We start from the raw sequence: 144179 nt of genomic DNA, 5'->3' as shown, positions 1-144179 counted from the left end.
AAGTCACGGTCACACGATAGTTAAAACTCAATATTTAACTATTTATTTACTGAGTTCATTCATCGCGCGATCAGAACGACGCCTAATGGGAAGTACCACGAATATTGGCCAGAAAACTCTATTGATAATGAGCCCGAACTAGCGACCGATGGGCCGTTACTTCCTTCAACAAATAGACTAGACAAAGTTTTGTCTTTTGACCGCTGATACTGGACAGACTATAAGAGGTAGGGAAAAATGGCAATGGACAATTTTGGTCCTTTGATCAAGCTTAACAACATGTTTTAATCTATAAGCAATCTGTTGAAAGCCAAATCCCATAGAAGAAGTTCGATTTACTTTGTTTAAATTTGTCTTCAATATGCCAGATGTATTAAACACATGTCCGCGATATTTTGTTTGAATATAGTTTCAATGTCCTGTCCGTGATATCTTGTTTGAATAAAATTTCAATTATCCTTTTTGAAGCATAAAAACAGCAAGTCGTATTATCAGGATATGCTCCGTAAGGTTAAATAGTAAATAAAATGCCCTACAGCTCGAGCTACAGCTTTAGGTTTAAAGCGAATACCCCAATACTTTCAAAATGACCACCATTACGTATGATACACCATTCTATAGGAAATTACTCATGTGTAAACATTTTTGAGTTATCGGCCAAAACTACGTATAGATCATTTTAAAAGCCAGAGGTGGCATGATTTGGAAGCCATTATTAAATTTTCCCCCAGACTGAGAGCGCTCTCGATTGGAGCGGTGATACCTGCTGACGTCACAATAACTTTCAGAGCGATTAAATGAGAGACTCCATTAGAAAGTCCCGTTTTCTTTTAATTTGGAGCACTCTGGAAGTTGTTCTGACGTCCGCAGAGCGCTCTGACTTGTTTATTGTTACTTAGCTGTTTTCCATTTTTATTGGCTATCATTCGTTTTCCCACGACTATTTAGTTTTGCCATGGACACTGTATCTCTAACTCCGAGCGACTGTACGGAATTACCCGCCTCCACCCTACATCAAACCAAGGTTGCTAGAGACGCTAATATAGGTTTGCTCGCGCGGAAGTTTTTGAACCTTAAAATGCGAGGCAAAAAGAAAGTGGTAGGGTCTGACGACTACGTCACTAAAACCATCGATTAGAGTTTCAGACGTAATAAAGTACGCTAAAAAATATCAAAAATGCATTGGTTAGGTAGTCAAAAGTCAGAGCAAATATAATCCGAGGACATAATACAACTTTTTTAAATCGTGACGTTGGTGTCAGACCCTTGAAACATAAAGGAAAAAAAATTGACCATTTCAAATCAAGCGTCAGCACCCATTGACATCAAACGGCTCCAAAAATGTCAGACATCGCGGTTGAACCTACTTGAAGCGCCAAAATAATGAAGTGGCAAAAATTTGAGAAAGGGCGTCGTCTAAGGCATTTTAAAAACATAATAAACTACCAACTACGAATATAACTCGGTTAAAAATCCAAGAAGAATGTCGTAGCAGACGACAGTTCCGACCGAAAAACGATAAAACCAGTGAAAATAATATTTTGTCCACGAGATGGCGCTGCAGGTAGATTCCACCAAGCTATTTGAGATTCTCGAGTCGGTGAGGGATAAAACACGAAATTTGTTTGCTAATAATAAATCAAATACTGGAAATATTAACATGAAATTTAACCATTTTCGGACGTCCTCTAACCATTTAAATGGTTTTAAACCAATTTTAGGGTGGTGACAATTCCTCTTTAAATAACGCGTCTTGGATGACGTATAACATCGCTGATAAAATTATGAAAGGTATACTTTTAATAAGTTAAAATATTTGATTACTTTAAATATTTAATTTCTTTGAAAATAGTAAAGAGTGTGAATGGAAAATGTATTTCAAAATATTGGGGAAATAAATTTCGGGGTATTTTCTAAATACTTCACCTTATGATAAAATACAACTTATAGGAATTCTACAAATAATAAGTAAGTAAAAGAATTGACAAGGTAAATAAATCCAGATTTCTAATGTGAATATGTAACATCCCGGATTTAATATGCATCTGAGAAACTTATATTAATTATGAGGTGAATTATATATTTAAAACTTAGTTTGTACAAATGTTTCTTATCCTAATTGGTGAAGAATTTCACTATAAATTGCAGTGGACTGCTCACATATAGGGCACCCTGGATGTATATCAGTTCAAGCTGGGTACCGAACGTTTACCTTTTCCAGAGTTACACTGGAGATGCACCGATAGGGGTACAGCTGATATATCGGCCGATATATCGGCGGTAATATTGGACGATATATCGGCTTATTTTAAGAAAGTTATCATAACAGTAGTGTCTACAATAAAATCATTGTAAAAGACGGTTAATTACACTGTCATACCATTTAATTCAAATTTTTCAATAAAAATCGTTTGCAAGAGCATTTCCGAATATGTTTATTTTCATTTTACGTTATACATATTTTCTATCAGAAATCCAATATCGGGGTTTTGTAGTAGTTTTCACTCGTAACTCCCTGTCTAAAAACAGGTATGATCTAGCTTCTTAAGTCTGGCGTCCGTGGGGCGGCCAATCAAATAAAATATTATCATATGTTTTTCTGAAATTGTTTTTCTAATACCTTTATCGGCCAATATCGGCTTTGCTTAAGCCGATAATGGCCGATCCCAATATTGATATATCGGTGAATCCCTTAACTACACCCAATTTACATTTTCATTTCCAGGGTTACGCTTAAAGAATACATTTTCAAATCGTTAGGTATATTTCTTACTCTGCCACACTTGTTGTTGATTATGAGGGTATCAGGTTAGCTTAATGTGGAATTCCCAGTATATGCCACAACAAACACTTAATGAAAATGTATTAGAATTTTCTGGAAAATGACGTTTATAATTATAAAAAAAAACATGCTTTTATCAGCAGTATTACTATTATTCATTTTAAGTACTAAATAAAGTTTTAATCTTCGAAATGAATATTCAAAATTTCTTATTTTATAATGACCCTCTAGCTGGCTACTCAAACACTGAATCCAAAATGACTACTTTGTTCAGCGGCCATATTGGATTGCAAGTTTTAAAATCTCCAGACTTCATGGCTGGCTCGAGGTGCTAGGCTATTTTTGACCCAGTTCCGTTATTTTCACACTCATACTTCGAATTAATTTTACTTGAAATGAAATCTCCTAGTTAAAAAATTTCAAGTATTTTATTTAGAAAATAAATTTAAAACTTTTAAACTGTCATTTTTTTGTGTGTTGAGCTTAACCAAAATTAACCAGTCAATTCAGGGGCGGATTAAGGCATGGTCTTTATGGGCTGCAGCCCAGGGCCCCGTTCAATCAAAGAGCCCCCTTTGCGGTCAACAAATAAAAACAATTTAAATTTAAGAAACATGAAATGTTTCATTTAACCTGCAAAACGCATCTGATACCCCCAAACTTGAGTTCATGGGAGAGGCCGCAAACAATGTTAGTCGAGGGCCTCCAAATTTAACGGTCCGCCCCTGAGACAATCCCTTATGACCATTTTGTAACCAAGCTTCAGTTGCAATCCATTATGACAGTTGAACAATGAGCTTTTATATTACCTGTTTAATATTATACTTAAGTGGCCATTGTAGTAGAACTCATGAAGATGATTTCAAATGTTTGGACTATACTACAATATAATGAACTATTTGGTGTATTGTTTCGACAAAACTACATATATTTATATAATTGGCGCCGCGCGAGAGCGAAACTCATTTTAGAGAACACTACAAAAATAGCTAGATAAGAGGATCCAGTGGAAAGTTTAACATGAAATTTACGATTACTTTTTTTAACTTCAAATTGTAACCTCTAAGCAAATTAACTCTCAATTAAGTCTCTTTCAAGTCCCCAGAATTGAATCTCCCCATATGAGACTCAAGTGAAGTCTTAAAAAACTCTTATTTTAATCTAATATTAAAACCCACAATCAACTATCAATTAAGCTACTTTCAAGTCCTCAGATTTGGTTTTCCTAAATGAGACTAAAATGAGTTTCATTTAAATATATAATAATGATACTCTTTAAGTCCTTTATTGAGACTAATTGGCGACTAAAGTAAGACTCCCATTTTGGTTAGGGACGTTTATAAATAAAAAACGTTTCAAAACTTAATTAGGTACATGTATAAATAAGAGTCGGAAAATGGACTACTGATATTTTACCTTAATAAAAATTTATTTCACTAGTTTAAACACTTTGTTAAAGAGACCGCTATAGATTTAGAAATTATATCATCTCAGATAAAGCAATTAAACTTTACAAGCAATATAAAATTAAAAAAAAAACCTTTGTGTCGACCTTAAAAATATCAGTTCAATTACGGGAAAAAGTAGAAAAGTCCATAATAAAAAGGGGAAAAAAGCTAAAGTCTAACCAAATGAAATTAATTTTATGATGGACTTTTCAATTTTTTCACGTAACTTAACTGCATGATAGTCCATAGGTGGTTTTTATTAATTCAACCTAGAAATATCATCCGGGCTTACGTCAAAATGTGATATACAGTATTTCATTGAGATTATTGGCGATTACTAAAGATAACCAAAAACCTACTGATTATCTAAAGGTGTTCCTGAGACTCACTTAGATTATTATAGGAGTACAGATATTTCTTCAGAATATACATTGGATTTTTATTTTTTGGGATGATTATTTAAAAGGGGTCCGGGTTAAACGAGTGATTAACCCCACGATTGAGTGCGCAATTGATATTTTTTTGCAATATGAGTAGTATATAATAGTACTACGCAATATAAAAACCTAAAATTAATTTTAGAAAAGTAATATTTAAATATTTAATTTTTTTAAATCTATCATCAAATGAAGAGCAAAACAAATTCATTTTATCTTTGATCGTTTCTATTGACGCTAAATACGTTAAACAATTTTAGTTTAGAGCATGATGTTGAAGGTTTCCGTGAAATTTCCCTAATTTTATATAATTTTAAAACAAGGCGATCAATTATATTAATTAAACGACATCAGTCTTATGACAGAGAGTTCAACAAACAATTCTCTGAAAGAACGGAAATATTATTTATGGTGATCGCATCCGAAAATCTATTCGTAAAATATTAATTGACATTTTCTGATCAATATTTCAAAACTTGTATTACGTTCTTTGGCTGCGAGCAATAACGCAAGCTCGTCACAGAAAGTTACATCCCAATTCCGATTACCTATTTGAAATCCACTTTTATGCTACAAACAAATGTTCTTCTTCAATTTCTTCTGTTATAATTACTACTTTATTTTTATTAAATGCGAAATAACGCAATAAAATTCGATCTTATGCGAAGGTAATATAAACCAATTTGCATATTACATACAGGGAAACAAACCTTTAGAAACCGCCATTGAGTATAAAATTTTAATTTCGTATTTCTACACTAGATGACACCAGCGTAGATATTTTGGCGCAAAATTTAAAAAAACTAAATTATATTATTTAAGTGCTATTTCAAGCTGAAAGTTTATATAAAATATTTTAGAAAATATAGTTATACAAAATTTCAGCTTTTAAATAACCACAATTTAAATTAGACTTTCACGATTTTTATCACTTTTGTTATTTCGGATTGTAAACTAATGGCGCCATCTAGTAACAAGTATATTATTAAAAATGTACAAACAATGGCGGTACCCCTGTAAAAGGGTCTTTCCCCTTCTTATATGCGTATTGGTGTATTATGGTTTGTTGATAGTTCCTGAAGAACTAGAAATACACAAATTGATCAGAAAACTTCTAAAATGGTTTAAAAACAAAGTATAAGAAAGTGTTTTTAATTTTGTCTCTCAAGAATGATTTATATATTTTGATGTTTTAAACCCACATGCACATAGTAAGTGTTAATAAAATAAATATTATTTCAATGGAAATTCGCTTAATTGTCGTTTTCATAATATTTATTACGCATTGTTTATAAAATTAGATTGTTGGTTGGGCGAGAAGAATGTGTTTTTAACTTTCCTAATTAGCTTTTCAGACTCCTCTTACTAAAAGCCCCAGTTGGCTTTAGTTACAATTTAATTTAGAGTTTCCAGCTTTGCACTTTGAAACACAGACTGAACTTGTTAATTGACCATGCCTTAAAGCAACTGTCGACTCTATCATTGCCCCCTGCATTATAATAAGGCCCTTGTTACTAGAGATGACAATGAATCTATCCGGTTCTTCGCTGGAGAGCGTGGTGCCATCTACAAATGGCAAAGTAAGCTTAACTCCAAAATAGCGAAATAAAAACGTCGTCAGAGAGCCATAGTTGAGTATTATAATTAGATAATAACATAAATTATATATCCCGTATAAAATACAGGTAGTTTCAAATTGATCTCCACAGGCATTTTGCTCCAAACTTATATTACCTAGAAATGTGAAATTTTCAGGATGTACACTGTCGGAGAAGGTCGTTCCTATTTGTAAATTTCAGCAAATTCGTGACATTTGTCATGGTTTTTGAATTTTTATTTTTTTAACGCTAGGTGGTAGACGAAAACTGTCAACGAACAAGTTGTAGAGCATACTAGAAAACCTTAATTGTAATTGGTTTGGTCGGAATGGGTCAGTATGTCACTGAAATCTTAGGTCATCAAAAATAACAAGTTGGTAGTAGGTGGCATAAGCCTTTTCACAACTAATTTAAAAACAAACCTATCTTAATTGTAATGTTTGTATGACTGCTAAAAATGAACGTTTTTTAAACTTATTTGTTCAATTGGTAATTAATATTGAAAGAAAAAAATTCCGAAAGTGTTACAAAAAAGGAGGTTGTAAGAAGTCTACAAAAATGTCTAATTTAATTTTACGTTGAGATTTTAATATCGGTGTCTCCGCACTTTAAATGTTTGAAAGCAAACCTAAATTTAAACGAAGTGCAAATGCAATAAAAAGCTTTGGGAAGTTCAGTTGGCATAAATTAGACATTTTTGTAGACTTCTTACAACCTCCTTTTTTAAAATTGTGTAACACTTTTCCAAATTGTTTTTTCTCTCAAAATTAATTACCAATAAAAAAAATAGTTTTAAAAACGTCCAATTTAGCAGTCGTATAAGCATTAGAATTAATATATGTTTCTTCTTAGGAGGAATAATACAGTAATAGCCTCTTTTTCGTTCAAGCTGAACGTTTCTGTTTTAACAATTACATAATTGAATTATATTTTTCTTATTAGGCGGAACCTTCGTCTAGTGCTTAAAATAATTTTGATAATTATAATATTAACAGTTAACGAGATATAAGGTTCTAACTAAAGGGTAGTTTGGGCACTTGCCCAACTTGTTTAGCTTCAGGGGTCAGAATTAAAACGTAATAACTTAATTACTTTTAAATTTAAAATTGTAAAAATTATTTTATTCTTTAAACAAGAGGCTATTCTACACTTAAATATTAATTTTATAAGTTAAAATACAAAATTAAAATAGTTCCGCTTGAAATAGCGCGAAATTAGACAATGGCCACTGTAGTCTTCCCCCTTAAATTAGTTGTGAAAAGGTTTTGACCACCTACCACCAACTTGTTTTTTTTTTCATCACCTCTCAGTGACAAACTGACCTATTCCGACTAAACCAATTTCATTTAAGGTTTTCAGGTATGCTCTACAACTTGTTCATTGTCCGTTTTCGTACACCACCTAGCGTTAAATTAAAAAAAAAACTCCAATACCGTGAAAAGTCGCGTTTTTAAAATCCCCCCCTTTTCCCGAATAACTGTGCACGAGTCTGGATAAGGTTTCTGGTTTTGATTTCGACGCAAGCGACATTTGTTGATAAAAGAGCAATTTCACGTTCAGCTTTAAGTTACCGCAGGAATCCATACCTCTTCTTAGAATGCGTATCCTTCCGTATCGCGTACGGTAATTTAACTCTGACGGCTTTCCTATCACATTTTTGTTTGTTAAGTTAACATAATGACGTCCAATAAACCGTCAGCCACATCGAGACGAAAATGTGCGGCGATAATCATTCCACGTAGAGGTATGGATTCCTGGTTACCGTTATGGCGAACTATTCTTTGAGCCCATGAAAAATGTTTTGGCCTTTTCAGTTTCGATTTTCATCGAATAAGCAAGATATTGAATCAGTGAAAATTCCGAACAACTCCATCTTTGTGATTAATTAAACACAGTGACACCTGGTGTTTCAACAATTCTCTGCTAAAAGAACAATACTACGAAAATATTTTGGGAGACACGCGTTATAGAATTTCCGTTACAAGACGAAGGGGTCTTAGTGGGTAAAAACAAAACATCATATAAAATTTACCACGAAAGAATACACCTCTAAATCTAGAGTTTCTCAAATTGACGAAGCGAAGCACATTACTCAAAAATCTCTTCTGGATAAAAGATTACCTGAAAACGAAAAAAAAAGAAATTATTTAAAGGTTAGAAGATATTGAATATAAGAAGGCAGAACTGATACTCACCCGTTTTAAAATAAATAATATTGTTGCTAATATATATCCGTCAAAAAAGTTTCTACTAGAAGAAAGTCATACAAATTTAAACAAGATAACAACTATGTAGTTAGAAAATGGGGTTGAAACCGAATTTTAACGTGAACTTTTTACAGAGATGAGAAAATCAAGTTCTGTAGCAAATTTACTAAAATTATTCCTCTGCTTTCTCAAGATGAGACTAACGAGTGCAGCTGCACAATGTTTAAAGCTGAAGTCAACGATCTACAAAAAAAATATGTCTTCCGGTAAAGACGGACTGACGAAAGAATTTTATTTACATTTCTGGTCAGTGATTGGTCTAATTATTCTTAAACGGTTTTTATCAATTTTAAACCTTGAAACGATCCCAAGTTCTTGTAATATCCAGCTGGCGCTTAATGTCATTGATAAACATCGATTACAAAATAAAGTCAAAGTGCCTGGCCAAAAGTATTTGAAAATGATAGAAAAAATAATTCACACTGACCAAACTTCAAGCATTCCTGGAAAGAATATTACGTCAACCTTAAACTTGACGAAAAACATTATTTATCACTATAGTCTAAATTTGGACGATCCCGAGCTAAGGCGTTTTCAGTAGAAAAATTAGCAAAGCACAATTTTGAAAATAGAATTCTGCAATCTGAAAATTCAAAAAAATATTAAATTTTATGAAAATTATTTAATTGTTGACTATAACTTTTTTATAGTTGTTTGGTACGCTAGATTTTATTCATGGGAAATAATATATTATGAGAGGTCTCAACAAACAGTATTACAACCCCAATCATAGCTAAATATATATTCGGATTAAGCCCAATTTGTCCGACGTGCGATAAACACTGCGATATAAAACACATATTCTAAAATTGAGAAACTAAGAGTGAATTTTTAGATTATATACAAACTCTTAAACGTAACTTTTATCTGAATTTTAGTTAGGAGAACAATTTATACTGCGTTTATAACGGAGTAAAAAATATAATACTAGCTGGAGTACCCGGTATTTTCCGGGGATATATGGCTATTTGTATAACCAAGGAAAATGAGCCAGTAACGAAACTCCGACACATTCAACACGAAAATAGAACACTGCATGGCACCGTACCCAATATAACCAACTGGTTAATGACAATATCAATCAATTATATGGCCTAGGGTCTATATAGAAGAAGGCTTTTTTCGTGTGTATGCCTAAATAATTAATAAACTAATTATTACATTAATTCAATTAATTAAAGTTGTTTTGGGGACTGTAACTGTCGAAAACCACAGTCAAGGTACCATGAAATAGTATAGCAAATTTGGTCAACCTAAGTTGAAAACTGTAGAATCCTATAGCGGACATTGAATTTTTTATGAACTATAATAAAATTGGTTGTGGCTACTTGTGCATAAAATAAAAGTTAAAAAATAATAAAACCACGGTTTTTATTTTGCACAATATTAAAATCAGTATTTACAAAGACCGACTATATAGTTTCGGCTTTTTTGGGCCATCATCCGGGGAACAATGCGAACTTGCAACTATCTCTTTAACATAATTGGCTTTCAATTCTTTATATAAAACTTATTTTTGCGCTAACCAGTAAGTGTAAGAAAATCATGGTTTAAGTCAAAAGTAATGCTGAGATTAGGCTCGAGAACGGCGAATAAAAAATTAATGAGACACTTTAAACCTAAAAAAATCATTGACTTAGTGACGACCGATACGCTACAGTTTTGGCATTAAAATTATCTGACATTTCCACTTCGGTTAATCTCTAATAGATTAGACAAATGTAAAACCTAGCCGTAGTTTTAAATTTTATATTAGCTAAAATATGGAAACTAAAATACTTTTGTACAAAAAGTAAAATAAATAAAAGATAAAACTTAAGAATCTCATTAAATTTTAAACGCTTTTGTCCCATTGGGTCGATTCTCTTTCAACCAAATCCCATTCGACCGCCTAGCCTGTCCCATTCAACCGACATTTTGTTTGCTCACAAGTGAAAGCATGAAACCTAACCTAACCTTACCTTACCTTACCTAACCTAACCTAACTTAACCTTACCTAACCTTACCTAACTTAACCTTACCTAACCTTACCTAACCTTACCTAACCTTACATAACCTTACCTAACCTTACCTTTTTCGAATAAATGGGATTCGACCCAATGGGATTGCAAAATTAAAATCAATCAATTGGGAAAGTATATTTTTTGATTCGATCCATTGGCAATTCGACCCAATAGAATTCTATCCAAAGGGAATATACCTTTTTGACAGCTCATTTTGAGCCCTAAAAACGTGAGCTTTATGCAGTATCTGAATTCTAAGAATCAAGAGTAGTTTAATAAAATTTTCCACAAAACAAACTACTCTGGCTGAACTTGTTTTTACGTAGCTCACTCGTCACGAAATACGTAGAAGCTCAGGTCAGCTTAAATTTAAAAACAGCGTGCCTCGTAGAATCTACCTTTATGTTCAGGGGTGTTCGTAGTGTAACGTCATCCATACGTCACTTGTGACAAAGCAACAACATCAAAACCAAGAACGCCAATGTTTTTTTTATAGAAAGCCCCTTTCATCAAAATGTGGTGTTTACAATGTGTGTACTGGACCCGAGTACAAGGTAGCCGATGCCGCCGATGGCGCCGTATTCCATATAACTGGATTTGTGTGTATTGGACCCGAGTGCAAGGTAGCCGATGCCGCCGTATTCCATATAACTGGATTTGTGTGTACTGGACCCGAATAGAAGGTAGCCGATGCCGCCGATGGCACCGTATTCCATATAACTGGATTTGTGTGTATTGGACCCGAGTACAAGGTAGCCGATGCCGCCGTATTCCATATAACTGGATTAGTGTGTACTGGACCCGAGTACCAGGTAGCCGATGCCGCCGATGGCGCCGTATTCCATATAACTGGATTTGTGTGTATTGGACCCGAGTACAAGGTAGCCGAGGCCGCCGTATTCCGTATAACTGGATTTGTGTGTACTGGACCCGAGTACAAGGTAGCCGATGCCGACGATGCCGCCGTATTCCATATAACTGGATTTATGTGTACTGGACCCGAGTACAAGGTAACCGATGCCGCCGATGGTGCCGTATTCCATAAAACTGGATTTAAGTGTAATGGACCCGAGTACAAGGTAGACAATGCCGCCGCATTCCATATAACTGGATTTTAGTGTACTGGACCCGAGTGCAAGGTAGCCGATGCCGACGATGCCACCGTATTTCATATAACTGGATTTGTGTGTACTGGACCCGAGTACAAGTTAGCCGAGGCCACCGATGCCGCCGTATTCCATATAACTGGATTTGTGTGTATTGGACCCGAGTACAAGGTAGCCGATGCCGCCGATGGCGCCGTATTCCATATAACTGGATTTGTGTGTAATGGACCCGAGTACAAGGTAGACAATGCCGCCGCATTCCATATAACTGGATTTTAGTGTACTGGACCCGAGTGCAAGGTAGCCGATGCCGACGATGCCACCGTATTTCATATAACTGGATTTGTGTGTACTGAACCCGAGTACAAGTTAGCCGAGGCCACCGATGCCGCCGTATTCCATATAACTGGATTTGTGTGTATTGGACCCGAGTACAAGGTAGCCGATGCCGCCGATGGCGCCGTATTCCATATAACTGGATTTGTGTGTATTGGACCCGAGTACAAGGTAGCCAATGCCACCGTATTTCATATAACTGGATTGGTGTGTACTGTACCCGAGTACAAGGTAGCCGATGCCGACGATGCCACCGTATTCCATATAACTGGATTTGTGTGTACTGGACCCGAGTACAAGGTAGCCGATGCCGACGATGCCACCGTATTCCATATAACTGGATTTGTGTGTACTGGACCCGAGTAAAAGGTAGCCGATGCCGACGATGCCGCCGTATTCCATATAACTGGATTTGTGTGTACTGGACCCGAGTACAAGGTAGCCGATGCCGATGATGCCACCGTATTCCATATAACTGGATTTGTGTGTACTGGACCCGAGTACAAGGTAGCCGATGCCGACGATGCCACCGTATTCCATATAACTGGATTTGTGTGTACTGGACCGGAGTACAAGGTAGCCGTATTCCATATAACTTTATTTGTGTGTACTGGACCCGAGTACAAGGTAGCCGAAGCCGACGATGCCACCGTATTCCATATAACTTTATTTGTGTGTACTGGACCCGAGTACAAGGTAGCAGATGCCGACGATGCCACCGTATTCCATATAACTGGATTTGTGTATACTGGACCCGAGTACAAGGTAGCCGATGCGGACGATGCTGCCATATTCCATATAACTGGATTTGTGTGTACTGGACCCGAGTACAATGTAGCCGATGCCGATGATGCCGCCGTATTCCATATAACTTTATTTGTGTGTACTGGACCCGAGTACAAGGTAGCCGATGCCGACGATGCCACCGAATTCCATATAACTTTATTTGTGTGTACTGGGACCGAGTACAAGGTAGCCGATGCCGACGATGCCACCGTATTCCATATAACTGCATTTGTGTGTACTGGACCCGAGTACAAGGTAGCCGATGCCGACGATGCCGCCGTATTCCATATAACTTTATTTGTGTGTACTGGACCCGAGTACAAGGTAGCCGAAGCCGACGATGCCACCGTATTCCATATAACTGGATTTGTGTGTACTGGACCCGAGTACAAGGTAGCCGATGCTGACGATGCCGCCGTATTCAATATAACTGGATTTGTGTGTACTGGACCCGAATAGAAGGTAGCCGATGCCGCCGATGGCACCGTATTCCATATAACTGGATTTGTGTGTATTGGACCCGAGTACAAGGTAGCCGATGCCGCCGTATTCCATATAACTGGATTAGTGTGTACTGGACCCGAGTACCAGGTAGCCGATGCCGCCGATGGCGCCGTATTCCATATAACTGGATTTGTGTGTATTGGACCCGAGTACAAGGTAGCCGAGGCCGCCGTATTCCGTATAACTGGATTTGTGTGTACTGGACCCGAGTACAAGGTAGCCGATGCCGACGATGCCGCCGTATTCCATATAACTGGATTTATGTGTACTGGACCCGAGTACAAGGTAACCGATGCCGCCGATGGTGCCGTATTCCATAAAACTGGATTTAAGTGTAATGGACCCGAGTACAAGGTAGACAATGCCGCCGCATTCCATATAACTGGATTTTAGTGTACTGGACCCGAGTGCAAGGTAGCCGATGCCGACGATGCCACCGTATTTCATATAACTGGATTTGTGTGTACTGGACCCGAGTACAAGTTAGCCGAGGCCACCGATGCCGCCGTATTCCATATAACTGGATTTGTGTGTATTGGACCCGAGTACAAGGTAGCCGATGCCGCCGATGGCGCCGTATTCCATATAACTGGATTTGTGTGTAATGGACCCGAGTACAAGGTAGACAATGCCGCCGCATTCCATATAACTGGATTTTAGTGTACTGGACCCGAGTGCAAGGTAGCCGATGCCGACGATGCCACCGTATTTCATATAACTGGATTTGTGTGTACTGAACCCGAGTACAAGTTAGCCGAGGCCACCGATGCCGCCGTATTCCATATAACTGGATTTGTGTGTATTGGACCCGAGTACAAGGTAGCCGATGCCGCCGATGGCGCCGTATTCCATATAACTGGATTTGTGTGTATTGGACCCGAGTACAAGGTAGCCAATGCCACCGTATTTCATATAACTGGATTGGTGTGTACTGTACCCGAGTACAAGGTAGCCGATGCCGACGATGCCACCGTATTCCATATAACTGGATTTGTGTGTACTGGACCCGAGTACAAGGTAGCCGATGCCGACGATGCCACCGTATTCCATATAACTGGATTTGTGTGTACTGGACCCGAGTAAAAGGTAGCCGATGCCGACGATGCCGCCGTATTCCATATAACTGGATTTGTGTGTACTGGACCCGAGTACAAGGTAGCCGATGCCGATGATGCCACCGTATTCCATATAACTGGATTTGTGTGTACTGGACCCGAGTACAAGGTAGCCGATGCCGACGATGCCACCGTATTCCATATAACTGGATTTGTGTGTACTGGACCGGAGTACAAGGTAGCCGTATTCCATATAACTTTATTTGTGTGTACTGGACCCGAGTACAAGGTAGCCGAAGCCGACGATGCCACCGTATTCCATATAACTTTATTTGTGTGTACTGGACCCGAGTACAAGGTAGCAGATGCCGACGATGCCACCGTATTCCATATAACTGGATTTGTGTATACTGGACCCGAGTACAAGGTAGCCGATGCCGACGATGCTGCCATATTCCATATAACTGGATTTGTGTGTACTGGACCCGAGTACAATGTAGCCGATGCCGATGATGCCGCCGTATTCCATATAACTTTATTTGTGTGTACTGGACCCGAGTACAAGGTAGCCGATGCCGACGATGCCACCGAATTCCATATAACTTTATTTGTGTGTACTGGGACCGAGTACAAGGTAGCCGATGCCGACGATGCCACCGTATTCCATATAACTGCATTTGTGTGTACTGGACCCGAGTACAAGGTAGCCGATGCCGACGATGCCGCCGTATTCCATATAACTTTATTTGTGTGTACTGGACCCGAGTACAAGGTAGCCGAAGCCGACGATGCCACCGTATTCCATATAACTGGATTTGTGTGTACTGGACCCGAGTACAAGGTAGCCGATGCTGACGATGCCGCCGTATTCAATATAACTTTATTTGTGTGTACTGGACCCGAGTACAAGGTAGCCGATGCCGACGATGCCACCGTATTCCATATAACTGGATTTGTGTGTACTTGAACCGAGTACAAGGTAGCCGATGCCGACGATGCCGCCGTATTCCATATAACTGGATTTGTGTGTACTGGACCCGAGTACAAGGTAGCCGATGCCGACGATGCCACCGTATTCCATATAACTGGATTTGTGTGTAATGGACCCGAGTACAAGGTAGACAATGCCGCCGCATTCCATATAACTGGATTTTAGTGTACTGGACCCGAGTGCAAGGTAGCCGATGCCGACGATGTCACCGTATTTCATATAACTGGATTTGTGTGTACTGGACCCGAGTACAAGTTAGCCGAGGCCACCGATGCCGCCGTATTCCATATAACTGGATTTGTGTGTATTGGACCCGAGTACAAGGTAGCCGATGCCGCCGATGGCGCCGTATTCCATATAACTGGATTTGTGTGTATTGGACCCGAGTACAAGGTAGCCAATGCCACCGTATTTCATATAACTGGATTGGTGTGTACTGTACCCGAGTACAAGGTAGCCGATGCCGACGATGCCACCGTATTCCATATAACTGGATTTGTGTGTACTGGACCCGAGTACAAGGTAGCCGATGCCGACGATGCCACCGTATTCCATATAACTGGATTTGTGTGTACTGGACCCGAGTAAAAGGTAGCCGATGCCGACGATGCCGCCGTATTCCATATAACTGGATTTGTGTGTACTGGACCCGAGTACAAGGTAGCCGATGCCGATGATGCCACCGTATTCCATATAACTGGATTTGTGTGTACTGGACCCGAGTACAAGGTAGCCGATGCCGACGATGCCACCGTATTCCATATAACTGGATTTGTGTGTACTGGACCCGAGTACAAGGTAGCCGTATTCCATATAACTTTATTTGTGTGTACTGGACCCGAGTACAAGGTAGCCGAAGCCGACGATGCCACCGTATTCCATATAACTTTATTTGTGTGTACTGGACCCGAGTACAAGGTAGCAGATGCCGACGATGCCACCGTATTCCATATAACTGGATTTGTGTGTACTGGACCCGAGTACAAGGTAGCCGATGCCGACGATGCTGCCATATTCCATATAACTGGATTTGCGTGTACTGGACCCGAGTACAATGTAGCCGATGCCGACGATGCCACCGTATTCCATATAACTGCATTTGTGTGTACTGGACCCGAGTACAAGGTAGCCGATGCCGACGATGCCGCCGTATTCCATATAACTTTATTTGTGTGTACTGGACCCGAGTACAAGGTAGCCGAAGCCGACGATGCCACCGTATTCCATATAACTGGATTTGTGTGTACTGGACCCGAGTACAAGGTAGCCGATGCTGACGATGCCGCCGTATTCCATATAACTTTATTTGTGTGTACTGGACCCGAGTACAAGGTAGCCGATGCCGACGATGCCACCGTATTCCATATAACTGGATTTGTGTGTACTTGAACCGAGTACAAGGTAGCCGATGCCGACGATGCCGCCGTATTCCATATAACTGGATTTGTGTGTACTGGACCCGAGTACAAGGTAGCCGATGCCGACGATGCCGCCGTATTCCATATAACTTTATTTGTGTGTACTGGACCCGAGTACAAGTTAGCCGATGCCGACGATGCCACCGTATTCCATATAACTGGATTTGTGTGTACTGGACCCGAGTACAAGGTAGCCGATGCCGGTGATGCCACCGTATTCCATATAACTTGATTTGTGTGTACTGGACCCGAGTACAATTTAGCCGATGCCGATGATGCCACCGTATTCCATATAACTGGATTTGTGTGTACTGGACCCGAGTACAATGTAGCCGATGCCGACGATGCCACCGTATTCCATATAACTGGATTTGTGTGTACTGGACCCGAGTACAAGGTAGCCGATGCCGACGATGCCACCGTATTCCATATAACTGGATTTGTGTGTACTGGACCCGAGTACAAGGTAGCCGATGCCGACGATGCCACCGTATTCCATATAACTGGATTTGTGTGTACTGGACCCGAGTACAAGGTAGCCGATGCCGACGATGCCGCCGTATTCCATATAACTGGATTTGTGTGTTCTGGACAGGAGTACTAGGTAGCCGATGCCGACGATGCCACCGTATTCCATATAACTGGATTTGTGTGTATTGGACCCGAGTACAATGTAGCCGATGCCGATGATGCCGCCGTATTCCATATAACTTTATTTGTGTGTACTGGACCCGAGTACAAGGTAGCCGAAGCCGACGATGCCACCGTATTCCATATAACTGGATTTGTGTGTACTGGACCCGAGTACAAGGTAGCCGATGCTGACGATGCCGCCGTATTCCATATAACTTTATTTGTGTGTACTGGACCCGAGTACAAGGTAGCCGATGCCGACGATGCCACCGTATTCCATATAACTGGATTTGTGTGTACTTGAACCGAGTACAAGGTAGCCGATGCCGACGATGCCGCCGTATTCCATATAACTGGATTTGTGTGTACTGGACCCGAGTACAAGGTAGCCGATGCCGACGATGCCGCCGTATTCCATATAACTTTATTTGTGTGTACTGGACCCGAGTACAAGGTAGCCGATGCCGACGATGCCACCGTATTCCATATAACTGGATTTGTGTGTACTGGACCCGAGTACAAGGTAGCCGATGCCGATGATGCCACCGTATTCCATATAACTGGATTTGTGTGTACTGGACCCGAGTACAATTTAGCCGATGCCGATGATGCCACCGTATTCCATATAACTGGATTTGTGTGTACTGGACCCGAGTACAATGTAGCCGATGCCGACGATGCCACCGTATTCCATATAACTGGATTTGTGTGTACTGGACCCGAGTACAAGGTAGCCGATGCCGACGATGCCACCGTATTCCATATAACTGGATTTGTGTGTACTGGACCCGAGTACAAGGTAGCCGATGCCGACGATGCCACCGTATTCCATATAACTGGATTTGTGTGTACTGGACCCGAGTACAAGGTAGCCGATGCCGACGATGCCGCCGTATTCCATATAACTGGATTTGTGTGTACTGGACCCGAGTACAAGGTAGCCGATGCCGACGATGCCACCGTATTCCATATAACTGGATTTGTGTGTATTGGACCCGAGTACAAGGTAGCCAATGCCACCGTATTTCATATCACTGGATTTGTGTGTACTGGACCCGAGTACAAGGTAGCCGATGCCGACGATGCCACCGTATTCCATATAACTTTATTTGTGTGTACTGGACCCGAGTACAAGGTAGCCGATGCCGACGATGCCACCGTATTCCATATAACTGGATTTGTGTGTACTGGACCCAAGTACAAGGTAGCCGATGCTGACGATGCCGCCGTATTCCATATAACTGGATTTGTGTGTACTGGACCCGAGTACAAGGTAGCCGATGCCGACGATGCCACCGTATTCCATATAACTGGATTTGTGTGTACTGGACCCGAGTACAATGTAGCCGATGCCGATGATGCCGCCGTATTCCATATAACTTTATTTGTGTGTACTGGACCCGAGTACAAGGTAGCCGATGCCGACGATGCCACCGTATTCCATATAACTTTATTTGTGTGTACTGGACCCGAGTACAAGGTAGCCGATGCCGACAATGCCGCCGTTTTCCATATAACTGGATTTGTGTGTACTGGACCCGAGTACAAGGTAGCCGATGCCTACGATGCCGCCGTATTCCATATAACTTTATTTCTGTGTACTGGACCCGAGTACAAGGTAGCCGATGCCGACGATGCCACCGTATTCCATATAACTGGATTTGTGTGTACTGGACCCGAGTACAAGGTAGCCGATGCCGACGATGCCGCCGTATTCTATATAACTGGATTTGTGTGTACTGGACCCGAGTACAAAATAGCCAATGCCGATGATGCCGCCGTATTCCATATAACTTTATTTGTGTGTACTGGACCCGAGTACAAGGTAGCCGATGCCGACGATGCCACCGTATTCCATATAACTTTATTTGTGTGTACTGGACCCGAGTACAAGAAAGCCGATGCCGACAATGCCGCCGTTTTCCATATAACTGGATTTGTGTGTACTGGACCCGAGTACAAGGTAGCCGATGCCTACGATGCCGCCGTATTCCATATAACTTTATTTCTGTGTACTGGACCCGAGTACAAGATAGCCGATGCCGACGATGCCACCGTATTCCATATAACGGGATTTGTGTGTACTAGACCCGAGTACAAGGTAGCCGATGCCGACGATGCCGCCGTATTCTATATAACTGGATTTGTGTGTACTGGATCCGAGTACAAGGTAGCCAATGCCACCATATTTCATATAACTGGATTTGTGTGTACTGGACCCGAGTACAAGGTAGCCGATGCCGACAATGCCACCGTATTCCATATAACTGGATTTGTGTGTACTGGACCCGAGTACAAGGTAGCCAATGCCACCGTATTTCATATAACTGGATTTGTGTGTACTGGACCCGAGTACAAGGTAGCCGATGCCTACGATGCCGCCGTATTCTATATAACTGGATTTGTGTGTACTGGACCCGAGTACAATGTAGCCGATGCCGATGATGCCGCCGTATTCCATATAACTGGATTTGTGTGTACTAGACCCGAGTACAAGGTAGCCGATGCCGACGATGCCGCCGTATTCTATATAACTGGATTTGTGTGTACTGGACCCGAGTACAAGGTAGCCAATGCCACCGTATTTCATATAACTGGATTTGTGTGTACTGGACCCGAGTACAAGGTAGCCGATGCCGACGATGCCGCCGTATTCCATATAACTGGATTTGTGTGTACTGGACCCGAGTACAAGGTAGCCGATGCCGACGATGCCACCGTATTCCATATAACTGGATTTGTGTGTATTGGACCCGAGTACAAGGTAGCCAATGCCACCGTATTTCATATCACTGGATTTGTGTGTACTGGACCCGAGTACAAGGTAGCCGATGCCGACGATGCCACCGTATTCCATATAACTTTATTTGTGTGTACTGGACCCGAGTACAAGGTAGCCGATGCCGACGATGCCACCGTATTCCATATAACTGGATTTGTGTGTACTGGACCCAAGTACAAGGTAGCCGATGCTGACGATGCCGCCGTATTCCATATAACTGGATTTGTGTGTACTGGACCCGAGTACAAGGTAGCCGATGCCGACGATGCCACCGTATTCCATATAACTGGATTTGTGTGTACTGGACCCGAGTACAATGTAGCCGATGCCGATGATGCCGCCGTATTCCATATAACTTTATTTGTGTGTACTGGACCCGAGTACAAGGTAGCCGATGCCGACGATGCCACCGTATTCCATATAACTTTATTTGTGTGTACTGGACCCGAGTACAAGGTAGCCGATGCCGACAATGCCGCCGTTTTCCATATAACTGGATTTGTGTGTACTGGACCCGAGTACAAGGTAGCCGATGCCTACGATGCCGCCGTATTCCATATAACTTTATTTCTGTGTACTGGACCCGAGTACAAGGTAGCCGATGCCGACGATGCCACCGTATTCCATATAACTGGATTTGTGTGTACTGGACCCGAGTACAAGGTAGCCGATGCCGACGATGCCGCCGTATTCTATATAACTGGATTTGTGTGTACTGGACCCGAGTACAAAATAGCCAATGCCGATGATGCCGCCGTATTCCATATAACTTTATTTGTGTGTACTGGACCCGAGTACAAGGTAGCCGATGCCGACGATGCCACCGTATTCCATATAACTTTATTTGTGTGTACTGGACCCGAGTACAAGAAAGCCGATGCCGACAATGCCGCCGTTTTCCATATAACTGGATTTGTGTGTACTGGACCCGAGTACAAGGTAGCCGATGCCTACGATGCCGCCGTATTCCATATAACTTTATTTCTGTGTACTGGACCCGAGTACAAGATAGCCGATGCCGACGATGCCACCGTATTCCATATAACGGGATTTGTGTGTACTAGACCCGAGTACAAGGTAGCCGATGCCGACGATGCCGCCGTATTCTATATAACTGGATTTGTGTGTACTGGATCCGAGTACAAGGTAGCCAATGCCACCATATTTCATATAACTGGATTTGTGTGTACTGGACCCGAGTACAAGGTAGCCGATGCCGACAATGCCACCGTATTCCATATAACTGGATTTGTGTGTACTGGACCCGAGTACAAGGTAGCCAATGCCACCGTATTTCATATAACTGGATTTGTGTGTACTGGACCCGAGTACAAGGTAGCCGATGCCGACGATGCCGCCGTATTCTATATAACTGGATTTGTGTGTACTGGACCCGAGTACAATGTAGCCGATGCCGATGATGCCGCCGTATTCCATATAACTTTATTTGTGTGTACTGGACCCGAGTACAAGGTAGCCGATGCCGACGATGCCACCGTATTCAATATAACTTTATTTGTGTGTACTGGACCCGAGTACAAGGTAGCCGATGCCGACAATGCCGCCGTTTTCCATATAACTGGATTTGTGTGTACTGGACCCGAGTACAAGGTAGCCGATGCCTACGATGCCGCCGTATTCCATATAACTTTATTTCTGTGTACTGGACCCGAGTACAAGGTAGCCGATGCCGACGATGCCACCGTATTCCATATAACTGGATTTGTGTGTACTGGACCCGAGTACAAGGTAGCCGATGCCGACGATGCCGCCGTATTCTATATAACTGGATTTGTGTGTACTGGACCCGAGTACAAAATAGCCAATGCCGATGATGCCGCCGTATTCCATATAACTTTATTTGTGTGTACTGGACCCGAGTACAAGGTAGCCGATGCCGACGATGCCACCGTATTCCATATAACTTTATTTGTGTGTACTGGACCCGAGTACAAGAAAGCCGATGCCGACAATGCCGCCGTTTTCCATATAACTGGATTTGTGTGTACCGGACCCGAGTACAAGGTAGCCGATGCCTACGATGCCGCCGTATTCCATATAACTTTATTTCTGTGTACTGGACCCGAGTACAAGATAGCCGATGCCGACGATGCCACCGTATTCCATATAACGGGATTTGTGTGTACTAGACCCGAGTACAAGGTAGCCGATGCCGACGATGCCGCCGTATTCTATATAACTGGATTTGTGTGTACTGGATCCGAGTACAAGGTAGCCAATGCCACCATATTTCATATAACTGGATTTGTGTGTACTGGACCCGAGTACAAGGTAGCCGATGCCGACAATGCCACCGTATTCCATATAACTGGATTTGTGTGTACTGGACCCGAGTACAAGGTAGCCAATGCCACCGTATTTCATATAACTGGATTTGTGTGTACTGGACCCGAGTACAAGGTAGCCGATGCCTACGATGCCGCCGTATTCCATATAACTTTATTTCTGTGTACTGGACCCGAGTACAAGATAGCCGATGCCGACGATGCCACCGTATTCCATATAACTGGATTTGTGTGTACTAGACCCGAGTACAAGGTAGCCGATGCCGACGATGCCGCCGTATTCTATATAACTGGATTTGTGTGTACTGGACCCGAGTACAAGGTAGCCAATGCCACCGTATTTCATATAACTGGATTTGTGTGTACTGGACCCGAGTACAAGGTAGCCGATGCCGACGATGCCACCGTATTCCATATAACTGGATTTGTGTGTACTCTACCCGAGTAAAAGGTAGCCAATGCCACCGTATTTCATATAACTGGATTTGTGTGTACTGGACCCGAGTACAAGGTAGCCGATGCCGACGATGCCACCGTATTCCATATAACTGGATTTGTGTGTACTGGACCCGAGTACAAGGTAGCCAATGCCACCGTATTCCATATAACTGGATTTGTGTGTACTGTACCCGAATACAAGGTAGCCGATGCCGACGATGCCACCGTATTCCATATAACTGGATTTGTGTGTACTGGACCCGAGTACAAGGTAGCCGAGGCCACCGATGCCGCCGTATTCCATATAACTGGATTTGTGTGTACAGGACCCGAGTACAAGGTAGCTGATGCCGACGATGCCGCCGTATTCCATATAACTTTATTTGTGTGTACTGGACCCGAGTACAAGGTATTCGATGCCGACGATGCCACCGTATTCCATATAACTGGATTTGTGTGTACTGGACCCGAGTACAAGGTAGCCGATGCCACCGTATTTCATATAACTGGATTTGTGTGTACTGGACCCGGGTACAAGGTAGCCGATGCCGACGATGCCGCCGTATTCCATATAACTTTATTTGTGTGTACTGGACCCGAGTACAAGGTAGCCGATGCCGACGATGCCACCGTATTCCATATAACTGGATTTGTGTGTACTTGAACCGAGTACAAGGTAGCCGATGCCGACGATGCCGCCGTATTCCATATAACTGGATTTGTGTGTACTGGACCCGAGTACAAGGTAGCCGATGCCGACGATGCCGCCGTATTCCATATAACTTTATTTGTGTGTACTGGACCCGAGTACAAGGTAGCCGATGCCGACGATGCCACCGTATTCCATATAACTGGATTTGTGTGTACTGGACCCGAGTACAAGGTAGCCGATGCCGATGATGCCACCGTATTCCATATAACTGGATTTGTGTGTATTGGACCCGAGTACAAGGTAGCCAATGCCACCGTATTTCATATAACTGGATTTGTGTGTACTGGACCCGAGTACAAGGTAGCCGATGCCGACGATGCCACCGTATTCCATATAACTTTATTTGTGTGTACTGGACCCGAGTACAAGGTAGCCGATGCCGACGATGCCACCGTATTCCATATAACTGGATTTGTGTGTACTGGACCCAAGTACAAGGTAGCCGATGCCGACGATGCCGCCGTATTCCATATAACTGGATTTGTGTGTACTGGACCCGAGTACAAGGTAGCCGATGCCGACGATGCCACCGTATTCCATATAACTGGATTTGTGTGTACTGGACCCGAGTACAATGTAGCCGATGCCGATGATGCCGTTGTATTCCATATAACTTTATTTGTGTGTACTGGACCCGAGTACAAGGTAGCCGATGCCGACGATGCCACCGTATTCCATATAACTTTATTTGTGTGTACTGGACCCGAGTACAAGGTAGCCGATGCCGACAATGCCGCCGTTTTCCATATAACTGGATTTGTGTGTACTGGACCCGAGTACAAGGTAGCCGATGCCTACGATGCCGCCGTATTCCATAAAACTTTATTTCTGTGTACTGGACCCGAGTACAAGGTAGCCGATGCCGACGATGCCACCGTATTCCATATAACTGGATTTGTGTGTACTGGACCCGAGTACAAGGTAGCCGATGCCGACGATGCCGCCGTATTCTATATAACTGGATTTGTGTGTACTGGACCCGAGTACAAAATAGCCAATGCCGATGATGCCGCCGTATTCCATATAACTTTATTTGTGTGTACTGGACCCGAGTACAAGGTAGCCGATGCCGACGATGCCACCGTATTCCATATAACTTTATTTGTGTGTACTGGACCCGAGTACAAGAAAGCCGATGCCGACAATGCCGCCGTTTTCCATATAACTGGATTTGTGTGTACTGGACCCGAGTACAAGGTAGCCGATGCCTACGATGCCGCCGTATTCCATATAACTTTATTTCTGTGTACTGGACCCGAGTACAAGATAGCCGATGCCGACGATGCCACCGTATTCCATATAACGGGATTTGTGTGTACTAGACCCGAGTACAAGGTAGCCGATGCCGACGATGCCGCCGTATTCTATATAACTGGATTTGTGTGTACTGGATCCGAGTACAAGGTAGCCAATGCCACCGTATTTCATATAACTGGATTTGTGTGTACTGGACCCGAGTACAAGGTAGCCGATGCCGACGATGCCACCGTATTCCATATAACTGGATTTGTGTGTACTGGACCCGAGTACAAGGTAGCCAATGCCACCGTATTTCATATAACTGGATTTGTGTGTACTGGACCCGAGTACAAGGTAGCCGATGCCTACGATGCCGCCGTATTCCATATAACTTTATTTCTGTGTACTGGACCCGAGTACAAGATAGCCGATGCCGACGATGCCACCGTATTCCATATAACTGGATTTGTGTGTACTAGACCCGAGTACAAGGTAGCCGATGCCGACGATGCCGCCGTATTCTATATAACTGGATTTGTGTGTACTGGACCCGAGTACAAGGTAGCCAATGCCACCGTATTTCATATAACTGGATTTGTGTGTACTGGACCCGAGTACAAGGTAGTTGATGCCGACGATGCCACCGTATTCCATATAACTGGATTTGTGTGTACTGGACCCGAGTAAAAGGTAGCCAATGCCACCGTATTTCATATAACTGGATTTGTGTGTACTGGACCCGAGTACAAGGTAGCCGATGCCGACGATGCCACCGTATTCCATATAACTGGATTTGTGTGTACTGGACCCGAGTACAAGGTAGCCAATGCCACCGTATTCCATATAACTGGATTTGTGTGTACTGTACCCGAATACAAGGTAGCCGATGCCGACGATGCCACCGTATTCCATATAACTGGATTTGTGTGTACTGGACCCGAGTACAAGGTAGCCGAGGCCACCGATGCCGCCGTATTCCATATAACTGGATTTGTGTGTACAGGACCCGAGTACAAGATTGCTGATGCCGACGATGCCGCCGTATTCCATATAACTTTATTTGTGTGTACTGGACCCGAGTACAAGGTATTCGATGCCGACGATGCCACCGTATTCCATATAACTGGATTTGTGTACTGGACCCGAGTACAAGGTAGCCGATGCCACCGTATTTCATATAACTGGATTTGTGTGTACTGGACCCGGGTACAAGGTAGCCGATGCCGACGATGCCACCGTATTCCATATAACGGGATTTGTGTGTACTAGACCCGAGTACAAGGTAGCCGATGCCGACGATGCCGCCGTATTCTATATAACTGGATTTGTGTGTACTGGATCCGAGTACAAGGTAGCCAATGCCACCGTATTTCATATAACTGGATTTGTGTGTACTGGACCCGAGTACAAGGTAGCCGATGCCGACGATGCCACCGTATTCCATATAACTGGATTTGTGTGTACTGGACCCGAGTACAAGGTAGCCAATGCCACCGTATTTCATATAACTGGATTTGTGTGTACTGGACCCGAGTACAAGGTAGCCGATGCCTACGATGCCGCCGTATTCCATATAACTTTATTTCTGTGTACTGGACCCGAGTACAAGATAGCCGATGCCGACGATGCCACCGTATTCCATATAACTGGATTTGTGTGTACTAGACCCGAGTACAAGGTAGCCGATGCCGACGATGCCGCCGTATTCTATATAACTGGATTTGTGTGTACTGGACCCGAGTACAAGGTAGCCAATGCCACCGTATTTCATATAACTGGATTTGTGTGTACTGGACCCGAGTACAAGGTAGCCGATGCCGACGATGCCACCGTATTCTATATAACTGGATTTGTGTGTACTGGACCCGAGTAAAAGGTAGCCAATGCCACCGTATTTCATATAACTGGATTTGTGTGTACTGGACCCGAGTACAAGGTAGCCGATGCCGACGATGCCACCGTATTCCATATAACTGGATTTGTGTGTACTGGACCCGAGTACAAGGTAGCCAATGCCACCGTATTCCATATAACTGGATTTGTGTGTACTGTACCCGAATACAAGGTAGCCGATGCCGACGATGCCACCGTATTCCATATAACTGGATTTGTGTGTACTGGACCCGAGTACAAGGTAGCCGAGGCCACCGATGCCGCCGTATTCCATATAACTGGATTTGTGTGTACAGGACCCGAGTACAAGGTTGCTGATGCCGACGATGCCGCCGTATTCCATATAACTTTATTTGTGTGTACTGGACCCGAGTACAAGGTATTCGATGCCGACGATGCCACCGTATTCCATATAACTGGATTTGTGTGTACTGGACCCGAGTACAAGGTAGCCGATGCCACCGTATTTCATATAACTGGATTTGTGTGTACTGGACCCGGGTACAAGGTAGCCGATGCCGACGATGCCGCCGTATTCCATATAACTTTATTTGTGTGTACTGGACCCGAGTACAAGGTAGCCGATGCCGACGATGCCACCGTATTCCATATAACTGGATTTGTGTGTACTTGAACCGAGTACAAGGTAGCCGATGCCGACGATGCCGCCGTATTCCATATAACTGGATTTGTGTGTACTGGACCCGAGTACAAGGTAGCCGATGCCGACGATGCCGCCGTATTCCATATAACTTTATTTGTGTGTACTGGACCCGAGTACAAGGTAGCCGATGCCGACGATGCCACCGTATTCCATATAACTGGATTTGTGTGTACTGGACCCGAGTACAAGGTAGCCGATGCCGATGATGCCACCGTATTCCATATAATTGGATTTGTGTGTACTGGACCCGAGTACAATTTAGCCGATGCCGATGATGCCACCGTATTCCATATAACTGGATTTGTGTGTACTGGACCCGAGTACAATGTAGCCGATGCCGACGATGCCACCGTATTCCATATAACTGGATTTGTGTGTACTGGACCCGAGTACAAGGTAGCCGATGCCGACGATGCCACCGTATTCCATATAACTGGATTTGTGTGTACTGGACCCGAGTACAAGGTAGCCGATGCCGACGATGCCACCGTATTCCATATAACTGGATTTGTGTGTACTGGACCCGAGTACAAGGTAGCCGATGCCGACGATGCCGCCGTATTCCATATAACTGGATTTGTGTGTACTGGACCCGAGTACAAGGTAGCCGATGCCGACGATGCCACCGTATTCCATATAACTGGATTTGTGTGTATTGGACCCGAGTACAAGGTAGCCAATGCCACCGTATTTCATATAACTGGATTTGTGTGTACTGGACCCGAGTACAAGGTAGCCGATGCCGACGATGCCACCGTATTCCATATAACTTTATTTGTGTGTACTGGACCCGAGTACAAGGTAGCCGATGCCGACGATGCCACCGTATTCCATATAACTGGATTTGTGTGTACTGGACCCAAGTACAAGGTAGCCGATGCCGACGATGCCGCCGTATTCCATATAACTGGATTTGTGTGTACTGGACCCGAGTACAAGGTAGCCGATGCCGACGATGCCACCGTATTCCATATAACTGGATTTGTGTGTACTGGACCCGAGTACAATGTAGCCGATGCCGATGATGCCGCCGTATACCATATAACTTTATTTGTGTGTACTGGACCCGAGTACAAGGTAGCCGATGCCGACGATGCCACCGTATTCCATATAACTTTATTTGTGTGTACTGGACCCGAGTACAAGGTAGCCGATGCCGACAATGCCGCCGTTTTCCATATAACTGGATTTGTGTGTACTGGACCCGAGTACAAGGTAGCCGATGCCTACGATGCCGCCGTATTCCATATAACTTTATTTCTGTGTACTGGACCCGAGTACAAGGTAGCCGATGCCGACGATGCCACCGTATTCCATATAACTGGATTTGTGTGTACTGGACCCGAGTACAAGGTAGCCGATGCCGACGATGCCGCCGTATTCTATATAACTGGATTTGTGTGTACTGGACCCGAGTACAAAATAGCCAATGCCGATGATGCCGCCGTATTCCATATAACTTTATTTGTGTGTACTGGACCCGAGTACAAGGTAGCCGATGCCGACGATGCCACCGTATTCCATATAACTTTATTTGTGTGTACTGGACCCGAGTACAAGAAAGCCGATGCCGACAATGCCGCCGTTTTCCATATAACTGGATTTGTGTGTACTGGACCCGAGTACAAGGTAGCCGATGCCTACGATGCCGCCGTATTCCATATAACTTTATTTCTGTGTACTGGACCCGAGTACAAGATAGCCGATGCCGACGATGCCACCGTATTCCATATAACGGGATTTGTGTGTACTAGACCCGAGTACAAGGTAGCCGATGCCGACGATGCCGCCGTATTCTATATAACTGGATTTGTGTGTACTGGATCCGAGTACAAGGTAGCCAATGCCACCGTATTTCATATAACTGGATTTGTGTGTACTGGACCCGAGTACAAGGTAGCCGATGCCGACGATGCCACCGTATTCCATATAACTGGATTTGTGTGTACTGGACCCGAGTACAAGGTAGCCAATGCCACCGTATTTCATATAACTGGATTTGTGTGTACTGGACCCGAGTACAAGGTAGCCGATGCCTACGATGCCGCCGTATTCCATATAACTTTATTTCTGTGTACTGGACCCGAGTACAAGATAGCCGATGCCGACGATGCCACCGTATTCCATATAACTGGATTTGTGTGTACTGTACCCGAATACAAGGTAGCCGATGCCGACGATGCCACCGTATTCCATATAACTGGATTTGTGTGTACTGGACCCGAGTACAAGGTATTCGATGCCGACGATGCCACCGTATTCCATATAACTGGATTTGTGTGTACTGGACCCGAGTACAAGGTAGCCGATGCCGACGATGCCACCGTATTCCATATAACTGGATTTGTGTGTACTGTACCCGAATACAAGGTAGCCGATGCCGACGATGCCACCGTATTCCATATAACTTTATTTGTGTGTACTGGACCCGAGTACAAGGTATTCGATGCCGACGATGCCACTGTATTCCATATAACTGGATTTGTGTGTACTGGACCCGAGTACAAGGTAGCCGATGCCACCGTATTTCATATAACTGGATTTGTGTGTACTGGACCCGGGTACAAGGTAGCCGATGCCGACGATGCCGCCGTATTCCATATAACTTTATTTGTGTGTACTGGACCCGAGTACAAGGTAGCCGATGCCGACGATGCCACCGTATTCCATATAACTGGATTTGTGTGTACTGGACCCGAGTACAAGGTAGCCGAGGCCACCGATGCCGCCGTATTCCATATAACTGGATTTGTGTGTACTGGACCCGAGTACAAGGTATTCGATGCCGACGATGCCACCGTATTCCATATAACTGGATTTGTGTGTACTGGACCCGAGTACAAGGTAGCCGATGCCGATGATGCCACCGTATTCCATATAACTGGATTTGTGTGTACTGGACCCGAGTACAATTTAGCCGATGCCGATGATGCCACCGTATTCCATATAACTGGATTTGTGTGTACTGGACCCGAGTACAAGGTAGCCGATGCCGACGATGCCACCGTATTCCATATAACTGGATTTGTGTGTACTGGACCCGAGTACAAGGTAGCCGATGCCGACGATGCCACCGTATTCCATATAACTGGATTTGTGTGTACTGGACCCGAGTACAAGGTAGCCGATGCCGACGATGCCACCGTATTCCATATAACTGGATTTGTGTGTACTGGACCCGAGTACAAGGTAGCCAATGCCACCGTATTTCATATAACTGGATTTGTGTGTACTGGACCCGAGTACAAGGTAGCCGATGCCTACGATGCCGCCGTATTCCATATAACTTTATTTCTGTGTACTGGACCCGAGTACAAGATAGCCGATGCCGACGATGCCACCGTATTCCATATAACTGGATTTGTGTGTACTGGACCCGAGTACAAGGTATTCGATGCCGACGATGCCACCGTATTCCATATAACTGGATTTGTGTGTACTGGACCCGAGTACAAGGTAGCCGATGCCGATGATGCCACCGTATTCCATATAACTGGATTTGTGTGTACTGGACCCGAGTACAATTTAGCCGATGCCGATGATGCCACCGTATTCCATATAACTGGATTTGTGTGTACTGGACCCGAGTACAAGGTAGCCGATGCCGACGATGCCACCGTATTCCATATAACTGGATTTGTGTGTACTGGACCCGAGTACAAGGTAGCCGATGCCGACGATGCCACCGTATTCCATATAACTGGATTTGTGTGTACTGGACCCGAGTACAAGGTAGCCGATGCCGACGATGCCACCGTATTCCATATAACTGGATTTGTGTGTACTGGACCCGAGTACAAGGTAGCCGATGCCGACGACGCCGCCGTATTCCATATAACTGGATTTGTGTGTACTGGACCCGAGTACAAGGTAGCCGATGCCGACGATGCCACCGTATTCCATATAACTGGATTTGTGTGTATTGGACCCGAGTACAAGGTAGCCAATGCCATCGTATTTCATATAACTGGATTTGTGTGTACTGGACCCGAGTACAAGGTAGCCGATGCCGACGATGCCACCGTATTCCATATAACTGGATTTGTGTGTACTGGACCCGAGTACAAGGTAGCCAATGCCACCGTATTTCATATAACTGGATTTGTGTGTACTGGACCCGAGTACAAGGTAGCCGATGCCTACGATGCCGCCGTATTCCATATAACTTTATTTATGTGTACTGGACCCGAGTACAAGATAGCCGATGCCGACGATGCCACCGTATTCCATATAACTGGATTTGTATGTACTAGACCCGAGTACAAGGTAGCCGATGCCGACGATGCCGCCGTATTCTATATAACTGGATTTGTGTGTACTGGACCCGAGTACAAGGTAGCCAATGCCACCGTATTTCATATAACTGGATTTGTGTGTACTGGACCCGAGTACAAGGTAGCCGATGCCGACGATGCCACCGTATTCCATATAACTGGATTTGTGTGTACTGGACCCGAGTAAAAGGTAGCCAATGCCACCGTATTTCATATAACTGGATTTGTGTGTACTGGACCCGAGTACAAGGTAGCCGATGCCGACGATGCCACCGTATTCCATATAACTGGATTTGTGTGTACTGGACCCGAGTACAAGGTAGCCGATGCCGACGATGCCACCGTATTCCATATAACTGGATTTGTGTGTACTGGACCCGAGTACAAGGTAGCCGATGCCGACGATGCCACCGTATTCCATATAACTGGATTTGTGTGTACTGGACCCGAGTACAAGGTAGCCGATGCCGACGACGCCGCCGTATTCCATATAACTGGATTTGTGTGTACTGGACCCGAGTACAAGGTAGCCGATGCCGACGATGCCACCGTATTCCATATAACTGGATTTGTGTGTATTGGACCCGAGTACAAGGTAGCCAATGCCATCGTATTTCATATAACTGGATTTGTGTGTACTGGACCCGAGTACAAGGTAGCCGATGCCGACGATGCCACCGTATTCCATATAACTGGATTTGTGTGTACTGGACCCGAGTACAAGGTAGCCAATGCCACCGTATTTCATATAACTGGATTTGTGTGTACTGGACCCGAGTACAAGGTAGCCGATGCCTACGATGCCGCCGTATTCCATATAACTTTATTTCTGTGTACTGGACCCGAGTACAAGATAGCCGATGCCGACGATGCCACCGTATTCCATATAACTGGATTTGTATGTACTAGACCCGAGTACAAGGTAGCCGATGCCGACGATGCCGCCGTATTCTATATAACTGGATTTGTGTGTACTGGACCCGAGTACAAGGTAGCCAATGCCACCGTATTTCATATAACTGGATTTGTGTGTACTGGACCCGAGTACAAGGTAGCCGATGCCGACGATGCCACCGTATTCCATATAACTGGATTTGTGTGTACTGGACCCGAGTAAAAGGTAGCCAATGCCACCGTATTTCATATAACTGGATTTGTGTGTACTGGACCCGAGTACAAGGTAGCCGATGCCGACGATGCCACCGTATTCCATATAACTGGATTTGTGTGTACTGGACCCGAGTACAAGGTAGCCAATGCCACCGTATTCCATATAACTGGATTTGTGTGTACTGTACCCGAATACAAGGTAGCCGATGCCGACGATGCCACCGTATTCCATATAACTAGATTTGTGTGTATTGGACCAGAGTACAAGGTAGCCGATGCCGCCGATGGCGCCGTATTCCATATAACTGGATTTGTGTGTATTGGACCCGAGTACAAGGTAGCCAATGCCACCGTATTTCGTATAACTGGATTTGTGTGTACTGGACCCGGGTACAAGGTAGCCGATGCCGACGATGCCGCCGTATTCCATATAACTTTATTTGTGTGTACTGGAACCGTACAAGGTAGCCGATGCCGACGATGCCACCGTATTCCATATAACTGGATTTGTGTGTATTGGACCCGAGTACAAGGTAGCCGAGGCCACCGATGCCGCCGTATTCCATATAACTGGATTTGTGTGTACAGGACCCGAGTACAAGGTAGCTGATGCCGACGATGCCGCCGTATTCCATATAACTTTATTTGTGTGTACTGGACCCGAGTACAAGGTAGCCGATGCCGACGATGCCACCGTATTCCATATAACTGGATTTGTGTGTACTGGACCCGAGTACAAGGTAGCCGATGCCGATGATGCCACCGTATTCCATATAACTGGATTTGTGTGTACTGGACCCGAGTACAATTTAGCCGATGCCGATGATGCCACCGTATTCCATATAACTGGATTTGTGTGTACTGGACCCGAGTACAAGGTAGCCGATGCCGACGATGCCACCGTATTCCATATAACTGGATTTGTGTGTACTGGGCCCGAGTACAAGGTAGCCGATGCCGACGATGCCACCGTATTCCACATAACTGGATTTGTGTGTACTGGACCCGAGTACAAGGTAGCCGATGCCGACGATGCCACCGTATTCCATATAACTGGATTTGTGTGTACTGGACCCGAGTACAAGATAGCCGATGCCGACGACGCCGCCGTATTCCATATAACTGGATTTGTGTGTACTGGACCCAAGTACAAGGTAGCCGATGCCGACGATGCCACCGTATTCCATATAACTGGATTTGTGTGTATTGGACCCGAGTACAAGGTAGCCAATGCCACCGTATTTCATATAACTGGATTTGTGTGTACTGGACCCGAGTACAAGGTAGCCGAGGCCGACGATTCCGCCGTATTCCATATAACTGGATTTGTGTGTACTGTACCCGAGTACAAGGTAGCCGATGCCGACGATGCCACCGTATTCCATATAACTGGATTTGTGTGTATTGGACCCGAGTACAAGGTAGCCGATGCCGCCGATGGCGCCGTATTCCATATAACTGGATTTGTGTGTATTGGACCCGAGTACAAGGTAGCCAATGTCACCGTATTTCATATAACTGGATTTGTGTGTACTGGACCCGAGTACATGGTAGCCGATGCCGACGATGCCGCCGTATTCCATATAACTGGATTTGTGTGTACTGTACCCGAGTACAAGGTAGCCGATGCCGACGATGCCACCGTATTCCATATAACTGGATTTGTGTGTACTGGACCCGAGTACAAGGTAGCCGATGCCGACGATGCCACCGTATGCCATATAACTGGATTTGTGTGTACTGGACCCGAGTACAAGGTAGCCGATGCCGACGATGCCGCCATATTCCATATAACTGGATTTGTGTGTACTGGTTCCGAGTACAAGGTAGCCGATGCCGACGATGCCACCGTATTCCATATAACTGGATTTGTGTGTACTGGACCCGAGTACAAGGTAGCCGATGCCGATGATGCCGCCGTATTCCATATAACTTTATTTGTGTGTACTGGACCCGAGTACAAGGTAGATGATGCCGACGATGCCACCGTATTCCATATAACTTTATTTGTGTGTACTGGACCCGAGTACAAGGTAGCCGATGCCGACGATGCCACCGTATTCCATATAACTGGATTTGTGTGTACTGGACCCGAGTACAAGGTAGCCGATGCCGACGATGCCGCCGTATTCCATATAACTTTATTTGTGTGTACTGGACCCGAGTACAAGGTAGCCGATGCCGACGATGCCACCGTATTCCATATAACTGGATTTTATGTGAACTGGATTTGTGTGTACTGGACTCGAGTACAAAGAAGCCGATGCCGACGATGTCGCCGTATTCCATATAACTGGATTTGTGTGTACTGGACCCGAGTACAAGGTAGCCGATGCCACCGTATTTCATATAACTGGATTTGTGTGTACTGGACCCGAGTACAAGGTAGCCGATGCCGACGATGCCACCATATTCCATATAACTGGATTTGTGTGTACTGGACCCTAGTACAAGGTAGCCGATGCCGACGATGCCGCCGTATTCCATATAACTGGATTTGTGTGTACTGGACCCGAGTACAAGGTAGCCGATGCCGACGATGCCGCCGTATTCCATATAACTGGATTTGTGTGTACTGGACCAGAGTACAAGGTAGCCGATGCCGACGATGCCACCGTATTCCATATAACTGGATTTGTGTGTACTGGACCCGAGTACAAGGTAGCCGATGCCGATGATGCCACCGTATTCCATATAACTGGATTTGTGTGTACTGGACCCGAGTACAAGGTAGCCGATGCCTACGATGCCGCCATATTCCATATAACTGGATTTGTGTGTACTGGTTCCGAGTACAAGGTAGCCGATGCCGACGATGCCACCGTATTCCATATAACTGGATTTGTGTGTACTGGACCCGAGTACAAGGTAGCCGATGCCGATGATGCCGCCGTATTCCATATAACTTTATTTGTGTGTACTGGACCCGAGTACAAGGTAGCCGATGCCGACGATGCCACCGTATTCCATATAACTTTATTTGTGTGTACTGGACCCGAGTACAAGGTAGCCGATGCCGACGATGCCGCCGTATTCCATATAACTTTATTTGTGTGTACTGGACCCGAGTACAAGGTAGCCGATGCCGACGATGCCACCGTATTCCATATAACTGGATTTGTGTGTACTGGACCCGAATACAAGGTAGCCGATGCCGACGATGCCACCGTATTCCCTATAACTTTATTTGTGTGTACTGGACCCGAGTACAAGGTAGCCGATGCCGACGATGCCACCGTATTCCATATAACTGGATTTTGTGTACTGGACCCGAGTACAAGGTAGCCGATGCCGACGATGCCACCGTATTTCATATAACTGGATTTGTGTGTACTGGACCCGAGTACAAGGTAGCCGATGCCGACGATGCCACCGTATTCCATATAACTGGATTTGTGTGTACTGGACCCTAGTACAAGGTAGCCGATGCCGACGATGCCGCCGTATTCCATATAACTTTATTTGTGTGTACTGGACCCGAGTACAAGGTAGCCGATGCCGACGGTGCCACCGTATTCCATATAACTGGATTTGTGTGTACTGGACCCGAGTACAAGGTAGCCGATGCCGATGATGCCACCGTATTCCATATAACTGGATTTGTGTGTACTGGACCCGAGTACAAGGTAGCCGATGCCGACGATGCCGCCATATTCCATATAACTGGATTTGTGTGTACTGGACCCGAGTACAAGGTAGCCGATGCCGATGATGCCGCCGTATTCCATATAACTTTATTTGTGTGTACTGGAACCGAGTACAAGGTAGCCGATGCCGACGATGCCACCGTATTCCATATAACTTTATTTGTGTGTACTGGACCCGAGTACAAGGTAGCTGATGCCGACGATGCCACCGTATTCCATATAACTGGATTTGTGTGTACTGGACCCGAGTACAAGGTAGCCGATGCCGACGATGTTACCGTATTCCATATAACTGGATTTGTGTGTATTGGACCCGAGTACAAGGTAGCCGATGCCGCCGATGGCGCCGTATTCCATATAACTGGATTTGTGTGTATTGGACCCGAGTACAAGGGAGCCAATGCCACCGTATTTCATATAACTGGATTTGTGTGTACTGGACCCGAGTACAAGGTAGCCGATGCCGACGATGGCATCGTATTCCATATAACTGGATTTGTGTGTACTGTACCCGAGTACAAGGTAGCCGATGCCGACGATGCCACCGTATTCCATATAACTGGATTTGTGTGTACTGGACCCGAGTACAAGGTAGCCGATGCCGACGATGCCACCGTATTCCATATAACTGGATTTGTGTGTACTGGACCCGAGTACAAGGTAGCCGATGCCGACGATGGCGCCGTATTCCATATAACTGGATTTGTGTGTACTGTACCCGAGTACAAGGTAGCCGATGCCGACGATGCCACCGTATTCCATATAACTGGATTTGTGTGTACTGGACCCGAGTACAAGGTAGCCGATGCCGACGATGCCACCGTATTCCATATAACTGGATTTGTGTGTACTGGACCCGAGTACAAGGTAGCCGATGCCGACGATGCCGCCGTATTCCATATAACTGGATTTGTGTGTACTGGACCCGAGTACAAGGTAGCCGATGCCGACGATGTTACCGTATTCCATATAACTGGATTTGTGTGTACTGGACCCGAGTACAAGGTAGCCGATGCCGATGATGCCACCGTATTCCATATAACTGGATTTGTGTGTACTGGACCCGAGTACAAGGTAGCCGATGCCGACGATGCCACCGTATTCCATATAACTGGATTTGTGTGTACTGGACCCGAGTACAAGGTAGCCGATGCCGATGATGCCGCCGTATTCCATATAACTTTATTTGTGTGTACTGGACCCGAGTACAAGGTAGCCGATGCCGACGATGCCGCTGTATTCCATATAACTGGATTTGTGTGTACTGGACCCGAGTACAAGGTAGCCGATGCCGACGATGCCACCGTATTCCATATAACTGGATTTGTGTGTATTGGACCCGAGTACAAGGTAGCCAATGCCACCGTATTTCATATAACTGGATTTGTGTGTACTGGACCCGAGTACAAGGTAGCCGATGCCGACGATGCCACCGTATTCCATATAACTGGATTTGTGTGTATTGGACCCGAGTACAAGGTAGCCGATGCCGCCGATGGCGCCGTATTCCATATAACTGGATTTGTGTGTATTGGACCCGAGTACAAGGTAGCCAATGCCACCGTATTTCATATAACTGGATTTGTGTGTACTGTACCCGAGTACAAGGTAGCCGATGCCGACGATGGCACCGTATTCCATATAACTGGATTTGTGTGTACTGTACCCGAGTACAAGGTAGCCGATGCCGACGATGCCACCGTATTCCATATAACTGGATTTGTGTGTACTGGACCCGAGTACAAGGTAGCCGATGCCGACGATACCATTGTATTCCATATAACTGGATTTGTGTGTACTGGACCCGAGTACAAGGTAGCCGATGCAGACGATGGCGCCGTATTCCATATAACTGGATTTGTGTGTACTGTACCCGAGTACAAGGTAGCCGATGCCGACGATGCCACCGTATTCCATATAACTGGATTTGTGTGTACTGGACCCGAGTACAAGGTAGCCGATGCCGACGATGCCACCGTATTCCATATAACTGGATTTGTGTGTACTGGACCCGAGTACAAGGTAGCCGATGCCGACGATGCCGCCGTATTCCATATAACTGGATTTGTGTGTACTGGACCCGAGTACAAGGTAGCCGATGCCGACGATGTTACCGTATTCCATATAACTGGATTTGTGTGTACTGGACCCGAGTACAAGGTAGCCGATGCCGATGATGCCACCGTATTCCATATAACTGGATTTGTGTGTAGTGGACCCGAGTACAAGGTAGCCGATGCCGACGATGCCGCCATATTCCATATAACTGGATTTGTGTGTACTGGACCCGAGTACAAGGTAGCCGATGCCGACGATGCCACCGTATTCCATATAACTGGATTTGTGTGTACTGGACCCGAGTACAAGGTAGCCGATGCCGATGATGCCGCCGTATTCCATATAACTTTATTTGTGTGTACTGGACCCGAGTACAAGGTAGCCGATGCCGACGATGCCACCGTATTCCATATAACTGGATTTGTGTGTACTGGACCCGAGTACAAGGTAGCCGATGCCGACGATGCCACCGTATTCCATATAACTGGATTTGTGTGTACTGGACCCGAGTACAAGGTAGCCGATGCCGACGATGCCACCGTATTCCATATAACTGGATTTGTGTGTACTGGACCCGAGTACAAGGTATCCGATGCCGACGATGCCACCGTATTCCATATAACTGGATTTGTGTGTACTGGACCCGAGTACAAGGTAGCCGATGCCGACGATGCCACCGTATTCCATATAACTGGATTTGTGTGTACTGGACCCGAGTACAAGGTAGCCGATGCCGACGATGCCACCGTATTCCATATAACTGGATTTGTGTGTACTGGACCCGAGTACAAGGTAGCCGATGCCGACGATGCCCCCGTATTCCATATAGCTTTCCGAGAATAAGGCTTAGAAGGTCTAGGGATTTCTCTTTCGAAAGGAATTATCATGCCCTCGGTAGCCCGCTATGAAGTTTTGAAATCAGGGGTCTAAAAGTTGCTCATTTGTCCATTTCATATTCGACTTTAAATGGACATACTTTTTTAAATTAAGACAGACTTGGTTCAAAATTATATTTTTAGTTAGTACTGATCATTTCTGAGCTACGCTTTCGGTTGCATTAGGAAATTTTATTTTTAAGTGAGATTTCTGGTCAATTCGCGGGACCTCATATCCCGCGTACGCACAATTGTTATATTTAATTTTCCTACCAATTCAAGATTCAGAATACAAGAGCCATCTGTCTCGAAAAAACGTTTGCGTTTCGCTACCTTATTTCCAAAACCAGGTAACTCTAAAAATTCGTTTGGTCGAAAAATTTATTTAAATTGACGTATTCCCATTTTGCTACCTTACTTCCAAACCAGGAAACTCAAACAAAGTTTTTCCGGTAAATTCCTCTTGGGTTTATTAAGTTAATGTACAAGGTGATTGGACATTTGTTCAAATTTAATTTTAATATATAAAATAGAGGTTGTAACAGACGGATTTTGGCGCTTCCTTAGTTTACAACCGTATTAGGCCAAAGGTAAGTGTGGTAATAGCGTTACCCACTTGACAACCTGCCACATCCTATTTCCTACTTAAATTATCTTTTTGTATAACTGTGAAGACCGCGGTTATCAATTAACTCAAATGTTGTTTAACTTACATCGTTACGTTCCTAGTGCGGGGCATAGGGCAAAAGTCACTATATTTTATATGCGTTTCTCCACGCACCGGACAGAGGGCGTGATCGTCAGTCGGGAGATATAAATACCTCGGCGGCAGAAGGAGAAGGTCAGAACTATACAGAAGGGAGAGAGAAACAGGAGGGCTGCGGCGAGAAGAGCCTCCGCTGCAAGAGTCCAGCCCAGCCCAGCCAATGTAGTTGTTCTTCCACTGAACAACCCTCTCGTTAGTCCTTGGTTAGCGATTAGTTCGACCAGTATTGTTTTTGCCGTCGTTATCTCGACGTACAGAGGTTAGTTGTAGAGTCTGTTTCACCGGTCGGTCGCCATGGCTCTAAATGCATTGGTGAGTGAACTTTTGCCCTTATGGTTTCTCGTAATTATTAATTATTAAGCAACAAATATTACTTTAAACTCGTACTTAATTTATTAATCTTATATTATTTAAATAGGCTTAAGCCTTAGAACGCTGTAATGTATCGATGTTAAACGATGAACAGTAAACACCTTTTTTCTAGTCTTTCTTGTCTTTTAGTCATTACTTAGTACGTAGTTAATATTTTAAGCTCGATCCCAGGTCTACTGGATCCATATCGGTTACAAGGTTATACATTGTGTTCTTAAATGTCCGTGACCTCTTGTTTCTTTATACTTTCTTATTTTACATAAAATAATATGGCCTTATTTCCGTATCAAAAGATTAACCAGACGTTCAATATACCAACACATACCTTTTTTTGTCTTGAAAAATTAGCTTTTGACCCAAAAAGTTGAAACGAAAAATAACGCCAGGTGTTTGGGTTTGGATTTTCGTCCCCATCTTAGGGGCTGCCGCCAGCGCCCCTAACCCCGTATGAGCGATTTGCCAACTATCCTAACTTTTAAAATCGCGCAATTTAGGCTTAGGTCTCTTAAAACTGGAACGCGCCGCGCGTGCCAAACAATTTTTTTTGCGTCTTCAGCAACGCGCGCTTTTACGTTGTTTTTCTGTCTCGCCGACTTCTCACCAGGTGTCGCAGCGGACGCGCGCTTTTCGATTTCCCGAAATTTCTTTATTTTATTAAAAATTAACCACTCAATATTTTGATGCGGTTTTCGCCATAAATTTTAGCTTTTAATGGGCTATAGGGCTATCTAACTGGTTAAAGCTTGACCGTTCCCCTTTAGTATAGTGGGGTGGCGGAGTGGTAAGCACTTTCGCCTCGCAGCAAGAGGAGCCGGGTTCGATCCCAGCTTGTGGTACTGGGTGAAAACTCGGAACAACTCCTTCTGCGTTGAGTTTGCAAGTTCTCTCCCCACTGGTTTGAGGGGTTTTCCCCCGAGTTCTTCGGTTTCCCCATCCATAAAAACTTGTCGAGGTTAACGGTAATAGTTAGTGTAGGGAGCTGTTGGCTCATTCTCGTGGCATGCAGGGCTTGCCAACACCCTCCTACGCATTGTAACCCGGCCACCTGAATTAATGGCTTTAAAAGTCGCTTGATGACTTAGGCCTACGGTGATGCCTTGGGTATTAGCCTAGCTGATTATTATTAAAGATTCTAATTTAAAAACCTGGAAATATCACGTGACTTTATAATATCGCTCATTAGATTGTTCCTAAAGAAGGATAATTTAGTATAAATCAGGGATTTACAGCAATTTACACTCAATGCTACCAAAATAATTTCGGTGTACAACAGTTATTTACGTATTTTAAATTTAAAACCAACCAAGAAAGAAGAAAAAAAGAACTAAGAAAAATAAGTAAGTATTAAAAGACTGAAAAATATCAAAATCCCAACTGTAATCACAAGCTATAAAGCACCATCAACCCACGCCTTTAAAAATTTCTCACGGCTCGCGACATTCTTTTTCGCAACTTCCATCAATCTATCTTAAGCGGGGGGGGGGGGGGGGCTCTAAGGGGGGAGGGTCGAACGGGCGACTGAGAACGTAATTACCAAGATTACAATGTTCCGCTGAGAGTCTCCGTCGATGCTTTGAAATCCCGGGCCAGAACAGCAAAAACGTGGAAGGGTCACTCCAGAAGAAGAAGGAGCCGCGAATATGCGAGGAGCAAACTAGAGCAGGGCCAGAAATGGATCCAGCTTTTCGCCTTTACCACCAGGGGACTCTCTGTGACTATTATTGCACATGGCGATTTAAAGCAGTGGGTGTTTGGCTTTCCCCTTTTCGCCCGACCACCCGAACTTCTATCTTCACCGCTGCCTGCGTGCGATAACATCTTAACTTCAAATACCGCTTTTTGTATATAAATAGCATAAATAAATAAAGTTATATTTTAGGTGTAAGTTTGCGTTACTTTGAATTAAAAGTATACTATTGAAAATTATAGGTATAAATAAATAACAATTGTATTCTTAAAAAATATTCAATAAAGAATGATTTGGAGGCTACAATTTTCTAGAAAATACGATTTTGGCGGAAACGGTAATAGAGAGGATCTTTCCATGAGCGCACCCAGAGCGACCTTTCTGTGTCGACGCATCTGAACGGTCATGGAAACGGGTTAGTGCGATAAAAGTGGTCGACCTTCTTGGCACGACAAAAGAGGTGTTCCGGGGAGAAAATATCGCTCCTTTTTGTTTCTTGGAAACGGTCATCGCATCGTTCTCCCTACATTTTGGGTGTTTCTCTCCTTATTCCTTCTATACTCGGTGTGCCTCTTAGCCAATTTCCGAATTGAAAAACAACTGGTAAATCTAGTGCTTCTAATTTCTATCTGAACATATCAATCCGTTATCTTTTTCTCACATGATCAGGTACAATCTGAATTATATATCCAAACTGCTTCACTAATTTCACCGTCAAATTTACATTTATATGAATGTATAAATTTGTGGCGTAAGCGTAAGTCAAATTAGTTTGGGTGAAAGTCGAGTTTGACTTAATCCACCGCATTGGGCTAGAAAGAAAATATTAGGATAAATGCTTCAAAGTGCCAGTTAGTAGCACTACAAATGGAGCGATCTACTCATCAGTGGGGGTTCGATTCGACAATGGATACAGGCGGCGATATCGCGTCGCGTAATTTTCATGACCGTTCAATGCGTCGACACCGAAAGGTCGCTCTGGGTGCGCTCATGGAAAGAGCCTCAGATTTAGATGATATGCTTGCGTTAAACAATTTTTAATTTTATTTTTTATCTAATTTTTAAAAGCTTTTTTTCTAGCAGTATTTAAAAATATATAAACAAAAGAAACAATTTTCTACTTTCAAGTAAAAATATTCTAAGGTGTCGACTGATTTTTTCAATAGCATGAAGCCTTCCAGCTGAAAGGGAATGGTTAGATTTACGAGGTCAAGGGTTACGATCAGTATAACGAATGATACCAGTTATGGAAACTGGGAAACCGTTTGGTTCAAATAGACCATTTTAAAGAAAACGACAGGATAAAATACCCAGTTACCAAAATTGTTTTGGCCTTGAAAATGTTTTTTTTTCGAAAATATATAAAAATCTTAAAAATAATTACTAAAAACCTTTTTCTAAATTGAAAGACTGGCCAATCCTGTTTTTTTTTAACAATGATGAAGTATTCATATATTTTGCAATTATTTTCCATGGATAAAATATAAACATACCATTTACTTAACCACTTTCAACCGTTGAAAGTTAAATAAAAAATTGTGTTGTAAGTCGGAAAATGACTGAGGCCTTTTTTTCCGGAAAATTTTCCGTATTTTTCTGAAAATAATAAAAAAGTTTTAATTTCATGATTATTCTAATAATGTTTGCAAATTTAAATAAAGCGGAATTTTCGCTCATTTTTTCGAATCTAAAGGTAAAACTAAACCTCTAGACTAGCTTTAAATTGATTAACAATGTAACACTATTAATGATTTGTAGTAAGTTTACTGTTATTAGACATTTTATATCGATAAAAAGTTAAATTAATTTTTAAGGTTTTTTAATTTTTTTATGTTTAAATTTTTTATTTTTCCGATTTTCCAGAAAATTTTCTGGAAATATTTCCGCATTTTTTCCCCAGAAAATTAACAGCACTATTTTTTTTTCTAATATACGAACGGTAGTTTTCTTTGATTTTTGTTCCGTGAGCTAAAAACGTTTTGGGAAGTGTTGTTTAGTCATATCCGTTAATAGTATCTTTTCCTGTATGGCCATACTGATATGCTATTAGTTATTCTGTTGTAAATTTCCAAAGTTCATTTTATGGGACTGTTGGCGGGCTTGCACTAATCAGTTGGTATTATTATTTGAGAACAGTGCTCTTGGTGTTTGGAGGTGCAGGAATGCTTGATGTCCAATAAGGTCAGGCACGTGTTGATTTTTTAGTTTCACATTAAATTAGTATTTTAGATATGTTAAATAGCTGCTTTATGGTGTCCACAATATTTTCTGGAAATTTTTCCGGAAAATTAACCACAAAAATAAAAAATATTCTTTTAGTATCCACGAAATTCTTGTCTTTAAGTAAATGACGAAGTTATTATATCAAACATCCCAAGATTTGACTTGTGACAGTTTAGCACTATGGCTTCGTCTTCCTCTTTCGGTCTTTTTCACTTCCATCTTTTACTCTTTCCAGTCGCGTGGAAGCCCCCCTCCCCGGACGTGCCCCCCCCCCCCCCGCCCCGGAGCTTTCTCTGGCATCTTCCCCGTCCACGTCCGAGCGCGTGCGAGTCCGTCGAGCCTTTCGTGGCATCAGTCGCGCATCCCCGGCATCCGATTCCGCTCCGCATCCTCCTCCGACATCGGCGCATTTGATACTGGCATCGCAGTTCCCGACCCGCTCGTTCTTCGGTGACGCTCTCCGACCGCATCGCGGAACTTCGTTTAACGGCACGGTTTCGCCCGAGTAACATTCCAAAGGGCAGCCCTCGACCCGCCGCCGTCAGCAGCGAAGGAGAAAGTAGCGGAACAGGGACTATCTTCGCTGGTCAATCGTCGGAAGCTGCCTTTTGTTGTCTAGCTTCGCGGCTGTATTTGCGAGTGACGTTCCTGCTCGCTGTGATTTCTAGGCGTTTCGTTTTTCGTTACGCGCTCGAGTCGAAGTATTCGCGAGCATCGGAGGGAAGGTAATGGAGATCATTTCCGAGTAAATTGAGTAAGCTGACCTTTTACCCTATTTGTCTCTCCCTTTGCCCTTCGCGCTGCTAAAATCGATACTAATATACGAGGGCTGCTATCGCTAACCTCTCTTCTGACCAGTTTCGACGGTGCGTTTTGGTTCGTCTCGCTCTGTGGGATATTTTTCAAATACCACCAGGGAATGATAACGTATTAATTTTTCAGCATTTGGAAATTCAATTATATTATTTATTTACGTCTCTTATGGTTCGTCTAGCACTCTGTAATATTTTACGATTAAACCATCGAAACTTTACCTAATGTTCAGCTAATAAGAACCAGGTATGGACTGCATTGCAAAGCGTGATAAAATACGATAATAGGTAGAGTAGTACATAGCAAATTTGAAGAAATAAAAATCTTACAAATATCTCGTACCAATAGGTCTTTGAGCAAACATAAAGACGCGAATCTCGTGCCTATTTAGTTTTAATATTTGTAAATATTGGTTTCCGCAGTTGGATATTCGGATTATTTATTTATGACACCCAAGGCTAGTAGAATATTTCAAAATATAATTAGGCTAGAGGAATAATTTTAAATTTTGTAAATTCCCGTATTGGGTGTATAAGTCTGTAACTACAATTATTTTATTGGTTAATGACAGTTATTTTTATAAATTTCAAGAGATAATGTAATGAGAAAAGAAAGTAACTATTTTCAAACTAAAAATTGAGCCCAGTTCACACTATACAATTAATTGGGTCACTTAATTGAAACCAACTAATTGTAAGCAAGAAAATTGAATAGTGTGAACAGAAAAATTGTAACCATTGTTCCAACTTTTTCTCACTGTACAATTTTCTTTCTTACAATTAGTTGGTTTCAATTAAGAGGCCCAATTAATTGTATAGAGTGAACTGGGCTTTAATGTTTAAAGGAACAATAATAAATATATCCAAAAGGCTTTCCAGGGGGATACTCATTTCGGAAAATAATTAGCTTTATGTTTTGTACATCATTAATTATCTTAGTAAATATAAATTTAAAAAGATAAATGATAATTTAAATAAGGATAGTTATTATTTTATGTTATTGTCTTTTTATTAGATGGAATATAAAAAATTGGAAATTCATTTTACTAAATATTTTAGTCAGTAGAAAGAAATAGCATTCACATTTCATCTCATTAGATAATAAAGTTATGCATGAAAATAAAATTTAAATAACTTAATTTTTCTTATTGTTACCAAGCGTTTTACCTAAATCGAGTAAAAGAAATATAATAGATAATATAGTTTAGCCGTATCTACGAACGAGACAAATCAAATTGTGAATAAGAGCATCGGGCATCGCGCATACAGCTATCCTCGCTATACGCGTCGAATATTAATTTCAGCTCAGGGCGCGTATGGAAAGTAAATAGAGGAAGAATATCTGAGAATCGAGTCGACTTGGACGAAGAGCCGTTGGAAATGCGAACTATTTTACTTCCATCCCGAGGATATCTGTTAACGGGGCTTTTATCAAAAAGTGTACTGCTCCGCGATAAAAAGGAGTTCGTTTCTTTTTGAGGCAATAATAAGGTTTTAAGAATGAATAAAAATAAAAATAACATACGGTCCTGTTTGGTTTTTCTGTCTCCGAGGTATTTTAATTAAAAATGAAATTCTTAGCCAGCGAGAAAGTACAATATTACAAGAAAGGGGGCGAGTTTGCACTGATGCTATTGGCTGTTTGAGTCACGTGCGAGCTCTCGAGCTCATTTAAAACATGTCAATCACAAGGTAGAACGTAAACAGATCCGTATAGCTAGGCTTGGAAGGCAAAGCTCTCGCCAGGGCGCACAAAAGAAAGTGAGAAGTGTTGGGTATGTTTATAAATAGCTTAAATGATTTGGTAGAGCTTTGCCTTAGGCGCAATATTATGTTGACAACCAAATCCTTCAATCTAACCTAGATTCTAAATAAGTTCTGAGTTTGTAAAATTGCATCCTTTAACATAAAAAAGCCAACGATTTTTAGACTTTTTTAGACTTACACGTTTAACTAAGCTTTGATTCGAAATCACTGTGTGCACATTGTTCAGGTCTTACATCAATAAATAACTTTTTCTTTTCAATTAACTTTATGTATATTATATATTATTCTACAGGATGTTACGGATGAGTATGTCCAAAATTCAAGAGCGTGTTCTCTAAGTTCCAAGTAGTCAAATCTATTTTTGAACATGGGCCGTTAAGTGATTCGTTTCCGAGATATGGGTATCTAAAACTACACTAGAAACTCGTACAAAGCCTTATAACTGACGAACTTTATTCATCGATGAACCCGATTGTTTTTATAAAATGATCAGTTGTTTAATATCAGTGAAGAAATGAATTTATAACAAGTAGCAAAAGTTCTTGATGAGGTAGATGACTCTGACAAGGAATACAAGCTATTTTAAAGTATTTATTCCTTTCCGAAAAAAGATATAAATAAAATTTGATCGTTACGAATGGTTTTAATTATTAAAATTAAAAATACCAATGCACTTTAGGTATCATGTTTATTAAACTTTTTTTAACTCTTAAACATGCCCCTGAATTTTTGAAATTTTACCCTGTATATACTTAGGGAGGATAACTAACAAGGAGACTACCCGAGGTGGTTATCACCAAGTTTGTTGAAACTCAGGCGAACTCGGTGGTTAATTAGACCTTATGGTAGTATGAAAATTGCCAAAGGGAAAACTTGCAATGGGCTTTAAATTTCCTATGGCAACCGAAAATGTTTTTGACCTCTCTATTTCAAAAAGAATGGGATTTACTTGGTTACCCAAATTTTGTTAAAATTTTACCAAAATTGATTAATTTTACCAAAAATTCTTGATTAATTTTACACAAAATAGGACAAATTTATCTTTTTGGGTAAGTTTTGAAAATTTATTTTTTTCAATTTTTTAAGTAAGTGGAACCGAGAAAATCCCATGCTTTTTTAAATGGAGATTTTTTCGTTTTGAGTGATCAAAAACATTTTCGATTGCCATGGTATAACTAAAGCCCATTGCAACTTTTCCCTTTCGTCATTTTCATACTACAATAAGGTCTACCTAACCCCCGAGTTTCAACAAAATCCGTGATAATCACCACCGGGTAGTCTCCTTGTAAGTTGAGGTGATAAGTGGCCAAAATGGTCTAGCTTTCCCCCGGAATGAGGGGGGGGAGGAAAAACGTCACCGGCCCGTGCTTCATTCGAATCGAACGAGGGGCTAACCACTCTTAGAAAGTCTGTACACCGGATTACGCTTAGATTAGCACTGCCAAAGGCAGGGACTTCAAAGATTACGCGTAGTCCCATTAGTACAGTCAAAGGTACACCGATTACGCGGAGTGATCAGCCCCTCGGAATCGAAGGACGTTAGTTTTAGCGCACCAATGATATCCCGGGCTGATTTGACTTTTTTTCGGAGGATGGAGCTGATTCTTAGAGGATGAGGAGATTAGAAGCAACTCTTAAGACCGTCTTCACATAGGTATACTCTCTAAATGCATTATTGGTTTAACAAAAGCCGTGTTCACACTAGACACTTTGGAACCGTTTTTAAACGGTTCCAAAGATAGAATTGAACATTTTCGGTGTCAAATGTAATAATAGTCATACCATTAATATATTTAACAATGAATATACAACGGCAATAGGGTCGGTTGGTAGTACCAGAATTAGGGTTGGAGCTTAATATCTAGTGACGGCATTAGTCACGTGTCCGGAAATATCAAACGATAGAAGCTCATGATTTTCAGAGTTTGAAGAAGCAGTGACAAGGCTTAAGGTTACCGGGGCTACTGTATTTACTTCTAGATTATCGAAAACGCCACATGCGGCTGTTAAAATTGCTTTTAACAATTGTATATCACTTACCGCGACTTCGGACATGTTTCAATACGACATTTTTTAAATACATTCATCTGTTAAACTTCATAAATCCCGAAACATGATTATAGCCCGTCGAAGCTAATTCCTGAAATAATAATACCGTCTGCTATGACTTATCGAGGACTTAAAAAACGTCATTTCCTAGTCTCTCCTGATTGGAGCTTAGAAACATGTAAATCGCGTCACTCGGCTCATCAGCTACCGCCCTGTTCAAAGCGACATCGTACTAGGGCCATCTTATACAGCTGTATATTCATTGTTAAATATATTCATGGTCATACGATAAATATATTCGACAGCAAAATTTTACAATTTAATAGTTCGAAATCGTTTTAAAACGGTTCCAAAGTGCCTAGTGTGAACGTGGCTAAAGCAATTCGGAAAATATTTATTGGATTATAGGTTAATTAAGTTCAACGAAGAATAAGAGAGCGAGTTACACCAAATAAAGAGAAGATGCCCATCCCTTTTCTTCGTATCACAAAGTCCTGCTCTTCAATCGCGAAGGAAAAATTTAAGGTTGCCAAGAAACGACAATATTTAATATTTATCGGCCAAGTAGGGAGCATTATTCTGTAAAACTTCATTAATATTCAATTTGAAGTTGTGTGTAATGAAATTTTCAGGTGTGTATGCGGGAAAGCCTACTAAGCACATTTCTTATAAATGGTTCAATTTAATTATTCATTAACATTAATTTTAATTAGAAACGGGGGAAATCTAAATGAGTTAAGGCACTATATTGAGTCGTTTATCCCAATCCACTTAGGAATTGTAGGTTGTGTGTAGATCTGGCTGATAACTTAAGCTCCTCCCCCTGACGTCATAACATTCGTATTTTTTGCGCGTTTCATTGGCTACCAAAAACTTCCAAAATTTAGCCTGAAGTCGTCCACTTCGAAATCTGTAGTTGGAGAGTGGGCTAAAACCGTGAGATTTTAAATAGAGGATATGGCGTGATAACCGATCCAAGTTTGTGGAGTCGAAAACTGTGTTCACCAATAAAGTTTTAGTCAAATAACTTCCGTAAATAGTTTTTACGAAATTTCCAAAAAACCAAAGTTAGCGTTATTTGTTTTGCATGAATCTTTATTTGTTCAGAATAAAAAATGAGTCAAAATTCTCCATCATTTCTTTGTAAGCACAGATTTCACGGAAAATAAATATCATAAATAATTATCATACGATAAATTCATTTTGAATGTTCTACCTAAAACAATTTTTATTTGTTCAATAATGGATTCGCTCGGATCATACATTTTTTCATGAGAACTTTGCTCAGAACTTAATATTTTAAAAGATGGAATAATTCTAAATTAAATAGGACCGTAGATATTAGCGAATAGCCATCCAAATGTTTTTAACGTTTGACATACTACGACATATTGGTGCCTTAAAAATTACGTCTTTTGCAGCGATTGAAACACGCGTGATTGACGTTTTTCCTTCACCTCTCTTAGGATGGGAGAAAGTTGCTGGAGGAAACTTTCAATATAAATATTAGACATTAGTAAAACTAAATATAGTTTTGGTGCTTTGGATATTTACGACTTTGCTCCCAAAAATAGGCTGGAATATTCATATTTTTTGTTAAGTGATGTTGTTATTTTGGTTTATTAAACTGACAAAGTTGAAGTCATATTATTGCAGTGTTTTTGGTAAAAAAAATTAATAATAAAAAAGTAATATCAAAATAATTATTCTTACTCGAATTTATATGAAGTATCAGTAAATAGAGTTAAAGGGGTTGTTCCCCTTCCCATATAAACTTGTCAAGGTTAACGGTAATAGTAAGTGTAGCGAACTGTTGGCTTGCGTGGCATAAAGGGAATGCCACTACCACGGCCCACTGCGCATGCGCTCGCGTTCTCTAGCCCCATAGCGGCCCGCTCAATCAGCCCAAAATAGAGAATGCCATTTGTGGCCGCTACGTAGGCTGGAGCGCTATAATCTGACCCCTCTTTAACATTGAATCCTACGGAGATATGTTGTTTTTTGATTTATTATGAAAAGATTAAGAATTAATAGGCATTTTCAAGGAAATGAAAGGTAAATCAACTCTTTTTATACGTTTTAATCACTTTTTCAAAATTTTTACGTTTGTTTTTCCCGCCGAAAATAATATTTTAAAATCACCAGATGTCAGATGCTCTCGCTACTGAGTCAGCTGTTACAGTTGACAACATGTCGATGAAAAAGACTGCTTGGATAATCACAATTTAAGCTTGTAGCTAAGCCAATAGCAAATATTTTAATAACTGAGAAATTGAAAGTAAGTTATTATTTAAATATTTACAATCCATAATATGGAGAAGTTTAAACAAAGTTATTATTTATCTGTTTCCAGGAATGACTGCCGTAAATGTTGTATTGGACGTTTCACATTTGGAGAAACTTTATCGTTTGAGGCTTAAAACTAAGTTCTTTAAGTTTCTCGTAACAAGCTGAAATTTAACCGTGTTATATTATCAACTAAAGGTGGAATTATTTTGTCACAGATAAATTTTGCAGAAGTTGAAGCATGAGTGTCATTGCAATCACACTGTAAAAGAGGACATTTAGAAAGCTTCGGCAAATTGTTACAAATTCCAGGAGTTTCTCGTAAATATGGAATCGCTCCCTCTATGAAGGGCAAAACAATTGAGATAATCAAACAAACTTCTGCTTTGGATATTTTAAACCACCTCTGTCTGATAGTTAAATTAAATCAAGGAGCGGAGAGTAATAATAATAATAATAATAATAATAATCAGCTAGGCTAATACCCAAGGCACCACCTTAGGCCTAAGTCATCATGCGACTTTTGAAGCCCTTAATTCAGGTGGCCGGGTTACAATCCCAATTTGAAATTTGATTCGTTTAATCAATAAATCTAATATTTGTTTGAATTTGGTTACTTGATTTTTAAGAGGCAAGAAAATGGCTAAACATTGTTTACATTTTTGAGGGACTACTAATTTTTAATTTCAGGTCAGTATATCCCACCCCAAGGGTCTAGAGACGCCAGTGCATTTATAACCAAATTGTTTACAGGTTCTTTGAAAATGTCAAGCCCCACAATTGTCTGTTAAAGATGAATTTTGTACCTTTATCTGTGTCACTAAAGTGTAAACTGCGTACTACACTTGATGCTGATGTGTCATTTATTTTGTAATTATCACGTGATGTGATATGATTTTCAGCCATCTTTCTCACAGAATTTCATCACTTTTTTAGATTTGCAATAAGGAACGCAAAAGCATTTTAATCTAGTTAAGTAAGTGTAACTAAATTGTTGAATAAAAATTATTTAATTTTAATTACCTGTAAACTGTATTATTACGTTGCAATAGTTTGTATAATCTAGTGAATCCATTGACTTATTGATAAATGAAATTCGAAGCCATATAAATATATGTTGGAACTTATTCTTAAAAGGGTTTCAAACAATGTAAATCTTAGAACATGTTTTTAATAAAAATGAACAAATTCCACCTAAATAAACATTTTATTTTCTTTAGAAGATAATGAAAATTATATAGTTATATCAGAAATTCATGTATTTCTGGTTATATGTATGGAAAAATGGCTACAAGACAAGGTAAAAGTTGTAAATAAAACTAACTAGGGTTAACTTTCTTGCTAAGCAACTTGAAAAAAACTGAATTATAACCTAATTTTTTAAGTTATAAATGGAAAAATAACTTTCAATTACAAAATAAAAATGAAAAAAATAGCTTTAAGAATATTTAAATACTTTTTAGCAGCACGTACTCATCAGTTGTTGAGTTTCCCACCATAGAGTATGATGTTAAACTGGTTGTAAAAAGACGCGTTTTTAGGGTTGGGACGAAGTGCTCCCGGCGGACGACGATGACACTAATCGCTAAACTTTTGATTCGCGCCAATACATGGATTTGAAATTCTTTGAGCGGGCCGCTATGGGGCGAGAGAACGCGAGCGCATGCGCAGTGGGCCGTGCCACTACCCTCCTACGCATTGAAACCCAGCAACCCGTTTAATTGCATTAAAGTCGCGCGATGACTTGGGCCTATGGTGGTGCCTTGGGTATAAGCCTAGCTGATGGTTTAAAAATATATATTATTATTTTAGTAGATGACACTAGAGGGCTAAACTTTTTTTGGTAGGCTAATACCCAAGGCACCACCCTAGACCCAAGCCATATAGCGACTTCTTGCCTCGGGAACCAACGGCTCCCTACACTTACTATTAGCGCTTTAGCCCTTCCAATTTTTGACGGAACTTCAACCGACTCCTATTGTCTCATAAGATCGAGTTAGAAAATTAACATGGGTGACGTCATATGACATGGACCTACAAGCACCGCCTACTTTGCGCACATCCGCTGGCAGAAGAGGTGCGAAGAATAGCCGAGAAGAACACTGGCGTCTGCTCTAATTAGACGGTGTCTCGCAGGAACTAGCGTAAAATACGGAGGTGTTACGCGCAAGATTACGGGTTTCCAAATGGAATAAGACCTCCCGCGCTTACTCTGTAATTGCGTTGATAATTACAAGCGGCTTTGTCTTTGACTTAATTATAGTATGGATTATGTGCTCTGACGCGAATTACATACATTAAACTCTTTCCTAATGAAGTAAATCGTACGTACGTAGGGGACCATTAGACACTAATAACAGACTTTGAACTTAAGTCTTAAGCAAGATTAATAGTACCTTTAATGTGTCATTCGTAAAATATAAATACAACTTTAAAATATTGTTAATCCATGTTCCTTGGAACTTCTGCGTTAGGTTTCAGCGTATGGTTCCTAAGATGAAGTGGATCTTATTTAATTACTTTATGGTTTATTTAAAATAGTAGAGTTTTATTAAGGTAATCTAGCACGGGTGGCCAGTTATAGAAATACCTGTCGTACTTTAGTCATTTTGTAAGATAGAAATTATAAACTGGCGAAAATTACAAATTTCTGAAAAAAAGCCATTATGGAGTTTGAACTCTTAAGATAGGGTCTCATAATCACGTGTTTTGAGAAGTGAGAAGGTTTGCCTCCAGGACCGGATTAACCAATAGGCCGACTAGGCCTGGGCCTAGGGCACCAAGCCTTCAAAGGGCACCAAGAGGGTTCGAAAAAAATAAAAGTACAAAACTTTAATCATTTGCTTTTATTATAATTTAATATAATTTTATGGAAAATATATCCCGTAGACATGACCCTTCGTACTTCAATCAGATGACTGAATTACCGAATCATCTTCAAAAATACTATGGAATTCGGTGACGTTTTGCTTATGAATTTCACGTTTTGATAATTTAAAGCATTTTTTAAATTAAAGAATTTACAACATTTCTATACTGAACTCTAAGTAGCCATGTAGAACAATCACATATAAAAGACGGTTAAAACCTGTTCAGTGATTTGCCTAGAAGTAGTAATACAAAGAGGCAGGACATACTTGCAAAAGGGTTACACTTGAAAGCGCGTGCTGATCAATATTTCGATATAGAAGGGCTCGTTTAATTTCGCACGCGCCCATGAAAGCAAAAAATGCGCACGCTATCAACTATCATTAGCAAGTGACAATTTTATTCAGTGACTCGCGCCCATGCGTGCAGGGAGAAAGAACAACAGAGAGGCATTTATTGAAACGTCTATTATTCCTTTTTCTTCGGTGACTGAACGCCGACGCCGACAATATTTTACTGGCGCCGAGTGATTTACTTTTCGGCGTGCTGCCGACGCCACCACCGATAAATTTTGATACCGTCACTAATTGTTTTTCGGAGATTTTCTACGTAACTTTAGTTTTTTAAATTTAAAAACATTTTTAATTTTTTTCCCCCCAATTTTCAATAAGGAACCACTGACGGCGATTCCGTGGGGGCTCAGGGGCTCGAGCTCCCACAGGGAAAGAAAAACGAGGGCAAAGCCCCCACAGAAATAAAATTGAGGAAAAATAGCAAACAAAAAAATTTTGTAATCTCACTGCCTTTATTTGGGTTCGAATTCAGTCTTTTACCGAAGTTATTTTGAGATTGCAGATTCGAGTACCATTAAGATAATATAACCGTAAAATTGATTTCGATAGATTCGTCCAAACAGAAATCGCGTCGTCGTGTACCCTATTTAGCTAAACTACCTTCGTAAAGCATGTGGCCAAGAAAGGCTTAATTATCTAGCCATGTTCACTGCTTTTTTTACTATAGATATAAATTGCAAGCTGTTTATTTTCTTGTTTAGGTTTTAAGTATATGAATTTTTGGATAAAAAATAATGGCCCGGGCCCCCACAGAAATGTTTTCCGATCGCCGCCGCTGTAAGGAACTCGTAGAAATTTTTGCCCCTTAGCGGCGACGCCGCCGGGTGATTTTCGAGAAACGCCGCCGCCGACCCAAACCAAATCGGCTCTATACTCCACTGAACACCCTTTGGGAATGAACTTAAAAATTTAGTTTCGTTGTAATATTTGTCTATTTAAATTTTGATAATATTTAATTTGCTTAGCTAACGTTTGATTCTGTATTCCTGTCCTTTTTAAAGCGCCTTTTTTTGTGTATTTGACCATTTGTTTTGTGTTTTAATGTTTCGTTCCCTTTAGCGCGTTCATTTTCCGCGTAATGAAACCTTTTTAAATACTTCAATTTATTAGACTTAATTTTGTAACTGCCTCGATGGCATATTTTGCCGAAGTACCATTATTTTAATAATTCAATTACAGCATAGAAACTACCTCAGGAATAGAAGGCCCTGCCTTTGTACGTGCTTTACTAAGATGACACGGGAAAAAGGTTATCCCTTCATTTCCGGTTATCTCTGGTCCAATCAAATTAAGCTTTGGAAATGACGGCCAATTAGATTCAAGCGGAAATGAACGGTGAACCTTTTGCCCGTACCGAGCCCGTAACACTTTTCATCGATTCTTTCTATTCCTCTTGTAGTTTCTATGATTACAGTAAATTACGTCACTTCCAACTCCGTTACTAAAAATGCGTCATCAACTTAATAGAAGTTATTGAAGCAAATTTTAAAAATTCCTCGAGCGTTTCTAACTGAACAATCTGTAGTTTAGCTCGTGCCTCGCGATCACGTGACTTCGTTTCCATGGCAACCTTTTCAATAGCGCAATCATTATCGGAATTTCCAAGGTCTCACTCTACGCGAATGTTATAGAGTAATTATATTCCATATGAGTATTTATTTTATTTAAACTCTTCTATATATGAATAATATTAAATAAAAGGGAAAATCAATAAATGATGAATCTATCCGCTGTGTTTTATACGTAATAAAAACAGAGCCATTCGTTTTATTATCATAATGCATTTGGTTTTATTAGTCTGGCAAATATTTATCCACGTATGGATATAGATATTCGGGGCCGGGATATAGAACGCGCGATTTAAGCGATAAATTCAGATAGGGGGCGCTATTGTTTTTCTCGAATCTGATTTGATGAAGAGTTAGCGTGTAAAAAGGCTGCGAAGAGACGAAAGTGACGTTGGAATGGCGCCGTTTGGCCGTCATATTTCATCTTTATGGAAGCGTGGGGAGTTCAGCTGGCGGGATGCGACGAATCCTGAACGGACGAAAGCGCTAGGACTGGAACTGGGAAGAGAGGGTTCTGAGTTTTTCGGAGCCGGGGGCTTTTGTGAAGGAGCGGAAAAGGAACGGAGCGGCGACGAGATTTGCAGCGATCAATTCATTCCCTTTTTGGACACGAGGCTATTTTCTTCTCACCGGATCCTCGGAGCGCCACGAATAAGAAACAAGTTGGACACTTCCCCCAGTTGACTTACGGACCAACATTTTCCCCAAAATCGCAAACAATTTTATTGGCCATGGTCTACTTTCGCGCTATTTCAAGCTTAACTCTTTTAATTTTGTATTTTAACTTATAAAATTAATATTTAAGTGTAGAACAGCCTTTTGTTTAGTGCTTAAAATAATTTTCAAAATTTTAAATTTAAAAATAATTAGGTTATTACGTTTTGATTCGGACCCCCGGAGCTAAACAAGTTGGGCAAGCGTCCAAACTACCCTTTAGTTAGGACATTATATCTCGTTAACTGTTAATATTAGAATTATCAAAATTATTTTAAGCACTAGAGGAAGGTTATGTAATTGTTAAAACAGAAACGTTCAGCTTGAACGAAAAAGAGGCTTTTACTGTATTCTTCCCCCTTAAGTGTTCTACCAGAGGCGTAGGAAGGTTTTTGATATTATAAAAGTGGACAAATATTTGAAAATTTTACTTCAATTTGACTAAAAATCGAAAGCAGACCAAGAATTATCATAAAGAGTCTTAATTTTAATTCTTGGTCTTTTTTTAAATAATAATAATTAGCTAGGCTAATGCCCATGGCACCACCTTAGGCCCAAGCCATCTAGCGATTTATTAGGCCTTTAAACTAGTGGCCGGGTTATAATGCGAAGGAGGGTGATAGCAAGCCATACATGCCACGTGATCCAACACTACACTAACTATTACCGTTAACCTTTACAAGTTTTTATGGAAGGGGAAACCGAAGAACTCGGGGTAAAACCCCTTAAACCAGAGGGACAACTCTACGCAAAAGGAGTTGTTCCGAGTTTTCACCCAGTGCCACAAGTTGGCATGGAACCCGGCTCCTCTTGCGGCGAGGTGAAAGCGCTAACCACTCCGCCAATAGTTGTTTTGAAACTCGGCCTCTAGGGGCGACACTTTTACCTATGCTCTGAATGAGTCCTTATAAATGACAAATGAACCTAGTTGAATTTGAATTCGCTCTTATTTTTTGGGTTAAAGCTTTAAACGATAAATTTATATTTTTCATAATGGTTGTAAAAAAACACAATATTTCAGGGGGGGGGGGCACATGGGTTGTCCCCTAGTAGAAAATTTAGGAGACGACCTTGTCCCGTTGTCACCCTGGTTGCTACGCCGCTGTGTGCTAAAGCGTTTTACGTTTCAACCTTAAAGCAATTGTCGGCTCTATCATTGCCACCTTTATTTTGATAAGGTTCTTGTTGTTAGAGACGACAATGAATCTAACCGATTCTTCGAAAAAAGGACTTTAATTGCAAATGAAGCTAAAATTGAAAATAGCGAAACTATAAAGTCGTCAGAGAACCGTTTATAATTATTATAATTAGACAAATTAACCTCTACTTACATTGTTAGTGGACTTTAACCTAAATTATATATCCCATATAAAATATATAAAAATTACTATAATTGAAGTTATTGTCAAATTTACAAACGAGCCAATGAACGCGAGGGATACTTTTATGTCCCGGTTTTGGGGTCAAAATGTAGCTCAACTATCTTGTTTTGATAACGACACTAGCGACATCTGTTGAAAGAAGAGATATTTAACGTCAAACCGAGATTTGCTTGAAGCGAGGCAAATTCTTTAAAAATTACATTAAAATCCATTATGAACATCATTTTATTTAATGTCAAAATTTGGTTTCAAATAGAATCAAAACACAATTAGTTGCAGTACAATTTTGTTTGGATCAAATAATTTTGATCAATTCAGAATATAATCGGCATTTTGTAAATTCATTCGGTAAAAAGGAAAAGCATTGATATTTAACGATTCGTTGTTCTTGAAAGACTATCTTTTGCTTCAAAACGTGGGATAATTTATTTCAAGTGAGCGGTTTACAATGAATAGGAGGGTGGTAGCCATTCTCGCAGTGATTGTAGTGAATTTTCAAATTAACTATCATCTTATAGCTGATTCCGTTAGATTGCTTTTACCCTTTGAGAATGAAGGGGATATTTTTAAACAAGACTTAAGATATGAGTGTGAAAAAAAATTAAAACCAATCATTTTCTATAGATAAATAACGATATTTCAATGTTGTTTAAATATTCTATTTTAATTATTGCAATATTTTCAAAAACTACAATTAGCACCTTCGCTAATGATCAATTGTTATCTCTACCTTTAATCACGTTATTCAAAAACAATTCTTGGAAATTGGAAATTTGGACACTTAATAACAATAAGTTTAACACTTCCTATTATTGTATTGATAATTTCCTGACCGATCCTTTTTTCGACACTGACATTCTCGAACAGCTCCGACTTGGAAAAGTTATTTTTGTAAATTCGGCTACGCTGGCCGAACTTGTTTTTATGTTGCTCTTACGTCAAGATGTCATAACTTTAATAGAATAGTTTTGACACGTGATATTATATCAAAGTTAAAGTTGTGACGTATTCGCTACTTTCAAACAATATGGCCACGTTAATTTACAAAAACACCTATTGGACACGAACTGAGTAGTAAATTATCATCCTTGTTAGAAGTATATTTGGCCATGTTCATATTTAGACACTAGGGGGCTCTGTAGTGAAAACTTCAACTTGATCGCGTATTATCTCTGAAAATCAGTTCGGTGATAATTTTTCCGTATTGACATACTTATTATCGTTTTGTTACTTTTAATAAAAATCACGGTTTGAACAGAATGGTGGCGGCCACATATTTTGCCGCGAAACACGATCAATACTTTGTCGCAAAAGCGACGACAAAACAGCGGAAGAAATCCGCGCAAATAACTCCGGTGAAAACCGTCAGTTTGCGTCCGGAGTAAAAAAGCGATCCGTCTCTTTCGGCCTCCTTTTCAGATGGCTCATCGATTTCGATTTCCAGGCTGTGAGAAATATTTTCTGAGGCGACAGAATGGGCCTCAAATGAGAAAAGGTGCGGCGATTGCAGCGGCCTGACTCAGACATTTGACACGGCGACCTATCACTGATATTGGTTTCTTTTTAGTAGCAGCAGCTACCCCCCACTCTCCCCCGATCTACTCATCCCGTCAAATAAAAAATATATATTTATTGGTTGGCCTATCTCAGCCAAGAAAACAGCGTCTTTTTTTAGGAACAAGCTTATAGACGTTGCGTTATTTCGTTTATGTTTCTGTATTGAAGAATTTTTATTTTTTGCTGAAAAATATTTCAAATATCCCTTCCATACCTTCTATAAAATTATATTATATTTGATTCGATATTTGCTATGTTTTCCTATCGACTGATGAAATGCAAAACCTAGTAAATGCCAATTTTTCAAATTTGAACTTATTTGAACAATTTTCACTTTTAATAACAAATCAGTGAACACGATGTCGAAAATAAAATATCAACAATTGCTAATCGAGCTTTTTGAATTTTTATGGAAGATTATCATTTTGGTGTTGTGGAATTTTGGTTTCACGTCGTGTTCCCTTTTCTAAATGTCTGAAACGTGTTTTACATAATTTTATTGATTTACTTCCATATATTTTATGTCTTCCTATATACTGTCCAAATAAAAAATCTAGTATTTTCTAAACATTGAGATATACACATACTGGATTATTTAAACTCAACAAAATATATCAGTAAGAACCACTTACATTATCTTCAAATATAATGTTAATAAATATAAAAACAGAAATATTTGAAATTTTTAAAAATGGTATTTATTAGGTTTTGTCACTACTTTAGTTTTTTCGGTATATATACATTACTATAACGTTTTTTTATAAAGAATCAAAAAACCTTAAGAACATTTTAAACAAAATTACCTAAGCTAAAGCGTTGCTAATATTCATTTTAAATTAAATTAAATCAAAGGTTCGAAATAACGGGCTCGCTCATAGGGGTTAGCCACTTACAAAAAAAATGAACACCAGATTTCTGATTCAAAAATATTTCCGATATTTCTTAAATATTTCCAAATAATTCCAGATTTCGGGAAAAATAAAAAATATACTCTAAATTTCCAATATTTCTTTCAATTTCTCGAGATTTCCTTATATTTCTTTGCATTTCTCGATTTCTAGAAATATTGAAAATATTTCCGTTTATTTCTAGATTTTCAGAAAGATCGGGAATATAATCGTTTATCTCTTTAGATTTCCAATATTTGTTTGGATTTCTTTAGATTTCTAATATTTCTTTGGATTTTTCTAGATTTCTAATATTTCTTTGGATTTTTCTAGATTTCTAATATTTCTCCTGTGTTTCTAGAATTCCAGAAATATCAAAAATATTTCTATTTCTCACTACATGTACACCAGATTTCTTAAGTGACTACCCCCTCGGTCGATAGCGTTTACGTACTTTCTCCCGGAACTCAGAAAAAATTAACTCCATAGTTGCCATGGTAACCAACTATAGATAAGACAACGGCCAACTTTGATGACGCTTGGTTCGCGGAACAGCCCATCATCAAAATTGGCCATGTTAGAACAATACAGCGACCGATGGAAGTCGATTTTTTTCGATGGTCACGTGCCGGAAGTGCGTAAACGCTTCGTTACAAAACCGTCAATTACAAAACTCTCAGATTCGAATCGAGGGTACGGAGTTCTGTATTATCTTTGATTTAATCAATCATATTAAAAATAACGTTGAAAGGAACTACCTATGGACTGCATAGCAAAGGATGACAAAATTCGCGAATAAGTAGATTAGTCCATAATGAAAAGGGATATAAAAGCTTAACCCTAAACAAATTTGAAGAAATTTAAAAACTTACAAATAGCTCGTACCGATATATAGGTCTTCGAGCAAACCAAAAGACGCGAAATTCGGACCAAATAGATCTTCGAGTGAAAAACTAAATTAATATATAATTAAATAAAATAGCCAGAATTTCCAACGGTAAACCGGTTTCGTCCTATTTGGGACTCGTCAGTACCGTGCGGGAAATCTGGCTTGCGACTATTAAACCGAAAAGAGAAACTAAGCCTAAACATTAAAAATTTCAAAACGAGTTGCGAAGCAACGGAAAGCCGAAAAGGGGGAGGGTGGTGGAGAATAGTATTTACGAAATGTAACGTTTAAAGGAACCACCTATGGACTGCATAGCAAAGGATGACAAAATTAGCGCTAATTTTGTCATATTAAAAATAATCTGTCATTTACATAGTACGTAACGCAGAAAGGGTGGAATCGGGGTGATTCTGAGTTTTATAAATGGAAAGGTGAATCAAATATTACGTAACATATAATAGATTAACTCAAAAACCAAATTCTAAATTATTTAAATTAGCTATCAGGATTTAGTACTTGTTTTTTTTTTAAATTATATTATTAGTTTTCTAGAGGTAAATAATTAGTGTTCGGCATTCGATTAATTTTTATCCATGAATAAAATAAGCTCGGCGATATTTAAATAATATTTATTTAAATAACGAATAGTTGAATAAAAATTGTAAAATGTTTAAATAATCGAAAGTGAATAAGCCTATTATTTAAATAAGACAAACAATTATTTAAATAAATACCACTTTTATTCAAATAAATGCTTGGTTGCGTAAAAAAACATAATTAAATAAGTTAAAATTATATTATTTTTAAATAAATCGGAAAATTTGTGGATAATTAATAAACAATTCCGAACACTATAAATAATAAATAAGCTGAACTCTGAAATAAAGTTTAAGGTTTAAGGTGCTAAATATAATTGAGGGTTGAGTATTAAATTTTGTTACGTGATTTAGGGGTTCGGGCTCTTACCAACTGGTATTTCACGTTATGATTGAAAGAGAGTTATATTGAATGGTTAATTGAAATAGTTTTTGTTTGATGTAATAGGAGTTTGGGGCAAGTATTAAGTTTAAGCACGGTGCTTCTAAAATTGTACAAAGAATGGTTTTCACTTGGTCAAAAACGACACGATGTCGAGCGTCAACGGCAAAAAAACTTCGTTAGAGCAAAAACAGCTTGTGTACCATTGCATCGAATAGGCGATCTAGCCTAAATTGCAAGGTATACTGGGAAAAATTGATTCCGAGAAAGATTTGAGCACCACCAAACGGTTGAAACCTTTAAAAATACTCACGTGGTTTAAAATGGCTTTAAAGTTTACAGTTAAACAGTGACTTCCAGCTTCATTGAACCAATCTTTAAAAGTTTAACTTTTAAAGAAAGTCATACTTAAAAGTTTGTGGTTAGTTTCGGACATAAGTATTATCATAAGTAACATAATAAACAATATGTATGACACTTCCTTTTGCTTTAATGATAATTTTCTAACCGAACCTTTTTTCGGCACTGATACTCTTTTCAAGCTGTGACTTGGACTCGCGACTTACCGTTTTGGATGACTACTTTTTGATAAAAAAATTAAGCCTAATATCGGAGAGCACGTTCTGGCCTCGCGAGGGGCTTTGGCTTTGTTATAAAAAAAATATGAGCTCGTGACGCCGAGAAAAAACTTTTTTAATTTTTATCATTTTAGTCTAATATTCCGCCTACCTATCGGAAACCAGATATTTCGGCTTAGTGGAAGTCTCGCGTATTTTAGACAATAGAGGGATCTGTGCTGAGAAAACATCTTGATAACGCAATAACTATGAAAATCAGTTTGGTTGTAAATCTCGTTAATTGTCATAGTTATTGTTATTATAATCGTATATTTTAAAATTATTAAAAGTTATGGTTAAAACAAAATTATAAAATAAACTAATTTAAGAGACAAGATACTTCATGACTGGTATATAAAACTAAATTTAATATGTCAGACTTATGTATTTTATACATAATAAATTTAGTTTTATGTACCAGTCACTAAGTATCTTTTCTCCTAAATTAGTTTATTTTATAATTATTTATATTATGTTACTTATGGTATTATTGTGATAGTAATATTAAGTCTCTGACTAGAAAATTGTAAAAAATAAAAGACTTAGACTAAAACCATTTTTTAACCTAGGCTTGGTGATGCAGTCCGCTTGTTCTGACCACGGCCACCCCGATGGCCGGAAGCGTGTTATAGAAGTTGGCAGTGCTATGGCGAATTTCCGGGAACATTTTAATTAGTTAGCTAAAACCAAAACAATGTATGCTATCGTCTATTCCATTCGACCGAAAAACGCGGTTTTAGGTGGTTTTTGGGACAATTGTTACCAGCACTTAACGTGCTTTTAGTTCAACGGCTTTCGAAAGAGTACTTCATTGTTCCAGATTACTTTGAACTCATTATTATACTTTTGAATTTAACTTTTTCAGTTTTCGCACAAAGTACCGGAGTTATATGAAAATAACTTATTATGCGGGCAAAAAATTGGTCAATGAAAAAACTGAAAATTTATTAATGCATCATTTTTTCGCCAAAAAGCACAGAGTCGAACGCAAAATTTCACCAAAACTGTGCCCAAAAAATATTTTCGACGCAGTGAGATGTATTAGATGAAACTTTCAATAAAAAATTTCGAATTTATGTCAAAAGTCAAGCCGAAAAACCTTTTAATACTGTTCACATCCTAGTAGTCTGCAAAATTCAAATATACCGAAATATTTACTCTGCCCAATCTGAATTTTTTACCAAGTAAAAGTGGAAGCATCGCTTATTTGAATCCTCGTTGAATGTGCAACCAAGATTTTGGTTACCCTGTTAAAAAAAGTCCTTCTAACTTCGTCGCAAAAGTCGAATGAATATCTTTTTAAACAAAAATTCTCCATTTTTGGATCTTTCTGAAAAGCAGAGAGCAAATACGGATTTTTTTAAACTGTCCTCAACGTTTCCGGCAGTTCCTCTGGCGTTGGCCGACTAATGGTTTTGGCGAGTACAGCGCCTCTCGCCTTTAAAAAACGCTTCGGTCAAACAAAAGAGTTTCTTGTGGTTTTTATCGAGCTTTTTTTCTTATATAAAAACGTGAATTTGTTTTCGCTCTCCAAATCAAGAGCCATGTGGCCAAAACAATCGCTAAAGTGCTTCGTTCTTTTTGGGAAAGTGCCAACCGTCGGAAGGACGGGGGAAAACGTACGAGAAGTGTTCACATTCCCCCGAACTAAAATATCATTATGATGAACCAAGAAAATTAAACGCGTTTAACTGTATTGTAAGAGGTTTATTGTGCTTAATTATTTCTTTGAACGAGAAAAATGTTAGATATAAGGCCAAACATTTATAATTGAAAACACATTTTTCGATTCAAAGATTATTGTAAATTCTTTCCGTGTCATCTTCACATTCACGCCAGAATTAAATAGAGTAATTTTTTGAACAAAATCATTAATTTAAATCACACAATTTATTAACAACTAAAATATAATGAAAATCTGAGCAAACTATAATATTAAATTGAATATAATTAAGATTTAATTTAATTCAAGATTAGCTTACCGATAAAAGTTAAATATCCGTTAATTTTACAGAAAAAGAGCAATTTATTGTATGAAAATCATAGAGATAGAAAATAAGTAGAGGCCCAATGAAATCTGAGGGTTTGTTCCGCGTTGCTATCCCCCTTCACGAGCTATGCGTTATAGGGAAGAAATACGTGGCGCCACAAACGGTCATCTAAGAAACTAAACTCCCTTTGTGGCAACCAGCTGGGCTCTACGACGTCATTGCAAAATCCACGTAACTTCTTAAGACTTGCGTATATAGTTACGTGGATTTTGCTTTCATGCGACGATTTCTAGTTCCTCCAGAACGGTGTGGTGGCGCTACGTGCTTCTTCCCTATAACGCATAGCCACGGGGGGGGGGGGGATGAAATGTCCATAACAGAAAGCAGCTCTTTTTTTCCCCTGTCTGGGCCTCTACTTATTTTTTATCTCTATGATGAATATAGCTGATTATTATTATTAAATAGATTCTATAAAATCAAAAAATTCGCTTTCAATAAAAACAATCGATTAATATGATTTTTTAATAAAAAAAAAACTTAAAAAAGTGGTGACCCTGCAATCAAGTCAAGCACGGAGCTAAGGATCCTTAAAGAAACTTTAGATGATTAATTGAAACTAGTTTACAGGAGGCGTTAGAGCTATCTCGGTGGTTTTATCGTGATTCACATCAAAATATTAATTTTTCGATATATATGGTTAATGTCATAATATAACGCAAGATAAATTTTACATTTTTCCTTTTGATATTTTTAAAATAATTATTTATAATAGTGTGCCTTAAAGTAAACCCTTAAAGATTATTTGCGGTTAATAGGGCCATAAATATCTTAACCTTCTTTTGAAGGTCTTTATGATATAAATCAGTTTGGACTATTTTTATTGCATTGTAATCGTAAGTAAAAGAAATTCAGAAAAAGTGAGGTCTTTGATAACGTTGAAGAAAGATGAAGTTAATGGCCTACCTTTGAATCATCATTTCTGAATTAAATCTGAAGGATCTGTATTTTCTAGTTATTATTAGTTACGATAGCGTCGCGATCAACCCACATCAAAATATTTCGGATCTGAATATTATTTGTATTTACGAATTTATATTGAATAGGCGGATTCAGCTATTCTTATTGGTTTGATTATATAGATCGATTACTTTAACATTAAGAGTTATGTACGTTAGTTTGTGCATAGAAACTACCACCGGAATAGAAGGCCCTGCCTTTGTACGTGCTTTACTAAGGTGACACGGGAAAAAAGGTTATCCCTTCATTTCCGGTTATCTCTGGTACAATCAAATAAAGCTTTGGAAATGACGGCCAATTAGATTCAAGCGGAAATGAACGGAGAACCTTTTGCCCGTACCGAGCTTGCAACACTTTCCATCGACTCTTTCTATTCCTCTTGTACTTTCTATGGTTTGTGAATAAGTAATTGATATCTTATTTAAAATTGATTGATTAATTCTTGAATTTATTATTGGTTTTAAGTTTATATTAAGAAAGAAAACAAAGGCAACGAAAGTTCCATCTTCAGGTCTTATTGGATAACTTTGTGCATTAGTAAAGATAATAATAAAACCATGGAATAAATATGAAATTAAAATTAACTATTAAGAGCACTTTTATCGCATTACCAGGAGAATCTGTAAGTTTTGCGAGTAATCCAGGTTTAAATTGCAGCCAGTCGTAAGAGGGACAGTAGCGATTTCTTGCTAAAGACAAAACACGAGCCGGCGTGAGGTTCATGGTTGCCGGACACAAGTTCCTGATAAAAGATCAACAGATCTCTACTTCCAACACTGTTCCGTATCGCATTATCGCTCAGAAATGGTAAATTACTATAATTTCTTTGAATTCTTTGGGCAACCTGGACGCCACCAAAATCAGCGATACCGAAAGCCAAAAATCCATCAAATATCTCTAGCAAACTGATGCCAGTCTATGTTCTACATATAGAGTCGTGAGGATCTAAAACGCAACTGATGAAATCCGGGATATTGCGACAGCTCGTTAACAACGTTGAGGCCAACTAAAATAACACGATATTCTTAAAAATACGGTTCAGACGATCAACTAGTTTTCAAATTTTCTGAAGACGGTGGCGGAACACTGTCACCTTTAAATTTCCGCGTTCGAAACAGGGCGCGAAATAAGCGACGTTTCCTTTGGTTATGTCAGCTAGTGCCATGGACAGCAAACAGTACAGAGTGACTTGAAAGCAATTGATCGTGATAACGCACGGCCCATTAACTGTAGAAATGGTTTTGAAGAAGGATTTAAAAAAACTCACATCCCAGGTACTGTAGTTACAGCCGAAACAATAGTTTATAAATATCTCCGAAAAATAAGCGTACTCGGAGTACGACAATATAACGCTCAGGGAGCTCCCTACGTCGATACATATAAAGATAAACAAGATAATTAAGTTTAACCTAGGAGCAACAAACACAAGGAGAACGCAGCTAGCCTTTAAACACGCTACCGAAGGGTTGTGTACGAATTTCATTGGACGAGCGTCACGAGCCTTTACGCTGAACGTTTTATGGGCGAGGGGGAAGACAATTTCCGAATTTTCCCCTTCCGACGGCAGCAGGCTCTAAAGCGTCTAACGAATGAAAAATGTACGCAAGCAAATCCACGGCTTTTGACGGGTTGCGTTCTCCTTGTGTGGGGTGTTGTGTTTGTTGCTCCTTGGTTTAACCAACAGACCGTTAATGATTCTCGGATTGACCACGTTTGCCGCGTCGAATATATCTTGAATTAGCAGCCGTAATTGCGACATCTTACAAGCCAGAATCATAAATGAGAGCACGAAACTCTAGCCATATGTCAAAGGTGATACGTATAATGCGAATCGGCTGTGAAAGCCAAGCGTGGTAACCTGATAAATCAGACATAAGATGCCATAAACTAAAAATAAGCACTAAAAGGCGCACCGTCCGAGTATGACCAAGGCGGCGAACCTCCATATTCCATTTCTACTCATTGTTGCGTCTTTATCATTCGTAGTGAAAAACCAGACTATTGTGGCGCTGCAGTGTATGGTGAGCCTAATGAAGAGGACAAGTTTCCTTAACCGATCGATAAAAAGTTGATTAGAAAATACACTTTGATCAATCGGTTTAAATATAGCGTCTGTTGTTAAACGGTTACCTTCTCGTGTTCTTTTTAAGTTTATACAAAACGAGAAAGTTCAAATGCGTTTTTTTTATAAGTGAATATACTAATTTATTTCCTAATGATCTAAAAAGCACGAACGAAACGTTGTGGTAAATAAAATCAACCATTTTATTATTTAGGTTTTACATCTGATCAAATATTTCTAAAGCTTATCTGGGAATTATCACCCACGCCTACTACAAACGGTAATAATTTTTCAAATTGATTAGAATTATATCTTCTTCATCATAAACAAATTATTTTATTTGATGCAAACATTTAAATGTACGTTACCCAACTGTACTTCAGTAACACTTCTCTCACTAACATTGTAATACCGTCTTCAGACGAGGCTTGTTAATCCGGGTTTAGACTCCGTTTATTAAACCAAGCTTTATTTTTATGTACTGAAATGGGTTATAAAAATTGAACTTCGGTTTACCAAACTCAGTTTTATAAGCCTCGTCTGTAAAGGGTATAAGCGTATACTTCCAATTACTTTGTCAACGTTCCTCTGGCGTGAAGCTCTTCTCACTAACGTCGTAAGTCTATATCACAATTTAACCAGCCACTTGATACTTGCGTGAAACTGTTCTCACTAATCTTATAACGCCATTATACTTGCCCGTTTTTCACTTACGTGAAGCTGTTCTCACTAAGATATAACGCCATTATCCTAGCCCGTTTGTCACTTGCGTGAAGCTGTTCTCACTAAGATATAACGCCATTATCCTAGCCCGTTTGTCACTTGCGTGAAGCTGTTCTCACTAAGATATAACGCCATTATCCTAGCCCGTTTGTCACTTGCGTGAAGCTGTTCTCACTAAGATATAACGCCATTATCCTAGCCCGTTTGTCACTTGCGTGAAGCTGTTCTCACTAAGATATAACGCCATTATCCTAGCCCGTTTGTCACTTGCGTGAAGCTGTTCTCACTAAAATATAACGCCATCACCCTTGCCCGTTTGTCATTTTCGTGAAGATGTTCTCGCTAATCTAAAACGCATTGACAGATAATCATTAAAGTAGTGCAAAATGTGTGTCCGGAAATAAACACGCTAGCCGGCAATACTAACTACATTATTGGTTGATATAAGCGAAGATAATACAGAACTCCATACCCTAGATTCGGATTCTGAGAGCTTTCGGATTGGCGATTTTGCAACGAGGCGTTTACCCACTTCCAGCACGTGGCCTCTGAAAAATTGATTTCCCTCGGTCGCTTAAGTGTTCTATCACGGCCAACTTTGTTGAAGCACTGTTCTTGTTACCATGGTAACTAGGGAGCTAATTGTTTCGGCAGAAAGTGGATAAACGATTTTGACTACGCGCGAGGCAGTTATTTCGAATACAGGGTACGAGATCTATTTGATAATAGGCAGTACATTTTCTTCGCACCCAATTAGAGCAAGAAAAATAAAAAAATCTTTAGCCAGAAGGATCTTTTTTGATATATAGGAAAGGTAGCTTACGTGTGGATAGTATAAATCAAAATATAACTATAATTATCTTGGATATTTACACGATTACGAGATATGGTCATTTGGCGTGACACAATGGTTTGTTAGAGCATTTAGTCGATTTAAGAGTCAGGTTTCGGGACCATATTTAAAGGAAATATAACCAGCAAAGCAATCTTTACGGAAGACCCCTTCAATTTTTCAAATTTCCCGTACAGTGGCGCCAAACATTTCTAAAGCCAAAGGCAAGAGCGGTCAGAGCTGCAAACGTTGGTGTTCCACACCAAATACCTGAGGTTATATTCCCTTTAAGAACAAGGCACGCACAGTCAGAAATAAAGTAGGGCTTTGCAAAACCATGGAATTTTTTCCCTAAAATTTGCGAATTTTTAAAAAGAAAATCCAACTGCATTATTAAAAAATTAATGGATTTGTGTTAATTGATATATTTGAAGCTTGTTCTTTTGGAAATTTGAAGTTCATCGATTTAAAAAAAATTGCAGCCGGGTTTGATTCTTATACTAGTTTTTTCCCGGGTTCTTCTGTTTATCCATTCTAAAAAACTAGTTGACGATAAAGGAAATAGTTAGTGTAGGGAGCTGTTGGCTCGCGTGGCATGAAGTGTTTGCCACCACCCTCCAACGCATTGTAAACGGATCACCGGGATTAAGGATATTAAAAGTCGCTAGATGACTAAGGCCTAATGTGGTGCCTCGGGTATTAGCCTAGCTGATTATTTTAATTATTATTAGTTAATCTTGGGAAGAGGCAGAATCTATCAGACTCATATTTAAGGTTAATAATCATTGCCAGTTTGGAAGACCATTTAAACTTAAAATTGAAGTCAATACTAAAATAATTGTCTTTTAAGAAAAGGCAGTTGTGACATCTCGTTAAACACGTTGAATATTTCAGCCATACTTACAAGGAGACATCCCGAAGTGTAACCCACCAATTTTGTTCAAACTCGGGGGATTGGTAGACCTTCTTGTAACTTGAAAAATCCCAAAGGGAATTTATTCAATGGGCAACCGTTTTGCCATGACAACGAAAAATGTTTTTGACAACAACAAATTTAAATTTTCCTATTGAAAATAACATGGGATTCTGACCGATTCCTGTGAAAAAAATTAACAAATTTCAAAATTTCGAAAATGCCAAAAATAGAAAAAATAAATAAAAATTGACAAAAAAAGCATCAAAATTGATCAACTTTTGATCAATTTGAGGTCAAAATCCCATGTTATTTTCACTGGAAAATTTAATATTTTGTGTTGTCAAAAACATTTTTCGTTGCCATGGCAAAACGGTTGCCCATTGAATAAATTCCCTTTAGGATTTTTCATGATACATCCCCCAAGTTTGAACAAAATCGGTGGGTTACACTTCGGGATGTCTCCTTGTTAGTGATGTTTTTTGCGAACCTACGAAGTTGCATGTTTCACTTTTATGCCCATTTCGCAGACGATGTTTAAATTTAATATTATTTATGAACCTTCAAATATTTTTAAACAATTAAATAATTCATCACTGGTTTCAAAAATTATATTAAAAATTTAAATAATTCTTAACAAAATAAACCGATTAATTCAACCTACGTGGTTTTGGTTTTCAGGTGATGAAAATTATCCAAATTTATACAACCAAAACGCATTTGCAAATGTACCAGACTAGAACTAAACTAATTACTTGTTGTAGTATGTAGAACGAAAAACAAAAATTAAATTAATGTTTATTTAAGTTTATTTTCTCGACCTATAATAATGTCATTCAATTCTGCATGATGTAAAAAAAAGTTAAAGATATAAGTTGTAAGCATCGCAGATATTTTTCGTTCTCTACTGTTTTAAGTTGTCGCTAGAATTATGTATGAAAGAGAGTCATTGTTCTATGAAACGCATTTTGGACTCGTTCCCCTCCGACGTCAGGATCGCGTTGAAGAGAACGGCCTTTCTTGTGCTTTGAGACTAAACACGCGCCCAAGCGACGTTGAAACGAACCATGAAAATCTCTAAATTCCAGGAATTTGCTTACGACGAGTCTACAGCGGTAAAACAATGAAACAAAGAAACATAATTAGGTTATGTCTATGTGGTAATTATCATTAATGTATGATTTAAAAAAATACTTTTTTCTACATATATCACACTTACGCGTAGCTCTTTCACGTTTTTAAAGCGTAATTCAGACATTAAACTAGAGATCCATATCACCTAGGACTACTTAAGTGCTGCTAATTTATCATTAACCGGAGAACGAACTTCTCGAAATTTAAACCGCCAGGTTTAACTGAAGCGAGCAGTGATTAGTCGTAGCGCGTGATAGCAGACGCTCTTTCGAATTACTTTCTACGGTCATTTATAAGCATTCGCAGAGTTTCATTAACAGTCCAATAGATGGAGTTTGTTGATCAGCAGCAACACAGCTACCAAAGCCCTCGCAAATTACTAGCTTTGCACCGACGGGCAGGTCACTATCATGATTATTAGAACACCATCAAAAGAATAAATCAGATTAAATTATGATTAAAATGATTATAACAAACTTAAACGTATTAAATCATGATGAAAACCAAATTAAACAGATTAAATCATGATGAAAACCAAATTAATCTGATTAAATTATGATAAAAAAATTTAACTGATTAAATCAGGATTAAAACAAAATGAAACTGATTAAATCATGATTGAAACAAAATTAAACTGATTAAATAATGATAAAAATAAATTAAATCAAGATTAAATAGATAATAATTAAATCCTGATTGAGTTAATCAAATAATTATTGAAATTACTAAATCCTGATTGAAATGATTAAAACTGATTGAAATTATTAAATCCTGATTGAAATTATTAAATAATGATTTAAATTTTTAAATCCTGATTGAAATGATCAAATAAATTTTTAAATTATTAAATCGTGATTGATATGATTAAATTTTGACTGAAATGATAAAATCGTGATTGAAATGATTAAATTGTGATTGAAATGAGTAAATGGTGAATGAAATGCCTAAATCGTGATTAAAATGATTAAAACGTTTCTGAAATGACTACATCGTGATTGAAATGATTAAAACGTGATAGAAATGATTAAATCGTGACTAAAATGTTTAAATTGTGATTTGTATTAATTCATTTTAATTAATTAATATTTTTTATTAAGAGACCCTAAGGCCTAGTGACCTGCCCCTCCCTTTGCATTCATGCACGTCCCAATAATTAACTTAAATTTCTAAAGAAAAAATGGTTTTCGTCTTTACCATATGACTTGCTGCAATGTCCAAATTTCGGTTCAGCTGGAATTAAGACACAGTCAAATCTCTTTAAACTTAATAATTTTTATCGAGTTGGAATCATTTTTATTCTTACGCCATATGTAATTCGTTAAAATGTAACACATTTTTGGATCCAAATTTCGATGAAAGTCTAAAATGTACCAGCCCAATTTTGCTTATGTTATTTCAACCATATTTGATCGATTTTTTGTAGACTGCTCCACTCTATTAGGTATTTGGTTAAATAACATTTAAAAATAAGGTCGCTAATCTCTTTTAATCGCCGAAGCGATAGTTATTTGACATCATTGTGTAACTTTAAATTAGCCAGTTTCAAAAACATAACCGCCATCTATCGGTTTCCTAAAGTTGGCACCATCCTGGACAATAGGCGCTAGCATAAATTAAAAATGTCTTGTTCAACTTGTTAAAAAGTTTCACGTGCTCCTTGATATTTCATCGTAAAAGTCTCGCGCATTTTTATTATTTTAGGGAGCTCGCGCGAAATCGCTCAAGCCGTTTTATACTAAAATATCAAGGGGCACGTGGAACTTTTTAACAAGTTGAATAAGACATTAATAGAGTTTATGCTAGCGTCTATTGCGATTAAATAAATTCTAATGAAAGTTGGCTCTAATAGGTGTTACTATAAAATAAATCAATAAAAAAATTAAATATATAAAATGTTTTTTCCAGCGTCACGAGCTTTAAGGGGAACGGTTAAGCTTTAACCAGTTAAATAGCCCTATAGCCCATTAAAAAGTAAAATTTATGGCGAAACCGCCTCAAAAAGTATTGAGTGGTTAATTTTTAATAAAATAAAGAAATTTCGGGAAATCGAAAAGCGCGCGTCCGCTGCGACACCTGGTGAGAAGTCGGCGAGACAGAAAAACAACGTAAAAGTGCGCGCTGCTGAAAACGCAAAAAATAGGTTTTGCACGCGCGGCGCGTTCCAGTTATAAGAGACTTAACCTAAATTGCACGATTTTAAAAGTTAGGATAGTTCGCAAATCGCTCATACGGGGTTAGGGGCGCTGGCGGCAACCCCTAAGATGGCAGCGAAAATTCAAACCCAAACACCTGGCGTTATTTTTCGTTTCAACTTTTTGGGCCTAAAGGTATTTTTCAAGACAAAAAAAGGTACGTGTTAGTATATTGAACGTCTTGTTAATCTTTTGATACGGAAATAAGGCCATATTTGCAAAAGCTTGGCCGTTCCCCTTTAAACTCTTTTCACGCTAGTGGTAGATAGCGTAACAGCCTTAAATTATTATCACCTCTAAATTATTATCACCCCTAACTTTGGAGTAGATAACATCTTTTGATACGGAAATACGGCCATATTTGGAAAAGCTTGGCCGTTCCCCTTAGAGGTCGGCGTTTGGATAAAAATTAACTGTTTATTTGGATAATATCCATAAACAAAAATTATCCAACAAATAATCAGTTATTTTTGGCTTTTTCCCATATTAAATAGTTTCTATCCATGGATAAACGGTTAACCGCAATTTTTATGATTAATTGAAATTTTGCCAGTTAATTTATCTGTTACGCCGATCTCTAGTTCCCCTTTAAGCTTTTTAGTGCTTTATTGGCACGCGCGTTTCGCACGTCGACTTCAAATTCCAAAATCTTTATCGACTAAAGCGCACGCTCTCTATCTTCAATAACTTAAGGTTGTGACGTAGGAAAAATATTCACACGTGACCTCCCGTATTTTATGGAAACACCTATTGTATTATTTGAAAATACCTTGACATTAATTAAACTAGCGAATTACAATGTTCCTTTTTTAAAATAATTTATTCTTTATTTAACCTAACTCTTATCCTATGTAACTTCAAAGCGATCATTTTATCTTACAAACTAAATTTCTGGCGGAAACCGAAACATTCGAGACTTTAGTAGTACTCGCAGATAAAGGTGATTTAAATGAAACGGTTAAGTTCTTAGCGTTATGACGGCTTCTAGTGTACTCTCTGTGCAGCACGACTAGCTTAATTGATCCAAAATACGTTTTCATTAACCAAACAGTGGAATATTTGTAAGCTTATTAAAACAGTACAATATTCAGTCTTAGTAGCTAATTCACAATAACAGACGAAAATCAATAGTGTCTTAGTCGATAATTCACAATAACAGACGAAAATCAATATTGTCTTAGTCGATAATTCACAATAACAGACGAAAATCAATATTGTCTTAGTCGATAATTCACAATAACAGACGAAAATCAATATTGTCTTAGTCGATAATTCACAATAACAGACGAAAATCAATATTGTCTTAGTCGATAATTCACAAAAGCAGACGGAAATCTTCAGGACAGTTTAAACGAATAATAAAAAAAACATTAAACAATTTTTATATCACATAACTATTTCATTTGATCTGCCAGTATCATACGGTTTCTGAATTCTAGGCTCTTACGTAAATAGCGCGAAGGAGGTTTGCGAGGTGGCACTCAAATTTATTTGCACGTTCCTGTTCTCCGTTAGCAATTATTTCCAAGCCTTCAATTTTTGAATTCCGTACTTCTCGTTAAAATATAAAAATCAAAGGTGTTCGTAAAATAGTAAACGTAAAATACTGCTTTCCAATTGAAAGTTATAAAAACAAAACACCAAAAATTAAATAATATTAAATAGAGAGTGACCATCTGAAAGGAAAAATGTGCTTTATCTAAAAAGGGAATGAAATAACGAAGTACTAATTAGCCTTTTCAGTTTACATAGAGCCACGTAGTGGCAAATGCGAGAAGCTCATGAACTGCTGGATTATCATTTGCTAAGCAGACGATTTTCAATAAAGCGTCTGCTTAGCAGACGAAAATCCAGCAGTTGATGAGCTTCTTGCGTTTGCCACTACGTGGCTCTTTGTAAACTGAAAAGGCTAATTGACAAACTTGTGACCTCTAGTGGCGAGATTTGTAATTTCAAGCAAAGAGGAATTTTCTGCGATGCTGTTAGTTTTCCAATTAAATTAAGAAAATTATGATTAATAAATTCCAATTAATAACCCTTTAATAGGTTTGGAAAATAAGATATTTTAGTTTTAGGTTACGTAAGCTACCATTTGTCACTTAAAACGACGGGAAAATTGTCAGTATAAGCTCCTGCAGCCACTACTCTGAAAAGCGCCAAAGACTTCTCATGTGTTTCCGATTGTTAGGCCTACATGATCGAGGCTTATATTTGTCATATTATTCCCGTGATTGTCAGTCCAAAATGATAGTTTACGTAGCCCAAAATGACAAACACGTATTTACTTAATGTTTTGAAGTCGAAAGACTATTAATTAGAATTTATTAAACATATTTAATCTTTTAATATAATTTTTAAAGTTCCTAGAAAATTAACGCTACGGAAAACCAATACTCTCACTGAGAAATTCCTTTGCGCTGTAAGCTTTCAAAACCCACCACTAGAGGTCTTAAGATTTTGGAAGTTTATCAACGGTTTGGTTTTGCTCCGATGTCATTTAAAAGTTGTAAAAACAAAGTGTGCTTTAAAATTTCTTTCGGTATTTGTCTGTTATCCTTTTATAAATTATAAACTTTGCGAAGAGTAAATATTCTAATTAATAAAAAAAATGCTGATTAAGAAAGTGGCAAATACCTAATTGATGCGTCAAAGTCTTTCTCGGCGTTAAGCTCTTGCATACTGTGACAGGTCTTTTTAGGAGAATATACAACTTAATATCATTAGGTACAAGAGAGAAGAAATAAATGATAAAATGGTTGAGATGACAAGAGAAAAACGAGCTTACGTTTGGTTGGTACGACATTTCTAGTATATCACAGTCCGTACAGTACGAGCCGTGTTCTAAGGTGGTACAACAGGACTACAGCCCTGATCCCGACGGGCCGGTTCTAATGGCAAATTGAAAATTTTGGTAATTAACTCAACACTCTTTTTAGTCCAACTGAAAATAGGGGCTCTGGTTATCATTCTTCTACCAAACGTGAAAAATTTATTTAACTCCAAAAAACATTTACGTTGCACTACCTTATTTCGAAAACCTGTTAACTTGAAAAATTCGGTTTGTCCAAAAATTATTTGAAATTAAAGGGTTTGCGTTTCGCTACCTTATTTCCAAAAACAGGTAACTCTAAAGATTCGCTTTGTGTTAAAATTAATTTAAATTAAAGGATTCGCGTTTCGCTACCTTATTTCCAAAACCAGGTAACTCGAAAAATGCATTTTTCGATAAAATTCATTTAAATTAAGGTGTTCGCGTTACGCTACCTTATTTACAAATCCAGGTATTAAGGTGTTCGCGTTTCGCTACCTTATTTCTAAAACCAGGTAACTCAATAAATGCATTTTGCGATAAAATTCATTTAAATTAAATTGTTCGCGTTACGCTACCTTATTTACAAATCCAGGAATTAAGGTGTTCGCGTTTCTCTTCCCTATTTCTAAAACCAGGTAATTCAAAAATTATTTTTTCGATAAAATTCATTTAAATTAAGGTGTTCGTGTTTCGCTACCTTATTTCTAAAACAAGGTAACTCAAAAAATGCATTTGCGATAAAATTAATTTAAATTAAGTTGTTCGCGTTACGCTACCTTATTTACAAATCCAGGTATTAAGGTGTTCGTGTTTCGCTACCTTATTTCTAAAACCAGGTAACTCAAAAATTCATTTTTCGATAAAATTAATTTTAATGAAGGTGTTCGCGTTTCGCTGCCTTATTTCTAAAACCAGGTAACTGTTTAAAATTCCTCTTGGGTTTTTAATATAATAAAAAGCATCTGTACTTTATGAGATTTGGAATGTATATATATATATATATATATATATATATATATTTGTAAAAACCAAAATGCTGACCTTAAGAAACAAATTGTAGTATTATCTCGTCAAAACACGGACTTAAAAAGTGTCATCGAAAATTTATATAAAGTGAATACTAAATGTAGTGAATGTCTTTCAGAAGATTTACGAAACTTGACGAATAAAGTAGAGAGCGTAACTCAAATTTCAAGTGAAACTCAAATTATGTCATCAAAAATCAGTGATCAAATTAATGGTAACTTTGTGGAACTTTCAGGGGCCATTGAGAAACGAGATGCCCAAAACCGAAATAATCTAGGCTATTTAGATGTATCCCAGAATGACATTGACGAAACCTTCAAACTACAGATGCGGTTCTTTGGAATAAAGTTGTTAGGAGGTCGGCCAAAAAAACGTCTGCGAAAGGAAACCAAAGCCATAACGGCAGAAATAATAATTTTGACAAGAGTAATATAATTATTAGCAATTCTTATAATACAGATAATCATGCAGAAAGGCGAGAACAAATTACCGTAAAAAAGTCTGCGGTTTTTCTTTTACTTGATCGGCAAAGATTTAAAGCTCTAAATCTTTACAAACTTAAAGCAAAGTTCGATACTTTTTCCTCCTTTTACATTTCAACTAATCTGGCCGAGTTTAATCAACTGTTATCTTCCAATCTTTGGCCTCAAAATATATTAGTCAAGGAATTAAAGGGAAGGCTATACATCTCGCAAACCACAGATAAATGTGTCCATGAAGAGAAGAAAAAAAAAACACTGAGCCATCTGACAACCTTGAAGAAAGCAATAAAAATGGATTTATTAGTGTGGTTTAATACTAAAACCAGTCAAATTTAATAACTGGAAGAAGTTGTTTCTCTAACGATTAACCTTTTTCTGGCCTCTGAAGCGGACGTCTTCTGCTTCACCCAAACTAATTTTAACTCAACTTATTTTAATATTGACTTTATACCAACGAATTATTATGCCGAACGTGCAGATCGGCCAAATGGTGGTAACTTCGATCTGATACCTAAATGCACTGAGAAGAACGGACCTCGACGAATTAGTTTGGATAGAAATCGCAGTCTCGAAAACTGAAAAATGTTTGATAGGAAATCATTACTTTGCCCCAACACGACCAAAAGAAGACTACATTAACTACCTTATGAATATGATTCCCCTTCTGGAAAATTATAATCATGATATTCTCATTGTGGGAGACTTCAACCTACCCGGGGTTAATTGGAAAATAAAAGGAACGGACAATTGTCATCCAGGAGTGAAGCCCAAAGCAATTCATATGTTGGAATTTATTGATACGCTAAATCTAATGCAATTGAACAACCTAACAAACAGTCATGGAAATATACTCGACCTAGTACTAGCCAATAATTGCTATATATCAATGAAACAAAACGAATCAGACCCATTAAAAATTGACAAATATCATCCTCCACTAATAAACTCTATTACGAAGAGAACAGTCCTCGTTTTAATTACAAGAAAGGGGACTACCTAAACTTATATAAATGTCTTAGGTCAACAGATTGGTCCAGTCTAAAAATTATTTCTGATATCGACGAAGCGGTTTGCTGCCTAAATTCTAAAGTCAACGATGCATTAAATACCTACATTCCTAAAGTGAAACAAAATTCATATAGAACTTTCAAATATCCGGATTTGTTTTCCTGCGTATTAAAAATATATCTAAGAAGAAAAAGCTACTATCATCGGAAATTTAAGAGGACAAAAAATCCGAGCGACTGGGAAAAATATAAAGAATGTAGAAAACAATCTAAACAAGCGCTGATCAAAGACCGAAAAGTCAGTATTGAGAAGACTGTAGAAGACCTTAAAAATAACCCTAGTAAAATTTGGAGTTACGCCAACAGAAGATTAAAAAACCGTCATAGAAACATAATACTAGAAAATAATGGTAGTCTAATAACAGAATCCATAGCTCTAGCTGAAAAATTTAAAATTTATTTCTCTAGTCAGGCGAGTACTACCGATAATGAAAATAACACGGATACATTCGAATTCATAAATGACCACAGTGAATCATTTTTTTCATTAGAAATAACAGAGGACGATGGAAAACCAGCTGTAAAAAAACTTAAACCAAAGAAATCCACGGGCTACGATAATCTACCTGCTTCTATAGTCAAGGGATGCTCTGATATCTTCGAACCAATTCTTGAGCACATATTCAACCTTTCCCTCAGGAATGGTAAATTCCCGACGCAATGGAAAACATCTACAATAGTCCCCGTCTTTCAAAAAGGTTGTAAAGAATTCGCAGCGCGGTCATCTTTGGTCGTGGCAACAGTCTTCTAAGATAAGTAAAAAAAATGAGTTGGGGTTCCGCCAGTATTAGTTGCATAATTTAGGGTTCCATAGCAAAAAGAAATTGGGAACCGCTACTCTAGATCAATTAGAACGCGACACGACTGTGAAACGTTAAATATTGATTTAGAAAATGTAAATATATGGAGTACAAATAATCGTATTCCACTAAATAATTCTAAGACTTACAAAGTGTCATTCACAAGAAAAACCAAAAAGATTGATTATAACTATAAAATAAATGAAACAGAAATTGAGCACATGTAAAAAATTAAAGATTTAGGATTTTTATTAGACTCGAAACTATATTTTGTTGCACAGATTGAGAATTTAAAATCGCAATGTACAAGTAAAATGTATGCAATGTTGTATAATAGCTTAATTCGTTCAAAAATAGAGAACTGTTCTCTCATATGGGGAGGAGGTAGTTTGTATAATATAAAACAAGCCGAAAGAACGCAACGAAAATTCGCCTATCTGTATTCAAAATATTTTCTTAAAAATGAGGTGCATAAATATGAAAACGTAATAAAAAATTTAACCTATTGACAATTGAAAATCGTTTAAAGTATGTTGAACTAAATTTTCTCTACAAATTAATTCACAACGATGTCGATTGTATAAGCTTAGTGAAATGTTTGAAATTCAGAGTACCTCAACTTGTAACTAGGCACTGTAACACCTTCTACACTGATTGTACAAATATTTTAAATCCAATTGAAAGAATTCAAAACACTTATAATACCCATTATTTAAACCTAGACATTTTTAGTTGTTTTTTTCTACTTTTGAAGACAAATACGTATTGCTGCTTTCTTTTTTACAATTGACGTAGGTTATGCCCGAAAATTAAAACATTATATGAACAATTGTAATTTAATCCTGTAAAATTCTAAAAAGTGATGTAAATCATGTTATTTTGCAGGAAATAAACAAATATTCAATTCAATATATATATAATAAGATATATTTCAGCAACAAATTTTTAAATGCATGTTAGTTATAATTCCAAGAAAAATTTGGGCTATTTTATTTATATAAATCTATTGTCTATATTTTGATGCGTCATTGTTCGTTATTTATGGTCGATAAAAAAATTGTTACACAAAGTGACAATGCCTTAATTTTATTTTCAATTATGTTCGAAGAAGGGGCGGAAAAATCAATAGGAAAGCTGAACGCTCCTAGTTCCAAAGCGTTAAATGTTTTACGAGATTACAATCAATTTAATGGCTTTTGCAGTGGAGCCTAAAAATTTTAAAAGGTGTACCAGAAACCCGAGCTCATTAATAAAATCAATAAACAAGACGTCGCGGTAAGAAACGAAAGTAATAGGTAGTGAACTTCATGACGTCATAACTCTGAATATTTACCACATAGTTGATAGATTCCTATAATGTATTTGGTAGATACCAAGAATGTATTCGTGTTAACAGAGATCATATTGCTGCAGCTATGGCAAGTAACATTTGGAAGTAAATACCACGAATGTATTCGTGTTAACAGAGAACATATTGCTGCAGCTATGGCAAGTAACATTTGGAAGTAAATACTACGAATGTATTCGTGTTAACAGAGAACATATTGCTGCAGCTATGGCAAGTAACATTTGGAAGTAACTACCACGAATGTATTCGTGTTAACAGAGAACATATTGCTGCAGCTATGGCAAGTAACATTTGGAACTAAATACCAAGAATGTATTCGTGTTAACAGATAACATATTGCTGCAGCTATGGCAAGTAACATTTGTAAGTAAATACCAAGAATCTATTCGTGTTAACTGAGATCATATTGCTGCAGCTATGGCAAGTAACATTTGGAAGTAAATACCAAGAATGTATTCGTGTTAACAGAGAACATATTGCTGCAGCTATGGCAAGTAACATTTGGAACTAAATACCAAGAATGTATTCGTGTTAACAGAGAACATATTGCTGCAGCTATGGCCTATGTTTTCGTGCTTTGCGGAAGATCCTTTTGACCTACATAAATTTCCCACATACCCTTTTTCTGATACGGTTTCGAAACTTCGAGATCATGCAGTTCATGAATTTGAGCAATGCAGAATTTATATTCAAAACAAACCAAGACAACTATAATATTCATAATTAACGCTTTCAACGACCGTGACATTTATGGACCAATTGGGGTTTTGGTTTTAAAATTTAATTTCGCCTTATACAAAGAAATAGAAATACTCTAAGCAAGAAATCTCTTTTACAGATAGTGAAAAATTAGCTACTACGTTTCTTAACTGTTTAACCTCAAATTTAAACAGGAGATAACATGATTGCTCCAGAAGTAAATGAACCGAAGTTATCTAAATAGCGCTTAGAATCGGAGGGCGTTTTCCTTATGAAAATGATGAGCCAATCTAGTCAAATAAAAGCTAATTTCCATCCCCGTCTTTTGAAGCGAGAAATTGCACTTGGGAATAGAGCGTTCTATAAAATCGGCCCAAAACCGGCCAAACTTTTCATACAGACTATAGAGCTAGTTCAGCAGGACTAACAACGTTTGTTATTCTTTGGTTTAGTGAATTCGGCTAGTGTCCTGTCTTTATATGAATATTTTAGAGACGTACCTTTTATGAGTTGTAGGAGGGACCCTAGGTGTTGATGTATGTTTGGGGTTAAGAATCTTTTCATTTGCCATCATACATTTATTACGAAAATCATTTAAAATAAGAAAAACGGCTCGGAAAGCCGGAAATTAGTGAAGCCTAGGCTAGCATAGTTGATGATGGCAGCTTAAGACGCAACGCCGAAACTGGTAGAGTTAATTTTAATTTTGGTTTTTAAAATTAAAGCTTTTATAGTGCACTTAAATACGTTAATTTTATTTAATTTTTAACTATACTTATGCACTAGTAAGTAGTATTTTTATAATTCCTAGGCTAGCAACTACGCTACTCCTAAAAATCGACTGCTCTCAATTTCTTACGGGTTTGCCAGATAAATATTTTTCTCTCACACTTAAAACCGGCCAAACCTTCACCGCCTCCAAACTCAAAAGGGGGAAAGCACCCCACACCGATTTTATAGAACGCTCTATTGTGGGTTTAGCTATTACTATGTATAAAAAATGGTTATATAAAAATAAAAACTTTTTTTCGGCCTAGGAGGGCGCAAAATTTCAAATTCGAGGTAAAAATGTAACTTCATAAGGAAAACGCCTCCAACATAGGGAGTATGCCGGGAGTAGTGGCGTACTCCTGTAATCCCAAGCGTCTGGGAGGCAGAGTTTGTGGATGGCCGTGTGAGGACGACCACCAATCCCCCAACGCGTCGTCGGAATACATCCGCCACGGGTGTCCCCACCCCTGTCCATACGTTTCCCCCCGTTGGCGTGGCCGTTACACATATCTCGCCCTGATTAATCCGGTGGACAGGCGGACCGCATTTGTCCCCCCCGTCCCGCTCACGCCTCAAAATCTTCGCCGGGCTCGCGGTCTTCTCAGACCCACTCAGCCCTTGTATCTTCCTTCCTTTAATAAAAAAAAAAACATGGGGTGTACAGCATTCTGATAACTTCGGTTCATTTAGTTCTGATTGCATGGAATGTTTAGTGATCGCCAATACTTGATCATTGTCATAATTTTCATCACCTGGCCACAACTACTATATTTCTGTGGGCACCGCGTATCCATGCATTTTTCAATGTGAACTTTTAAAGCATTTTCTGATTTCGACTGGTCTAGGCCAACACAAATATGGCAAGGAAATCGATCTGGTCACCGTGAGAACGCGACTTAAATAAGAGCTTTAAGAACTTGTAGATGTTAACTATTATAGTACGTGTAGGGAGCTGTTGGTTCACGTGGCATGAAGGGCTTGACACCACCCTCATACGCAATTAACCTGGCCACCTTTATAAAAGGCAATACAAGTCGCTAGATGACGTAGGCCTAGAATGGTGCTTTGGGTATGAAATGTAAAATATTCAAATAAAAGAGAAACCGTGAACAAAGATTTTTTACGCTTCCAGCTTGTTATCTATCCAATATGTAAATACGGTTTACTTTTCTTTAATTAACACAATTCCAGTAACATTAAAAACCTAATTAATATTGCATTAAAAATATAATTCATATGGCATTGAAAACCTTTTCCATATGACATTGAAAACCTATTTCATATGACATTAAAACCTAATTTATATTGCATTAAAAACATAATTATAATGCATTCAAAACATAATTCATATTGCATTAAAAACCTAATTGATATGTCATTAAAACCCTAATTCATCGGACACTAAAAACATAACTCACAGCAAAAACGTAATTCACATGACGGTAAAACCTAATTCACGTGAGAGTAAAGACCAAATTCACATGACGGTAAAAACCTAATTCACGTGAGAGTAAAGACCAAATTCACATGACGGTAAAAACCTAATTCACGTGAGAGTAAAGAACAAATTCACATGACGGTAAAAACCTAATTCACGTGAGAGTAAAGACCAAATTCACATGACGGTAAAAACCTAATTCACGTGAGAGTAAAGACCAAATTCACATGACGGTAAAAACCTAATTCACGTGAGAGTAAAGACCAAATTCACATGACGGTAAAAACCTAATTCACGTGAGAGTAAAGACCAAATTCACATGACGGTAAAAACCTAATTCACGTGAGAGTAAAGACCAAATTCACATGACGGTAAAAACCTTATTCACGTGAGAGTTAAGACCAAATTCACATGACGGTAAAAACCTAATTCACGTGAGAGTAAAGACCAAATTCACATGACGGTAAAAACCTAATTCACGTGAGAGTAAAGACCAAATTCACATGACGGTAAAAACCTAATTCCCGTGAGAGTAAAGACCAAATTCACATGACGGTAAAAACCTTATTCACGTGAGAGTTAAGACCAAATTCACATGACGGTAAAAACCTAATTCACGTGAGAGTAAAGACCAAATTCACATGACGGTAAAAACCTAATTCACGTGAGAGTAAAGACCAAATTCACATGACGGTAAAAACCTAATTCACGTGAGAGTAAAGACCAAATTCACATGACGGTAAAAACCTAATTCACGTGAAAGTAAAAATCAAATTCAAATGTCATATTTCAAGTAAATGTGTAATTTATTTATATTAAGCGATAAATATTTGCATTGTTCGAAAACCGTTTACATGAGTAAGTTTAAAATCCATGAATTTATGTTTTTATTACAATAAACTTTGTTTGGATGAGTTGAATTTATCTTATTAGCTAGGCTAATACCGAAGGCACCATTCTGTGGCGATATCTAATTTGCAAAATTGCGAGCATTTGGCTAACACCTAAGGGCTCTGGATTCTCGCTAAATCATTGTTATTTAAATTTATAATTTTGAATAATTGGATAAACGGAATGACTTGAATCGTAAAAGATCTTTTGTTTTGTAATTTGGAAGGAAATAAGTTCCGGAAATGTTGAAAGTTGAAAAGACAAAAGTTGTAATTCTCTTTTTTTGGCGTACGTGCCAAATAGGCCTAACACCATGATTGCTAGCGTATATAAGTGTTTTTTTCTTCGGCAACAGCACTCCGGAAATTTATTTTCATTCGGGTTCCAGGAAACGGAAGTTTATCTACGTTTTCCCCCACCTTTGCTACTCGCTTCCTTTTTCTACTTTATTTTCTTTCTGAGCTTACACTTTAAGAATCGATAAAGTTTTTCCATTCTGGAGAAAATATCTTCGCAACTTTTCTAACACAGAAAACGTTAAAGGCCACAGAATCGTTCTAAATTTTCTATTTTTCCACTCTAATTTCCGGAAATAGGGCGTGACAAATGCCCAGAAATGATTGGTCACGAGGTACGGAAGAGGAGTTACCTTTAATTCCGATTGCATTTTCAATAATGATTCGCTTAAATATTTAGAATTCGATTATTTCCAAAAGTTACACATTTTTCTCCAAGTTATTATAATATTTATCTTTACAAAGTTCTAAACTAAGTGGTGTTAAGCTGGTTTGAGAGCTCTAATTCCTATCATTTTCTTTTTGTACAGCTACCACCTTAGACGAATGTATTTGATTTAACCAAACTAAACTGTGTACCTTTATATTTTACTTATTTCAAGAATGAATGCAATACAATTATAGTATACAGTTGGCCAAATATATATAAGCTAAATGACCAATATGGTTAGACAAAAATGACTCAAAGTTTATGCATTGCTTGAAATCCACTTTACATGAGGTTAAAAACTTACATGTAACCAAATGGTAGTAGCAAATAAGGTTTATTGCAACAGTTTTGAAATAAATACAGATTTTTTAAAGATTTAACCTAAGAGTAGTTAAGATGATACTAAAGGTTTATCATCGAATATATAATTGTAATTTCAAACTTGATCGAAAGATATTTATTTATGATATTTGTTTTTTATTTTTTCCACAGTCTCCAATTTGAAACGAAGGAAAAATGGTCGAAATAGGTGGATTAAAAGATCAGGACCATGAGGGTAAGATATATTTATTCAGGAAAAAAGTGTATATTCCATATTATTCTTGCCGCCCATACATATAAAACCACAATCGAAATAAAGAATAAAACAAAAAAACTTATTTAATCCTAAGCAGACACGGGCAAGAATCCATAAATATTAATCAAGAATCCAAAAGATAAGTCGTTCTATGAATAACAACTAAAACCATTTTTTTCTGAAAATCTGAAGTTCGTTTTACTTAGAATACTGAATAAAATCAATATTCAAATTGAAATTCTAAATGAAACATTTCCATAATCTTAGGAACCGGGCAGACAGGGGAAGCATTGCTCCTCCCAATTGCTTCCTTCAAATATTCAGTCGGTTTAAAATATTTATTTGATAATTAAAAATTAAAAATGCCTAATAAATAAAAGCATATAATCTGGGTAGTCTTTCATTTTTTTGTGGATAATTCTTTTGCAAGTATTTTCGTATTATTTTGTGAAAAAACTATGATTATAATCTTTTGCAATTGGGTAAAGGCAGAAGTAAATGAAACGTAGTTATCGAAATAGCGCTCGGAAGGCGTTTTATTTATGAAAATGATGAGAAAATCGAGTCAAATGAAGCTAATTTCCATCCCGGTCTTTTGACGCGATGAATTGTGGGTATAGCTATTTCTTTGTATAAAATATGGTTACATAAAAACAAAAAGTTTTTTTGGTCGGCTTAGGAGCGCGCAAAATGTAACTTCATAAGGAAAACGCCTCCAACATGGGGAGTATAGCAGTCTGATTACTTCGGTTCATTTACTTCTAGTAAAAGTAGATTTCGCAATTTGACCTAGATAACATTTATGAGTTCTACATAAAGGCTAAAGAATAGACCTACAATTTAGTAAATATATTTTTGCAGTGCTTGGTATTGAATACTGTTCGGGATACACCGATTCCTTTGGGAAATGGAACACAGGATTTTACTGTCCCACTCTGGGAAACGGAGAACAGCCCGTCTACTGTTGCGGGACATTGTTACAAAAATACTGTTGTACCAAAAGAGATGAAGACAGGATAGCATCACCTTTTATAGAGTGAGTTTGTGTTATATTTTAGTGAGCGACAATAAATAATTAGACCTCCCCACATGGGGTGGTTAACACTATCGCCTCGCAGCAGCCCGGTTCGATCCCAGCTTGTGGCACTGGGTGAAAACTCGGAACAACTCCTTCCGCGTTGAGTTTGCAAGTTCCCTCCCCACTGGTTTAAGGGGTTTCCCCCCGAGTTTTTCAGTTTCCCCTTCCATAAAAACTTGTGGAGGTTAACGGTAATAGTTAGTGTAGGGAGCTGTTGGCTCGCGTGGCATGTAGGGCTTGCCACCACCCTCCTACGCATTGTAACCCGGCCACCTTAATTAATGGCTTTAAAAGTCGCTTGATGACTTAGGCCTAAGGTGGTGCCTTGGGTATTAGCCTAGCTGATTATTATTATTATTAGTTTTATTATTATTGCCAAAAGTAGCATAAGACCCAAAAGTGTGTCAGCTGTACCTTCGCGCCTATTAAAATTACTAGTGAGACCTAGTCACACTATAGACTACATAACCTACTAGTTGGAATAGTACTAGCAACTTTATATTTAGTCTATAGTCTGGCGCGATTTTCTCTGTTCGATTGACTCGCCCGTAGACATACGTTCTAAAACGCCTCACTCGGCGGCGCTGGAGTACCTCGATTTTGATGACACATTTTCCGAACCCCCCTTCTTTCCCCTTTTTTCTTTGCGACAAACTCTCATTAACTACTATACCGTTCTGACACACTTTTGGGTCTTAATGTCTTATGTTGCTTTTGTTATTGCATTAGACATAATTGCAAATTTTCTAATTTGTCTATAGCCCTTAACTATCTAAATCCAATTTAAAATATTTGATCTTTGACCTTGGCGTGTTCCGCTTAAGTGTGTAAGTCCATGCCTTTTCTGAAGTGATTTTTTACTGAGTATCATTTCTAGAATCGGGCCGTCGGCAAACAGAGACCTCAGACTAAGGCATTAGGCCTAAAACGAACTCTTTGCCTCGTTGTCATAGTGAGCTCGTTTAAGTTGAACATTTTCCTCGTTAGAGACGCATTTAAGACATGAGGTCTATTCAACTTAGCTCATAGCAAAACCCTGTGATAAACGCTCAAATACCAGCCATGCTAAAGCGCGGGAAGAACATAGTTTAATCTTATACTATGAAATGAGGTCTCTAAAGAAAGGATTAGCAAATAATATATAGTCTTTGTAAGATCAGTGCCTTTCTTTAACGTTTCCTGCAGCGCATTATCATCGACACGTTTGTCTGACGGAATGGCGTGGGGACAAACCGAACAATTGTTAAAGAAAAAAATGTAATCAATGAAAACTTGAAAATTTAAATAATTATAATCGTGTTTTAAAGAAGTTGAAAAAATCAAAACGTTAAATTTGGAGGACCGTCTAAGCCAAGATTGGACCTACCAGTCGAACAAGATCGCGTAAACATTCCGTACTTGTCCGGTAACGATTAAACTTAGTTGTTACTTGACTTGATTAAGCTTCCATACTTTCACTAAAGGGATTTGTTATAAAGTTCTGGTAAGAGTAATTATTTCGTCTCACTGACATACTGAGTTAGGATGAGACAATTACTTGTTTGATAATTATTAAAACAAATCATGGTATCGGAAATACTTAGAACTCACTTTTTACGTGTAACATCCTTTTTTACAGTCAGACGACACTTTTGGGCATAGTTTTAGGGTGTATGATCCTGGTTGTGTGCGTGACGCTGGCGTCATGTCTCTTGTGCAGACGATGCGTCATGAGGAGGAAAAGGCAGCACGCGGCGCTAAACGGAGGTAATTATCGCATTTCAAATTTACGAACAGAACTCTTGAAACACAATAAAGTTTGACATCTGTCGAAACACATTTCTTTACAGTTTAGTAGTCTTTATTCTTAATCTGTTCGTCTGCGGAATTACAAACTGTGGCGGCGGAATAAGAGAGTACCCTCCTAGATTTCAGCCCCTGAGTTCAATCAATGTATTTGTATCCCCCGAATTGCCCTTCCAATAATTTCATCAATTATCAAATAATTTGGTCAATAATTTTCTTAAATCATCAAAAAAATAATTAAAGAAATTAATAAAGTGAATCAATAGTTCTTTTAATAAAATAACCTTGGCCATCTTGTTGAAATGCTGCCTCCCCGCTTCAGCTGTGGATCCGCTTTCTCTCCCACGAAAGAGTTTATGAACTCATTCTTAGGCATTGGCTAAACTATTCCAGGGCAACATTTCAACTTAAAACTTAATTTTCTAAGAACATTTTTGCATTTCTCCCCCACCAAATATTTTTCTACACATTATCTTGGCAGTAGTCACACTGTTTAATTTTACCCTTACGAAATGGTGAATCAAAATTGATTGAAATATTATATCCTAAATTTGGCAGAACCAATTTTGACACACTAATCAGTCAAATGAACAACTAGATAACATAACACCTGGTGTGGTGGCGAGGTGGTTAGCACTTTCGCCTTGCGGAAAGAGGAGTCGGGTTCGATAACAGCTGGTGGGACTGCGTGAAAACTCGGAACAACTCCTTCTGTGTAGAGTTTGCAAGTTCTCTTCCCATTGATTAAAGGGGTTTCCTGCCAATTTCTTCATTTTCCCCTTTCCAAAAAAACTTGTAGAGGTTAACGGTAATAGTAAGTGTAGGGAGTTGTTGACTCGCGTGGCATGAATGGCTTTCCACCACCCTCCTACGCATTGTAACCCGGCCACCTGGTGTTGCCTTGGGTATTAGCCTAGCTGATTAATATTATGACTAGAAAATAGTGACCTCAATCTTAAATGTAGTAGGCTCAACCATAACACTCTTTAATGATTAAATTAATTAATATATTAATGATAAAAGTATAACTCATAAAAAAATTGTATCAAAAATTGGGCAGAATTAAATTTGACTTGGATTGAAATTCGGATATGATCATGTTAAACGTTTTTCTGATTTATCTAAACATTTGACTCAAACAAAATTAGAATCGCATTGATTCTAGTTGGACTAAAATTTTCGAAATTTTTATGAGCGTATTTTAGTTCTTTTTATGGTATTCCTCGCCCATTTAGTGATATGGAAATTGGCATTACCCTTTAGTATATAGTCACGATAAAACTTTTTCATCGTGTTAAAGTTATGATTTTATTTATTCCAAGTAATATCTGCTAACCCATTAGTAGTTGCTCTGGTTGCTTCATTTTTGGTCCTTTTAGATCGTTGCTCTATTCAATTGTGTTCTAGGAATTGGGAATTTGATGGCTGTGGGTGCCTTCATGAAAATATGTACGAAGCAAAACCATTATCATTATTCGGTGGTGTCATCTACCGCCAATTAGGGGTGAAAATAATTTAAGGCTGTTACGCTATCTACCACTAGCGTGAAAAGAGTTTAAGCAGACATATAAAAACATATTCTCTTTGAAAGATAGGTGACGCCACTGACTAATGATTTCGCTTCATACAAGATTTCAAGAAACTGTTCCTGAAGACTCCAGCCACAGAAGATATAAATTACGGCTCTAGCAGTTCTATATTCCCCACTCGATGACACTTACTCGGTTCCCTGGAACTAGGGTGTGCCCGAAGATCTCCGAATACAGCATGGAAGTCGGAGCTCTGCGGTTATATTACTAAATAAAAGCTCTTAACAGGCGTCAACTAAATAATAATAATAATAATAATAATAATCAGCTAGGCTAATACCCAAGGCACCACCTTAGGCCTAAGTCATCATGCGACTTTTGAAGCCCTTAATTCAGGTGGCCGGGTTACAATGCGTAGGAGGGTGGTGGCAAGCCCTGCATGCCGCGAGATCGAGCCAACAGCTCCCTACACTAACTATTACCGTTAACCTAGACAAGTTTTTATGGAAGGGGAAACCGAAGAACTCGGGGGAAAACCCCTTAAACCAGTGGGGAGAGAACTTGCAAACTCAACGCAGAAGGAGTTGTTCCGAGTTTTCACCCAGTGCCACAAGCTGGGATCGAACCCGGCTCCTCTTGCTGCGAGGCGAAAGTGCTGACCACTCCGCCACCCCACTGACTGCTGACCTCTCCGCCACCCCACTGACTGGCATCGACCGCCCGTCACAAGATTTTTTTCAAACGTTCATTCATTAATGTTTTACCATCCCTAAAAAAATACTACCATTAACCAGGCGGGCCCCCCGAAAGATTGGAGCCCCTGCCCTATTGTGATTAATTTTCGTACTATCGTGACCGACAAAAATGGAATACAAACCCATTTTTGGTGGAAAGGTGTGAATAGCGTATACCAATTAAGCCGCTAATATCAGCTCTTTTGATACCAATAATATGTCAGAACGATACATAATTCTGAAAAATGGTTTATTTCATTGATTGGCAGGTCCGCTTTACCAAATGCATTGCAGTAGTAGCAGTGGTAGCGGAGTCGCCAATATGTATACCTTCACGGGTGGATCAGCCGAGCAGAGCACGCCGACGTCTCCCTTGGAGGCGCAGATGGAGTTGAACGTGCAAGGACGAGACAACGGTCGCAGAGAATACATTCTTGATGAGGGGTTCAACGCCATCGGATCGTTTCCAGCGAACAACGAAGAACTCACACGAGGTACTTGCGACACGAATTGACTTTCTTGCACACGCGCTCTGTAACCTATACCATGTATTTAAATCATTTTATCTTCAAACAATTACTTTTGCCAGGGAAGTGAAAGAAACATTAAATTATAATTATGTTTATTCGTGACCCAGAAGATATTTCATTTTTATATCATTGGTTTCGAGATTTACCTAGATAACCTAGCTGTAGATCAATTATTGTTCGGAGCTTAAAAACAAGATATATTTTGGGGAAAAAAGATTAAGTTATCCAAACCCTAACAAAGAAAAATATTTCTCAATCTCAATCAGCAAGGTTTGTTATTTGTAGATCGTTTGATTAGCCCGAGCCCTCTTATCAAATGTCACTTATGCTCGTGCGGAAATAAAATAGTTATGTTTTCTTTAATTTGTAGCTTTTCGAACCTTGCATATGAATTGCCCATTAAATCACTCCGATCCACCGCCGCCTTATCGGGAACGGCGCTCCAACAACTGTAGTTCAGAAACTCTGTCGAATATCTGCCCAATGCCCTTGCGTCCAGGGAACGTTTCCAGCAATGCGACCAATTTCCAAAATGGAAATAACACAAATCGATGGTAAGGGGTGGTTTTCATCACACATGCGTCTGATAGATTGCGCCTTTGAAGTACAATAATAACTGGGTTGGCTGGATTAAACCACACTGGATTAAACCCTGGTTTAACGCAATTATTTTTTTCATTATTCCAAAATGTTTGTACATTTTCTTACCGAAATGATAACATTTCCAAAACATTTGCAAGGTGACCACATTTCCTATATTTTCATGTAACCTTCTTCATCCTATGTTTAACTTAATTTTACCTACTGTTTTTCCATAAGTATCCTTGTTAAAGTTTTTCCTATATTGTCCTTTCATTCGCTTGAAAATTTCCAATTTTTTCTATAAAATTTGTAGAGAGATTGTGCACGGTTTATTCTAGGGATATTTTTTATTACTCGCACTAATTATTAGTTGATTGGTTAAACAAAAGCGAAAAATAGATTAAAAGTAAATTAAAGCAAAGTTTATTAAAACCTGATTTAAACCAAAATAAACCGGTTTTTTTGGGGTTTTATTAAAAAGGAGTTGTGTTGAATTTTATCGCAGTGCCACAAATTGGGATAGAATCCCGCCTCTCTTGCTGCGAGACGAAAGTGCTTACCACCACCATTTCTTTGGGTTTAAAAGCAAAATAATTAAGGATTTTGGCTAACACATTGATACATTGTTCAGATTTCTTTCATTATTTTGTTCGTTAAAGAAGCACATATTTTCAGATGAACAAAACCAAAAATATCAAAACGCTACTTGTCCTTTGAAACTTGTATTATGTAAATAAGTTAAATTATTGTGGGGCGTCGGTGAATTGTGGTCTTGCAAATACTTTAGGAATGTTAAAATTTCTATCCTGAAAAATATGCGTTGTTTATAAAGAAACATTTAAAAAATTATTGATGTTAAAATATAAAACATTAATACTTATCATGATTACTATAAATCTTTGATTGTTAATTTCTATTAATTTTCGAGCTATTTTATCTAAAACGTAATTATATACATTTAGGTTACATAATACGTTTTAAAAGTAATTTGAAAATGTTTAAATGAGTGATTGGGATTGTCAACCCAAATCTATAAGTTATTTAATCTACAGATTAAAATAATGGCGACATGTTATTGAAAACGCCAACAAAATTATATCATTAATAGGCCTTTCTATAAAGTCACATTGGCATTCTTGTTTAGATGTATCGGGCGCATCACTTGTGACGTAGAAGTGACGTTTCACTAGGATAGCCAATTAAAATTCGACGAGTCGCCCTTTTTATAAAAATCTAACCACCTAAACTGAACTGAACTCCTACGTATCTCGTGACGAAAGCGATACATTAAAACATGTTTGGCAAGCGTAATGACTTTATAGAAAGGCCTATTGGAATCGTCAAGCTAATAGTTCTATATAAAAATTGTTCATATTTATTAATTAAATATTTTATTTTCAGCTTTTTGCCAACGTTTAGGTCCGCGCTTCACGTACCGTCAACTAATACCAATATTGTCAACAGTGAATCACAAAGGCCAACTTCCACATTCAGACCGCATAATTCCATTCCAAATACTCACAGAGATAGAGACCAAAGAATTACGCATATATAAAACAACAGCACAAATTATACTACGAACTTTACAGCCTAATTCTTTTGTACATACATTCCTTATCCTACTATATATATTTTAATTGTATAAAAAATGGCCAAAACTTGTTATTCTCAAATACATATCATATTTTCAGTGAAGTCTTTAACCGTTCGCTTGTTATACAGCTGTTTAGGAAATTATGTAGATTTATAAAATGTCAAATGTACGAACATTTCAATGATGAAATTCTGCATAGAGATGCATGAACAAAGAATTACTTACATTCATTAACTACTTGAAAGTTAACGGCCCTATTGGCGTGGCTTAAAATTAGAAGATTTGTTCAAGAATGTAGTTATTTATATTTGGGGAGAAGGACTATCATCACAGTCATTCTCATCAAGTATAATTAAACTCTTTCTGAATTTGTTTTTGTACGATCAGTCGTTAAAGAAAATTGGTCTTTAAATTACTACAAAACGCTATCAAATATTTATTTTTCTGTTGAAAGAAAGGAGCGATAATTTCTTGGTTGCTATAGCAACTATATTGGTTCACACATTTCCCGAACGTAGATTCATAATTATTACAGGAATCTTTTGTTGTAACCTAGCTTATCCGTAAAATTGTAGAAATAAATGACCATGATCCTTTTGAAACCGAGTTCCCTGTCGTACAATTAAAATAAAAAATATTGAAATATTAAAAGCATAGTAGTTTAAATAGCTATAATCTTGGAGGAAGTTTAACTACCGTGAAACACACCATTACTATCATCTGTCAACCATAGAGTTAAAGTTTACTTGCATGTATATTAAAATAAGTTGGCAAGCTTTCCAAAATTTACCTCTCCTCGGAAGAATTTACCCTTGGGTGTATTACTGCTGGACACGGTACTCAATGATATTTCGCCATCAAAAGCGTCCTCCAAATGTTATCCCGGTGATATCCCAACCAGTAGATTATTTATTATTTAATTATAAATATTACAAATGTTATTGCATTAAACAAATTTCCAATATCAATGGAACCAAAAACCACCTTCAGACCCAAAACGTTATTAAATTACCAAAGCAACAAAATGAAAATATAAAATAAAAAATTTAAAATTATTAGAATATACGTGCAAGAAACTATTTTATACAGAAAAACCAACCCATTGTATTATAGGTCTTAAACAATCAAATTTATATGGAAAAACAAAATTTAAAGCGAAAACCAAAACTATAAGTGAAAGCACTAAGCAAAACTGCGTGCCGGGCTCATGACGACAACCCAACGAAGCCGATAAAAATCAATGCAAATAAAAAATCGTAGACATGAATTATCCCCCACATTATCAACAAACAATAAAAATAACCACTAGAAAAATATATAATAATAACCCAACTAAGTAACAAGTTAATTAAAATACTAGAGGTCGGGGATGGTTAACTTTTATTCAATAGATAAAGCTCTCAAAATTATTCGTAAAACGTTTTGATCAAGTAATTTATATTTCTGTATTATCCGATGAATTTTTTTATAAATTTGTAAAATTAATCGGAAAAACGACGTTTTTTTCGATAAAAAGCTAAAATTTTACGAGTAATACATATTTTTTAATCATCTTCCGAAATATTAACCGGAAAATTTCTTTGTTTACATTTTTTTTCCAAAAAAATCAATTTAATAATGGATAATGATTAAGCGTTACCGACCTCTATAAAATACTTAGGAATCAAGAAAAAGTCAATCTAAATACCCACAGTAATAAACATTGTATTAACAGAAATATGCAATAAAAAAATATAATTATAACCCAATCAAACAACGAGGTAATCAAATACTTAGTAATCCAGAAAATGTCAATCCATATACCCACGGTAATGAAAACTGTAATAGAAAAAACCTTAACTGAATAGTGAAGGCTAAACAACAGCGCATATCTCAAAATATAAAACCAACGTAACCACATTAATGAAAATGTATCACACATATAAAGCCGATAAAAAACACGTAAAGTATCACTTGAAATTATATTCATATATAATCGGTTCAAGAGTACCGATAGATATAAAACTAATTTAGTGGACCACCCATTAACCCTCTTATCTCTGCTGACTGCGCTAAGACAAGATTTGACCTTTAAAATTTAATACGTAAAAAAATTTAAGACTTTGAAAACTATTAATATACTCTTCCGCTTAAGCTGAGCTTATAATTTTCAATAACCTGTAACGTGTATCAGTGGTTCTGTGGTAGAACACTCGCCTGTCAAGCAGGCGGGCTCGGGTTCGAAACCCGCCCGATGCGATCGCAAATTGGTACTATGACGTATACCGGGAACATTTGGTGGAAACCCTGCCATTTGGACGTTGAGACGTTTACCGTAACCCTCAGCACTCGGTCCGTCCTAAACGTCGAAGATTCTTCACGTACAATCACAATTCGCAAAACAAAATTGTACTCAGACAGACCCACAGACCTACAGACACGGTGATTGAAAAACCCCTCCTAGGTGACATAGTCCCTTCTGAGAGAAAAAAATTATATTATTATTATTATTATTATTATTATTATTTTCGAGAGTAATGATGAAACTATACCAGAAACTAAAACTGATCATAACCTAGACTTTGTACCTGATACATTTTCCGAGTAAGAAATTTTTTTGAATGCCTCAAACTCATTTTATTTTAATAACCATGTTTTTATAGGTCTGAATCAGAATCGGACAAAGAAGAGTTCCTACATCTATCCCTCAGGTTCTAAAATAAATTTGCATTGTCAAATAAAAAAGCACGTTCATTGGAAAAAATAGTTGAAATTCCTTTTGAGCTTTTCTGGGGCATCTACAAGATTGGAGTCTTTGCAGATTCTCTTGAGCCTAGGCCTAACTCTTCTATACTTGGGATGGGTTTTAATTTTTCGCTGGTGGAATATTCCACTTCGATGACTTGTTCCATTTTCGGAAAGCGATCATCATTGGTACTTTTCCCCAACCTTTTCTTTTTCAAAACTACTAATTAATTAACTTCATCCGCACAAACCGAGTAAGTTTATAAATTTCAATAACGCTACATTAGGCTGACTTAAATTCCGACACAAAAAATTCCTTCTCAATTTAGAGGTTTACCAATACACGAATGAGAAAGTGTGGCTCGAAATTTATGACCGCCATCTTAAAGTTTTGAACGACTTCCGTCTTTCAAAATTTGCCTGGCAAACTTCACATCCGGTGTTTCAAAGAATGATGGCGGCGAACGAAAACGCGAGCTTAACGTCGAGGGCTACCCAAGGCTTAACTAGTATTTTAAATGAACAAGTTTCTGGCTCTATAGAAAACAGGTTAATTTTCCCTATTTTGGGCTACACTAAATCTGTAGAAAATGTACCAAAATTTAGTTTAGATAACATTTTAGCTTTTTACCAAAAAAAAAATCGAAAGCCAAACGCCAGTTTGAAAGAAGCTACAAGTTCGCTACCGAAAGCTATATAAGCAGTGGATCAGTTGAAACCTCATTCAACAGGTATGTATATTCTTTTCTAAAATTTATTATAGTTTCTGAACTTTAATTAAATTTCTTTAATTTTAGTGTGACAAAGGTAGTCTACGTAAAAGCGAAGTGCTTCCGTAGCCAAAGGAAACGACTCGAGCCATACACTCCAATGGTTGCAATAAAAACTCAGCCTTTCAACATAACTGATGGAGCTTTTGAGTGTAAAGCTGGAAAGCTGGGCACGTGTAATCATGTTTTAGCTTTTCTAAGGGTGGTGTCTCATTTGAAAGAAAATGGGTATAACATTGCACCACCTGCGCTATCGTGTACTGAGTTACCGCAGCAGTGGAATCGTCCGAGAGGAAAGAGCGCAAAACCACTCAAATTACACGATATCAACTGGGAAGCTCCTAAAGAGCATGAATCGGCACCCAACGTAACTAGCAGACTCTATGAAGCTCGCAGGTATGGGGAGAGATCTGAATCTGAATTAAACGATGCGGTGAAAAAACTCCAAGCTGATTTATGCGCTAGTGGAAATAGTTCTTTTGCTAGCAGTTTAGAGCAAAATTACACTGCGATACAATGGGACTCAACACAGTTTGGTAGGGCTCCAAGCTCGTCAACGTTAAATTTACAAGTGCCATTGGTTGAATATGGCTTTGCGTTTCAATACTCAATGGAAATTAATCTGAATATCTTTCACAAGGCAAATATCCATTTCACTATACCTAGTCAGAACAACAACTCGGATTGGGATTTGACAAGTAATTTTTTTCCACTCCCAGAAGAGCAGTGCAAAATAATTATGGTAAATTGAAATCATTTTTTATTTTGAGCACGTTCACGTAACTAGGAAACAGAGCCAATTGTCAGCGTTGGAGGGTTCAAAGTTGCTGATGCTCAGCGTTGACTTTACCTAGTAACCTAGTTAATGAACGTAACCTTTCTGACATAAAGCTTTGATTTAATTTCAGGCAAATGAAGTTAATGGGTTAAAAGCTGTTACTATTGAAAAAGACACCAGGAGTCAAAGTGCGTGTCCACAATGGTCCCAATACAGAAGTAACAGGCTTAGCGCTTCAAGATTCGGAATAGTTTTTAAGAGAATCCAAGCGTGGTCTGACAAAAGTGTGGTGAATATTGTTGTCTCTAAAGATCTAAGTAGGATAGCTAGCGTGCGATATGGAGTGACAAATGAGCCCATAGCTGCGGAGAAATACGTAACATGCATGCGAAACATTGGTCATGAAGTGGTAGTAGAAACATGTGGGTTTATTATAAATCCAAAATTTTCACACTTGGGAGCTTCACCCGATCGAATCGTTTACGACCCAGCTGAAACACCAAATGTAGGATTAATGGAGATCAAGTGTTCATATTCCTTTCGAGGGCAAACTGTTGAAGAAGCTTTATCAGATAAAGATTTTTATATGGAAGAAATAAGCGGAAAACCTCAGCTAAAAAAGAAACATATATATTATTGTCAAGTGCTTGGACAGATGGCAGCAGCAAATTTGCAGTGGTGTTACTTCGTTGTATATATTCCAAATGGTTTAATAGTAGAGAGGATCCGTTTCAATGAATTAGATTGGAAACAAATGAAAATTAAATTGGATAGATTTTATTTCGAAGAAATGCTACCTTTCATTGTAAAAAAATAAATTGATGACATATAGAAGATACATTAGTCTTTTTAAATTAAAGAAAATCGCACTCTTCTAAGCTGCTATCACTCATGGTTTCATCCATAGACTGCGACATTTCATCGCAATTCACAGGCATATCAATAGGCACACTTATTTCCTCTAAATCATTGTCGCTGCTACCATTATCACTGCTTTTCACTAAAGGGTCTTGAAAATTAGTTAATATCGCGCACACAGTCCAAATTTCGTTAATAACTGGGGATAATGTATGCGGTATGGCCCTGTCAAAAATATGGAAACCTTTTACTCGTTTAATCCTTCTCTCAACATGGATCCGCAAGGAGGCAATCTTCTGTGTTTCTTCAACTTCGTTTTCTTCTAACTGATCTTTATTGCGGAGGAACGCTGGGATGTTAAGAGATATTTCCTTTTCTTTCAACATGTCGTTTATAGTGAATCCTGAAAAATAATTAAATAATTAATTATTAATAATTAACTTAATAATATCTGAGTTGAAACTACATTACCTTTATCAGCCATTATGGCATCTGTGGGGTCGAACGGTAACTTGAGCAGCCCACTTCTCACTGTTAATTCCCTATCTGATATGCAACCTGTATATAGTGCGGATACAAAAGTTACCAAACCATCGGGACTGATTCCGATTAACCCTTTGAAAGTAGTGGTTGACTTGTAATTTGAATAGGTCCCTGATTGTAGGTACAAAGATTTTGATGCTTCACACTTGATTTCAGATGCGTCTAGAATTACCCTTGTATTTGGATAATGGATTTTGAAATCACAGGGCATATTACGTTGAATAACTTCTCTAGGAGTCCAAATAGATAACTGGCCCAACTGTAGGTACATGTAACTAACCCATGTAATAGTTATTCTGGACACAGTGTTGGCAGAAATGCCAAATCGATGAGCAAGATCTCTTGTGAATAGTCCGAGCCTTAACCGCATCAGGACTAAAAATAATTGATTTTCAGCGGATAATTTTCGCGGTCTTCCGCAGCCACTTTCAGTTTGTTTATTCCTCTTATTCGCATACCACAACTTTATGTTTTATCCATCGTCTCCAGGATTTAGGAATGTTAACAAACTTTGAAATCGACCATAGTTTGGTAAACCAGTATAGAAATAGATATCCTTGTCACTGTCTTTTATAGAAGTTACATTCAAAACTTTATTGTTCAACTCCACAGAGAGATGTAGATTTTTGGCTTTTTCACTTTCAATTGTTTTAATAAAAGCGTTGATCTGCTCTTGTTTTAAATTAACTCTTTTTTTAAGTAGAGTGTTTTCTAGTGAAAGAGCCTTTACTTTATCTTCGAGTAATTGGCATTTACCACATTTTACAGTATCTGGGTTGGCTTTTTCAGTTGTAGAGATATCAACGGAGGGCTTACGTTCACCAGAGGGATTACGCTCACTGGAATTTAACTTATTTCCGTTAACCCTAGATTTGCACTTTAACGACGTAATAGGTGTTGAGGTTAATTTGAAGCTAGTATCACTTTCACAACAAGTTGTATTTAAATTTGCATTAATTTTATCTTCATCAAAAATTATATCACTTGTTTCGTTATCATTATTATTTCCGCTATCATTTGAGGTTTTAGAATTTACGTGGGTAACAGATTCAAAATCTGATACCAAGTTACTACCTGAGGCTTGGGAATCTAAACTAGCCACTAAACTGATATGCGAAACATTAATCGAACTATCCCAATCAAAAGCTGTCGGTATAGCACTTGCTTTCAATCGTGATCTGTCAGACTCTAACGATATTAAATCGGAAGGCTTAAAATGTCGTGAACAAACTTTCGAAGATTTTGTTATTTTACAATATTTAGTATCACGATGAATATTTCTCAACCACTTTGCCCTTAGGTGCTCCTCTTTGGGCAAACAGTGAAATGAAACCTACAAAACCAAGGCTTAAGATAAACATATCGTTTTCACACCAAAACTTAACATATTTCAATTGCAAACACTTACTTTTTTGCCGTTTTCATCAAAGCTAGAATTTACTTGACATCGCGCAACAAAACATACTCTCGACATCTTTTTATTTTTCAAAATTTAAAGAAATATGAAATACGCGTTTTGGGCGGCTGGAACTCTACTCCGATATCAACTAAAAATTTCAAAGACTAACGAATACACTCCGGAATGGACTGTTTACTTTACCGGAAATATGTGCCGGAAACGACCCAAAACTTTAAAATGGCTGTGCATTTCATGCCCCCCCCCCCCTATTTCTCATTCGTGTATAGTGTGACTCCCTAAATTACTAGGATGAATAAAAAGGTTAAAATCTAACATAGTCCACCTTTTTACTGGTTCGTGGTGAAACATATCAGATTGTCAATAAAAAAACTGGAACTTGAACTTGAACTTGAACAAACCTCCAGTGAAGATTTTTGAATGTAATTAAGGTACAGTGACATACTTATGAGTAATTATATTACATATGGTATTACTATATTCTACCTTTATCAAAAATAATATACCTACATACACTTCAATTATTCATACTTACTCATTTTGGTTCACCCCAAGCCTTCTCATTTCTTGGCTAACGTAAGCTGTGTAAGCTATACGTAACACCTCCACTTACAAAGAATTTAATGGAAACCTCTATGATCAATTATACAAATATGATTTGACTCAGTTGCTCTGTTATTGACAGTGACTTGCACAACACAGCACACACACTCCAAAGCACTTAGCATATTTTGACAATTATTGCACTGACACCTATAAAATTAAGTTATATTTTAAATATAAGTTAAAAATAAAACAATATTAAGTAATAACTTACCATGAGTTATCTATACATGTAAATCTATCCTTTGGGTTTAAAATATCATCAGATGAACTATCATTATTTACAATATCATCGTCTTCAAATTTCATCACTACTCTCTTCAGGTTCAAATTGATAAGGCTCAACGTAATTTGCCATAATTAAAACTAAATATAAAAGTTAAAATTTATTTAAATAAGGTAATCAATATTAAAAAAACCACGAAAACATGAATCTTACATTCAATTTGTTTCTATAGTTTCATACACCGTTAGCTTGTCCCACCTTTTATCTAGCCGTGATGACGTCCCAAAATTTTCGTCTGCTGCTAGGCGCAACTTCATTTATTTTAAATTAACGTTAAAATATTATTGGTTGTAGTTGTGTTATATCTATCCATTCAAAAACTTTTTATTTTGTTGTGCATGTGAACTTTAAACTCTCCACACACAACTCTAAACACTTCCAAATCATAAATCAGTCTGTTAACTGGGTCGACTAAGCTGGCCCCCCTTTTTTGATTTCCCAGAAAATTTCTGTATCAATTTTACGCACCCACAATGCGACAAAATGCGACAACAAGAAAAAGAGATGCGACTTAACCATTATCGAGATATAATTAAAATTAAAAGGGGGGCTAAATTAACGTCTGCCCCCATAATTTCGTTATTCAACCAGGATACAATTACAAAGCCACTACATGTCAATGTAAAGAAATGCGACAGATATAATTTTGATTGCGAAAAACTAGTTTCTGAGAAAATTAATAGAGAAAGTGGGGGGGGGGCTAACTTAACAGTAACTCCCCCATATTATTTCATAATTTTAATTAACCTTAATATAAAGAAACGTCAATGCCAATTAATGCTACACTATTTTTAACGAATGCGACAAATTATGTTATGAGATAATAGACAAACGAAAAAAGGGGGCTAATTTCATGGCAGCCCCCGAAATATAAAAAAATAAGTTATAAAAAATTTCAATTACGTCGTTAACGCAGACCAATGCGACAACCATTTATCCAAATGCGACATAAATAAAAATAGTACTTCGTAACCGGATTGGAATGTGACCAGTAATAGATAAAATTAAATGGGGGCTAATTTAATGACAGCACCAAAATTTTAAATATATAATTTGAAAAAAAATTACGTCGTTAACGCGGACCAATGCGACAATCATTTCTTCAAATGCGACATCAATATAAATAGTTCTTCGTAACCTGATTGTTATGTGACCAATAATAGATAAAAAAAAGGGGCTAATTTAATGGCAGCCCCCAAAATATAAAAAATAAGTTGAAAAAAATGGCATTACGTCCTTAACGCCAACCAATGCGACAATCATTTTTCCAAATGCGACATCAATTGAAATAGTTCTTCCTATCCAGATTGGAATATGACCGATAATAGGTAAAAAAGGGGGGCTTGTTTAATGGCAGCCCCAAAATATAATAAAGAAGTTTAAAAAAATAACTTGCGTGTTTAACGCTAATTAACGCGACGCGACAATCGTTTTTTCAAATGCGACATCAATAGAAAGAGTATTTCTTAACCAGAAATATTTTTTATCAGAATTAGAAAAAAAAACAATGTAAGGAGACGTCAATCAAATTAATGCAACACTATTTTTAACGAATGCAACAGTTTAGGTAAAGTAAAAATGGGGGCTTATTTATTGGTAGCCTCAAAATATTAAAAATAGAAAAAAATATTAAATTATGTCTTTAACGCGGACCAATGCGACAACACCTTTATTAATTGTGACAACATATAATACCCGCGAAACTGACTGCTAAATGCACTCGATTTGTGTTTTAGAAGCGATAGTTTTTTTCAAGAAAACTGGTAGCACCGATTGCATATGATTACGAATCATCTCGATTCGAAACTGACATCTGGGTGACTGCTTGCGACATCATTTTAATGAATGTGACCTTATTTTAAATGAATGGGACATCATTTTAAGTGAATGCGACATCAATATATAAATGTAACATCAATATAAATAAATGTTACATCAAAATAAATGAATGCGTCATCAATATATATGAATGCGATATCAATATAAATGAATGCAACATCTATATAAATTAATGCGACATCAATATAAAATGTTACGTAAATATAAATAATTTTTACATTAATATAAATGAATGTAACATCAATATAAATAAATGTTACATTAATATCAATTAATGTAACATCAATAGAAATTAATGTTACATCAATATAAACGAACGCGACATCAATTTAAATGAATGCGACATCAATATAAACGAATGCGACATCAATATAAACGAACGCGACATCAATATAAACGAATGCGACATTAATATAAACGAATGCGACATCTATATAATTGAATGCGACATCAATATCTACTTATGTGACATAATTTGCATGAATGCTGCATCATTTATATGAGTGCGCCATTTTAAATGAATGCGACATAAATATAATAATGATACATCAATATAATAAGGGTACATCAATATAATAAGGGTACATCAATATAATAAGGGTACATCAATATAAACGGAGCAATATAATTTTAAATGGATGCAACATAATTTCAATTTAATGCGACAGCATTGTTAATGAATGCGACCTTATTTTAAGTGAATGTGACCTTATTTTAAGTGAATGTGACCTCATTTAAAATGAATGCGACCTTATTTTAAATTAATGCGACATCATTTTAAATGAATGCCACATCATTTTAAATGAATCCGCTCTTATTTAAAGTGAATGCGACATCATTTAAATAAATATGTTATTTTAATGAATGCGGTATCGTTTAAATAAATGCGACATCAATTTAAATGAATGGGACATCAATATAAAAATGTGGCATGCATATAATTGAATGTGACATCACTTTAAATAAATGCGACCTTATTTTAAATGAATTACATCATTTCCGAATGTGGTAATTGTTGGGGATATAAATATAGACATAATAAAAGCAGGCGAAGTTTTTTTGATAACGGAATATATCAACATCTTAAATTCAAAATAATATGTTCCGCTAATAAACAAGCCCACCAGATGCGTATTAAACAGGGAAACCTGTATAGATCACTTTTTTGGTAAAACAAATGCTGGCTATGGAATTTTTGAAAACTCTTACATCTTGTCTACCTTCATAACGGACCATTATCCAATAATACTTGAAATTAAAAAGAATAACGTATCCCGCAATTAAACCGAGCTTAATATTGACGAAAAGGAAAGAATTGACTTTTGTAAACTCAACACCCTACTATCTTTTGAAAAATGGGTCAAGCTATATCAAGAAAAAGACGTAGATAGTGCTACTAATATGTTTATAGAAAGTTTACAATTTTATATTAACTTGGCCAAAAAACCACATGTACCATTTAAAAGACCTAAAGAAAAACACTATGTAAAGTCGCATTAATCACACCAATTTTTAAGGCAGGTGATACAACGCTGATACCTAATTACAGACCGATATCGGTACTTAACTGTTTGTCAAAAATAATAAAAAAATGCGTAAAAACACAACTAGATGGATACCTACTAAAATTTAATTTAATTTCAAAAAACCAATTTGGATTTCAAAAAGGGTTAAGTACCAACGACGCATTATTTTCTTTCATAATTTTATTGTAAACGCACTGGACAATAATACTGTCACGGGTACAAATAACGAGACAAGTGTTGGTTTTGGCCGACGAGGTTTTTTTATATTTTCACTTTACAAAACTCAATAATATACAAAAGCAAAGATAATACATAATAATACTGTGTAGTAAGTAGCCTTGGGGACGGACGAGACGAGGTGATAGGCTTTTTCAGCCTTAGTCACTCCTCAAGTATCGGCCGGGTTTTTACAGCCGCGAACCGATACTTAATACTTTGCGAGCTCGGCTTATGCAGCCAGAGTCTACGCTCAGTAAAGTCCCTGGGACGAGTGTCCCGTCTTTGGAGGAACTGGGGCTTTTATACCCTGCGAGTCCTTTGTTCACGGGTTTTCCATAGTCCCCCCTACGGCGAGGTAGGGGATCGTGGCTGCTAGGGACGGCTAATAAGACGGAGGGTTTGTCTGTCCGCGACAGCATCCCCTAACAAAAAACGCCGTCCCGGCGTATACAAAACACACACAAAACCCAAAAGTAGGTCCGAAACAGGGTACAAGTAAATATCAGTTACGGCACAATCGCGACACAGTAACGCGACCTAATAAAGTCATTTACTTATGGGAAGAAGGAGATCTTGTGTCAACTCGGTGGACAAATGTTGCTGAATGGCTGCGAAGGAGAGATCACGAACAACTGGCAGTGGTGTATTGGTGGCGATGAGTGCTACAAAGACGCACAGAAGTAATCCTCCGTCCTGGTTGCTATCTTGAGGAAACCTTGGCGTTGGAATGGTGGAGAATTCGGTGGGGTCGAAGTCCAATATTCCGCGAAGCCGTGCTTCATCCGTCAGGAAATGGGTGCAACGAGAGATGACTGCAGGGTCCGAAGGTGCTGAGAAAGTCCAGTGGCCAATGTTGCAACGGTCGAGGTCGAAGAAAAGTAGACTCCACTGTCGTTGATCGAAGATGGGAAAGACCAGCAGGGAAAAACCGAAGAGGTCCGTTGTCTTTTCCGTCGCATGAAGCGCAGACTTGATGTTTGATTGGCAGAGGAGCGAATAAAACTCACCGTCGTATGCGAAAGTCGGTCGTTGAGCATGCCGGGAGACGAGGTGTAAATAACGGGTGATGAATTCCTTTGTGGCTAAGCGGGGCTCGGCGGTTGAAGCGGCGGTCATGGAACGGCGGTTTCTTCTGCGGGCACGTTTTTCCATGCAGTTGACGAGTCCCGGGTGTAATGGATCCATTTCCCGATATTGTTGAAGCCGTAGCTTGTAGACTTGATTCCGCTGTTTGCGAGATGGGTGCATAGTGGACGGGAAAGTGGTTCTTGATTTGGCGGTGTTCCACAACAAAATGCTGGTTGGGTGGGCGAGAGATCGTTTTGCTAGCTTGAGTAGCCCAGGTGGTCGGGGAATTTTCTCAGACGAAGTGATCGCCGGAAACCTGTTTCGGCGGGGGCAGGGAATTGTTGGTCCGGGAAGGGGGCCGTGCAGGTGGCTGTATTTCCCCGAAGTTCATCGGTGAATCGGACCCGGCGGGGGGTTCGTTTCGTTGCAGCTGGCTATGAATCGTAAGCGGGGGGAGACGATTGGATCTCCGTGAGGGCGGAGGGGGGTTCGAAGGAAAAAAATTCCGTTCACTGGGTTTTGGGGCAAAGCGAACTTTTGTAGGTGGCGTGGCTGGGAAATCGTCAAAGCAAAGCTGACGTGTGAAAAACGGTTTTAGCCTTTCTACTGAGACAAGATCTGTCTTAGTGCCGTCTGATGTTGTGATTTCGAAATTATTTGGAGCCGTCTGACGGAGAATTCGGTAAGGTCCCGAGTAGGGATGCAACAGTTTCTTGCAGAGACCAGGGATGCGACGTGGGGTTCGGAGAAATACGAGATCACCTTCTTTGTAGATGGGGTTGCACCTTTTGTTGTCGAAGCGCTGTTTGTCTTTCTCCTGGGCTACGGAGTGTCGCTCGGCAGCGATCAGACGGGCTTGTTGTGCGTATCGGACGTTTTCCATCTGGCTTTGCACGGTGGAAGCTGGTAGATCTAGAGCGGCATCCAAGGCGAGGTCCACTTCATACCCGTGAAGGAGATAGAAGGGTGAATAGCCGGTGACTTCGTGGACCGAAGTATTATAGGCAAAGACGAGGTGCGGTAGAAAACGGTCCCAATCTTTATGATCTTTGGACACGTAGTGAGCCGAAGTATTTAAGAAAGCCAATCTAAGCCTAATAAACACTAAAAATTGGTTAGATATAAATTTATTAAGTCTAAACGCGGATAAGTCCAGATACTTAACCTTCTCTTTGACCAAAGCTGCTGAAACATTAATTGATGACTGAAAGTTCCATGAGAATGTTAACTGTGTGTCCCAATTGAACAATAGCTCTTGTGTTTGCCCAAAAATTAAAAAATCAGAGTCAGTAAAATACCTTGGTGTTATTGTGGATAAAAACTTAAACTGGTCTGAACACATAAAATATATATCAAAAAAGATACGATCTGCCCTATTCGGGTTGAGTCTATTACGAGACTTTTTAAGTACACCAATTCTACGTACTGTATATTTTAGTCTCGTCCAATCTATCATAAGCTACGGTCTAATATGTTGGGGTGGTGTCTACGACTGTCGCTTGGAAGTCATTGAAGTGCTACAAATCGGTGTGTTAGGCTATGCCTAAACAAACCATGGAACTACCCAACCAAACTTTTATATGAAGAACTAAATGTATTACCTCTAAAACAATTATTCTATAAATCTATATTATTATTTTATTTTAAAACAATGGTAAGCGACACTAATCAAAATGCCAATAATACATACCCCAGGTCGACAAGATTTAATACTCAACTAAAAAGAAAAGTTCCGCTATGTAAAAAAACTAAAACTCAAAGAAATGCTGAATGTTTAGGACCAACCCTATATAACAACTTGGATATTAAATTTAGAAACTTAGATACCATAGAAAAATTTCATAGAGCTATAAACGAACTTTTTAAATCTTCCCAATACATAAGCTTAATTGCAAATTTAACTGTATAAGTGTAACTAATCCACGTACTTCCTCATATGAATTAGTTACCGATCGCTATGACTTGATTTAAATATATATTATATATAAACATTTGTTATAAAACCCCTCCTAAAAACAAGCATCGTGCTTAGTTAGGAGGGGTCACACGCGAATTAATTTTGTTCTGTAATTATTGAACAAAATTGTGTGACCAAAAAATTAATGCGAAACCATAAAATGAATGCGACATCAATATGCAAATGGTCCCATAAGTATATGTTGATGTCGCATTCATTTAAAATGGCGCACTCATATAAATGATGCCGCATTCATGCAAATTATGTCGCATAAACGTATATTGATGTCGCATTCGTTTATATTGATATTGCATTCGTTTATATTGATGTCGCATTCGTTTATATTGATGTCGCATTGATTTCTATTGATATCGCAATAATTTATATTGATATCGCATTCATTTATATTGATGTCGCATTCATTTTATAGTTTCGAATTAAAAGGATGTCGCATTACTTAAAATAAGGTCACATTCATTTAAAATGCGGTCGCATTCATTTATATGTATGTTGCATTCGTTTATATTTATGTTTCATTCGTTTATATTGATGTCGCATTCGTTTTATAGTTTCGAAATAAAAGGATGTCGCATTACTTAAAATAAGGTCACATTCATTTAAAATGTGGTCGCATTCATTTATATTTATGTTGCATTCGTTTATATTTATGTTGCATTCGTTTATATTGATGTCGCATTCGTTTATATTGATGTCGCATTTATTTATATTGATGTCGCAATCATTTATATTGATGTCCCATTCATTTAAAATAAGGTCACATTTATTAAAATGATGTCGCAAGGAGTCACCCAGATGTCAGTTTCGAATCGAGATGATTCGTAATCATATGCAATCGGTGCTATCAGTTTTCTTGAATAAAACTATCGCTTCTAAAACACAAATGGAGTGCATTTAGAAGTCAGTTTCGCAGGTATTATATGTTGTCACAATTAATAAAGGTGTTGTCGCATTGGTCCGCGTTAAAGACATAATTAAATATTTTTTTTTAATTTTTAATATTCTGAGGCTACCAATAAATAAGCCCCCCTTTGTTGCATTCGTTAAAAAAAGTGTTGCATTAATTTGATTGATGTCTCCTTACACTGTTTTTTTCTAATTCTGACAAAAAAAAATATGCTTAAGAAATACTCTTTCTATTGATGTCGCCTTTGAAAAAAACGATTGTCGCGTTAATTAGCGTTAAACACGCAAATAATTTTTTTCAAATTCTTTATTATATTTTGGGGGCTGCCATTAAACTAACCCCGCTTTTTTATCTATTATCAGTGGCGTAGCTGATGGTCCGCAGGGACCGCGACGCGGGGGGCCCCGAGCTTCAGGGGCGCCGCTCACCAAAAAAATATTGAAAAGGGGGGCCCCATAGAGATTTTGGCGGGGAGGCCTTTGAGTTCTCAGCTACGCCACTGTCTACGATTGGTCATATTCCAATCTGGATAGGAAGAACTATTTCAATTGATGTCGCATTTGGAAAAAAGATTGTCGCATTGGTTGGCGTTAAGAACGTAATGTAATTTTTTTAAACTTATTTTTTATATTTTGGTGGCTGCCATTAAATTAGCCCCCTTTTTATCTATTATTGGTCACATAACAATCTCGTTACGAAGTACTATTTTTATTGATGTCGCATTTGGAAAAATGGTTGTCGCATTGGTCCGCGTTAACTACGTAATTTAAATTTTTTTATAACTTATTTTTTTATATCTCGGGGCTGCCATTAAATTAGCCCCCTTTTTTCGTTTGTCTATTATCTCATAACATAATTTGTCGCATTCGTTAAAAATAGTGTCGCATTAATTGGCATTGACGTTTCTTTATATTAAGGTTAATTAAAATAATGAATTAATATGGGGGGTTACTGTTAAGTTAGCCCCCCCCCCCCACCACCACTTTCTCTATTAATTTTCTCATAAACTATATTTTCGCAATCAAAATTATATCTGTCGCATTTCTTCGCATTGACATGTAGTGGGTATGATATTATATCCTGGTTGAATCACGAAATTATGGGGGCAGACGTTAATTTAGCCCCCCTTTCAATTTTAATAATATCTCGATAATGGTTAAGTCGCATCTCTTTTTCTTGTTGTCGCATTTTGGCGCATTTTGGCGCATTGTTGGTGCATAAAATTGATAGAGAAATTTTCTGGGAAATCAAAAAAGGGGGGCCAACTTAATTGACCCCTGTTAACTGACAATGTGATAGAAGATTTTAACCGACTATTTGCACATCAATCCTGCCATACCGAATTTTAATTATTCGGCATTAATTTCAGGACTTCACGATCGTGCAATATACTTGTTCAATAGAGTTGTGGGGTGGCGGAGTGATTAACACTTTCGCCTCGCAGCAAGAGGAGCCGGATTCAATCCCAGCTTGTGGCACTGGGTGAAAACTCGGAACAACTCCTTCTGCGTTGAGTTTACAAGTTCTCTCCCCACTGGCTTAAGGGGTTTTCCCCCGAGATCTTCGGTTTCCCCTTCTATAAAAACTTGTTGAGGTTAACGTTAATAGTTAGTGTAGGGAGCTGTTGGCTCGAACGCGTGGCATGCAGGGCTTGCCACCACCCTCCTGCGCATTGTAACCCGGCCACCTGAATTAATGGCTTCAAAAGTCGCTTGACGACTAAGGCCTAAGGTGGTACCTTGGGTATTAGCCTAGCCTAGCTGAGTTGTTTTGTAAAGTAAAAATATAAAAAATACAGATCAGCCTGCTGCTTCCGCATCGCTATCACAACCATCAGTGTGGCGGTGCAAAGAGAGCCTCAAGGTCGTGCCACTAAATCAGTGAAGCGATAACATTTTTAACGTACATTATTGTTCGTTTAGAAATTAGATAACTCTGAATTTGGATATTAAAATACTGTTCCTAATAAAGTATAAAATACAATTTTGTCGTTACGAATTCTTTTAATTATCAAAATTTAAGATAATCTTGTAGGTAGCTAATATGGCAAATTTTAACAATAACCAATATGCGGATATGCGCAAGGAAATGGATTAGAAGCTCAAAGATTGTACCAGAAGCAGATTCCACAATAGTGAGTACCAGATCGACGGATGCTCGAGGCTGTAGATAGAAAGCTAAGTGAAAGCTTAAAAATACAACCAGCTAGCGCTCGAAAAAAAAGCACAAGACGTCCTTGAGCCCGTCCGTACAATAAGGGCATATCCGAGTATTTGCTGTTGTAAAAATTAGCCAAATTAGCTACAGACCGGATTGGAAAATTTTAAATCAATTCCTTTAGGATATTATTAACATTTGTATATTCGTGACGACACATTTTTCTTTTTAACTTTATTTGGAACAGTATGAATACTTTAGGATAGCTTGTATATCTTGTCAGAGTTATGCTACTTCTAAAAGCACAATCATGGACTTTAGCTACTTCTTATCAGGGCATAATAAGTGGGCAGTTTGGCAGTTTTGGGCAGTTCTAAACTCGGATTTCTAGTTGTAAAATCGGATTTGTGCAGAGCTATTTATCGTGAATTTTACGCCAAAAGTGTGAAAAATTTAAAACAGCTGATTACTTTATGGGAAATGCTTGACGGGTGTTTCCAATACACATCGACAAACGCAGCCAATTGTGCTGAACAAAGTTACTTATTTACAGCACCTTTTTTATCTCATAATTTTGTTAAAATATTCGTCTGCTGCAAATTCTGAATTTCAACTGCTTTTATAAAGCTCATTAAAATTATGTTTTGTGGGTTTATTTTGTAAATTTTTTTGGGCAGTTTCAAAAAATCCTTATTTTATCCCCTGCTTCGCTTCACTGATAAAAAACCCTGATCATTTTATGGTTCAGAGAAGTTGGTCAGTTCTAAGGTTTGTACGGGATTCTATGGTAGTTTTGGGTGCCCGTAAATAAGAAACGAAGCACTTTGGGACCCATGTTTAATAGACATTTTTTACTCATTAGCACCTATAGAACATGCCCCTGCATTTTTTACATACGTTTTAGTAACACCCTCTATCAGGGCCGTATTAAGGCATGTGCCAAGTGTGCCATGGCACAGGGGCCCCGAGTTTAACGGGCCCCCATCTTCGAAATAAATGTTTTTTTTCATTTTTTTTATTATTATTATTTCCAGTCAAAAAGTAAGGTCTGAATTTTTTAGGGGCCCCAAATTCTACTTTGCACAGGGCCCCCCATATCGTTAATCCGGCCCTGCCCTCTATGTATACGTTTGAAATGTCTAAGGAAGACTGTGGTGGACCTTATAATTTTCACTAAGAACGGAGATTTTCGCGGGCCGTGTAAAGGTAGACTCGGAGCGTAGATGACATTCAGCTTTGTCTTACTTACTTTGGTATTTTTACGCAGAACTGGATCAGTTTCGTGAATAACATAACAATTTTAAAGGACATTCAGTGTGGTAACTTCTCCGGGGTTTTTCAATTTATTTTATGGTAAAACGTTTCCGAGAGAATTTATTTAATTTTGTTATCCTGGCGCGTCTTCTAAGTAACGGGAGCCAGCCAATGAATTAAAGAAAACGCGCTACTTCGTACATTAGCCTATGACTCGCCAGTTTCTCGTGCAGCTCTCGGAGGATGGTGGCCAGATATTCCTAGTGTATGGAGATTTGGTATAGTACCAATAGCACACACCGTCAGAAGCTACGACGTGGTTTCTGTATTTCAAGTGCATGTAGAAACTATAAGAAAACTTATTATTATTTGTAGAAATGGTATGTATATATTTAGGTCAATATATTATCCATTGTATATGTTTATATTTCCATTTCCATTTCACTTAAATATCATTATTTGAATACGACTCGGGGCTATTTGCAAAATAAAATATATATTTTTTCAACGACAACATTCAAGTTAAAGTTAACTTTCCATCAATTTTGGGTTTTACGTGCCCTTTTTAATATATTATCTACAAATCATGTGTTATCCATCCAACTTTTAGTTTTTTATTCTTATAATTTTTCAAAAGAATTTTGGAGTCAAAGAAAACGATAAATGTTGTTCCTTTTCACAAGTAGCTTTGTGGAATTTGCTTCTTCAGATATTTAAAAAAAAGAATAATATTTGGCCTTTTGGAAGTCTTTTAATAACTCAGCGCAGCTAATAAGCGTGTATTGGCTAAATGAAGCAACGGTTGGACAAACAGACCGACGTTTTTAAGCGGGAAACAATTCTTGGTTCATGTTTAATATTTTACACTTCGCTATTTAATTTTAGTTGACCATTTTGACTTTCAACACCCTGTTAGGGCTAAAGCTAGGATTAAAGGGCCAGGTCACAGACTCACAGAGTGCACGTGCACCCCGAAACGTATGTATGTATGTATGTATGTACATTTGTTTTTTGGTTTTCTAATTTTTTTAATTTTGTGTCTCCCACAACCAAAATCCTGACTACGCTATTACTTTAGTTAATTGATAATATTTCACTGACGTTAAATCAGTGGCGTACCTAGGGGGGGTCGGGAGGGGCGGTCCGCCCCGGGCGGCACTTTCTAGGGGCGGCATTTTTAACTCAAGAAAAAAAATTCGTGTTTCTAGTAATGGTTAATATTTAGTCTTTTCGCGTAGTTAGCAGGCCCGGATTTAAGGGTAGGCATCCTAGGCACGTGCCTAGGGGCCCCCACAAAAAAGAGGGCCCCCACAAAAATTAAAAAAACAATTCCAAAGGATTGAAAAAATCCCAAAAAAAAATCATTTCACAAGATTTCTTGAGTCATAGCTACGGCTCTGGGGAATTCCAGAGGCCCCTTTTTAGTTCATTTTATAACGTTGATTTTATTTTATTCGATCACGGCACAAATTAAGGTTTTCAGTCCTTAGGAAAAGATTTTTCGATAAATCGGGGATAATTATAAATGAAGAAAGTATAAGCATATGTAACATAATTACTCATAAGTATGCTACTAGCTCTATTTCTTCACTAACGGTTTGTTTCACAGATATTGCGTCATCCGTACCCTACGTAATATTTGACGTCATATTTGATGTCATTCTTGACGTCGTCGAATCTCAAATGCCGGTAATGCCGTCGCCTAATTAGCTTTACGTCTGATAAACCAACGGCTTGCCACCACCCTTCTACGCATTGTAACCCGGCCACCGGTTTAAAGGCATTACAAGTCGCTAGATGACTTGGGCCTAAGGTGGTGCCTTGGGTATTAGCCTAGTTGATTATTATTATTATTATTATTATTATTATTATTATTATTATTATTTTTGCGTTTGTAGAGTGTTTATTGTATGAGGACTTAATAGTTTAAATGTTGTTATACTTTTCGTAACTTTTCATAACTTTAAAACGCTAAATTTGTAGGCTGAGCTCCGGCCCTGTGTCGGAGCCGCCCTGTTATAAAAGGGTGTGTAACTACGGCAACTAATAAACCTGTAAACCTGTAAAAAAACCGGTTTGAACAACCAACGCTTAGGAGCTAAAATGAACTACAATAGTCTTAGTCGATAATTCAAAATAACGGTCAAAAACGCCGCCGATCAGTTTAGTAAAATATTTTCGGCGGCGAAATTGTCGGCCATTTTTGGTATGGAGATACAGGCCGGAAGGCAGGCAAGGCTGCCAGATTTCGATAGACCGAAAACGGCCAACTCTCTCAAATGTTTTCGTTTTCAAAACGAAAATTTTGCGGCGTAGCTATAGTGTCAAATTGTTGTTAATGTAATTAATTTGCAAATTAATTAAGTTCTCGGTGACTCACGTTCTAAAAGAAATTTGTATTGTCAAATAAAAGAAGCAAGTTTATTGAAAAAAATAGTTGAAATTCAGGTTGAGCTTTTCTGGCGCATCTATAAGATTGGAGTCTTTGCAGATTCTTTTGAGCCTAGACCTAACTCTTCTAAGCTTTGTATGTTTTTTAATAACGCTGGTGGAATATCCCACTTCGACTTATTGGTCATTTTACCCAACCTTTTATTTTTCTAAATTACTCACTATTTAACTTCATCCGCACCAACCGAGCGAGTTTATAAATTTCAATAAAGCTACATTGGGCTGACTAAAATTCCGACACCGAAAATTCCTTCTCAATTTGAAGGTTTTCCATTGGCTTAAATACATATGTTGGTAGCCAATAGTGTGACTCACAAAATTACTAGGATGAATAAAAAGGTTAAAATCTAACGTAGTCCACCTTTTTACTGGTTCGTGGTGAAACAAACCGTTAGTGAAGATTTTTGAATGGAATATAGGTACAGTGGCATACTTATGAGTAATTATATAACATATGGTATAAGTATTATCCAAGTTTTTAAATACGAATTTTACTTTCCTGAGTCCGGCGGCTACTACCGTAGCACAGTGTTTCGAAATCGACTTTTTAGTGACAAAATTAAAAATCAACTCAATATAATAAATGTATATATATTTTAAATTGTCGTTTTAAGTTGTATCCGAAAATATAAATTATATTTCGCTACCTGCCACCAGAGGGCCAAACGTTCCCTACATGGAATTCTATAGAATTTCTTTTTGCAAAGCGTGTATAGAACTATGTTATACATTAATTTAAAATTTGGTAAAATTCGGTTGAACAGATCTTCTGTAAAATGCAATCAAAGGGCCAATTTTGACGAAAATATGGCTTTTTCTAAGGGCTTTTTATCCAAAAGTTGCAAGTTGTTGCAAAATATTTCATCACTGTCTCGTAGAACCGTTCCCGGAGGATAACCTGCAAAAAACCCGAGCACCAATCACCTCCAAGTTTTTAAGATATATCACGTTTTATCACGTTTAAAAATATTTCTTGAAATAGCTAATTCATGGTGTCTCTGTACATCTTGTTTGCCTTTTCGTTTCTAAAAAACCTACTACGAAGGAGAAATCCCTAGCTAGTTCCAACCTATTTGAAGCCAGGCACGACAAAATCCTACTAATATTAGAATAAGCTAGATATTTTAGGTTAAAATTTTGGTCGTACCATGGACGCTGTATCTTTAAAGATAGTGTCCATGGTTGTACCATAATGTTAGGCTTGTACAATATTGTACGCTAATTTACAATAATATTATATTATATACTTTACATGGCGTTTTGGCTCTTTTGGAAATTGGGAGGGGCGGCAAATTCGTGATCTGCCCCGGGCGTCAAATGGTCTAGGTACGCCACTGCTTTAAATTTACACTTAACCATTATATATTGAGCAAAGCTCGTTTTATCAGAATGAGATGAGTTATAAACATGTAAAGTAAGGCGTCAGTCACCATCTTCGATTCCATGTTGGAGAGCTGGGCGGTCGGGACGTTTGACACTTGGTTTCGGAATAATCACTAACAAGAAAACATAATATGTCCTAACAAGAATGTATTTATTTATACTCAGAGATAATGAATATCTCGAGATTATTTTTAGCCTTTCTCCAATTCCACCCGTTGGGGCCCCCGGTATGCTCCTCCGCTTTAATAAAATCAAATAATACTGCAATCTCATTGGTTCTTAAAAATTCGTTTTTCAACGCGATTAACGCTGCTGCGAGGATGCAAAAAATAAGACCGCCTCCTTTTTTCCTCCCCCCACCCCTTAGCGTGACGGAGTTAGGGCCTCAACGTGTCCGTCGATAGTCTCGACATATTGATTCTCCCTGGGTATAAATAAATACATTCTTGGTCCTAATTAGTATTTTGAAAGTATATTTTCCGTGTCAAGCTCACGGATAAAAAAGAGTGAAATAAAACGTTAAAAAAGTGACGACGGAGCAAAAACTAAATCGAACTCTCTTAAAAGGAGTAGTCGAAAGGTGTTTTTACGTCATTGATGTTTGTTTCACCTTTAGCTTGTTTTCCGTGGCGTAACTAGGTGAATGCAGCGAATACTTTGCATTGAGGACCTCCGGGGAAACCCCTCTAACTCACAAACTCAACAACCACAAGCTCGTCAATCGGCTAAGACGGGTGAACTGTCTTAAAAATCAGAATACTCGGAACCCTTTTTCCGGTTTTGCAAAAGGGCCCAGTTTTTGTAGCCATGCCACTTTCGTTTTGTCATTAATTTCACATCAAACGAATTGCGATCCTCCTCCTTTTATGAACGTGCTTTTAAAGGTTTTCTTCGCTACCTGACAGCAAATGTCAAGCAAGGTATAAAAAAAGCATTTTTTGATAAAATCTTTAATAATTGCAAAAGTTTAATACTAAAAAGAAGGTTAAAGCAACATTGAAAATACAGTAATGACTCAGTTTTAATTAAACCTACTGGGAGATTCATATTTCAAAAGACATCGAACTGCTTTTATGGGATTTGGCTTTCAACAAGATATTTTTCAAATTGAAACATGTTGTTAAGCTTGATCAAAGAAGTAAAATTGTTCATTGCCGTTTTTCCTAGCTCCTATAGTTTGTCCAGTATCAGTGGTCAAAAGTGGACAAAACTTAATTTACCGGGTATTTCAAAAGGTTAGGCAAAAATGTTAAGGCGTTCTAGTGGGTGAGTTGAAAAGTATGCCTGTTGTTTCCCCCATTTTCCTACGATGAGTGAAAAGAGCGCTAGAGAGCTTCAAAGTGTGGCCTACTAGCCCCTGGAAGTAGGTTGCAACAAGCGCAAAACCAAGCAGCAGGGAAATGCGAGCAATAAGGTTTGGGTTCGTATGATAGGTAAAAAAGGACTTTGTAAACAAATCGAGTTAGCCAGCGTAAAAAAGTAAACTTAGACAGTATTTAAAGCCGTGATGGACGCTGTCGCCTTTCTGTAAGAGTAGATGGAAGAAACTACTACTTTGTTTTTCTGTGTTTAATTAAACTCGTGGACATTTCTTATTTACTCATTTGTTTTTTGTTATTCATCTCAATTTCCACGCATTCGCAAATTCATCGTACCCCTGAAATCGCATTTACCTGTTGCTTGATTAGGGCGTCTGGCAGCCTACTTCTGGGGGCTAGTAGGCCGCACTTTGAAGCTCTCTGGCCCTCTTTCAATTCATCGTAGGAAAATGAAAAAAAAACAGGCGTACTTCTCAACTCATCCCCTACAACTCCTTAAAATTTTTGCATAACCTTTACCTATTTACTAAAAGAGGTCACGGCCTATCGGTTAGCCTTCTACGTTCGCGCGTCGTTATTCCAGGTTCACTATTAATAGAGTTTTCTTGCCAAAATTATTACACCTCTACTTCATTATTCATTATTTCATTTCTAGAAACTTATTATTCGATGCATTTTCGTACGTGGAATTATTTATTAATCAATATTTTATGAGCAATAATAAAATAAAACATAACGTAACATAAAAGAAATACTTAAGAAATCAGAATATATATGATTAACCGTTTTTTTGAATCCCACATTCAACCATGGAACAAATCAACGCTAGTGACGGTTTCCAGCCATAGATTTACTATACCACTCGTGAAATACGTTCGTTGACAAGCCACCCCCGGTCCCCCCCCCCCCCCCCCGGCTAGAAATATGGTGATTCAAATCAGAAACGAGTTAGTTCTTAACGCCATCTATCGTTCGGTTTTTAAACTAATATACGGAATTTTGCCCGCCAAAATAGTCAGTCGTCTGCTAAGTTTATAAATGTTTTTTTAGAGATTAGTGGTCGGTTATTAAACGCTATAACGCCTGTAACTATTTAGTTATTTAAAATTTGGTAAGAACAAAACATTTGGGTCAATACTGGGTCTGGCTGTCGGAGTGACAACCGTTAGTCACATAAAGAATAAATGAAAGGTGTAGTTTTTCCTAAGCGCAGTATAAAAAATGGATAGAATGGTTAGGTAGAAAGACTACGCAATTGAACGAGTTAATAAAAACACTTCTTTATGCACAAAACCCTTTGTTAGTGGACATGGTCCAACTAAACAAGTTCCAAACCCAATTCACGATTCTACAGTAAGCGAAAAAATTTCAGCAATTTTTTATGATACAGCATTGATATTAACTTAATGTGGATTTATTTCAGGAGTCTATTTCTATTCTATAGTCCGTTGGCGCTTATAATAAAATGAATCAATATCTGAAAAATACCCAGAACTGTACTGATTATACTCAAGCAACAAAATCTAACGATCTGAATCGGAATGGTGATTCCCATATTCATATATTGTATCACAATTATGTTAAGATTCAACTCCAACTACAGAAATGATGGTTCCTCCAACTATTCAAGTTACAAATACACTGTCACATGTCATGAATCATGATCCAGCGACCACATTTATCGTTCACGAAGTGACTTCAAATAATGTCAAGTCTATGGAACGGGAACTTCATCGAAAATAAACTCTCAGCCGTATTTAGCATGTACCCGTGCCCTGCGCCTTGGTCTGTAACTTTTCTAAAAAGTTGTTTAAAAGTTCGCCAGGTAAGTGAAGAAATGGGATCTGTAATAATGACCGTTACTATTAACGATTCATTTAATACTAACTTTGATTTTTTTTATCAAAATTACCCAAAAACATTTATGATCAAGTTTCCTTAACATCATTTCTGAAAATTTTGGAAGAAAACTTTCAAGTGTGCAAAGGAAATCCCGAGGAAGATTACTTGAATATCTTTAGAAAACCATCAAATTAAAAGTGGTTTTTTTAAATCTTCATCTAGGGCAGTACACAGTGATAGGTGTTGTTTTCTAATTCCTATCAGTGTCAAAACGTTACGCGGTTTTTTCTTTCTGAAACAGCGAGCTAGCTTGCTCACTATATTTTGTAAGGAAACCAAGAAATCAGACGCTAACACTTCCCATTTCAAGAACTTAAGTAAACCTTCACTTATATATTGCCTTTGAAGAAAAAGGAAGCCATATTTAAGACTTACGTTAAACGCCTACAAAGAAGGCTCCAGAAGAAAATTACTAGAGATTAAGGATGATGACCATGAAGAACTGATGGCTATTTTGGAAAAGAAAGTGAAATCGGACATTGAAAATAAAATAGGAGATTTTTCATCGTTGTTTTTAAAAACTCAGATGCAAATCATGCAAATGCTCAAAAACAAGCACTCAAACAGAAATCGGTCGCACCCAACAATAGTGAAATAGTCTCTCTCCATGCATGGAAAGTCAAACATTTTGCAGCTTCCATCAAAAACAACCATTAGATGTCATTCTGAAAATATTGGAACTCCACCTGGATTTCACGCCAGTCAGTTTGAATAAATGAAAGATAAATATAACCAAATTTAAGAAACCACACAATCACAAATTGACCTTTTGGTACTCAATTAAATTAAAATAGAAGAAGAACTAGAGTTGAAACAGGAAATGTTATAGGCTACACCAAATTAAATAACTACCTTGACAAAATTGAACATATTAAAAATCAAACGTCTAAGGAAAAACCAATCGCAACCCATATTTTTCAGTTTATGATTCGAGGACTAACGACTCGATTCAAGTATTCATTTGCTCCCTTGGGAACGGCATAACTGACAGCTGAAGCACTGGACATTTTAATTCTTGAAGTAATTGCCAAGTTAGAGGCATGCGGTTTTAAAATCCTTGCTGTGGTAGGAGCTGGTACCACTACGAACCAAAAATGTTTCAAAATAAATACTGGGGAAAATGATTACAATAGTGATAACCCTTACAGCGCAGATAAAAAATCCATTTATTTTATACGTGATGTCCCACATTTAATAGAGACCGTTCGAAATTGCCTAGCTAACACTACGGACGGTTGTAAAATTTCTCTTGATGCCAATGAATGCAAAAACGCTAACTTGGAATACTATCCGGGCAGTCTACAATAAAGACTTAGAAAATTCAACAAACTTGAGAACATTACATAAATTGACGTCTGAACACTATTATTTAGAAAATCGAATGAAGGTGAAGTTGGCAAATGCCATAAAAGTAGAATTTCCCGGACAAAATACTGAGACTATTCGTTTCATCGAGACTTTTAACAAGGGGTTCGACATCATGAACGTTGGCCATCTACTGAAAGGTTACCATTCCTGTAATCCCAACCTCAACCCTTTTACGGACACAAACGACCCAAGACTTACTTGGTTAAAAGACATTTTCCTTCCGTATATCGATGAGTAAGCATATGTTGAAAGACAGCCAGCCAGTAAAGCAGTTATAAAGAAGATACTCCTTTCTCAAGAGACCCTTTCGGGTTTACGTCAAACAAGTAAGATAAAATGTTCCGACTAGTAAAATTGTTACTGACTGACAATTATCGTTAAAATGAAATAGCTAAATGTATGTGGAAACTAATTCCGTTGCTGCCGAGGGGTTAACCACTTACAAATGGCCTGTACACCGATAACAAAATCTTCCGTTCGTTTTAATTTCTTTTCAAACAGTGTAATTAATTATTGGAATTCGCTCCCCAACGATATTGTAACCGAGAATAATTATCAAATTTTCCGCTCAAAGTTGTCCCTCTTTTACAATGTAGATTTTTAAAATATGTTCTTTATTGTTCTCTTATATCTCTTTTTGTTGGTTTTTCTGCACAAAAGCCAACCTTTGACTTTGCAGTTGTTATTTCATGATATTAAATAAATAATTTGAGACGTGTACTCAACACTGATAAAGGTACATACTTTAAAGATTACGCGTAATCTCATTAGTACAGTCAAAGGTACGGGCTTCTACACCGATTACGCCGAGTGACTAACCCCTCGGCTGCTGTTTAATAAGGGAGCGAAGTTCATTTAAATGGCTCGCTTCAACCAAGACCCATTAGAACAATTGTTTAGCAAGGCAGGACGGAGCCCCAGCTTGTATCAATTTTCAAAAAGATCTCAAACATTGAGAACCCTGTAAGAAGGGAGATTAATATTGAAATCAAACGCTGGAGCTAACACCCACGAAAGCGAAGAGATTCCTAAAAAGAGTTATACTGTTTAATGAATATTAAAATATTGCATTGTAATAGCAAAGGAACATTAAATCACAATGTTATGTTTTTCGTATATTTCAAGTTTGGGTTCTTATTTGGTATCGTTTTTAATTTTAATTTTTAGCTTGCGTGCTTCGGTATCAAGGTGTTTATTTCTAACATTAGCTTTGCGCGTATTTTTCAAACGATTAGTGTGTCCATTTCCAACAGTGTTGATGAAGGTTGTTTTAATAAGGTCCAAAATATCTGCAGCGTTTTCAACGGGCACTTCTGCCTTTTTGCATATGTTAGCCCAATTTGTTTGAAAGATTTCATACTCTCGTATTGCATCAGCAGCCAAGTTCTTCTTATTTTCAATGTAAGTTTCATTAAAAAACATTTCTACAATCGTGTTCATGGTTCTGCACATTTCATTTTTGTGGAGTTCTTAAGATTTCTTAAACGAAACTGAATTTTATCACACCGCTATTAGAGTTCGCAGAGGCAACGTCAGTTCTATACTTTGCCTCAGTTTTCGCTGTTTAGCTTAGCGACTCGTTGTTTTATGTACGTTGCACCATACGGACGCCCTATCTTACTTGTTCTACGCCGGTCTACAAGATAAATATCTATTCCTGTGTACATCGCCTAAAACTACAAAATAAAAATTATTTTAAGTGCAGTTTCATCACTAATCAGAGAAATCTTTATCATTTTATAGGTCAGTATATTTTAGATTTGTATAAATTAATTTAGTAACTCTGCGAACTCTGAAATTTCGAACACTAAGCCTATTATATGGGTAAAAATAAGAGAGACCAAACTAGTGGTTTTAAAATAATCGGGTTTTTATCTCCGACTGGGTCCCCTTCAGAGGATTCTAAACATGGTTCTGAATGAACTTAGAGTTATATCTGCAAAGATTGATGGAACTAATAACAAAGTAGGCGCTATTGAGATTTAGTGAAAGAAAATGAACCCCGTAAAGGTAAAGTCACTGATCTGGAAATTGAAATAAATGAAGTAGATAAAAGAACCAAAGCCTCGGCTGAAACTAATAGAATGGAAATTGAGAATTTACAAGTAGCATTTAGGAGAAATTACCTCATAATAAGAGGTCTACCAGACGTAGAAACAGAATCTAGAGAGGAATTATTTCAAAGAGTTAGGGATCATTTTTATACTAAACTTGAAGTAGAAGTGACTATCCACTACCCGTCACAGACTTATCGAAATAGAGCGTACATGGCTGGGAAACCGAGATATATAATATTTCGGGGTGACACGTATGACCAAAAAAATGGAGATTCTGAAAAGAAATACTAAACTCAGAGGTACGAATATATACCTGGAACACGATTACACAAGATCTCAAAACTTTGCTAGATAGAGCCTGCGTCAATTTGCCAAAATCAAATACCCACTAAAATACATTGGATAAATGTTAACGCAATCTAAATTGGAGGTGAAAATTTTAAATTCAATTTTACACTGAGTAAAGTTTATTCCTAAGTAAAAATTGTGTTCTTTTTTTGCTGACACTTGTATAATAAAAATTGTTAACCTTATTTATAACAATATTCGCAGCGCCCGCTGCAATTTTTCTACACTTTTCGCCACATTTAGAATACTCTTTCAACGAGTTATTGATGTTGTTTTCTATCGTCGAAACATGGTTCGCCCCAAACTACTCGGATTACTATAATAACTATACTTTTGTGGGAAATGGATGCTCTGATCGTACAGGAGGGGTTTTGGATTTTATATAAAAAACTCACTCAGTTTTGAAGTCATTGAAAGTGGTTGTTTAATGCAAGAAGGGTGCGAATCCTACTCTATTAAAATAGATAATGTATATCTGTCAGTCATATACAGAGCGGAGGCTGATATCACAAATTTTCTCGCCAATATAGACTTAATAATAAACTCATTAGGGGGATCGACAAGTAAGATACTAATTTTGGGCGACTTCAATATTAACCTTTTAGAAGATAGTAACTTTACAAGGCAGTTTAAAGATTACTTCCTTACACTTGGTTTAACCCAATTCATTAATAGCCCGACAAGGGTCACTACCAAAACGAGCACCCTAATAGACCACTGTTACAGTAACTTTGAGCCTTTAACTGAGGTGCTTGATCTTAAAATCTCAGGCCACTATCCCATTCACGCTGCTTTTGAGATAACGACTAAAACTAAAGAAACAATTGATCAAATTAGAAACTACTCAGAAAATAACATTAAAACAACCTGTTCTTCTAAGGCTCAAACGAGTACCCGAGTCCTTTGCTAAGGCCTAAAAAGTACTCGAAGTGGATTCGAGCCAGAAAAAAAAAATCGCGGCGAGTCCGTTATTCCCGTCGTGCGAGAAATTAAAATTCCCGGAATGGCGCTACAGTAGCCATTTAAGTGCACTGTGCACATAGTTTGTTTGATGGAGATCACCTTTTAATTTATAATTTTATGTCAAAATAGGATAAAGTGGTAAAACCGTTAATTAAGTGGTCACTATGTTCCTTACTTGAAAAAAAGTTTTACTTTTTGAGATAAGATTTAAAGTTTTTACTTTTTATTGTAAAAAAGCTAATAAAGGAAAAAAATAATAACCAAAATAGTTTACCAAATGTTGCGGGTAAATAATAACCATCATTATCCAGATAGAAAAATGTTTTTTTAAGAGAAAATTGATTTGTAATTATAATTTAATACCAATAAGCCGAAAATCTTAAAATTAGTAGTTAGTGTTTGAATTTTTACACAACTCTAAATAGTAATTTTATAATGTGGACTCGAATTAGACTCGACACCATCTTTAAGGACTCGAGGACTCGAGCGAGTCCAACTATCAAAGACTCGAGACTCGTTCAAGTCCAATTTTCCAGGACTAGGGATAAGACTCGAACCCCAAAAAACCGGACTCGCACGGGCCTAGAATTTTCTCAAACCTACAAACAAGCATTTCCATTTATCGAAGTTCCCAGTGGAGACTCCCTAAATTGGATATCTACCGAAATCAAAGAAGCCTTCAAAAATAAAAACCAACTCCGTAAATTATCAATACGTAGACCCACAATTGAAAACTTGACGAACTATAAAAAATCTCGAAATATGCAACAATATCACTAGAAATGCCAGAAACCTCGATTATAAAGGGGCCCTAGCCAAGTCTATCGGTAACCCAAAACGAAAAATAATTCATGATCTTCTGGGGAGAGCTAAAAAGAAAACTACAACTATCGTATCACCAAAGAACTTCAACGAATTCTTCTGTCCAGATCCCACGAATAATCCAGATATTACAAATCAATATGCCAATATGAATAACGTGAATAAGAAACCTAATACCATGGCTTTATATAAAGTGAATAAAAAAGAAGTTCTTAACATTATAGAAGAACTAAAAAATAACTCGGCGTAGCCCTGGTTTCGATGAGATTATTCCGAAGGTCTTAAAAAGTGTGGCCTCTTATATAATAACCATTTTAACGTATTTAATTAATCTCATTTAAATAGGGATTTATCCAGATAACCTGAAAAGAGCCATAATCGTACCTATTTTCAAAAGTGGTGACGTCAACTCACCAAACAGCTTCAGACCAATTTCAATCTTATCACTTTTTGCTAAAATATATGGCAAATGTTACAAAAAAGACTCACAGATTTTGTTAAAAAGTATAATATTAATTCTAAAAAGCAATTTGGTTTTCGGGAAGGTTCCGGCGTAGAACCGTGTCTGGGTGAAGTCTACAAAAAAAATACTCGACTGGTTAGATAATAGTTCTTACGCAATAGGGGTATTTTTAGACCTCAAAAAAGCGTTTGACTTTGTACGGCACGATAGACTCCTCGCAAAATTAGAACTCTCACATAGTTTTCTTAAGGTAAAACCATAAAAAATAAGCTTAATTTGAAAGAAAATAGTAATTTTAATGTGTAAAGGGGACCAAGCTTAGAGTGGAAAGTCATATCTAAAGGGTTGAAAAAGCCAAACTAAAATTAACAACGTACTCTCATCAGAGAGAGTTATCTCCAAAGGTGTTCCACATGGGTCGTTTATCTCTCCAAATCTTTCTAACATATTTATCAACGATCTATCGGTAATAGACTATGACAACTCAATAATTCTATACGTGGATGATACGCTGTCTCCATAGTGGACCGAATTTGGAAGCAATATTAGTAGAAACCAACAGATCTCTAGACAAGATCTGTAAATGGCTCACGGAAAATTTCTTGAAGCTAAATACAGAAAAGGCTGTATTATTGGTATTTAGGAATGTAAATAAAGCCCGATTGGAGAAGTATGAGATCAAGATAGGAGGTCATACATTAGCAGAAGCTTATAAATACTAATACTTAGGTATCTGGTTCGACCCTCACCTAAAATGGAATCACCATGTTGAAGCAGTATCAAAAAAGATGGCGTATGGGGTCTATTTAATGAATAGCACGCGATTAATAATGAATAAGAAATTACGTCGTCAAATATACTTTTCGCTCGTACATAGTCACCTCTCTTACTGTACATTTATTTGGGGTAACACAGCCGATAGACATATAAACAGACTACTCCTCATACAAAAACGAGCCCTATGAATTATTGACGCTCAACCTATCTCGACCATACTGCTTCAATTTTTAGGTCACTCAATATCTTAAATGTGAAACACATATATATATATATATCTATAACTCGCTATTATTTATTTTTAAATCTCTAACTACTTAAATACACAACACGTTTCATTTTAGTAGACTCTCGATCTATTTTACCAGAAAAAGCAATATTTTACATACCCCCGCCGCGCGCAATACCCTAAAATTAAAATCTATTTTCTGTGAGGGAACTAGACATTTTAAAACCCTAAACATTACTAAGTCAGTTGGACTTATTTTTTTTAAACAAGCTAAGCTATTTGTACAAAATGTTATTTAACCTTTTTAATTGTTGTATTTCTAAAAAGTAAAGAAATTTACTTTATTTTGTTTATCAACCCACTCACGCCATTCTACGGCAATGTTTTCAATATTCTTTTCAAATAGAATTTCTCCAATTTCTCTTCCCAGTATAACTTTAGCCGTGTCGTCCTTCCTCAGCTTAACTAGTTTGTGAATAGTACCTACTACATAGTACAAGGCAGTGTCATCCCCTTTCGAAGAATGAGATCAAGTGTGAGTAGCGCTACTCGTTGAGTTTTCCAGCTTCGTATATCAAATCCATTAAGTTTGAAATCGCTGCCTCTTCTCTCAAACTGACAGTTCATTACCATCCTAAATTTCAAATAGATAATATTAATTGCATTTCAATATAATTAATACATTAACTAAAAATACTAACCTCCCCACATTCCGAGAATAATATAGGTATCTCTTGGATTTTTTGCAATCTTTTGAAATTCTGTTACATATCAGCTTCACTTGTTTTAGTAAACAAATTGAGAATAAGGGTCTTAATGTTTTCACAAAACAGAGAATCAGTTCTGGCTATGTTGAGCAACCAATTCAAAGCCAAAATTGTTCTCACTGTGGTTGGCATTTCGTCTTGGAACCTTTCTAATTATTTCTTGGCAGTTTCCCAAATTTCTTGAAACCTCTTAATCTACGTCGGAAAATGCATATTTAATTTCCAAGTTCTTTTTCTTCCTTGGATGAGTAACTAAGGATTTATTTTTACTAAATAAATTGGAATAAGTATATATAAAAGTAATACAGTTTATAAAATTTCCTGCCTATAAAACAATATACATAAATTTTCGTTGTTTTTGATAGATTGTCATGATTTGTATTTTCTGACAATGCAATAGTTTCCTGTACATCATTCCAATGACTTAAATTAGCAAATCTCACTAGATTATCATCGCTGACATCTGTTAAAAATAGTTTAATTAGCTTCAATATCCTAATGTCCAAGGTCTTAGGCCAAGGAATAAAATCAACATACCTGAAAAACTAATTCCTTCATCATCACATGGTTCTCTTTTTTTAATATTCCCTAACGTTTCATACGTATTTGAACTAAACATTATCACAGCTAAAGCGCTTTAAAAACTATTATAATATATGAAATATAAATATAATATATTATACATATGAAAAATAAATATAATATATTATACATATGAAATATAAATATAATATATTATACATATTAAATATAAATATAATATATTATACATATGAAATATAAATATAATATATTATACATATGAAATATAAATATAATATATTATACATATGAAATATAAATATAATATATTATACATATGAAATATAAATATAATATATTATACATATGAAATATAAGTATAATATATTATACATATGAAATATAAGTATAATATATTATACATATGAAATATAAATATAGTATATTATATATATGAAAGGATTTATCACAAGTTCGCTACTGTACATTCTTAAGCCTTAGCCAAATCATCTAAGTCTAGCAGACAACAATTTGCTTTACCCTCTGAGTGACGCCCCTCCCTTCAAAAAAAATGAATCACTTTTCCGGTGCTCTGCGAAAATCCGCTTGGAAGTGTTGTCAATGAACTTTTTTAAGATTTTCCTGCCAGCAAACCGTTCCTAGCGTTGATTTGTTCCCTGATTCAACACTCGCTGTTTGGAATTAGGAAACAAACAGTCACACCACAACAGATCAAACAATTATTTATCGATTTTAGTCACACAGTCGTCTAAAGTCACGGTCACACGACAATTAATACTCCATATTTAACTATTTATTTACTGAGTTCGTTCATCGTGTGATCAGAACGAACCCAAATCCGAGGCTCTGTTTTGGCACGGCCAAATTTGATCAAGCTCTGTTCGCGCTACAGCGGCCAACACATTCGTCTAAATTCCGCGAGCAGGGATTTTCCCCCTATAAACTGTACTATAATGCAGGGTGACCAGGGAAAAGCTTTGAAAATTTTATAGGAAAAATAGGAATTTTAGGGAGGAATTATAGGAAAATATAGGAAACTAAATAGGCGAATTTTAGGAAAATATAGGAAATTAAATAAGCTAAATATAAAATAGGCGAATTATAGGAAACTAATTAGGCTAAGAAAAATATTTGGAAAATAATAAGGTAATTGTTGCATATCGGTATACTTCGACTCGAATCACCTAGAATATTGATAATGTTTTGTACACTGCTTTCTTGCATTATTGGATCACTTAGCGGATTTACAAAGCTCGTATATTTCAAGATTTGTTCGAAAATGGCAGTATATACACTAGATGATGACACGTACAAATATGTTCTTCAAAAGACCGTGAAATTATAGGAAAATATAGGAAAATAGGTTAGAATAAAGGAAATTATAGGAAGGCATTAAAAATATAGGAAAATAGGTTAGAATAAAGAAAATTATAGGAAGGCATTAAAAATATAGGAAAATATAGGAAATATAGGAAGTCTGGTCACCCTGATAATGTGTAGGAGGTCAGCGCCACGCTCGGTTTTTATATTGGCTTCAATATAAAAGCTATTCTAAAAATAATAATCCGCTAGGGGCGCTGACGTCATACACATCTTTTGCTCATAGGTTAACACAGAAACATCAACGAATGAGATGGCCGCTGTAGCGCGAGATATCAAAGTTGGCCGTGGTTTTGGGAAGCACCACGAATCTTGGCAAGAAAATGCTATTGATATTGAGCCCGGACTAGCGACGCACGAACGAAGAACGCTAACCTGGGTCGTGACTTCTTTTAACAAATAGACTATACTAACAAGTTTTGTTCACTTTTGACCGCTGATATTGGACAAACTATAGGAACTAGGGGAAAATGGCAATTTTGCTCCTTTGATCAAGCTTAACAACATATGTTTCAATTGGAAATAAAATCTGTCGAAAGCCAAATCACATAAAAGAAGTGCGATGTCCTTTCTTTCAAAAGTCACGAACCTCGACTTGATTGACTGTCGCTCTCAGGCATCGAATATCAGCGCCTTTTTAAACAAAGTAAGAAATTGTGTATTCTGTACATAATAAATGTTTGATGTATCTTCCATCAACTCTTACACAAACGCGAAAGCGTTCATCACAACTTTAAATATTGTCTAAGTTTACTTTTTTACGCTGGTTAAATCGATTTGTTTACAAACTATTTTTACCTATCACACGAATCCCAACCTTAATACTCGCCTTTCCCTGCTGCTTGGTTTCGTGCTTGTTGCAGCCTACTTCCAGGGGCTAGTAGGCCACACTTTGAAGCTCTCTGACGCTCTTTTAACTCATCGTAGGAAAATGGGTAAAAACACTAATTAATATCGAAAACTACTATAACTTAAAGATTTTTTCGTTAAAAACTTCCCTTTCGTTCACATCCAAAATACCCAAATTTTGAAAAAATCATACTTCAACGTTTTCCATAATATTGTTCGTTAATAACAAATTTCAAAAAAAAAATGTCCCTTTCTAGCGAGTCAAATGTCTGTATGTCTGTAACGCTGTTTCTCAGAAACCACACACCTTAAGATCTAGGCGGCTTTGACAAGGCTTCATTTTCAGGGATTTAGGCGGTAAAACGAGGATAAATACATTGTTTAAAAGAACAACTTTTCTTACGTCGATGATTGTTATTAGATCGATGAAATCATGAATAGAATGATTTAATTATAATTACTACTTGAAAATGGCCTTCTTTAGTTAACGGCCAATAACTCTAAAACTTTTAACCAAGGTCATTCTTTTTCGATTTGCAAAATCCACGGTAAAATCCTAAACTCAAAACGAAGATATTTTTAAAAAGGCAAACGCCAAGGAGTAAATAAGCTATTTATTTTAGATTTTATCAAGAATTATAATGGCATTTTCCGCCATTTAGATGGTGAAATTAGCTTATTTACTCATCGGTGTTTGACCTCTTTACAATATCTCGTTTTACCGCCAAAATCCCTGAAAATGACGCCTTGTCAAAGCCACCTAGATCTTTAGGTGTGTGAAATTTCATTTCAATGGGCGGGGTAGTTTCTGAGAAACAGCGTTACAGACATACTCGCTAGAGAGGGGCAATTTTTTTGCATTTTTTTTATTAACGAACAATATTAAGGAAAACGTGGAAGTATGATTTTTTCAAAATTTGGGTATTTTGGATGTGAACGAAAGGGACATTTTTAACGAAAAAATCTTAACGTTATAGTAGTTCTCGTTAATAATTAGTGTTTACGAAATTACAACGAAATCGATAACTTTTAAGTTTTTACTTTACCTTATTTTGTAGGTTTTCTTCAGTTTATCTACTTTTGGTCCTTCATCACTTTTGGTAAATTGTCAGTTTTATTTTTGTCAATTTCAATTGATTTAAGACGATTGTAGTCGAAACTTATTTATTTTGAGTAAATACTGCTCTTTTTATCCAATTTCGTTCATTTTAGTCTATACAATTAGTTCAACACGATTCTAGTCAATTTCATTTATTTAACCCAAATTCCGGTTGTTTAACCAAATTTCTTTCATTTTTTTTTCAATTTTAAACATTTTTACCAGGTTTTTGTTTGTTTTACGAAAATTTTGTCTTTTTACTCAAAATTTTATCATTTTACCCAATTGTATCCAAATTAGTTATTTTAACACAATTATACCCAATTTTTGTCATTTGGACGAATTTTGATTATTTTTCCAAAATTTTATCATTTTACCCAATTTAGGTCAATTAATCCAATTTTTGACGATTTCAAAAAACTATTATTTGACAATACCCTATTTAGGTAAAATTTGGCAAATATTCCTTTATTTATCAAATTCATTGAAATTTTCTCAATTTTACCCAAACTTGAGGAATTTCACCCAAAATAGTAAAAATTTAGCATTTTAGTTGAGATTTGAAATTTTTTTTTTAATTTTTTGAGAAATTTTCACAGTAAGTACCCTGTGAAACCGAGAAAATCCCATGCTTTTTTCAATGCAGATTTTTTCATTTTAAGTTGTCAAAAACATTTTCGGTTGCCATAGCAAAACGGAAGCCCAGCGTAACTTTTCCCGCGGTGAAAATGCATGTTACCCCAAGGTCTACATAGTCCCAGAGTTTCATCAAAATCGGTGATTTACACCTCGGGTACACTCCTCGTAAGTTTTGTCCACTTTTGACCGCTGATGCTGGACAAACTATAGGAGCTAGGAAAAATAGCAATGAACAATTTTGCTTTTTTGATCAAGCTTAACAACATGTTTCAATTTGAAAAAAAAATCTGTCGAAAAGCAAGTGCGATGTCCTTTCTTTCAAAAGCCATGAATCTCGACTTACTTGACTCTCGCTCTCAGGCATCGAATATCATGCGCCTTTTATGGTGTCTTTTTAAATTTTATAAATTTGTATTTGTTACTCACAGTGGGTAATATTTTCGGGGCAACTTTAGCTTAGGTCCCAACTGTAGTAGAACACATGAAAATGTGTTCAATTGTTTGGACTGTACTACAATATAATATACCTAACTATTAAATAATACCTAATTGTTAAATAGCGCTGCCAAGTGGTATTTACGTAACTCTGAATTAACACCACCTAGCAGTTTATACATAACTGTGAAATAGCGCCACCAAGCGGGATATACATAAATGTTAAATGGCGTCACCAGCCGGTATATACGTAACTGGGAAGTAGGGCCACCAGGCGGTATACACGTAACTGTGCAGTAGCGCACCAGTAAATATAACCTATATATCCATCTCTTATTGTAGTTTAATTGTTATTTTAATTATAGGGAAAACCTAAAAACGTCTCAAAACGTAGGACCCACAATGTCATCAATGTAATTAAACGTTTGTAAAATCAGGTGAATACCATTTTGGAAGCTAGAGCCTTAACAGGTCCAATAAGGTACAGCTCTATCCACTTTGTATGTATTGAAGAAAATTGATTTTTCGATACTTAATTGATATTTTGGTATAGGCACAATGTATAAAAAAGATACACCTTTTATTTTTATTTTCAATATTTTAGAGATCTATTTACTTCCAGTGAAACAGAGCTCAACGTCATTTCTAATATCTCAGATAATATTTGTTTTAGCATGCAGATCAATATTCTCTCGTCACACCCTTATTCCTTTTATTGGTAATCGAACGAAATGGAACTTTAGGATTTAATAAATTTTATCCTTTAGCTACCAACCGTCGACACATTTAGAAATGTGAATACATAATAATAGACAATTAATCAACTTATACTTGCTAAAAAATCTTTAACAACTTTTATTTCGTCTTCAAATGTTTAGATTTATATTTTTTTCATAAGAATTGAGTTGAATACGATCGTATGTATGATATTGAAAAATGGATAATATTATAGTGTCTATTCCGAAAACGCAAGTATGAGAAACTTTAAAATATTATTGAAAATAAGTAACTCACTAATAATACTTTTTACAGATTCCAGCTTTAAAGGTAATCAACAGGTTTTATCGTATAGTTATTGCAGGAGAATTGGCCGAATTCATACGCTACGCATCGAGGAGCTTAAATATTTCGTAAGTTTATTCCTGATATAATTATGTAGCTACTGCGACCTTTCAACATATTAGCCTTTTTATCACAGCTACTGGAACCTCTTACTAAAACCTATTCTATACTGCTAATGAAACCTCATACTAAAACCTATTCTATATTGCTACTGAAATACCTAATACTAAAACCTATTCTATATTGCTAATGAAACCTCATACTAAAACCTATTCTATATTGCTACTGAAATACCTAATACTAAAACCTATTCTATATTGCTAATGAAACCTCATACTAAAACCTATTCTATAATCTATATTGTAATGAAACCTCATACTAAAACCTATTCTATATGGTCTCGTGTATACTACTATAGAAAAAATAAATTGTTTATTTTCCCAATTAGAGTTACATTCGTTCAGGGTCTCAAATGTAAGCCGCAGAGAAACGTAAAGCCAGCAATTACCGGAATACTTGCATGTTTGGAAAACAATGTGAGTCTTTGTATAATTGTTAAAAGTCCTTAAAGTGTTGGTTGCACGAAAAATCGATAGTAATAAAAACGAATGAATGCGGGCTTTTTTTGAAGCCCAGGACGTTCTCTTTCCAAAAATGTCATTGTCGAAACAAATTTCCAAGCCTAAGTTTATTAACTTTGAGTCCGAAACTGACCTTTTTCGCTCCCCAAAATCTTGAAATTTTCGGCGAATTTCTCTCCTCCGTAGCACGAACAATTTGGGGCCATTCAAAGCTGTAGTTTTATTCCTAAAATAGAAGGAACTGAAGAGGAGGGATTCTGTTTACTTGTAGAAGTTTTCAAACCAGAGGTTTTTAATCATAATATTAGGTTTATTATCGAAACCGTTTTTTTTACGCCCGCGCGACCCGACGTTTTTAGAAGAATTTACAAGGAGCCTTCGGTTTCATATCGTTTTTCTACTACGTAGGCTTGTGTATGCTTATTTCAGTTACTACTGCGCAGGACTTTTTCCTGGGTGTTAAATCAACCTGCTTTTAATCCCAGATGTAAAGAAATATATTACAGACAATTAGCCAATGATACGCTTCGCATTTTCTGAAGTCATTAGTGCCGAGAAGAATTTTAGAAGTCTGGAAATTCGCCGAAAAACTCGATTTCCACCATTTCGACTTCTTTTTTTAATAATTCAAAGACCACTTAACCGATTTTGATGAAATTTTCTTTAATTGCTATAAAATATTTGCTCTTTCTAATGAATCATTAATTAGCCATAGCTAAAATTTCGTGCAACCAACACTTTAACAGAAAAATTATTAATTCATGTTCATCAATATTCACACGGAGTTTTAGCAGATCTGTGTTAGGCTATTTGTATTAGGATGTTTCTAACATTAAACATTTCCCAGGAAACCTTTCCAAAAATTAAAAATAATTGCCATTCGTAATGACAGTAAATAGGAAAAAAACAGTTTTGGTAAATATGTAAACGTCTTTCTCCGCGTAATCATCTTACTATTATTAAAGTAGCGAATTAGTAGATTAGTCCATTGTGAAAAGGGAACAAAAAGTAAAACCCTAAACAAATTTGAAGAAATTTCAAAAACTAAACTAAATTAAATTAACTTAAATAGCCATAATTTCCAACGGTAGACCGGTTTCGTCCTATTTGGTTAGTTTGAAATTGTTAAACAAATTTGACCTTTATCTACATTTTGGCGGGTATTTCGAAAGAGGTTAGGTTCGGTCCTAAGTGGCTTTAATGTGTTGCTCAGAGGCCAGTAACCGCTAAAAAATGTCACAATGGTGTCAGCCGCTCCGCCTACGCTGATGGGGCCATTTTTTTTATCAAATTGTCGAAAAAATTAACAAGTCTACAGAAAATCAAAACGGTTATTATCGGCCCATTCCATTTTCATAAAAGAACGACTCGGATCTCACCACGTAAAGGTGGCTGCATGTCTAATTCCACCCACGCTTTACCATAGGCGTGAGCACGATAGGGCCAGGGTGGGCCATGGCCCGACCTGAAAACTTGAAAGGGCGAAAATTCTGGGGAAAAAGGGCGCAAGCCTTAACATTGTAGGTGCCCAAAATTATCTAAAATCCACCAAAATAAGATTCTAAACTAGAACAAGAGAAAATCGATAAAAAGATAAGAATGTAAAAGTATAGTTATCGGTAACATACTAAAAAAAATAATTGTTATTTGGTGATATTCTAGATTCACTCCCAGGCGTTTTCGGACACGTATTTTATATTTTAATAAACTGTTCGTGAAAATGGCAACTGACGGACACTGTCGTGAAATTAGTCGTTTGGAGCTAGGATCGGTTTTTTTGGGACTCTGTAGCCACAGTAGATATAGGAAACGTATATAGGGGTCTAGATAAAATATTTCAAAGGGAGTGAATACGGAGGTGACAGCTAGCAGAAACTCGTAATTTCTGCAGGCTATCCTTATAAAGCGCTACCTATCGGTAAGAAAACTCGTGCTATCGTCGAGAGAGCCATTATTGTCTCCTGCTTAAAAATTATACTAAAAGTCACCAACAGATGGTGTCTAAAGACTACGGCCTGCGGAAAGGTCAAGCACTTAGTACTAAAATGCTAAGAGAGCTCGCGCTCTTGGTCACGTGCCTTCCTCGGTGTCTGCTAGGTGTCAATTCCGTATTTTATGTTAGGCTTAGTCGCCCCGAAATTTATCTAGACCTTTATATACATTTCTTATATCTATAGTAGCCACGGTCACACGACTGACGAAAGATTCGATAGTACATTAAACTAGCTGCTAAAAACGGTTTAACCGTTTCAATGCTAGTTTACTAAATGTAGTTCACACGAGCCCTAAATATTCGTTAGTACAACGTCGTAACTATATTTGCTACAGCTTAATACATGACGACGGCATATTAAGCATGGACTGTAGTCAGGGACGTCATTAGATTGGGGCAGGGGGCATTGCCCCCGGCATTTTTGTGAGCCAAAAAGGTCACAAAAGAATTTCACATAACTACATTAGAAAGGTCTTGTTAAATTTCATGTATACATTGTTTTCGCTTGAATGCTATTATTTATTTCATTCTTAAGTAGTTCGGCGATATCCATTTACACTATGCAGCTTCAGTGACTTAACACGCGATGGTCTAAACATCGATTTTTTTTACGTAGGATTGAGCTGTAAGAGGAAACTATAACCAAAACAGCGGTATTTTCAGTAGTATATACCCAAGGTTAGTAAATTTTAGGCTATAAAAGGTTGCCTCGATACGCTGTGGTTGCAAAGTGCTAAGGTTGGTTACTTCGTTGCTAACGAACATCGTGATGTCACTGAGATGAGATCCTATTGAAAATCAATGGGATCTCATCTGGGTGACGTCAGCAACAGACGAATTTTGGAGGCAATCCAAAATTTTTTTCAAGCCGTTTCTCGATCGAGACCCCGTTGGTATATACCATGGACAATTACACCCAAGGCTATTGATTTTAGTCAGTGTAGTATCGCAGGGCTGCTGGTTTTAGTCGGTGTAGTGTCGCGCTGTTGAGGATTATCCGGTTTCTTAGAAAACAAAAGACGTAACTTCTTGCAAGTTGTAATTATTTTTTCTACTCTAAAATGATTTACGCCTTTATTTCGTCGTATCGTGCCACGTAAAACTAAATAGCATATATGCCTACGGGAACTAGAGATAAAACGACGCAGGCGGCAAGCAGTAGAATTCGCGATGACTAAAATATTTAAGCTTCAGTGACTAAACAAGCGATGGGCCGGCCGTTGATTTCGTTTTTAAGATTTTAAACTGGGAAGTTTTCGACGGATTGTTGCGTTTTTAGTAGGACTGAGCTGTATGAGGAAACTGTAACCAAAACTGCGGCATTTTCGGTAGTACCTAGGGCTGCAGACTGTAGCCGAAGTAGTGTAACGCTGTCGGAGAGTTTCCCGAGTTTTTTTTAAGAAAATAAAAGACGTAATTTCTTGTAAGTTGTAATTAAATCAAGTTCAGACCCCTCCTGAAAGATCCAGAAATGACGTCCCTGACTGTAGTCCAATGGGATTTTTACCATTGCTGTAGTATCGCTCAATCACTTTTTCTTCTTCGTGTATCCTGCTTTTTCAGAAAAAGGTGCAAGTGAGGGCTTTCCCCGCCGAAACTCGAGCCGAAACTGCTCGCCGAACCAAAGATAATATATATTTTATCTATATTTTCCTTGGCCGAATTTTAGGCTATAGACCGAACCCTCTTCACATTGCTTCGCGAACCAGCGCGTAGAAATAATGTTAAATCGAAAACGTAAATCGGGCAACGATTTTAAAAAGGAACGTCTAAAAAGGCTACAGGTAGAAAGCTAGTAATAAATCAAACACGGAAACTAGATACCTGGATTAATATAGTAAAAATGAGATATTATGGGATTATGAAAATAAAATTTATAACGTAGAACACTTTTTTGTTAAAGCAACACTCGGCAATGAATTTTGTAAACTATATTGGTTTTTAGTCTAGTTTAAAATAAAAAGTACTATTGTTTCGTCATATACTCTACTATACCAATTTCTAGCCACATCCATTGAGAAAGAAAGGAACTACAGAGGAGCGCCGTGGTATTTAAATTTCTCATAGAAATAGACAAGAGTTGTTGTTTAGCTTCGTTTAAGTTTTTAACTAGCTTTTGATGTTTTACATAATAAAAACAATGTTACCCGTTATTCAGGAACTTCGGTTTATTTACTTCTGGTTACAACTTATCAAAAGTTTCTGATTTCCTTTATATGTGAGAAATCATGTCAGTTATTTAATTGCAAATAATAAATCCCATACCATGTCAAAAAAACATGGCCGTGCATAAAGAGGGGGCGATTCAAATGGGGCCCGGCACAAATATGATCCATGATCGATCAATAATAAAAATAAATACAGCCCATATGGGCCAAAGTATATCGGGGCTCGATTATAATGCAACGCGTACTTTTTAAAGAACAATTTAATTCTATTTGGAAAAGGCCAAAAATTATTAAATCTAGGAACCGCTGGGCGAGGGCATTTTTTCTTAAGGAATGAGTCGCGGGCCATGGGAAGTGGGAAATGGGTTGCGAGCAATGGGAAGTGGGCAACGAGTCGCGGGCAATGGGAAGTGGGAAATGGGTTGCGAGCAGTGGGAAGTGGGCAACGAGTCGCGGGCAATGGGAAGTTCGAAATGGGTTGCGAGCAATGGGAAGTGGGCAACGAGTCGCGGGCAGTGGGAAATGGGTTGCGAGCAATGGGAAGTGGGCCACGAGTCACGGGCAATGGGAAGTGGGAAATGGGTTGCGAGCAATGGGAAGTGGGCAACGAGTCGCGGGCAATGGGAAGTGGGAAATGGGTTGCGAGCAATGGAAAGTGGGCAACGAGTCGCGGGCAATGGGAAGTGGGAAATGGGTTGCGAGCAATGGGAAGTGGGCAACGAGTCGCGGGCAATGGGAAGTGGGAAATGGGTCGCGGGAAATGGGAAGTGAGCAATGAGTTGCGAGCAATGGGTCGCGGGCAGTGGGAAGTGGGCAATGAGTCGCGAGCAATGGGTCGCGGGCAGTGGGAAGTGGGCAATGAGTCGCGAGCAATGGGAAGCAGGCAATGGGAAGTGGGAAATGGGTCGCGGGCAAGGGGAAATGGGAAGGGTGTGACTGCTTGAGTTTCCGGTGATCGCAATTTACGTTAACGTTCTATCTTTTAACGGTTCTTTTTTGTTTTAAAATAATAATTTTTGGAAAATGTGACGACTGTTTATTTATATCTAAACGTTAACCGATCGTCAAGTCCTTATAATTACTCAAAATCTTATTTAAAACAACAACAGTTAATAAATATGATAAAAACATTTTTTTAAAATTTGGTGAAGAAATTGTTGTTATAAATTGATAAAAAAATTCCTATTAATAAATGTAAACGTACTAATACCTGTTAAGAAAGTCGGAAGTCGATGCTGAACGTTTTATAGTTATTAGTTTTTAAATGTTTTAGCGCTGGTTTTCACTGGGGCAAAAACGCCACAACGGTGACAGTCGACGCAAAATCAAATATTGCATTAGGCCTAACGGGAATTTTTTGTGTCGACGTTCGCCAACGGGGCGTTTTTGCCCTAGTGAAAACCAGCCTTTAAAGAATTATTTCTCAAAACCTAATCTTTTCTATATCAAAAGAATGAATAAACGATGAATCTTTTTTGCGGTTAATCATAGTTAACCGTTTATTTTAATGTTAATATTAATGCCGGGAGTAGTGGCTCACTCCTGTAATCCCAGGCGTCCGGGAGGCAGAGTTTGTGGATGGCCGTGTGAGGACGACCACCAATCCCCCAACGGGTGGTCGGAATACTTCCGCGACGGGTGTCCCCACCCCTGTCCCCACGTATCCCCCCGTTGGCGTGGCCGTTACACATATCTCGCCCTGATTAATCAGATGGACGAGAGGACTGAATTGTCCCACACGTTACAAACGAATAAAAAAAATATATTAATGGTTTGCCGAACCCTACTACTGTGGTTCCAAATTTAAACAAAACTTTGTAAGATTTTAAACATTTAATTAAATGTATCACATCAAGCAATTCTAGATCCTGTAATCCAAACCGAAGCTTTCTTCGCTCATCCAGAAAACCTATTACTTAGAAGGCACAAGGAGGCACGTGCCTACGTTGAAAAAGGTGCCTATTGGAGCTTGTGGTCTCCAATATTTGAACCAATTCCCAGTTTATAACATTTATCGTATGTTTTATGATCGCGCTTCTAAAAAGTGTTTTTTTTTAAGGAAACTTTTGGTTTTAGGAATTTATAGCAAAATACTGCCAGTTCAAATTCGAGTAGATAGCAGTCTCAGTAAAGAGATGCAGCCAAATGAGATGAAGGTGGTGGCACAGACCACGTGTTCTGTTACGTGGGAAGTAGTCTAAATAGAAGAAGATAGTTCGGAGTTGAAAGTTAAATGGCGTATGGAAAGGGGAAATATCCCATGACAGTTCACCCCAACAGCACTTGTTCAGCTCTGCGACCCACGACGCACTCGGTGATGATAAGCCGCAGTGCCCCAACCACTTGCTAAAAATATTTCTTTCACCGTGGAGCACCAGGCTTGTAAGCTAGGATCTCGGAGTTCAAGCGAAGTTCGAGTAATACTGGAATTTGGCAATTGATCTCCTTACATACGATTTTGCATTCGATAATTTAAAACAATTAGTTATCGCTCTTGGAATGCCCTTTGGATTTTAGTCCAATTTCTCCGAAACGAAGGGAGGAGGCTGGGTAGCGTCCAAGCTGGACCATGGAGAAGATTATTGTTTCTTTATTATTTGGGGTCGCTCTCTTTACAATGGGACAGAGGAAATTTAGTCCCCAAGGGCATTTGGACAGAGGAAATTTAGTCCCCGGGTAATAGCGAACTGGGGAAATTTAGTCCACGGGGACATTTGGACATAAGAAATTTTTTCCTGGGGGCATTTGGACTGAAGAAATTTTGACTCGAAAATTTGCTTTAACTCAAGAGAGTTAATCTCTTTTGGGTTAGTTTGGCCCCTAACCACCCTTGACTTTCACACCCTAGGGAGCCACACATAAATATATTGTTCCGAATAAATTGTTCTACACTAAAGGGAAATGCAAAATGGCGTAGCTTTAACCCAAAATTATTTATGTTTAGTAATTTTTTTCATGAAATCTTCCGCGTTCAATTCTTTGGTTAAACTTTAATCTAGCAGCTAAGACCTAATAAATAAAAAAACCTTCAGTTATTTAAATATTGTATAGTAACATTAAAGTAATAATAATAAAACCATGCATTTGGTGTTATATTGTAGCAGACATGTTGGCTTAATACCTTACGTGATTAATTACCAAAGAATTAAAGCTGTGGATTTTCCTGGAATACTTGGAGCATCGCAAAAAGCTTTCATCGTTGGACCCGGCAGTGAAACTAGCCCGCCTTTGTTTTCCGACTACCCGTTGGAAGTGAGTATTAATTAAATAAATTTGAATATTTCACCGAGTTACTTTGCCATAATTTTTATCATTTAGATACATTAAGTGTATATATATATATATATATATATATATATATATATATATAGCTAACAAGATTTTTAACATTAGATCGAGTCCTTCACGCTATGGGAGAAAATTAAAATTTTTGGGGCGAGATTTTGGAGAGTAAAGAGCTCTGTGACGTCACTTAACGTTAAATTACTTAGCCAGGGCTAGAGGAAAAACGGTTGGTCCGTTAAGGTTTAAATTTAAAACAACGTTCTTTATTGAATTGTCTATTAATTTTAAATGAATTTAAGATATTTTAAATTAATTTTAAAGAAAATTATTGTGTATTATTAGAATGAGATGGCGATAGCGCTACTATGTCCAAAAAAGTTATCATTATTGAACAGACCTCTTATTATACGGTGTCTTTGCGCTATCGCCAAAAATAAAATGGCCGTTATTGATGCACAAGCTCGTATTCAGTTAAGCCTTGGACAAATGTATAGTTATGGTAAAATAAATAATGATCAACCTACGTATTAAATGATCGAGCCTCGTCATGTTAAGAAAAATATATTTAAATAATTTAGTGTAATTTATAATATTAAATTATTATAATTGTAGAATTTAAAAATAACAGTTGTAATCATAAATTAATAAATATAATATAATCAGTATATTAATAATAATATATTTTCAGTTTCTCTTATAAAAATTATTTGTTCGTCTAAAATTTCTATAAAAATTATTTTTTCTTCTAAAATTTCTAAATTTAAACTAAAAATTATTTTTCTTATTAATTTTAAGTTACAATATTATTTTAGCAAGTGCGTAGCGAAGCGCGTCGTCGTTGCACAGTTTATTTGCCTCTTCCCTTAAGTGATAATTTGAAAATGATACCAAAGAATCTACCTGCTGACCATGAATTAACAATTTTGGTGAATGGTTTGCCTACAAAACAAAAATCAGTTTGGAAATCCTTGTTGAACATGCAGTTAGTAAGAAATGCTTTGCTCAAATTGAAAGAAATTAACCCGCTGTATAGAGATATAAATGTGTGTGACATTAATGAGGGATTCCTTTATAGAAGTACAACTGATAATGATATAAAAATTATCTCTAATGATAATGCCTTATTTCGAAGAATTTCTTTATCTGAACAGAAATAACTGTGTGACCACTACTCTATACACCCAGTATATTGCAAAAATCCTAAGGATATTTTGGATGTATTTCAAGTGAAAAAATTTGTAGGAAGTGGTTTAAGTATTTGGGATAAAAACCTCGATTTAATATGCTTCCGAGATCTTTTCCCAAGTGGTGATTATGGGAAATATTCTGAACGACCATTTGCTCAGTTGTCTGAAGCTGAATTCCGTCTTCAAAGAATATTAAATAAAGATAGGAGATTTTCTAAGAATGAGCAATACCTTTTACACCTTCTTTATGACAGCGAAATCAAAGGTCTGTCCAGCAGCATTCACGTATGAGTGGGAACAAAAATCTTTCCGCAGAAATGTTGGTTAATCAAATGGAAAGTAATGACCAGGAATTTGAAGCAAAATGTGCGGGGAACCCAAGAATATTGGTATAAGCGTTGTGGTGAAGTTAAATCAATGTGTGGTTTATTACTCTTAACCCGGCAGAATATGATTGGCAAGAATTGCTCGATCATTTAAAATCATTTTATCCATCAACTGAATTAGCTTCAAACATAAGGGTTGGTGAACTGTGCAATAATGATCCGGTGGCCGTTATAAGACATTTTCATAACCGATTTAAAGCTGTCTGGCCAAATCTTATTATTTATAAAAAAAATCCGATTTTGGGAGAAGTGGCTCTTTTTTTGGAGAGTGGAATATCAGAGCCGTGGTGCACCTCATATCCATTTTATTTGGTGGATAAAAGATGCAC

At 37.9% G+C, this 144179-nt stretch overlaps 2 protein-coding genes across 3 annotated transcripts; one reads left to right on the top strand and one right to left on the bottom strand.

Annotated features, from left to right (window-relative positions):
• Positions 1 to 44832: 44832 nt before the first annotated feature.
• LOC149964941 (uncharacterized) lies at positions 44833 to 94717 on the top strand. Of its 2 annotated transcripts, none has more exons than XM_090170912.1 (7): positions 44833 to 45135; positions 86554 to 86617; positions 87500 to 87674; positions 89335 to 89462; positions 92034 to 92258; positions 92665 to 92848; positions 94278 to 94717. In XM_090170912.1, exons 2-7 carry the CDS (start codon positions 86578 to 86580, stop codon positions 94429 to 94431), a joined length of 906 nt encoding a protein of 301 aa, XP_090027038.1. In that variant the 5' UTR covers positions 44833 to 45135; positions 86554 to 86577; the 3' UTR covers positions 94432 to 94717. The 2 variants fall into 2 exon arrangements, with proteins under 2 accessions (XP_090027038.1, XP_090027033.1); XM_090170907.1 differs by having other exon boundaries at positions 44833 to 45164.
• A 4879-nt stretch (positions 94718 to 99596) lies between these two features.
• Positions 99597 to 100555, bottom strand: LOC149964940 (uncharacterized). Its single transcript, XM_090167303.1, has 2 exons — positions 100072 to 100555; positions 99597 to 100003 (listed from the first exon to the last, which is right to left on the bottom strand). The coding sequence occupies exons 1-2, from the start codon at positions 100511 to 100513 to the stop codon at positions 99597 to 99599; spliced, it is 849 nt and encodes a 282-aa protein (XP_090023429.1). The 5' UTR covers positions 100514 to 100555.
• Between the last annotated feature and the right edge of the window lie 43624 nt (positions 100556 to 144179).

The sequence above is a fragment of the Leiobunum rupestre genome, chromosome 1, assembly GCF_980474605.1.
Source record: "Leiobunum rupestre chromosome 1, qqLeiRupe1.1.hap1, whole genome shotgun sequence".
NCBI lineage: Eukaryota > Metazoa > Arthropoda > Arachnida > Opiliones > Sclerosomatidae > Leiobunum > Leiobunum rupestre.
Note: the sequence above shows the minus strand (reverse complement) of the source record. Positions and strands in the feature narration are given on the sequence as shown.

Bases quoted from the DNA above. Each gene is read 5' to 3' on its own strand.
- LOC149964941 (XM_090170912.1), top strand. From the start codon at position 86,578: ATGGTCGAAATAGGTGGATTAAAAGATCAGGACCATGAGG. The intron at 86,618-87,499 runs GTAAGATATATT...ATATTTTTGCAG, and splicing joins AAAAGATCAGGACCATGAGG to TGCTTGGTATTGAATACTGT. The intron at 92,849-94,277 runs GTAAGGGGTGGT...TTTTATTTTCAG, and splicing joins GGAAATAACACAAATCGATG to CTTTTTGCCAACGTTTAGGT.
- LOC149964940 (XM_090167303.1), bottom strand. From the start codon at position 100,513: ATGCGGTTAAGGCTCGGACTATTCACAAGAGATCTTGCTCATCGATTT. The intron at 100,004-100,071 runs GTAATGTAGTTT...ATTATTTTTCAG, and splicing joins TGCCATAATGGCTGATAAAG to GATTCACTATAAACGACATG.